The sequence below is a fragment of the Strix uralensis genome, chromosome 9 (assembly GCF_047716275.1).
Source record: "Strix uralensis isolate ZFMK-TIS-50842 chromosome 9, bStrUra1, whole genome shotgun sequence".
NCBI classification, from domain to species: domain Eukaryota; kingdom Metazoa; phylum Chordata; class Aves; order Strigiformes; family Strigidae; genus Strix; species Strix uralensis.
This window is the reverse complement of record NC_133980.1, coordinates 15,971,310-16,084,382: the sequence shown is the minus strand read 5'-3', so window position 1 is coordinate 16,084,382 and position 113,073 is coordinate 15,971,310. Positions and strand designations below refer to the sequence as shown.

Here is a 113,073-nt window from a genome sequence, read left to right as displayed (position 1 = left end):
ACCGGGGGTTTGCTGCCGGGGAGAGGCCGGGGCGCGCTGGGAGGCCCCATCGGGGCCCGGAGCGGCCGCGCAGCCCGGCCCGCGGGGCAGCTCCGCCGCACCCGTCCTCCGCGCCTGGCCGCGGGCCGCCACCGCAGTCGCGGAGGATCCCGTGGTGGGGACGGGCACTGTCTGTTTTGTAGGTATAATCTACAGGACACACGGTCACTGCTGCAGATGCAGACACGCTCACCGGAACCAACATTCGCGTTACAGGTTTTATTACAAATATATACATATAAAAAAAAATATATATACATCTGTCTCTATATTTGTACGTAAAGAAGGAGTGGTATTTCTAGAAAGACGCATATTCATGTTTTCACATGTAGGTTATATTTCTGAAGGCTCACGTAACCTCTGTTATTTAATGCAAATGTCTATGTACAATGGACCGCGTTTGTAACAGAATGGGTGTATTTTCCAAATCCATACGGAGAAAGTAATAATTGAGATTCCTATTTTGAACTAGGAGCAGGGCAGATTTCTTCAACTTGCTGAACGTACTAAGTGGGTTCCGTTTCATCGCAAAGAGGCTGTGTTTTAGGATGCATTGTTTGTTAAAAATGGCCAAGGTTTTTATTTTGTATCAAATTATTTTTTTCGCTGCTAAACTCTATGGGTCAGATTTGGTTCATCTTCGATAACAAGAAACACGATCCTGTGAAGCGAAGGGGCTATTTTTATCATGCAGCTGGAAGCTGTCATCAATTCGTAACATTTATTTCGGCTTTAGAACGATAGTATAAAATAGCATGAAGTTTCCAGATGACGCCCGTACTGCAGACAGGATTTTTCAAGTATCATAAATCAAATTAATTATCTTTTAGATATATACGATCATACTACCTCTCTATGAAACTGCTGTTAAAAAAATGCTCCGTGCGTGCATCTGTGATTGTGCATGTGTTTACATCTCGGGACCCAAACACAGAATTAGCTGTCTGGGGGTAGCTGGAGCGAGGCAGAGCACATGATCAGCGATGCACACTCAAGCCCACGTCCACACATGCCCGTTTGCGAGACGTGGGCAAGGCTCTGCTTAGCAAAAATCTGAAAGTTGCCTGTTGGCGCGGGTCAGGACTTTAAGATCCTTTCGGACCTTTCTCACTTCCAAAAATCCCGTGTTTGGCAGAACACGGCCAAAGGCTGAAGAAAAAATAGGAGAAGGGAACCCCCCCCCCCCAAACCCCACATCAGCAAGCACTCCCCCCGCCGGAACATGTGTTTTGCGTTTGGTATTGCCTCTTTTTGGGGGGGGGGGGGGGGGGCAGCGGGGAGGTGCGGGGCTGCCCGCCTGGGGACGGTTCCTAGAAATCGCGGCTGTGCGCGGGGGCGGTGTGTGCGCGCGCCCGCCCGCCCGCCGCGCACCCCGGCGGCAGCCCCGGCGACGCATGCGCGCCCGCGGCCCGGCTCCACGTGCTGTTGAATATTTATGACTCTCACCGCCTCCCCGCCGCCTGCGGAAGGTAACCGCGCCCGCCTCCGCGCCCGCGCAGGGGAGCGCTGCCGCCGCACGTGCTGCCCGCCCGCCCCGCCGCGGCCCGGCCCGGCCCGGCCCGGCCCGTGCGGGGCTGCTCTCGCCGCGCCGCCTCCCTGCGCGCATCGGTGCGCTCGGGAGGGCACTTTCCCCCTTCCCTGCCTTCCGCGGCATGTTGGGCAAACGCGACCTCCTTAATTTAGCGGGTGCTTTAGCAAATCACCGGCTCCCTCCACGCAGCAATTCTCAGCTCCGGTGTCCGCCAGCCGAGTTGCTTTTCGTGAGCTTATGTGGGAAAACGTCACGGGCGCAGTCGTCAGAAAAGTACAGTCTCGGGGGAAGGGAGAAAGGTTCTTGTAATGGATTCCTTTCTGCCTCGCTCCTCTTAGTAAAATCTCATTATACTGTATGGCCCATCATATTTTATTGCTGCTATATCGACATCGCATGATAGATCCGAGGAACAAACGCAGGGTCTTGGCATTTATTCCGTTTGTAGGCTGTAGGGTTTTTTTAAACAAATAGTAATAATTCTCAACACTCATTGTTCAGCGGCACAAAGTGATTTTAAAGCCTTTTGTACGGTGGCAAAATTACATCCCGTGTTATCAGAAATGTGCTTCTCAATCTTGCTAATGAGGTGGGTTTTTCTTTCCCTCCAGAGCCCGGTAGGGAGTGGGCAGGACGGAGGCAGGAGCCCTTGGAGCCCGCCCGCGGCTCCCGGGCACACCTGGGCGCGTTGCCCCGGCGCGGGCAGGGCCGCGGCCGCGCAGCCCGGCCCGGCCCCTCCGAAGTTCCCAGAAAGGCCCTTCCGGGTGGAGCGAGGCTGGCTGGAAATAGCCCAGCGACAATTCCTTCTCCGCAGCCTGCCTCTCCTTCCCCCCCCCTCCGCCACAGCCCACCCCTCTCCATCACCTCCTCTCTCTTCCTTGCCCGGCGCCGCGGACAAACGCTCGCCCAGCGGTGTGTGCGCAGGGGCTGGGATGTGAAATCCTCTCCGATCAACACCTTGCGTGCCTGTGCCCCCATCCCCGCCCGGCTGAGGCTCCCCGCGCGCCCCAGCCAACTACAAGAGGCGACAATAAAGCCGATGTCCATCATGTCGCCTGTTCATTTCAGAAAGGGCAGATCCTGACCTCAGTTCCCCAAGTGGAAGCTTGTTTCGGGCTCGCACTGCGGGCACCATTTACTCCAACCTTTCCACAGACGTGTATGAACGTTTTTTTTTTTTTTTTTCCCCCTTCCAACCAGGCTTTTTTCTTTCTTCCATTTCCCCCCTTAGCCGAAGCGGAAGATCCCCGGTATTTGCAGGGGGCGCGGAGGGCGTCCGGGGGGACAGTGGCACCCGGGCACACACCTGAGCCACATGCCCCCGCCTTCGCGTGGGAACCTGCTCGCATCATTTAACTCCCGAGAAAACTGTTGATCTCCTCCAAATGTGAGGCTGAACCTTTGCATTTAGTGCTCATGGCTGCGTCGCTTCCTCCCTCCCCCCAGCCCCCCCCCCCTTTTTTTTTTTTTTTTTTTCTGGCGGGTTCGTCCCCGCGTTGGGTTTCCGGAGATCCCCGGGTCCCCCCGACAGGGCTGGGGCAGGCGCAGGGCGCGGGCTCCGGAGCCGGGACGGGACGGGACCGCGCAGCGTTTGCGGCGGGGGCAGGGCAGGGGGACGTGCCCTCACTTTTTAGCCAACTGGACCAGGATGGGCTCTGTTATTATTTCTATTCTTATTGTTATTGTTATATAAAATTTAAAATTATCCCTTTGTAACTTGCAAAGCGCCTGTAAATTTACCTTAAACCTGATTTTTTTCCTAGCCAATGGTGTCAGGGGCCGGCTAGCCTGTCCCTCCGGAGCGTTAACCCTTGTCGCTAGCTGGAGTGAGTGAGAAGCTGAGGTTTGGCCCTGAGGAGCTGTGTGTGTAGATCTGGCACAGCTTTGCTCCCTTAACTCCTGGATCTTTGTTTTGGTGGCGACCAGGGAGAGCTGGGAGCGCTGTGCTCGCATTTCCCTCTGGCTTTTACACACACACACACACACACGCGCACACACACACACATACACACAAATCCCCCTTTCCAACTTTCTGCCTTTTGCGCTTCCCTTCCAGTTTTTTCACTTCTCAGACCTACTGGCAGCATTTGCCGAGATCTAGATCCCCGCCGTGGTAAGTGATGCTTTTCTCCATTGCAAAACTCGCTCAGCTCTCGGCTCGCTGTCCCAGGGATGGGTGTAGAAGTTGTATTTGTTTGGAACAGAATTGCCCAACCCCAGTGGTTTCACGTCAAGCAGCTCAGAGTAAAACTATTGTCGTGTATTAACTCCGAATGGGAGCAAACAGACCAAATAATCATTGCTGGCTCAGACAGTAGCATGGCACTAATGTCATTCTTTTTAAGTTTGCAAAGCAACTTTTTTTTTTTTTTTTTTTTTTTTTTTTGGTTGTTATGGGGAGAGCGAGACTGTGTTTTGGGTCTGATCTTTATATTTACATTACACACCAGACCATAACAAACTATACAAAGAATGCAGCTGCCATATGTGCTTTGTGAACATACAATTATGATTGGGGGGGTCACGTATTCAACGTAAGTGTTGCAGACACACTGATACCACTCCGCAAGGTTCGTGCAATACCTGAAAACTCACTCCATATTTGGGGGGAGGGGTTGGAGAGACGTTGCATTTTTAAAACCTCTATATTTTTTTTTTTAAATCAACTACAGTAAAAGCCTCTTGGACATTTATTTTTAATGTACAGTCTGCAGCTCTGACTGGATCAAATTCACGATTATTCAGATGAGGTTGAATTTGAATAACTTGCTGGTTTCTCTCCCTCGCTTTCCCCCATCACCCTCCCCCTCCTTTTTTTTTTTTTTTTGTTTGTTTTAAAAATTAAGAAAATGAAGAGTACCGCTGAGTCCGGCTGACCTTTGGCTGACATAATTTAGCAGGAGACCCTTCGCAAATGAGGACTGGATAAATTAGACCCTCTAGCTCTCCGGGTAAAGCGACACTCAGCGCCCGGCTCCCACCGAAAGGAACCGGGGCAGGGGCTGCCCCGCGGCCGGGGAGCCCCGGGGCGGCGGCGGGAGGACGGTCCCGGCGGAGGGGCGCGGAGAGCCGCCGGGCACCGCCAAGTTCAGGGCACGTCCCCTTTGCCGAAAGCCACCCCTGCGCGCCGCTGAGAAACGAGCCCGATAACCGCATGCTAATGATTCTCCTCCCGCAGCTCCCCGCTCCGCGGCCGCGCACGAGGGGCCGGGCCGGGCCGGGCCCGGCGCCTCCAGCTCCGCGCTGCCGCCGCGCCGCTCCGCGCCCGCGGGCTCTGCCCGGCTACGGGGAGACGGGGACGCTGCGCGGCCTCCCGGCCGGCGGGTTATGGACCTCCGGCGGGGCTGGGCTCCGCGGGCGGCGGTGAGGGCGCGGAGCCGGCCGCCAGCCCCGGGGACGCGGTGCCAGGGTGCCGGCAGGCACGGCCCCCGCCCTGCCTTATTAGCTTGTCAGAGTTTATCTCGTTAAGTTGTGCAGGACGTTACTCACATGATAAGGCACGGGCAAACTCTGGAGAGGGCTTAAGCCCCAGAAGTTGCTGTCAAAAAAACCCAAAAGCCCCAAACCCAACCCAACCAAAAAAAAAACCCCAAAAAAAGAAAAAAAAAAAAGAAGAAAAAAAGAGAAGGAAGCCGCGTTTCATGTTTTAACCGATCATTTGTTGAGCATCTGCGGATACCGCTGCTCTGCTCACGCAGGCTTGCCAGGGGATTGCTGTTTTAGAAACAACGGAGCGTTTTCCAAGCGCAGGCTAATGTCCTTTTTTCCCCAGTGGAAGAGGTGAGAGCCATTCCCTCCCTGCAGCGGGGCGGAGGGGGGAAGGGGCACGGCAAGGGGCCGATCCTGAGCTCCTTAGGCAAAACTTCCAGCTGAAGCAGGACCCAGTTCCCAGCCGACAGCAATTTCCCCCTCCCTAATGAGTCGGCTCTGCTAATAAATGATGCCTCTGCTCAGGTTCCTCAGCGCTCTGCAGCTGAGTCCGAGAGAATTTGATCCTTTATTCGAAGATGTGTTTTAATAAAACTCCTGTAACGTTGGCATTTTATTAGGAGGTTATTATTTCCAAATTAATACTTAATCTATGAAAAATGTCTATCCTACCAAACTAGATTCACCTCCATGCACTGCTTTCTTCATTTACATGCATTTTACAACTAAGAACCTAGCTCTACATTTCCCTGAATCATCAGACCATTAATTTGCTGGGGAGCTAGCTGTTTCACCCAGATGGATATAATTCTGAATAAACTCAGAAGAAATGCAAAACCATATGCTTTTCTGTCATTTTCTCTCCCCCCCCCCCTTTTTTTTTTTCTTTCTTTCCTCCTTCGTCGGTCTCTGTTGAGCAACGCCTTCAGAAACTTCATTATCTAAAAGGCAGACCTAGAGGGCAGGGACTTTGGGAATAGTTCCCTTTTATTCTGAAACTTTCTAAACTTGGAGCAGGGTTGAACATGTCCTCAAATCTGCACCTTCCAGGAGGAAATGAATGATGTGCCAGACACTTCACTTCTAGTCAAAAAATATAAACCAAATGCTGTAAGGTTCGGAATTCTTTATCAGGCCCAATTTCTGTGCACATTTTACAGTCAAAATATAAAATGCTCACCTCGGAAGTTGGTAAAAACCCTACGCAGATGTTACTGTATATCTCTTCCTCCATTTTATTTCAAGTAGATTTTATTAACAATTCATAACAAAAAAATGGACAGCCACTCCGACAGGATAACCTTTGTGGGTTGCAGGCCAAGCAAGCTCCAACAGCTCACATTAGAAATAAACTTAGACTAGGTGTAATATTTCTGAAAGAAGGACATTTTTTTCTTCTGCAAACAGGTATTATTTGGCACTTAAAATTTCACCTTTCTATGACTTTCTTGAATGGTGAAAATTTACACCCAAGTCAGCATGAAGCATTGTAACGAATGGTGGTTGCAGTGGAATTTTAGTTTTTAAGGTATTGTACATTAAAAAAAAATCCCAACAGAGCAAGTGTAGTTTCTGCTTGACATCTGAAAGAGCTATCATCTAGGAAATACCCTGAAAATATACATCTGCTAGATAATGCAAGTGCTGAGCAGAAATGTATTTCCACCAGCTCTGCAATACAGATCAAGAAACATTGTAAATATCATGATTATTACAAATCAAGAATTTGTACATGCAACGCCAGCATCACAGCACTCAAGATTTTTTTTCCTGTTTATAAAAATACATGTTTAATTATTTAAGTTTTATCGAAAGCTGTTGAACCCTTAGACTTTTGATTACTGGCATGTTTGGTTTAGGAAGTGGGGTTATAATACAGGCAGTTAGATGCTTGATCTAATGCAAGTGTCTATGTTTAAATCAAAATCCTTATCCTTCACACAGGTGAATGAAGCAGGTTATACGCTTATGGCAATTTCAGTGTCAGTCATATTTTTTTAATCCGTTTAGATTTAGTTATTTATTTTTATTTACCATTACTGCTTGCAGCAGGACTTTCACTGAGGTGAATATCCCTAATACAAGCATTTAGAATTGTCTGGCTAGTTTCTTTAAAATACTTGGGATATTTTTTTAAAACTAAAATAAAAATATTTTTTAAATGCTGGATTAGTTTTCTGCTGTGATATTTGTAGGAGCTGTTTAGTCCGTATGTTTGATCAATGTACAATGTGGTTCATGTTTCCACAAACATTTTTAATAACACAGCAGATTGTTCAATGTTCCTATAAGGAGCAATGGACAAAGGCTACCAGGAAGTGTAACTACATTAAACTGGCAAAACACATGAAGGCTGAAATAAGGGACTGAACCAAACCACATTGAAATCAATGGGAGACTCCTGTTGAGTTGGAACAGGCTTCAGGCACAGTATAAATGACTGTACAGGTACAACACTTTTCATGTCTTTCCAGTTTTTCTTTGGTTTACAGCACATTATTTACAGGTAATGTTCTTGAGCTAGATTAAAATTTATTGATTCATGTCTGTCTTAAAAAGGTCTGTGTTCAGATATGTGTTGATAGGAAGGCTGGACTGTTATTGCAGAGCTGATGGAAATAATATGCAAGGTTCACCTTATCCGAGCAATGATTGCTTTTAGGATATCTCTTAAATTATTGTTCGTTTAGACAAAGGTGTATTTTTGTATGAATGCAACAACTATCTAAAAGATTTGGTCGGGTCCTTTCCAGTAAACCATTTTTTTAGCCATATGACTAAAAGTTGAACATTGACCAGATTACCTAATCTATATTCTTCTTTGCCAAGGAGTAACAGCAATGAGGGACACCCCCCTCTTTGACCCCCACAACCTTAGCACTGTTCTACAAATACCACTTAATAATTAATTCCCTGCTAATATTGGAACTTGACTGTGAAAATGCTGTTTTCTGCTAGGAGAATTCAGATGCAGTAAACACTGCTACAGTAAATGGAGTGTTTCTGTTGGGATATGCTATAAATGGGTTTTAGTCTGCTCCCACTGGAGCCATAAGTTTAGGATCAGATCCTGCTTAATATCGTATTTCTCCTTCTCATGATACTTAGTGACTGTAGCAAAAAGCACAGCTATTTTAAAAAACCTCATCCCTTAAAAAATATATGGACTTTCTTATCTAGAAAATCTTAGTATCACTGGAATTTTTAATTTTCTCCCCTCATTTACAAAGGATTTAGAGACTCCTTTACAAACTTAGATTCGTATTTAGATACTCTCTCCTCTTAAGTTCTATTGTGTACTGAAGAATAGCATATTTAATGAAAAAATTTGAACAACATAAAATTGTGCAGTGTTGTCAGTAGTTGCAGAGAAAGGGCCAAATTCTTCGTTTCTTAATCTGGCAAAGTTCCTATTGACATCAGTGCTATGTTCTTTACGGAGCTCGGGCATGTATTTTAAGACCCCACCAATTACAAGGAAATTGTTTTACTGCAGTGTTTGTCTGCTGGCTGACAGTAGCAATCAGAAAGCTGCATGCTCCTAGTTTTCTGGTCATAAATTAGGAAATGTTAGGATGAAATCCTAAATGTTTCAAAAAGCCGTAAACAACTCACTTCTGATATGAAAGATATGCAAGAACGATCTGACCATCCTCTTCCAAGCAGGACTTTGAGTTAAACTATAGGAAAAGTTCTGAAGCCTTTTAACTTTTCCCTAGTCAAAGCTGACATTAGTTAAAATATTATTTTTACCTGTACGAAGTACGATGAAAGGGCTTTACAATCCGGATCTGTTTATACTCTATAGGTCTAGTAAAGAAACAAAATTTCCCCTCTGACATGTCCAAATAAACAGTGAGCCCATTTCAAGTTCCGCTCAATAAGTGTGTTAAATGCATAAAGTATTTTGAGTAAATGCCATGCAGCTGTTTGGTAGCTTGCAATTACTGCGGTATTGTGTCTGCCTGTGTTTTGTGTCCTGCTATAAATCGTGCAAGTGGACACTGTTATTTCTGACACATTGTGTTGGATTTTCTATAAATCTATAGGTTTTGTTCCAAGTAGATAAAAATAATGAAACATTATAAATATTAGATAGTCTTGCTCCAGTGTGTGGTGCTGTAAATCTCTGGAGATTTACAAAAAGACAGTGACAACATGAATGCAATTACACATGATACTATTTTATGAGCTAATTCTATAAAGCAACATCTCAGCTCTGCACTGACAATAATTTTTCACGGCAACTTTCGGAATGTCCCATGGAACCTTTTAATAGATTAATTATTTGCTAATCCCAAAATAAATTTGCACGTGTCTAGAATTAAACAAAAGGACCACCACTGCTTCAGGAGGAGTTTTGCCTGAGAAGGAACTCAGGATAGAACCAGTTATTTCAGGGCGCTTATTAAAATGCTGAAATACAGTGATATCTGCCAGGAGGCTCTGCTCTGGCTGTGCACTGCAACCGTCCATGCCCTGCAAAGCCTTTGTGCTGCTCTCTGGTCTGTAGAGGTTCTGGGATGGTGAAGGAGAAATATTTCGTCTCTGAACCTTAGTTCAACAGGTGACTTTGAAAAGACCTATGAATTCTTCCACTTCTATCGAGCTCAGATCAACTGCTAGCGTGCTTCTAGGATAATACACACAGGTATTTTCTCAAAGCATGTTAATTTAAAAAATAAGACCTGGAAAAACACTTGTAGTGTTAGAGAATTCAAAGAGTTCTCTGAAAAAACCCCAGCTTTGGAATTGTTATAGCAGCTGTTATAATCTATTATGTAAATCACCTGGGAATTAAAACAAAATATTTTGTAAGATAGTTTTTGTCAAATAATAAATATGCTATCATTTAGACTTAATGTTTTTCCAGAGGTGTTATTGTTATCTGATGAAAGTGAAACCTTAGAGTACCTCTTATTTTGATTGATGAGGATTTAATATTTATTTATAGCCCTGCCAATGATAACACCCCTATATCTGTTCAGGAGACCATGTTTCTCAACATTGGGTGTTGGAACTTATGCTGTTGATCCATGCTGAGTTATATTTGTCTTCTAGGTGTCACCTAGATATTCTCACCAAACTTAATCAGAGATACTAAAAGATAAAACATGTGAAGAAAACCCTAAAAGCCATTAAGTGTCCTTGGTCAGATTATTATTTACTTTAATGTTCATTTATATCACCATAAACCTCTCTGCAGAAACTCAGTGGTTACTCTTCATTACCTGAGTGTTGTAAACTGGCTTTTACAAAAACAAGAATCAGGCCCCTTAGTTCATTTTTGCCCTTCTGTATGGGGTATCTGTTGCTGCTGGTGCAACCTGTCACTTCATCAGCCTGTTGACTAAAGTACAGTATGATTTCACTAATGACTGGGATGCATACTGCAGATTACCACATTTTGCAAATTAGTGAGTAATCAAACAAACACCATAAAAATCAAGGATTCTGCATAATGAAATATACTTTATTCATTTATTTTTACAACCATATATTAGTTTTAATTATTTGTGTTAATAATTCATTGGGTGCTAGCACATGGAGCTATGGAGTGTGTTTTTTAAAAAAATGATGTTTTAGTAACCAAAGCCCCGTTGTAGCACTCTGATATTCAATCTTTTGTGAGAAGATGGGTGAATGCTTCTTTCTTGAGTGGGGGACCTTGTTTCAGAGATAATCCCTAAGAAGGTCCTAGAGTCCTTGGGGACAGCCTGATCCAGGGTGGTGGAGATGCTGGGAGGAGTGGCTATCCCCTTGGGAAGGCTGGCTGCTTGCCTGTGTTGGCTTCCAAAAAGCCGATGAAGAGAGAGAAACTCATCCCGGGCAGGTTAGAGCAGGAGCCTGACTTGGGTGCGCTTGGCCACTCAAGAAGTAAATCTCTCTCTCGTGCTCCTTCCCTTCCCTCCTTCCTCCTCCTTTTCTGGTCCACAGAGCGAGCCTAGAGCATGAATAACACCAAACTCTATCTTTTACCCATCTTGTTTCTGGTGTGATGTCTAGTAATGAATCAGGGAGTGAAAGCTTCTCTACTAGGCATCTGTTGCCTGCAAGGAGGGCAGTGTTTGCTGCCTAATGTACCCCTGGGTTCCCTTTCAAGATGTCCACCTCCAGTGCCAGTTACTACCTGCTGCCCAGCTGGGCAGAAATAATTTGTTTCATGTCTGTGGGATGAACTTCTGTCTCTCCTGAGCTCAGTTTGGACCTCTGACATGGAGGAGAACATCCCTTAGGGTCTTCGTTTCTTGCCATTCCTTTATGAAATGTACTGTTTTTTAAAGTGTCAAGGTAGTAAATACTGTGTGTATGTATAAAACCTATGTGCAATGCACATGTTCTTTTTTTTTTCCCACTGTACATGTACTTTTCCCTTCCATATGCTAGCTTGTGATCTAGCAGTTCCATAAACTTTCAGTTGTTAAAACCATTTCTCTTTTTTCCTTATATTTTAAGTTTGATCCATGAATGGCCTGTCAAGAGTTTTATATTATTGTAAGCTGAAGTTTGGATGGTAGCAGCGACAGGCCACTAACCATAATTGTGTTGCTGTTACCACTGTAACAAATTTGTGTCATTTAGCTATTTTGAAGCTTGGGAAGTGCATAAAGGCAAATGCAGTACTGATGAATATTTATTACACTGCTGTGGGATCTTAGGTTTAACCATGTTTGTATGAATTCTGCAAAACTGTCCTTAAAATTTAACAGAGTGGATTATATCTGAAAATGGGAGACAACAGCAAAAAATATTGCTGGAAAAAATGTTTATGACTGTGGAAGACACTTATTTATATAATTTTAATACTAGCAGTCCTAGGGATAGTCTTCTTGTGAGGACCGGAATAGGAGACAGACGCTTGGTCTGACCTTAAGTCAGTGCACCAGTGTTTGACAAGATGCTAAGCACCATGTGAGGTACACAGATTTTCCTCATTTGACAATATTCAACTGATTGCAAGCTTATGCCCCAAATATCTGTGTTTCTTGGTGACCTAAAGTTTTAGCCCCCTCATAGTTTCAGTGTGAGCAAGCCTGTTCCTGTGTCACACAGTCGGGCCAAATGAAGGCTGTGTCCTTCACTGCTTATGAGGCTGGTGGGGTATTATTAACCTATGTGAAACACGTTTTTAGTGTGTATAAAACATGCTAACAATTTCAATTTATTGGCAGGTCCTTCAATTTGTTCATGATTTTATTTTTCAGATAGAACTGAATATAGGCAATAGAAAATTGATAGGCATGAGTCATAATGTTTCCTTCCTTTACATCATAATTGTCTTTTTGAAACAGTCATAATCTAGAAACTAATTTTTTTTTTTTTTTTTTTTTTACTCATGGTGATAATATAGTGTGCATTAGAAACTTGAGATAATGCATTCTATTTTAGGTAATGATATTGTTTTTAGAGGTATGGTAGTCAGAATTTATCACATATGGAAGACTGGTGTTAGAACGGATCTTGATTTTTTTATTTTCAGGTTACTGAAAACTGCAGTTATCTAACAACCAGCAAGTCGTTATTAAAGGTTGAGTATGAACCGTAAAGAAATTGTGAAGCATTGCAATAAAAAGAGCACTCTCTTAATGTGCCGAGCCTGACTGTCCGTCAGTGCAGCTGAGGACAAACTGGTCTGGTCAGACTTAACCCTTTGGCATCAATGCTCTTATGTCAAGAATGACTAAAGTTGAATCATTTTGGAGGTTTAAGTGGGGGCTAAATAGAGCCCAAATCATCTCATGACTCCTGCAAACAAACAGCTGATTTTCACCCCTTCAAACCTAGCTGATGGTTGGGTTTTTTCCCTTGGCCAGTGAGTGTGTGTGAAATACGACTATTTCTAAATAAGAAAACCTCAGACATTTACATGAGAACATCGCTCAAGGTCATAAAGTATGTGTGCCGAAGACAAAAGGATATTAATTTGACCATAATTTGTGTTAGGGCTTTCAACAAGGCAGTGGAATGCATATTTTTAAGATTTTTTTCTCTAGTAATTTAATTTCTCAGGAAATGCTGCCATTAATATTTTATTTTGAGCACTGAGGCGCAAATGGTATTACCCATGTTTTCCTTTACTCTTGACAGTACACTCGACACCAAACACTTGTTCCAGTAGCGTATTTGTCCCCTGGTAAACACAAAGTCCTTTTTTTCTTTCTGTCTTCCCCCCCGCTCTCTGCCCCAGTGTCCCTCACTTACAAAAAGCACCAATGTTTAGAAAGGCTGGAAAAATAACGAGATGGGGGGACATATGAAAAACTGATTTTTCCAAGTGAAATTAGAAACAGGGTTTCTTTAACATGGAAATTTGATTTCTCTACAATTTGAGGACTCATTTCTGCAACTGTCACATATGTAAAATTTCCAGTGAAGTCAAAGAGGCCTTTGAATACAAAGAAGCAGCACAATCAAGCTCTGAATATATATATATTCCATATGCTTTTCTCTCTCTTCCAGTGATGTACATGTTATAGTAATTTCATCCAAATAAAACTATCATAATTTTAATTTTTACAGTCCTTAAATTGTTTAAAAAAATAAAATTAATAAAAATAATTTCTGAGAAGAACAACTCATCTTTGTGAGAGCATTTAATTAGTATCTCCATTTTTTAATTTTAAACAGAAATGTGAAATATTGCATTGTCAGGACATCCTTGAATGATATCCTAGATGTATTGTTTGTTTGGAATGGCTTGAAATCACACAACTTTACTGAATTATAACCAGATAAATATATCTAAGCCTGAGGGCAGGAAGTCTTGGCAGCTGAGATGTGGGGAACATGCAGTTTGTCCATACTAGATTCTTCTGTTCCCTTTTACTAATAAATCTATTAGAAAGCTTTGTTTTCACTCTCCGTATGATAAATAAAGTCTCTGTCTATAGTACCATATTAGTGCTTGGTACTGATGCTTGTAACTCCACCTATTCTCATGGAGAGATGAGACCTCTGTGAACCAAACCTCATCAGGTCAGGTTTTGTTTGGGATGGTGCCTAGTCCGAAGCAGGGAAAATATCGCATATCACAAGTATTATGGGATTGATGAATCACACCTCAGCTTCATAAGGTCATCTGCAACAGTTACTTGAGCTGCCAGACCACCCACCTCAATTTTTGATTTTCCAGAGTGTCCAGTTTTATTTTCTGTTTACCCATTTTAATTTTTCTTTTTTTCCACTCACCACATCTCCCTTGTACAAATCAGTTGAGAGGAGACTCTAAAAAGTCAGGGTAGCACTCTCTGCATGTTCATACAACTCTCTGTTTGGTTGAACCCTTTGGTAAACAATTTTTCTTGCATGACAGAGCATGTGCTGTGTGGCAGACATTTTTATGAGGTAGCCTAGGACAGGGCTAATCACATCACCGTGTTTCAGGTTTTGACCTTATCACTGTTGTGCATTGAGCCTAAAAATTGGACACTGGCAACCACATTGCAGGAAAATAAATGGGAAATGACATTTTAGTTAAAAAGAATAAGTGGATTTTATTTTATTGAAACATAAGGTCATATGACTTTTATTTATTGTTCTTGTACAAGTGTAATTAAATAGCTGCCATGTTGCCATGTCAAATGATAAAAAACCAAGGAGCGATCTCACTTGCCAGGACCCAGTTCATGGTTCTGCAGCTGTTTTACATTCATTCAGGCCTTTTAATGAAGCCAGTGGAAACTCTACCTCTCTACCTGGAAAGCAATGAGAGAATAATATTCTTATGTGAAACATCATTTATAACATCTGTAATAAAGCAGACTAAATCATACCTCTGCCATTTAAAATCATAAATAGTATGTTAGCTTTTAAAAGCAGCATTTGTCCTTTTGAAATCTTTTGATGTCAGGTTGCTTTAAGAAAAGCCTTGGTAGACCTCCTCTGTACAGTGGTTTGATTAAGAAAAAATTTAAAAAAGTCTTCAATACATATATCATGAAAAGTAGTATATAAACATGAGCCTGGTAAATTATTATTGGTATCAGAAACAGAAGAATTTGTTGATACAACCATCATTGTTTCCAAAGGATGCAATAATATAAGCTATTCTTACTTGATTACCTGCATATGTATTTTTACATATATTTGTATATATGTGCATGCATGCAAATTGGTGACATAATCTTTAATAACCTGTGTTTAAAAATGTAATTTTTCACTGATGCATGCACTAAACCTTTTATTTCATAGATATATTGGCACCTTTTACAGTGATAGTCTGACTGTACAAAATAAAAGTCAAACTCTGACAGCACTAGTACAGATCTTTCTTAACACAAAGTAGAAATAGTTCCTGAAAATTCAGAAACAACATCATGTATTACTGCAAAATGGAAAATAACAGTTACTTGCAAAATTTCAGGCTGCAGACAGGGATGTGGTTTGGAGGGCAAATTGGCCACATCTTCCAGTGTAAAGCCATTTAAACCCAACATAATGCCAGGCAGCCAAATCTGATCTGCATGTGTGTGACCTGCAGTGTCCTGGAAAACCTGCAAACTGCGGCTGGTGTTCAGGCAGCTCTTCCTGGGGCACTTATGGGGAGATGTCAAGGCAGGACCTGGGAAAGAAAGAAACACATTCAGGAGAAATGGCTGCATTGTAGTGTGTTTCCTGATTAAGCTCTGATTCCAGTGAAAAATTCTCATCTCTTTCATCCCCTTGTATTTTTTTCACACCACTCACCTCCATCATGGAGCTCCCCACAGCCCAGGCAGCCAGCACCCACCATGCCCTTCCACCGGGTCCTTGCTGCAGCCCTGGGGCAGGCTGGTCCCCGGGTTGCCCAGCTGTCTCTTGCCCATCCCTAGTCCAGCAGCTGCTTGGAGACCCATTGCTGAGAGGGGACTTGAGAGGGGAGCTCTGGATAAAGACGGAGGACGTTTCTAGTTGGGAGAAATGAGCAGACAAGGCTTCTCCCAGCACCTGCCAATCAATCAAATTGAACACATAGACCAGTGGCCAGGCCTGGAAACCCGCAACTGTCATTTACACTAACACAGTTATCTTTCCCCAATGTTGTTTGAGAGAAGCAGGTCCCAGATGTTACCTGCTTAATAATTATCCTGTTTCCCAAGGACAAAGCTCCCTGCAGCTCCTGCACCGAGGGCTGGGCGGACACCCATGGCGACTCCTCGGAGCTGCGCTTTGTGGCTGGCAGCTGACCGAGCACATCGAAATGGCTGCGCCTTGTGTCCCCACCTCCAAGAAGGACAATTGTATTAAGGCTTGATTTTTTTTTTCCTCGTTTTTTTATTAGGTGAAATAGGAGACCCACAGTGTTCTAAACCAAGTATAAATGTAATTTTGCTGCCCTTCCTTTTTGTTGTGTTGATGTAACCCGTCATAAAGCAGAAGTAAATGATCTGGTCTGAATTTGTATCCCATGATTTGTGAAGATTTCAGATGTTTGGGACAGAGCCTGCTGTATCTGCTCTGTGCATGTATGATGCATGGGGCAGAGGATCGCTCATCAGGGTGATTAGTTGCAGTGATGCAAGGATGCACATAACAATGTGGGGGAAATGCTAATGTTTCCTCTTAGCTTTCAGCTTATTGTGTCTAATGTAACAAAGGGATTGATGACCTCTACAGCCTAATTCTCATCTCACACAGTTGACATGGATATTAAACACACTGTAATTGACCTCTCTTGATTTATAAGAGAGTAAGTGGACTCAGATTCATCCTGAATTGGACAAGCTTATCCACAACTTCCAGATGTTGACGATGCAATTGGTCCCTATGTGGAAAGAGAGGGAGGTGTTTCTTCAAGCCCATAGTCAATTTCCACGCTCCAAGCCTTCTTTGTTTTAACTTTGCCCACATGCTGGTATGTCATGGTGATAATTGGACATTTTGTTTTTTGAGTCATGTGTAGAATCTGCACCCAACTCATTGACATATGGATGAATAAGATGCTGGAAAAAGAGGGTGAATACTTCCATTACAAATGTTGTAAATAATTGGTCTTAAACAAAAATATATGGGGAAAACAGAAAAACTGCTATTAAATACACCTTTGCTGTCTACAGTAGAACACAAGACAGATTTACAACATTAATTATTTCCACCAGCTTTGAATCTGAAATATGAGTATGTCAGGTATTTAAATACTAATTTACTTTAAAAAATCTCTACTTTATTAAAATATCATTATGCATATTAGAAAGTTAAAAGTCAAAGCTCTATAGCTGCTGAGGTAAAATTCACATTTATTGTCCACTGAATGTGATGGAAATTGAATTTGTCAGGAAGCTGATTGATATCTAGAAGTGTTTTGTTTTCAGTGACTGGCACTACCGAGTTACAACCATCTATCATCTAACAGGTAATTAGTCAGATTTCTCATCATGAGCCTTCAATCCTGCTGTTTTATTATTGAAATACCACAAACCAGTAGGCATCTGAATGCAGATAAAGTTCTCTGTCATGGTCTTAAGGACAAAGACAACATTTTGCAACTCAGCTGTAGTAAGTTTGAATAAAAGTCACTGAAATGTTAATATATATGGGAAAAAAGAAATCCTGGAAAACACCATCATGTTGACTTTTTCTCCTGCAAAACATTTAATATTAAAATATTTACACTTGCAATCTACATGTAGAGAAATATCTCCCTGTACAGAAGGAGGTTGGCTGAGGCACAAGACTGTTTGGACCTTAGGAGGGTAAGGTGGAAATCAGGGTCTATCTCTCAGAAGTGCCACGTCCCTGCCCCTCCTTGTTGGTGGCAGACGTCAGCTCCTCCCATGCTGCAGCCCCAGCTTCTTCCTGGTGGTTTCTAGAGAAGCCAGTTCTGCTCCTGCATACAGTAGTGGTAGCTCTCAGTTGCCTCCAAAGAAAGCAAGGCACAACTCACTGTGCTTGGCCCCATTTGAAAGTGTACGGGAGTGGAGTTTGGGATTCAGGCCACAGCTGCCTGCAAGAGTCTATTTTTAAACAAAAATAGCTTTGTTGGGAGGTTGTTGTAAACTTCACATATGGTTGAGTGCATGTTTGAGCCATTAGCATGCTTTAATAAAAAAGGATAAAATAAAATATTTAATAACACAGTTGTTACCTACACAACTGTGATAAAACTGCTTTTTTTTTACACACCCATCTTCTTTTCCCTGCATCTCTTTGAAGTATTCACTGTAGGTGATATAATAGCAGTTGAACATCCATTACTAGGTAAGGATATAAAAAAGTAAAAACAAACTGTTACTAGAGCTTCAGGAAAATAAGCAAGAGGAACTGATTACACTACTAAATGTGTTACACTCTGGATTCAGACTCTGTACTTAGTTCTACAAGGAAATTGAAAATGTGTTGCTGTTCACCCTTAAAATATTGCTTTTGTAACAGAATGCAACTGCATGAACTAATACTAGTAAAAGCTTATTTAGTGTTCAGTTTTGGGACTAATTGATCTAATCCAGCTGCACAACTCATAGCACTGGGATGCCGACAGCCTTGGTGGCTTCAGGAAGTCAAATCTATTTTTTTTTTAAGCTTAATTCTAATGTTAAAAAGATATATGGTTTTTGGTGGAAGTTTGGGTTCATAATATCCCAGCCCTCCAAAATGTCAAGACACAACAGTCTAGTTTTTAATGAGTCATAAATGTTGTTATTTTCTAGACAACTTCCACTATTTAATCTGCAAATTTTTCTATATGTCTGTAATCCTGAGCTAGAAATGATAATTCACTATAACTGACAAAGTGTTCTTAGTTTATGCAGTACACCAGAAAACAATTACTAAGCAAGTAAGCTAACCATACTAAAAACTGTTTTGATCCAAAATGCCAGAACATTTCTAGAATGAATAAACTGTCCATTTGGTATCATGTGTTTAATGATTCAAAGAATTTGACAGTAGTAGGATTTAAATCACAGTGTACATTATCGGATAACATATATGTGAATATTGTATTACTGCATTTAATTTGCAGTTGTTCCTTAAGATTATCTTGTGTTGCAGAGCCAAGTAATTTTTGAATTATGAGTTTGTTGCATGTGCTTGAGCTGACATTGTCACATGTAAGCAAGAGGCTGAGACATGAATAACAGTGAAAGAGAGGAGCGTATATTAAAGAGACAGCCAAAATGTGAAGGAAGGTAGCTCTTGTTCCACAGACTAAGTTTGGCATGGAGGAGGATCAAAACCAGGAAGTTCTCAATAACGCCAAACTTTTGGGGAGAATGAAATGGAATTTACACTTTGTGGCTGAGACCTATCTTTCAAGCAAATGCTCCCTGCAGGGAGGATCAAATAATCCCTTGATGGAAAATGCAAATATAAACCCAACCATGAGCCACAGCTTTTCTTTATTCTTTTCAGTGTAAGAGTCTGTTTTATGTGAAATTTGGATAGCGTGTGTGCTTGGGCAAACTTAACCCATCAAGTTGTTTGTAAACAAATCCCTTATTTCTTGTGCAGTTATTCTACAGTCCAGTGCTTCCAATCCATCCGGCAACAAGGACAAACTCCTGTTTTGAGAGGAAGCAGTGAAAAGAATGTGTAGATAAAGATCAGGAGTCATACATGAAATCAGGGTAATTGACAAAAAAAACCCAAACTGGCAGAACATAAGGTGACTGTCAAAGCAGGGCGTAACATATTAGCAGTAATAAATAACCCAGAAATCTCACTTCACGGAAACAAACCAATGTAAACACTGAAGACAGCCAATCCTAAACACTAATTAGATATAATTACATTTTCAAAATGATTTAAGTCTCTGGCACTGCCCTCCTGGACACCTGGGCAGAGGCAGTCAGCTCACCACCAGGCCTCCAGGCTTTGCAACATGCCAGTGAGGAACTAGGGGCCAAGATCAGCAAAACAAGAAGAAAGAAAACCTCTTCTCAGGCATGTCAGACCTTGGAGGTTCACATCTGACTTCAAAGGTGGCTTTCCTGTAGCTTCATCCAGGATCCTCTCTCTCGCACAGAGCCCACATACCTCATGGTCCATCCAAGTGCTGTACCTGGAGAGCTTGGCTGCCCTAGGAACATGGCTAGGGCACTGGCAGGGGGTGCTGGGCCATGGACCAATAGCAAAAGTTGGGATTTCTCTAGGTTATTACAGATTAACAGGGTTTTTGCAGGGAATTTCTAAGTGATAGGTCACAGGCTATGCAAGACTGCTGAAAATTGTTCTGCAAATGTGAGTTATAGTCAATGTCAATGCAGTGAGCTAGTCTCATGGGATGAGACACCTGTGCTTCAACATGTGCCTCTGCTACTTTTGAATAGCTTGGACAAGTTGCTGATGTGATTGGTCTCTGGCACTGCACGTTATAATTTAAACTAATTGATACTGCTTCTGGCTATGCCTGTTCCTTCCGTTAGCAGTTAACAGTTTAAAGTTTAACAGATCCAACATATCAGCATTTTGATTTTTGCTTTACTTTCCTACCTCCCATCAAGCAAGGACCTAGCTGAGGGCAGGAGAGCAGGACTGGCCCCTAGTGAAATGTCAAGATGTCTTGTTCTTAAACAATCACCTTTGGACATCTGTTACATGAACACAACACGGTGTCTCCTAAATGGCTGTTAACCATCATTTACATCAATAGCAGCTCCCCCCGTTATTGCCTCGTTGGTCTCTAAGTGGAGCAGCCTTGTGCAGTCCAAATTCCCTTCTCTCTCCTCCCCTCTCCTCGGGGTCTGTGGTCTATCTCCAGGCACTAGTAGCATTCATTATTCACACAGTGTTATCTTCTGCCTGGCACTTGACAACCAGGAGGTGTGTTAGCCCCGTAGCTCGAAGGACTTTGGCCAGTCACTGCTCAATGTCTAAGACAGCCAGCCTGGTGTCATTGGCACAGCATGGGCCATGGTGAAATAAAAGAAGAGGGCTACCCTGACTTTGTGCCCTCTCTTCATAGTCTGCTGCCAGGATCTGCCACCACAGCGGCTTCACTACAAACCCCCATATAGCCATAATCTAACAGAACAGGCCAATACTCTTAAATACCCTCAATTTTGGGGTTTTGTGGCTGGGCTCTCACTGTGTGGATGAATAACATACAGCCTTATTTAGACACAAGTATGGAATAAGTGGCAGTGATCAAATGGGAGGTGACATATTACAGAGGTCTGGTGGAACAAAAGTGACAGTGGTGGAGGGTCACAGGACAGGATTCTTCTTGTCTCTGAGTTTTACATTCATTTTGATAGAGGCGAGATTGATTTTGAAATTTTTTAAAGCACCAAGTCTTTAGAATGAATGCTTGGAGCAGATTATTTTCCTTCTGACAGTAGTAGATGAAATAAGCCGCTGAAATCTGAAGTGAAGGGCAAAGTCAAGCCTACCATCAGTAGTAAGCATGAAGTATCTAATGCGTACTTTTCTCTTCACCTTTCAATTACAATTTCAGCTTCCTGTTTAGAGGGACAGTGTGGAGGCCGCTGTTTCAGAAGATAAGGCAGACACCTCCTGGTGCCAGAGTGGGGCATGTCTCCTGGTGCTTTGCTGGATGAAAGCCCTGTGTGTTTGTCCTGCGCCCATAGGAAGTGCATAGGGGTGGCCAGCCAGCCAATGTCACCTGCTGACACAGTGCTCATTCCCCTCTCATGGAGAAAAGAGTTTGCCCATCATGAGGGGATGTGCGGGCACATGAAGGGCTGATTTTTCTCTCCTGTTGGTGTGGGGAGCCCCCACTTCCACCCACACACCTCCTCCCACCTCCAGGCATCTGAACCAAATCCTGTAAAAAGGGCAAGGCTGCAAGGTACTAAATACCTGGGTCTTAACTAATACCCTTGGGGATAATGATAATTGACGCATTCGCAGAAGGAAATTCTTTAAAGTTCAGTGGTTGTAAAATGCATAACATATTAACGTTTCAGTATGTTTATTAAATACTTAACAATGTAATTTTTTAGAAGACTATCCTAGCTTTGCTATCTTTTTGCATGTGCTTAGTTACCATTTTAAACAACTACAAAACAGTGACATGTGGTACTGAAGATTTTCTAAGCATCCCAAAGCAATATATGTGTGTGATATATGACATCCTTCCATAAATCCTAAATTTACACAGTATGCTAATGCTTGATTCCATAATTTCTTTTAAAAATGATTATACCCTGCTGCTAAGAGCAAAGGCATACTAAAATCAGTTTTCTATGCTTTTCCAACAATGAAATGCAAGCCAGCACACCACATAACCAATACTTACCATATGTTAGAAGATAATCCAGTAGGCTTCAGACACTGACATGATTTGCTTAAATAAAAATCCCTTTTTTTAAGGCAGTAACAACGGCCTACCATTTTTATTATTCCTTTAGTGACCTACTATAGAAACACTAATATTAAATATAAATATTTTTATTGTAAGTCAGTCTAGTCTGTTTTCATTGCCTTTAATGTGGGATGGCTCTGGCTTAGTTGCTAGGCTAGAGGAAAAAGAGCTGCAATTAAATCATTGGGTTGTTCGAAGAAATTCTCAAAAACAGAAAATATTCACTAGATCAAAAGAAGCCTAAAGAGCAGCTTCAAGATTTCTCTGGTATATTGGAGATGAGATGAAACAGTTCAATTTGGTATTAAAATAATTAAATGTAGTCTAGAAAAACAGCTATAAAATATTTTTGTAGAGCACTGATGTCTCTTAAGTACAGTTCATTGCTTTCCCATTCTGTATCAAATGAGACTTAATATTAAGCACATGCTTAAGTGTTTGCAAATTTGGGGTCTAAGGAAGGAAAATGTGAAATGCAATTTTTTATAGTGAAAGAAATGAATGCATCTGACAGGTTAAGATTAAGGCTCTATGCACTAATGTGGCATCTTTCATTGTTACAGAATGATAAGAAAATAGAAAAATTGCATGCAGAAAGTAGAAGGTAGCAAATACATGAATTCCCTTCTTTTCAGATTCACCAGGGAAAACATACTTGATCTCAAGTACTGCTTATAGGTGGAAAATAAACATTTTTAAAGCTGAAATACTTTCAATTTTTCCCAAATCATTAGGACATCAGGGTTGAACTCTTGGCCCCACTGAAGTCAGTGATAGACGAATGAGTAGAAAATACAGGTCTAAAAGAAATTTATAGCTATTATCACTAGACCATTTCTCTCACATCATACTTTTAAATACTGTTATCAGTTCAAGTCATGTCATTACATGATCCTTAGTAAAACATATTTGCACCTGTAAGGCAGTGCTTTATATTTTATTTTAATGCAAAAATTATGTAATAAATCTCAGCATGCTGGATTTATTAACAGCCCAGTTTCTTCAGCTAGATGTGCCTGAATTTTTGGTGCCCTCTTTCTCTGACCAGACTATTCCAGCTGGACTAGTGGCTAGTTTTATTGAATAATGGACTGAGCAAAACCAGTAGTTATGGGGATACAAGGAGTATTCCCAATGGGAGCATTTGGCAGTATGTAGAATTATTTGTAATAGGAGGATTTGGCGCGTTTCCAGCATCTGCAAAAAACATATACTCCTCCTTTACTCCCAAAATATGCAAAGGGTTTACAGCTGAGAACAGAGAAATGTGGGAACTCTGCAACTTGACACATTGATCCACTCCCAAATTGCCCACAACTGTCTACGTGCTTTGGAACACCCTCTGCAAACCCCAACATTTGGATTAAGTGTTCGTTAGCTCTTTTTCTAATTAATAGCAGAATGGATTATTTTGCTTATTATGTAGTTAGCTATTTATTGGGCCAGATCCTCAGCTGGTGTTAATCAGCATAACTATTGATCTTGATGAAACTACCCAAATTATATCAGTCATAGTTTTGGATATTTGACTTTATGTAATTTTATAATAATACACTGGAAATTACAAATGGAAACCTATATTTAAATATTTATAGCTGTATATTTAAATTCAGAATTTTGATGAGTGCAATAAATTATGCACAGAAATTAATTTTGGACTAGATTTTGTAGGAACAAAATATGATTCATTCTTTCAGCTGCTGGGGTCATATTGTGCAAATGTATTTAAAATTACTGAGAGGATTCTATTGTGGCATAATCCCATCGAAATTAATAGCTACATTATACAACACTAACTAGCCAACCAATATCTTTTTTTGACATTTAGAAAATATCACAGGTTATCTCAACCTTCTGTTCAGTCAAAGCTCACATGTTCATTTTGTTATAACCTGCTTTATTAGAGATACAGCAAGCATATCCTTTTCTGTAGTATTGAAAATTAAATTTTATTAATTATTTATAACCTCAGGTTATAAATTTACACCCTGGGAAAAAGGGCCAACAAAGGACACAGAAAATGATATGAATGTCCAATGGTAGGATTATTGCATTTAAGAAAATATAATGGTACAATAATCTCAGCAAAATTTACGACATGAAGACTTGAATACCACTTTCAGAACATTCAAACATGTAATCCCTGTCAACCCCAAATCCTGCCCTGGAAGAAATGCGGGCTGTGTGCACATTTCCAATGAATAAATAAACACACACGCGGTGGTGTGCTAGAATTCAGGGAGATTTTTAAACATAGATTCCTAACTCCCTTACTAAATCGAAACACCTAAATAGCTTTAAAAATTGACTATTTGTACTATTTACTGAAGGACTCATGTAATTTCAGTTTAAACCTCCCCTTAGTTATGCAAAGGCTTATGTATTTATCAAACTTTGAAAGTGTTAGGAAATTCTGGCTTGAATAGTAATTTCCAATAATTGTTGTATTGCTGTTTCCTGTTGTTCATTCTTTGAGTGTAGGAAGAGCCTTGGAATGGTTAAGACCATCTATGAACCTGAGGAAAGGGATTAACATCCATGTGCACTGTGCAAAACAGGGCTGTAGTGTGTCTCCTTGGGGGCGTCTGAGGTAGCATAATTATATGCCAGTGTGATAGTGTCACTTTCCAAAAAGGTGATTGATTTACAGCTTAATGAACCATAGTAAAATGAAAGTGTGTCCCTTATAGTTACCTGTATCATTCTATCACAGATGAGACTGATTAGTCACATAGACTGAGAGACATATTACTAGCAAACTCATATCCTTGCATTTTAGTCACACGAGGATTTACTCTCCCAGCTGCTTTTAATGAGAGTTGCATGGCTAAAGCCTAGTCTGCTCATGAAGATCTTTGTGTGGAACCAAGAATTATGCTAGCAGTGAGAGCACTGGCTCAGAAAGTTGTAAGTTAGAGGTGATCGGCCAGCCCATAAGCAAGATGTAGTCTTCTAATACAGGAGCTTCAAAATTGGTTTTAAAGTATGGCATAAGCCTATGGTCAAGAATGTATAATTATACTAATAAAATAAACTCAAATTGTAGGAGGTTTGAATAAACTTTCAAACATTTAATATGACACTTTCCCCTTATTTTCCTGTCTGTACCATAATATTTATACTTGTTTTACAAACAGGTTATCACTGAATTACCTAGTAGCAGCTATGAAATGTATTGTATAAATACAAATTCCTCTTGGTATTTGTGGGCTTTGATCCTGCAGTTCATTTCATGGTGAACTGCTGGAAAAGAGGCTGGGGAATTTCAGTGGGCCTTTCTATGTGCAGAAATGACAGCTTCTGAGGCTTAGTACATATGTGGGAATAGACTGCGGTTTGTACAGGGACAACACCCAAACCAGGTATATATACTTTAGTGTCAATATAGAAACACCTTGCAATCACCTATGTCACATGAGGCTTTGTTTCTGATTCTTGATTCCTGACTATACTATAGAAACCTTGAAATCCACTCACTTGTTAGATCTTTTGTCATCTGTCCAAATGCAGAGTTCAGTTATGCTCATTTTAATATCTGGGATGAAAGTTGTATTCAATGACTTCTGAAGAGCAACAGAATTATCTACTAGCAGAAGAAACTCCTCTCTGCAGAAGGCAGAAATTTCTTGAGAGTCAGCTCAAGGCTTTTTCTACCTGTATAATGTTTATTGGAGTAGCTTTATCAGCAGACCTTCCTCAGGTAGATTCAGTGTATACTGGCAAAAACGTCCTTTTGTCAGCACAGTTTCTGCTAGTTTCCCAAGTGGAAAACTAAGCTGACAAAAGGATATTTTTGACAGTAGGAATGTTTGCCCTTATAATACCACCAAAATTACAACTCCAGTCTGACAGAGATACAGCAACTAAAAAGTGAACTTTCCTGTGAGCTTCTACAGGAAGTAAGAAGCATCTCAAAACTCATCTCCCCTTCCAAGAACAAGATATATCTCTCATGTAGTCTTTGTTGCCATAAACACTTAACACTGCATATTTGCCATTTTAAAACCAAAGGAAAGAAAAGCCCTCAACTCCAAATCCTGTACTTCAGAGAGCTCTTTCCCAGTGGAGGAGGAGTGACATGGAGCACAGGAGACAACTGCCATGCCCTCCAGTCTGCACCACTCAAAGCTCCTTGAATGGTGTAAGAAGGGTTGCAGCAAGATTTATACAGAGGACCAAAGATAATGCCACAGACATACAAAAAAAAAAAGAAAATATTTTTGAGGTGTCTGTGGTCAAACTGATACAGATGTGTTCACATTTTAAACACATAGTCATTTAATTTCTTCAATTTACATTTTGTTAACTCGTCAATGAAAAAGTGTCTGACCCTTCTAGGCTAGGGCAAATATGCAACAACCCTGCAACAGCCTAGTTTAACTGGTCCTTGTTGAATAACAAACTTTCTTATAGAAGCAAACAGCTTGCTTTTTTTTTTCCATCTCAAAACCTTGTCCTCTCACATTCCTTAGCTTACCTGTCATTATATTAAAGATCCATCTTCACTGTAAGTTCTGACACAGCTTTCTCATTAAGCACCATATAAGACTGTACAGCCATTGAAACGTTCTTTATCGTTTTTCATACTACTGTCACATAAGAAATCGAACTGCTAAGTATGGTAGCCACACTTCAGTTGGCATGCTTTGAACATGTGATTGCCATCATTTCACATAAAGCCAGGCAATCAGCAGGAGTTCTAATCATTACTAGATAGTTTATTTTCACACTATTTTTCATATAGTACTTTATTTTGGAATTCATATCACTGAATGGGTTAGTAAAGATTAAATTAGACAACGTAATGATAATCAAGACATTGTGCTGACTGTAGAAGTAATTTGATTCTCTGAGAATTTGGCGAGGGGGAGGGAACTAAGTTTAAAGTAACTCCGAGATTTGAGGAGGAGGAAGGGATGGAATTAAACAATAAAAGCAGAAGACTGCAAAAGGTATAACTAGCTGAGAAGGGGTTAATTGAAAGAATGAAAGAAAGGTTTAAAAATTAGAATTGAAAATAGCTAGATTTTTTTATTTAATTAAAAAAGCAAAGGTTACATCAGACAGTTTTAATTATATATGAAAACAGAAGCAGCCTAGGCTGATTAAAAGTATGGGTAGAGGGTAAAAATGAAAGTAGTAAAAGGTAAAAAACCCCCAAATAGAATTAATAAAGTAGAAGGGGAAAAAGCCCTAGAGGAGGAATTAATACACCCCTGTTTCGGCTTTAGTGCTTTCAAGGAAGATCTAGCTGCCTGTCAGAGCCCCACTGGAATCAATGGGTTACTGTATGGGTGTGGATATCAACCAGTTCTGTGCAGTTTGCAGGCTCTTGGCTAAGATGTGAAGCTATCATCACCTTAACCACTGTGCTTGTATGTTATATCACATTTCCCCATCTGGATTCTGGTTTTTTTTGTCTCTTAAACTAACAGCCTCCTTGGAGCAGGGACTGTCTCTTCTGAATATTCAGCGCTTAGCACAATAAAACCTTGATCCTGACTGCAGCTTAGAAGTGTAATAATTATTTTTAATGATATCAGGTGTAAAGATTTTCAAAGCAAAGCAGAATTCAATTGCAAATAATGCTGGACTGGCCCAATATATTTTTGGAGTTATTTTAATCATTCTGCTTCAATATTTACAGGTTCTGAAAATATCTGTAAGACTTTTGTGAAATCCAAATATTTCAAAAATGGTATTGGTGGTGTTTGAAAATAAATATGAAATTTTTGATATAATTGCTCACTATGTATAGATCAACTGATCTTCATCTCTTCAAAAAGATTTTAGTCAGTCAGTTGTGGGGCAGAGATGATGCTGTGTGAATTAGGTCCTTTCTCACACAAAGATGACAATGAATATGACCAGTGTAAACCTCTGTGTGCAGTCCATATCCTACATGCAAAAGTCCTAGCACTGGTGTTTATGGTGCTAAGAGTGAATAATGTTTCAAAAAGTCAGAACTGGCTTGCAGTCAAGTCACTTTTCCCAAGATTGCAGAGGGGTTAATTTCAGGATCCTGAAGTTCTGTGGTGACCAAGATAAGATTCATTTAAAGAATTTGGAAACAGGCATTTTTTGAGCCTTCTCAGTTGGTACAAAATCATTCATAAGCACTAGTCAATTTTGAAAGCATTGGCTTAAGTTTACCATGACTGTTGACAGAATATGACATACATATGGATCATTATAAGAATTTAGATACCTCTGTAGAAACTTTTTTTCTTATTGTGTAAGCAATAGTAATATTTACATCAACTTTTCCTCCCTGGATGATGGCATTGCTTTTTGACATTAAACATTATCTAGTAACGTATGCCACAGAACTAAGGTCCTTTTGGAAACTAATGGAGATATTTAGTTAAAAGCCATCCTTGAGACTTTTAAATATGGACCAGTGTGCTTACACAAGTCCTGAAATGCCTATTAATTTCACATTCATGATTACTTCTTTTTCACTTTGAAGTCAACAAGAAAAGGTCAACTGAATTAACAGGAAAGAAGGTGTTATCTCAACACTATCTGTGCTGTTTTTATGGTTTTACTGAATCTGTAGATTTAGGTGCTGCTATAAGAACCAGCAGTACCTAAGAAAAAATGCCATGGAAAGCCTATTCTGAATGGTTACAGCACCAATGTGCTTGGAGAGTAACCAGGCACTGAGCTGTGCCTAAGAGGTAAAATTGTGACTTTCTCTGCCCAGCAGCCTTACTGTTTGCCATACAGCTGTACTAATACTGCCATCTCCCTTCAAATCTCTACATCTGGAGAAAGGCACAAGATAGATCTGCTTTGATTTAATATATAAATACCAGTTTTTAAGGTGCTTCAAATGGGCACAATACATAGTGACTCAACAATGTATAAATTATGAGATCATGATATTTCTGTCATTCAAGATGTGGTACACAGGTAATCCTAGAAAGCTGAAGACTGACAAAAAACATATGGGTAACTCTTAAAACTGTTAGTTATTAACAAGAGAAACATGGTAAGCCACTGGGGAGACCTGGCTGAATTTACATTTTTGCAGAATTGTTGAAGATGTGTAACTGGACGCACTGAAGCAAAACCTTACATGTACAGCTAGTACATTCACACATGTTGACTAAAATTTTCAAATGTCTGGGATTAAAATTTAGCCCTAAACTGATATTAAATTTCCTAATTATGCATGGCTGTGTACCCAATACTCATAATTCTCTGCTGCAGTCAGAGCTTCCAGTTGGGCACTGCCTGTGAATAATCAAGCAATTTTATTTAGAAGTCTTAATGCTGTAGGCATCTATGATAGTGTTTGTTGTATTTGCATATTTCTCTGTTTGAAAAGTTAAGTATTCCAATTTATATTATAATAAAATCTGGTTTCACATTAAAACTTGTCTTATTTGGAGAGCTCAGTATGAGCAATAGGTTTAGAAAAGGTGACCTCAAAACTCTGGCAAACCTGGAGTCTTCTCACCAGGAGCTGTACTTTTTTCTGGCTATAGTCATATATGCAATAATACAAGTGGCTATTTGTAGGACACCCTGTACTTCAATTAGTTGAAGACAGTGTCTGATTTGTCTAGTGGTATAATAACAAGGGTAAGAACCTAATGGTGTAGCTACAGCTTTACACATTGACTTTGTAAAGGATTTTCCTGATTAAGGCATAGGAGCTGTGGGCCACACAGGTCAAATTGTATCCCATCACATATGGGAATCCAAAGTATGTCTCTTTATGTTTTGTTGGAGTTGGTTCAAATTCTCTGTGGTCCACATATGAAAAGCAGAACTTGGTAATAGCTGAGCTGTGACAGGAAACACAATCAGTTCTGTGAGTGCTAATAGGCATGAAGCAATAGGGCAGGCCAATGCATCCATGTCATCAGCTCTGTGTGAGCAGACTGTCCCCGAGTGAAAGTCTCCAGTCACTCACTGCCTGCACAGCCACCAAACCACTGTGATAATTTCTGAGGGATCTTTGCATGTGGGGGATGCTGATGAATGAAGCTTTTTCTATGTTGAAGTGCCATAAATTATTGAGACCAGGTTTGCACAAAGAAGTAGTATCGCTTTATTAGACCAAAAAAGAGTGTCGGGAAAAACATGGGAGTTTCAGTTCTTCTGTAGGAACTGTAGAAGTCTTGTGTGCCAGGGGCTTGTCTAAATCAGCTGCTGTGCTGGACTGACAAAAAGAGAAGTTCTGTCCTTATTCTTCCTTGTTCATATTTGTTATCCATCATGTGAACCTCCAGTGCTGCTGTAGGCATTGTAGAGCAGAAAGGGTGGGTCACTGCCACACGAATGGCAAGGAGAGTGACACAAATGACTTCTGTCGTCATTTGCATTTCTGGAGTCAAGGCTACCAGTCTCTGCCCAGAACAAGCTCTGTTTTCTCTGGGGTGTACGTTGGTGCATGGTGATTTGAAAGGGTGCAAAGCAGGCATGATAGTGGCTCCAAGTGATGCTGTGCAGTGGCAGACCTGACATATGTGCTGGAGAGAGGAGCATGAGGCAAGGTTTGTCCAAATGGTGGAGAAGCCCTGTCCCCACAGCAGCCCATCACCCTCCCTTGTCTGAGGTGTTGCAGCCAGGGTGAGTATCTTTTAGTGTCCAGAGGACACTAATGTGAGAATTTTTTGTGTGCGTGAGCTGATGGGACTGTCTTATTTCTGAAATATCAGAATTCACGATGAGAAACTAAAATTGCCCATTTCTTCCAAAACCAAAGAGATTTCATATCCCTTTTTACACCGGAGACTGATGAAATTTCATAAAATGGATTTCTCCATTTAATTGTCTAACTCTCCATATTAAGACACATCTTTTTGCTTATTATGCAAACATTCAGGTAGATTTATATTGGGTGCATTATAAAAAGTGGAGATAGGTAGTAAAGATTATATTGATGTGCATAAGATAGAAGACAACAACACATGGAGAAAAAAGATATATGACTGGCTGGAAGCATTGCAAGCTAACACTTTGCTAACTTGCCACATGTGTACATCACATAAGCAGCTGAAAATATTTAATAGTGAAGGCTTGCACATCTACAGAGCATTCGGTTTAAGGGGAAACGTATGCAGCTGTTACAGATTTAAGTACTATTTTCTTTTCCTGTTGGTGACACTGAAGCAAAGGAGTACCTATACCTGAAATTACCTATAATATACCTATATTAAAGACAGGATATAATGAGGCACAACATTGAAGTTAAAATGAGTATGAGGAAAACCATTGCGTTCTCTGAAAGTGCAGATATGGATTTTAACTACAGATAAGTGTCTCTGTCTCTCTCCGGGACTTTCTTTATTTAAGGAATTTCTTTGAGCGGTTTCCAAAATGGGCTATCTAGTACAAAATTGAATTTACACTAACAATTATGAGGACACACAAAATATATTTTGTGTACCAAAATATTCAAGTGTGTTATCCCTGTGTTTTTTTTTAAATAAGGATGGCTAAAGAATAAATATTGCTACTTACAATGCTTCCAGTGTCCTCAGAGCTTGCTTACTATATTTCCATTTCCAATACAATCAAAATCTAATTTATTTATATAAAAACATCCTCCATAAAAAGTAGTGCAAAATGCTTTGCAGAGAGAGATAAAGAAAAGAAAGAATGTTTTACACAGATTGCCACAGTGACTCTCAAGGAGACCAAAATGGAAAACAATCTCTGAGGATAGAGTACCATGAACATAAGAAAATCAGAAATAAAGAAGAAATAACAGCAGAATTATTTTTGAAACCTAGATTGAGTTTCAGGGCCAGAGAAGAAGGGAGAAGGAAAGGGAAAGAATGGAAAGGAAATGAGTTGTGTAACAACAAAAAAAGAGAAAGGGAATTGGAAAGTTTTCAGATGAAATTTAAGAACAAAAACATTTCCGTGAGAGGGAGATAAGACAGCAGTACAAAAAAGGGGGAGGACATCCATGTGGTGTAGGAAATCACAAAAGAAAGAAGAGTGGCTCAGTTTATAGTCAACCAAACAAGGATTTGGAAAACCTGGGTACAGCTGTCTGGGTGCTTTTCATCTCTCTGGACTTTCTTACCTGTAAAATGGAAAACAGAAGGTTAGGTGATGAGGCATGAGGGTCTGGATGCAAGAGAATTCTGGGAGAAAAGGATTGAAGGGACTGTGTAGCAGTTGAATAGAGGTCAATAAAAGTAGGATATGGCCCCAGCTCTGTTGATCTTCTCTGATGAGATACAAATGCTCAAGTGTTCTTTAAAGTTGATTGGTAAATTATTTTGTAGCAAAACACAAGTATTAGGAAGTGGCTGTGACCAAGCCAACAGAGGACAGAGGGGAGGACAAGCAAAGCTGTTATATTTATAGTAGATATAGTGATAGTTAAGATAGAGTTAACAATAAGAAGCCCTGGAGGGAGAATAGGGAACAATGAATTTTAATGAAGATGAAAACTTCCTTCAAGACAGAAACAAGGGAGCTGGATAGATAATTTTTGTTATAACTAGGGGAAAAGCATACCAGAAACACTGAGCCAAACTTAGCCTTGTGTTGTGCCAGCTTTTACCATCTTTCTCCACAAAGCATATTCCAAAGAGAAAGAAAATCCTCCCACAGAGAAGTTTTGTGAGGGAGGTGCCCCACAAGTTGGTCAGTGTTGGCTGAACCCAAAAGAGTGAAGGTGGGGAGGGACATACCTGAGACAGGCAGAAGTTTTGTTCCTCCTATCAGAAGGAGAAAATGATGAAGAACAAATGGGGAGCAATAATTGGCTCTTCTGCAATTCTCCCTTGAGGTTATTTTCTTCCCCTCTCCTGCTGGAGTGATCAGAGAAGGGCAGTCCTGCTCCATCTGCCAGCGCTTGCACAGGACCCTGCCAGCCGCCTTGGGTATACTGACATGTGATATATCTTTGTGGTATACTAAACAGTGATGTTGTCTGTACTATATATTTAGCAAGTGAGAGGAACCAAACAAAATGTCTTTCTGCTGTAAGACCTTAAAATGTACTGAGATGATACCGAAACTTTCAAGAAGAGAAGCTAGAGCAGGACAGCTAAAGAGGGGTAAAGTCTGTATGACCAAAGAAATAAACATCGCCAAGCATTCAGGGAAAAGCAATCTCTCCTAAAGACACTCCTTAAGCTATACTTATGCTGTACCTATTCAGAATAGATTTTAGCCTGTCACCCAAATGTTACCTAGTGCGCTAAAATCTGCTGTACTTGGATAACAATTCACAAGCACGTTGGATCTTTTCTGAGGACTTTTCAAACTTACTACTGTACATTTCACGACCTTTTATACGCATCTTATGTCTCTTAAAATGTTTCTTTCCTCTTTTACTTTACATTTTATTTTACCTAAAAACTCGAAGTGGATCACATTTAATTGAGTCCATTAAATGTGGGGATGAGAGACAGAGAAATGCGGCAGTTATTATCTCTGTGCTACCACTCCGTCCATACTCTTTGAATAAGTCTGCACAATGACACTTGAATGAAAGCCTAGTAAATTGTGGTTGATAACTGCATGGAACAAATGTGGAACAAAGGAGCTATGTTCTACTCTTTATATGTCGGAAGAATGAACTTGTTGCTGCTTGATCAATTCCTTGTCCTTCACTAGTACTTGAGTTCCTCCTTTTACTGAAAGAGCATGCAACGTTGCAGTTCAGGGTTGTGTTATATTTCCTGACCTTTGACACTTTTTTTTTGCAGAGATTTAAAGGAGTTAATATGGGAAGCAGTATTTGTCTCGCTTTGGCTTTTAAATAGCAGAGTCTATTTATTTCTCATTCAGTGAGCCTCAATTATTTGTTTGTAAAAAATCATTTGGTAACAGGATTAATTCATCCTTCATGTAACTACACTGGAAGACAATAACGTTACACAAGAGATGAATTTTCCAAATATATAACTCTTGTAGGGACAAAAGGAATTCTTTCTAGAGCTGTGTGAAAGGTTTATGATACATGCCTAATTTAGTATATTGCTACAAATCTGAATGTTAGAGCCCATTTGCCTTTCTTCAAAAGTACTTAATGTGAAACCAGGCCCAGGTGTTGAACCATCAAGCCTAATTTTAAGAAAAAGTGATTTGATTATGCCTGTGCTGAGGGTGTATAAAGCTTTATTTGCTCCTGGGAAGTACTTCTCTCAATATTTGCAATGCAACACAAAGTTGGGTAAATCCACTCAGCTGCATGCCAAGAGGAGTACTCAGTGGATGACTGTGACATGAAGCTGTCTGACTTTACAGGTTCTCGAGGGCTGAGTGAAGTGGTGGTACTGAGGGGGAGATGGAGGACAGGCAAGGCTGGGGTGTTCTCTGTTCCTGTTCTCATATTATGCTCTTTACCATAGTGTCTGACAAGACAGTCCATTAATATGTTAAACAATGCCAATTGCATCTGTAGCATGCTGTTCTTTCTCTCCTCCTTCCCAGGAGAGGGGCATGTATAAAGAAATGTCTTGCTTTTGGAGAATTTTTTGCTCTTTTTAACTGTATTCACCCATACATGCTTATGATATTATATATAGTGTAGTGGCTCCCTAAATTCAAGTCCTGTCTGTAGCCTACATTTGCTGTGAAAGTGATATATTTGGTTTGTGTGCTGAGGAGGTAATGTCATGCACTGGAGAGAGCAATAACCTATGACTTGGGACTGAGGATTCCTAATCCTGGCTGTGCTGTCAACCTGCTGCATGGACCTAGGCAAATCACTTGACCCAGATTCCCAAGGATAGATAAGCACCTAAGATCTTCTTTAAATACTGACGTCCAGGACAGATTTACCTGGAGTGCTGGATACAGCTCATAAACAATCCTGTGATGAGGTTGCAGCTGGGTGACTGGGTAGCTTTCTCTCCTACTTTTAAAGCTGTATCTGTGTTTCATCTACATCCATCATTTCAGCTCCATCCAAATCCTTAGGTAATGCATGTTGCAAAGGGCACCAGCATTTTTGCTGTGCATATGGAAAAACAAGGAAAAATTTGTCTGTGTTGGTGGCCTGGAAGCCCTGAAGTGGGAGGTTTAAATTAGGTGTCCCACTGCCATGAGATCCTGGGGTCCAAGTTTGTGGCTGTATTCAGGGTATGTGTTAGAGATTTAGGGAATGTGGAGGCAGAGAAGTGGAGGTTACCTGGGACATTTGCTAGATCAGCCTTGGATGGTGAATATGCAGGCTCAAGTCCCTAATCCAAACCAGGTATGCTAGGCATGATTTGGCCACAAATCCCAAGTGTCCAAACCAGTAAACTACCAGATACGCTGTGAAATAACTTTCTCTTTGTTGGGCAATTGCAGGGGAGAATGAAAATCAAGCATGGTAACCTAGCCACAGATGAGCATTTATGGCCGCGAGTCCAAGCAGGCACCAGGACAGAGTGAATATACCCAAACCCCATCCATTAGCCTCTGCACTCCAGATTGGTATGTGCAGCTTCCCACCTAGCTCCTTCCTCACTCTCCCTTGCCCTAAGGGGCAAGGCTGGGTGCCTAATTTTCAGAAGGAGCAATAAAATGTGTCAGTAAGGAGAAGAAAGGCAGCATACAGTTAAATGCTGTAATGTCTTATGAGTCTCTGAAGAACTACCTGTGCATCCTTCTAGCTCCCAGCTTTTTCCTGTCTCATAAAGAAAGGGAACACTCTCTGAGGCAATATTTGTGTGTGTGTAGGTGTCCCCAGACACAGCAGAGCACAGCCTTGGACTTCGTTGCCACAACAGCAGGGAACGCTTCTAGCAGGAGCTGAATCATTTGGATGGGAAGCTCCATGAGAGGCAAGGGACACAAGGATGCTAGGTTTCTTGGAAAATTGCGGTAAGAATTTACAGATGACACACAAAATAACCATTCATGTCATTCAGCTCTGGCCATGTTCTGTGTACATATGCCAGAATAGTTACTGGCCTCAGTTTCTTGTGATATTCAAAGCAGTGAAAGTATTCAGAACTCGATGGGCTGGAGAAGCCTGGTACCTTGCAAGATGGAGTCCAGGTTAAAAAAAATACATATTTTATGAGTAGGTCTGAAAATGAAACAGCTGACTGCCTCTTTCAGCACAGGCTTTTATACATGGTCGTAGGGTATCTGGGAATCCATGAATCCACACTGACATCTGCACACTTAGAATCATGATGCTGCAGGCCCAAAGTATATATTTAGACTGCATCTACAAACCTTGCAGAAAAACATTAAATCAGCAAAATGAAAAAAACAAACAAAAATGAGACATAAAAATGAGCTGGCTACTCCAAAACACAGATACAGTAATTATTTCAGTCTTTTGCTTAGGGGTGTACCAACTGTTTACAATTTACTGTTTGGCAAGCTGGGTGTTCTCATTTCCCTCATGGTTCAGGAGTCAAAAACATATGCTACCTTTAGTAATGAACTCTTCTAAGATTTGAAACTATCCATATTCATGTCACAAGAAATGTTTACACAAGAGCAAAATGCTCCAACATCAAAATAAATCAGTAACATCTCAGAGTTTATATTTCCATATGCTTCTTTGGCATAATAAAGCAGGGGAAGGGCTGCTGTTGTAAAATGGAGTTTAATTAAAAACAAAAGAAAAAAAAACATTATCAGAAATCATGGCCATCCAAAAATCATGCAGACTAATGCATGGTTTCAACATATTCTAAAGATTTATCATCTATCAATAGAAACAAGAAAATGCAATATAATCATATCCTCTACACACCTTGCATATTTTCCATCTTCTGTGCATAAATTATACATTCATTTTCATAATTATGGTAACATTCTAGTTTTCACATAAACTGCTATTACTCCTGGGTACCAGTAAGTTTACATCTACCAAGGCTACACGCTAATTACATTTTCTTTTTATAATGTTATCTATTTATCAAATTTAGTTTCTTAATGGAAATTAATAGACTCGGTCTCTGCAGTAAAAAAAATAATCAGATGTAATGTAGTGGTTTGGGTATTTTTTCAGATTTTATTTTATTCAAGCTTTAAGGGCTTTGAGCGCTTGATTGGAAATTATGGTGTATGAAATGAATTATAAAACCAATGTCCAGGAGATGGTCAGGAAGGAGTTAATCATCTCCCTTTATCTAGAGGAAGGGCCACAGCTGTCTGAACTGAGTGCAGGGATTTTCAGGGTAGCCAGCTGTGGGGATTTAATTGATTCACCCGCCAGTCTATAAAGGGGGGTACCACAGGGTGACTCTAAATCCTGTCGTGATTCAGGAAGGAGGAGGTAATTTGGGGTGGGTATTGTAGCTGTGAGAAGACCTAAGCAGGAATGACTAGCTGAGGAAATACTCAATGTTCTTGTTTTCCTCTGAATGTCAAGTAAGGAAAGGAAGGTTTTTTATACTTCTTTGAGGAAACAGGGTGCTCTTTCTATTTTTCTTATCCTTTATTTTTCTAACCTTTAATGGAGCCTCATGATGCTCTTGCCTGGATCTTAAGTTGGGGCAGCAAACAAGTCTGGATTGAAGGGAGATCAGTACATGGAAGATGCGCCTTAGCCAAGTGCAGCAAATGAAGATGAGTGGATGGGTGTGGGTAGGAGTGGGGAATAAAGCAGTGCGTGGGATGCCAGAGGAAGTCTCCTTGTCTCTATATACAGGAGGGTGAGCTGACAATTTTAAGGAGTCCTGGCTTTCAGATCTGCAATGTGCTTCCTTTTAGCTTGCTTTACAGTTGAATGCAGTAGAAGGATTGTTTACTTTCCCTGGACACTTGAATGCTTTTAACAATGGGGTTTATCAGTGCCTTACTTACCCTCAGGGTGGGTTTCCCTTCTCTTTCTCTACCTCAAATCAGAGTATTGTCAGAAACCTGCAACTTGTTCTATAGGGACAGCAATTGTGTAGTACCTCCTCTATGAACCAGCTTTGACTGCATTGAATTGAACCGCAACGTTTGTTTTCTCCTGTAAGGGTGAATTAGTGGATTGCTTCCTTCTGCCTCAAGGTTTTCCAGGTTTAAGCATGATAATTTACCTGAGGAAACAGAGTTTGGTCAGGGTAAGAAGTTCTATGTAAATGTAAGGTACTAACGCCAAGCAGCACCTTGTTTTTAATATCACAGTATGTTTAGTTGTTACATATTCTGTTTCTACTGTGCTTTAGAAATTGTCTGCATATTTCAGCCATTATTTACATCCACTTCTGTCTCCTCTGGCAGTAACTCTGCTATAGTTGGAATGTGAATCAGCTCTTTACTGTGCTCCAGAGAGGATATCACAGGCTTCATTCAGCAATCTCCATCTAAATAGCATGTTGTGTCCAGGGAAGGATTGCTCATAGTTAAAACAATGCCATTCTTGTTTAGCACCTCATTCTAGCAGTTAAACACTCTTCATATAAGTAATAAGGATCTCTGGGATGTTCTGCACAGGTCTAGGAAAGCTATAGGCTTCACCTGTGTGTTCTGCAAGACATTCAGAAGTTGCTGCAATGTGTCCTATTTGAACAGCTTCCAATCAGCACCTCCTTTAGCAGTACAGGCATGCTCCTTGAATTTACTGGGGTGAAGGCCTCGGTGTGTTCATCCTTCCACAGCAACATGCACACTACAAGACTTTTCCAAGTATTGCTAGTTTTTCAAAAAGGAATATAAAAGTTGGTATTATTGGTATTTTGAAACCTTTCACAAGGGATTTCTGTAGGAAGTCCTGCTTTTGCAGAGACAATGTGTTGACTCGGGATACTGTCATGGTTGAAAGTTTCCCAGTCCATTTTTTCCCCTAAGATTTGAAAAGCTCACTTATCTTTTGCCGTCATTAAGGTCAGCTATTGCCTATAAAATACCCTATGTATTCAGAATGCTCAGCGAAGTGTTGATCATTGACACAGGAGGTGTTCCAAGTCTTGTGAGTGCTGTATGCTAGCCAAAGTCTTATCATCCCACGAAAACTGTTCCAGATTCTTTGACTATAATTTATTGCTGGATTATTCTTTATTAATCCCTGACTGGATGCCCCACAGTTGTATGCAACAAGAAAGGAGATGGTACTTGTTCACTTAAGTGGTGAACAGAACATTGAGAAGTGATGTGGCTGTTGATGGCAACCTATGTTTGTTTATTGGCCAAGATTTTCGAAAAGGTCACTTACAGCACTTTGTTACACTGCAGTCTCCTGGGTATGTTTGAGAGCACAGGGTAAGCGGAGACTCAGAGCCTCCCTCACAGCCCTTCAGCTTCTCAGAGTCAAGGGATTGTTCACCTAGATTCAGTGTGTTTCTGAATGATCCCAGGCATAATCCATTATAAAATTGAGAGAGTGCCAGTCAGCCTTAAACTGTGTAAAACCCAAATTGGATCTAACATACAGGAATGGTTTAGATAAGCAGTCTTGTACATATGAGATTATCTCTAAACCGATTTATATTCTGAGTTTGCCTCCTGCTATTATAATCTTAGTTGCCCTTGGATCATAGCACAGCCCAGTGAAGCATCACCTTCTTTCCTCTTGTGATTATGTTTTTTCAAGAGATGACATTGCTCAGAAACATGAAGTGTGTCCTGAGTATTTTTGTTATGTTCAGAAATCATTTCATAAGAGCAACTGCAGCTGTTCAGGCGGAGGGCTTGTCGTCTTTTTCCAACAGTGGCCAAAACTGGATGTCAAGGGAAGATTATACAGTATGCACAAGGCAAATGTATAAAATCTGTCCAGTGAGTATTCTTCTGGCCTCTAACTATTCTGGCTCAGGGACTGTAAGACCACTGTGGCTTGTGTATTTACTAACCCTCTCAAGATCTCTTTTCCAAGTACTTGTTAAGCCTGCCCTTGAACCCAATAAAATTTTGCTTCTGCCACATCTTTTGGCAAGGATTTACATAGTTCTGCTACATATGAATGAAGAACTGATTGTTTTGAACTTGGATCAGCTAGCTTCCTTTGATGGCCTTTATTTCCGATATTGAAAGAAGCGATGAGCAATCCATCTCTCTGCATCTCATGGTCGCTCATGGTGGTGTGGACCGCCGTCATTTTTCCCCTAAGATGTGTCTTTTCCAGTATGAAAAGTCTTAGCTGACTGAGTCATTCCTTGTATGGAAACCATTCATCTTCATTGTTCTTCTCTGAATATTTTCCAGTTCTAAGACATTTTTCCAGGTGGAGGGCTTATAAGTAAACAAAGTTTACAAAGCATAGGAACGTACGGGTTTGTACAGTGAAAGAATAGATGTCTTGCATTTTTGTTTTCTGTTCCATTCTTAATTACTTCCAAAATCTGAATGGTCTTTCTGTTACCAAGGACTTGCATGATATTTTCATGGCACTATGATAACCCCTAGAGTTCATGTCTGAGTGATAATAACTAGCTCAGAGCCAACTATTTTATACTCAGAGAGCGCACTGTTTTCCCCAACATGTGTTACTTTATCTTAAATGCATTACTTTACCTTAGTCTCCATATTAGTAATGCAGTACTCTCAATCATTGATTACTTTTTCCTCAAGTATTATCTTGACATTCTTTGCCTTCCATTTTCAGCATATTTCACATGTTCAGTAGTTCCATAATTGTTTTAAACTGTGTATCAATCCCAGTTTTCACAAACAAACCCCTCCAGACTATCTTTCTGCAGTATACATTTAGTCCTTTCTAAGTTTTGAAGATAAATTTTTTTTTAATAGAAATATTTCAGTGGAAAAGAGTAGTTGCTGCTCAAGAACTGGAACAGATTTTTCCATGTAAAAGTGACAGCATTTAAGAAAAATCATGAGAGGTTATGAAGAAGCATTAGGAAGAGCAGTGTGAGAAGAGCACAGCCAGCGGGAGGTTTACTATGAGGAAAGGAGGGCTGACACACAGGAAGGATTGGTAGAGTGCAGTGCCTTGAAGCAAAGATGAAATACAAGAATATGATACAAAAGGTGAAGGGGAAGCCATTGAAGGAACTTGAAGGGGAATTTGTATGCTAAGAAGTGGGAAAAGATGATGTAATACTACTTGGTTTGATCAGGAAGGAAGCAGATGCAGGATAATTTTTCAGGTATTTTTCAAGTCTTCCAAAGCACAGATAAGAGCATAAAAATGCAGCATGCTATAATAGTGCCTCATTGTGTGGGGTTCTTAAACATTTCTGTGCTGATATTAATACTGAAAGATTTGATGCTTAGGTTCAACTGCAGAAATCTGAAGAGACCTGCAAAACATCACCTGCTAGAAAAGACAGAGATTTTGGAAAGTCCATCCAATAAGGTGAACACTACTGGAGAGAGCAGAAAACATCTGACTGTTTTTGAGGGAGTTATAGCAAGCTGTCATCTATCTTCCTCATGCTGAGGGTAGATCAGAACTGGTCCTCACCTTCATCACTCATTAAAAGACCCCCATGGAAGATGGTCTCCTTGTTTTTGCTTTCTCCAGGAGAGGCTTCCCTGACTTCAATCATTTCCTTTGTGATACTTGGCTCAAATCCTGTATATATGGAGCTTGTCTTAGCTCTCATTCTCATTTGATGATTCCCACTTATGCTTTTAGTTAGAAAAGTTAAAGGGTATCTGAGATTCTCAGCTAGTGTACATTGACGTAGACCTGTAAGCATGTCATCTTTATCATAACTGCATCTTGGTTCTTCTATTAGAGGAAGTGGGAATGATTACACCACCTGTAAAATGCTTTGATGAAAAATGCATGCAAGAAGTTAGTATTTTATTATTATGACAGATTTTTCCAGCTGCTAATATCCATAAGCATTCCAGGATGTTCCACTTTATCTATTGAAAAGGGGCAGAGATTTGAGGTATAAGGAAGGAAGAAGCAATTTCTTTCGAAGTCTGGTCATTCCTCCTTAATGATATAGAAAGAGCTGTACCTTTTGACAAAGTATAACTATAGAAAAAAACCATATTTTCACCAGATGCATAGGACATAAGCCAAGGTATTGTTGAGTATTAGTGAAAAGAAAATTTGGGACAATAAATGTGTATTCAAGGCTCTTGCTTTTTGTTTGAGGAATTTTTCCCCCTGAGAGGAGACAAGTATCTGTAAGGCCAGCTAAGTATTTTAAAAAGGATTTCAAACTACTAAAACTGTATCTGAATTATCAGGTTTATATTCCTGGATGCCTTAATCATGTACCAGGTGGCTGGTGACGCGTGAATCTAGAGGAATACAATGTCCTCCACTCACATTTTGATAAAACTTTGGAAAAAGAAATGTTTTAGGGAAATGTTTTATTTTTTCTTGAAAAGTACAAAAGCAAGTGTTTTTGCAAACAATATTGTGTTATCACTCTCACTAAATAGATTGATTTTATTTGCTATACTGTACTCTAAAAATCAAAACACTCTGCTGATCTCTCTTGTAATGTTACTTCTAGAAACAGCACAGAAAAATTACTAGAGCTTTATGTTTAAAATAACATCAACAGATAAAGTGCATGAATAATTGTGAATGTGGTAAAAAGAGAGTCAAGCTGAGGAAAAGGCATATTTTATAAAATATTGAAAGCCTGCAACTCATACATGCTGTATAAACAGAGTGTAGGTGGTTATGTTTCTGTACTGACTGGGCAACACAGACCAAAGTGTTTATATCTTTGGCTGCCTTTAGAAAGCCTATGTGGCATTAGGTCTTAACCTTATCACAGTTATTTTAATGATGATGTTTTTATGTTTAATTTAACTGTAAATCATGTTAACAGAGTTATGACTGCTATGTCAGAGAGCTTAAAAACTGAGCTGAAGTTATTTCAAAAGCTAAGAATTTGTCTAGCCTGTGATGTTTAGTCAATATGATCCACTCAAGTGTGAAGCTGTCAGAAAGGACACCAGCGGATGGTGCTTAATCTGCGCAGTTTTGAAGCGAAGTTGGACTCTTAGTATGAAGTTCAATTTTTGATCTATCTCAGTTACAGTTAAATAGCCAATTTATGGATTTAAAGGCATTAAGGGAGTCACAATGGCCTACAAAACACTGTGCTGTGCCATGGTACATTTTCTAGTCAGATATCCATAGAGTGTTTATTTTTGCTGTATGAGAAACTATTTTTTCAGTTTAGTTCATTCACTGTGGTGTCTCAGAGCTGGGTAAATACTCCAAAAACCACACTGGCAAATGTTGATTCAGACGAATCCTGCACATCCATGTCAGCAATCATGAGGCTTTCTGTTTGCTTTCTTTTCCTTAGGCATTCATATGCAGTTTCTGTGTAGTACCGTGGGTGTAAATCCAGAATGACACTGTAGTTTTTGATTGGGCATTATGGTAGATACAAAGTCACCCTCTACCCTCCTGTCTCTGCTGATGTGCTCCTGACCATGTGTATAAGATCATCCCCCTTCCTGCCTGCCCAGAAAATTTAAAAAAAAAAAAAAAAAATCTTCAGGCTTCCCCAGGAAGAGTTTTATGGTCAAGACGATGACCAGATTGAGGTGAATCTCTGGCAATGTTCTCTCACAACACACTCTCACTATGCACATCCACATACTTCCAATAGGAAGATTTTTTGCTTTATAGGTCACAAATATGCAAGTCTGCGTCAGGCTGTGAAAGAAGACCATGCACGGGGTATTGGTGGCATTGCTCTTTCAGGAAAAAGTCTGTTTAGATTATGGTTTGTGGATATGTGTTTTATGTTGGAAAGGTTCAGATTTAAATCAAAGTGTTTCCTTAACATGTTATTTCAGACAATGCTCCAGGAGAAACAGAAGCACAACCATCATGATATCTTAGGGGAAAACAAGAAAATATATATTCCTTGTCTTTTCATAATAATTATCTAAAAGATCTTGCATTTAAAAATAAAGTCAAGAAGTGTAGTGACCCCAGATTTTTTTGCAAAACCTGCTTTGAAAATGGCCAGCTCTGAACTCCGAGCTACATGACAGCAAAACTTGACATAGCAGATACAAATGACATTTTGCATTGAATCTTAGTGCTCACTGGAAAATTAGGTCTGGAAACTATTTCTGGAAACTGTTTTGCATTTGGACAAACAGTATTTTCACTGGTGAAAATCCTATCTATTTATGAAGAATACAAAGACCTCTAACTATGGAAAACATGCTACCAAGGCCCATAATGTTGGTTAAGCACTCAACTGACTATCGCATCTTAGAAATATAATGGTACATGGATGGATTAAATGGTGGAGCATGCATAAACACATAGGACTTGTCCTGGCTTCGGCTGGAATAAAGTTAACTTTCTTCCTAGTAGCTGGTATAGTGCTGTGTTTTGGATTTGGAATGAGAATAGTGTTGATAACACACTGATGTTTTAGTTGTTGCTAAGCAGTGTTTATACTAAGCCAAGGACTTTTCAGCTTTGCATACTGCCCTACCAGGGGGGGCTGGGAGGGGACACAGCCAGGACAGCTGACCCAAATGAGCCAAAGGGGTATTCCATACTGTATGACATCATGCCAAGTATATAAACTGGTAAGAGTTGGCTGGGGGGCACAGCGGCTTGGGGATTGGCTGGGCATTGATCAGTGGGTGGTTAGCAACTGTATCATGCATCACTTGTTTTGTATATTCTATTATTATTATTATTTTCCCTTTCTTTTCAGTCCTATTAAACTGTCTTATCTCAACCCATGAATTTTACTTTTTTTTTCTGATTCTCTCCCCCATCCCACTGCTGGGGGGGAGAGTGAGTGAGTGGCTGTGTGGTGCTTAATTGCCAGATGGGGTTAAACAATGACAGGACTCAAATTTGCAAATATGAAATTAAACCCAAGCACCCAAGTGTCTGAATCCTTTGTTTTACAGCACTTTGATTATTGTCTGAAAGTATTGGAAATTGAACTCAATGAAATATATTTAGTTTTATTTTGATTCATGAACATTATTGTAAATTTTAAAAATTAAATTTGGAAGTGCCAGAAAATGTCTTCTTTCTTGGCCCTGTAACTTTATTTTTCTTTCTTATCTTTTTATGTTACACAACCTTGTCTAGGAAAAAATTCTTAATCTCCAGGCATGCTTTTTCCAGAGAGAAACCAGTAGAACATTTACAGTAATTAACATACTTTCCATCTTCTCATTTTGTTAATGATATCTTTTTGAAGGCTGTGCAGTAATTACTGCCCACAGAGGTATGTACTCTGAAATAAATTAATGACCAATGACCAATAATGATTATAGATGTAATCATCCATTGTGAAATATAGGCTAAAATAGATATTAGGAACAGTGTTGGAAGCTAAAATAAACTGTACTAAAACTGTACTGTTAAAATGTTAAAATTATTTTAGTAGTTGATCAGAAAAACAAAGTTATTTTCTAATCATATGCTAATGTTAGTAATTTTTCATTTTTTATTTCCAAAACATTTCTTCAACAGGCTGATACACTAACAAGTAAAAAACCTAACCTACAGAAGCTCTGTTTATTTGTGATGAAACCTACTTTAGAAATATTAGTTTTATTGTTAAATGTTCTAATGTTACAGATTAATTTTCAGACCAGGATTCAACCATGTAAGCATGAGCTTTTAAGAATCTCAACCCCAAACTTCTTTTTGGGCAGTGTCACTTTTTTTACAAAATACTGTAGATGAAAAAAACCTGCCCATGTCTGTACAATTTTGTACCGATATTTGCAAACAGAACCAAAAAGTTTAATGGTTATGAGTCTCCAATAGACTAGTATGCTCTTGCCATTGAAATTAAGCATAAAACATACATGGGAAATGTAAAAAAAATTCATCTTTAATAAAGCAATATGTTATCTTTTGTGTAAGGGAAAAATTTATTTTTAAAAATATAGTGGATAAAGAAGTCCAGTAGTAATTTTTAAAAGTCTCAACTGATTGAGAGGGTGATTTTTTCAAACAATGTGGGAAAAGTCTTGTTGAAACCAAATAATTTGGTTGTTCCTCAATAGGAGATAGATATCTTAAACATCTTAAATATTTGACCCTTTGGCCTTACAAAGCACACTTTCATTTTGGCAAACCTTAATATGAACAGGGTAGTCTGGGTTAACATCTATACTGTCCTTACCTGTCTCTAGACATCTCAGTGTAAGGAAATATACAGCTTTTGAAAACAAGCTCAGATCTGTACTTTGCCCTGTACAGAATAGACAGCGTAAAAGTAGCCTTTTTCTTAAATCTTCAGTGTTCTCATCTTTGAAACTACGAATTTTGGAGGTATGTGTAAAAAGATAACTACCAACTGAATTTTGACCTGAGACCTTCATGTTGCTTAAATTTACCTGAATTGATGGATTTAGCTCTGCTTGGGCTCTTGTTAAGACACACTATCTCACAGTGGGTTAGATTCTGATTTTATTTTCCAGGTTAACACCAATGTAAATAGAAAACATGCACTGCAAGTGAACAGTATGGGGGGGAATCTATAAAATCCAAATGTGCGTATAAGCAGCCACAAGTCCATTATCTGAACTGGTTATGTCATCTTACACCAGCAGAAAACTCAGCCCTCTATATTTGATTCCTAAATCTCACCTTACATCAGATGTTCAAAGGTTCAGATGAATAAGATATGTCTCTGTAAAGTGTGTTTTAAATTAAAAGTTAGTGAAAAACATGTCTCTCAATTTCTGGATGACAGTCTTGGAAAATGTGTTTCAACTGGCAGCTGCCCTCTTCCTATTTTACTCCACCCTCATCAAGAAACCAGTATCTAGTGATGTCAGAGCTGATATTCTCGACAAAAACAATAACCTCTCTTTGGTTCATCTTCCCTGTTTTGTTCTGGGTGCTGAGAGGTGGCTTTGAAAGGGCAGCATGTATAAGGCAGGAATATTTCTTGAGGGTATGGGGAAGATGTTCGCTAGTTTGAAGGAAACCAAGACTTCCAACTGATTTTAATTTTATTTTTAATGTTCATGGGAACCAGTCTTACATGCCTGGCTGAATTCAGAGTTTGGATTTTTGGCAGGTTTTTATTTGAGCCCAGCTTGGCTGTTTTTCAAAATGTCCAGATTGCTCACATTAAATCTGAATAAGCACTACCCACTAGTTTAATCAGAGTCATCTGGTACACCTCTAATTAGTGTTAGTTAAAGTTGAAATTCATAATAACACAAAATGCTGCATTTTTGGGATGTATTTAGTAAACTCCTGAATGCAATATTGTAGGAGGGAAAATATCTTTTGCAATATTATTCAAAAATTGGAACACATGAGTTATGATGACAGTAACACAATGGTAACAAAATAAGCCTAAATTCCTGAAAAATGCCTTGAAAATGAGTCTTTATCCATTCAGGCATGCATATGCATATAGAATGTGTGTAGATACAAATGTGTTTATGAACTTTAATTGTGGGTCCTGCTAATCTAATAATTAACTATAACTGCACATTGTGCACAAATCAGTAAAACATACACATCTGGGAGTATTTCAGCAATTATCAAATAAACATGTGATACTTTTGGTTTAGTTGTTTTGGTTTACTTGTTTCCTAGTCTTAACCTATTGCTATAAATGATAGATAATCAAAGTGTTGTAAAATAGTTTTCTGTTTGAAATCAATGAAAGTTTTGCCTGAGTCAGAACCAGACCATTAATATGTTACTGCAGATTATCAAAAAGTGAAGCTTGAAAATTACTATATTTGTGCAACTATTGGCTCTAAAGGATCAAACCCCCCAAACCTAAATTTTTTGTATTACGATCTATACTGATATGATGTTTGTTTATCTTCAATTCTTCCCTGATTCCTTGCTTTTGAAGATGTTTTAACTTTTATTATGACAAGATATAGTCCCATTAAAACAGCAGGATCTGCAGTTTGATCTTTTTGTTAAAATGTTCCCCAAATTAAGAATTCTTCATTTGATTTTGATTTTTCAGGTATCACTTCTAAATCCTAGAGAACTGGTGAACCCGTATTCTTATATTTTGTAGATGAGCTATTAGTTTTACATGTATAATGTAACAATAGTTCAAAAAAGTATCTAAGTGTTTACTCAGATTTAAGTCTTACCTCAGATGTTCTTCTCAGTCATGCTTCAACTGATACTCTGGACATAAAAATATAATTTATATCCTTTTTTTTTCTGGACACATTTCAGCTTCATGATTCAAGAATTGAATGGATTGTGATTACAGAGGTGTTTTTTTTTTTTTTTTTTTTCAAGGGCATCTGTTCTTAGCCACAGCTGAGGATGGGGCCCACTGAGCCGACTGGAAGGATCCACCTAGAATTTGTTGAATTAAGTCCTTGCACCTGGATATAATTGTCATGCTGCTGTGCTGGGGTTTTCTTAAGCTACTGGTAAAACAAATTAGCTCAATTTAAACTGGCATCCAGTAGGGAAGCAACAACTCACCTCATATAATGTTTTCCAAATAATTATTTTTCTATTGCCAGTTTTGCTTCATGAATATTTTCCTAAAGGCAGGATGAATTTTTTTAAGTTAAACACAAGAAGCAACAAAAAGCATTATCTTCTGCATAACTGCTGAGTTACAACTAGTTTTAGAGCAGTATGTGATTATTGATTTTATATGACTGTATCTTGGATATATATATCTAAATGTATATTAAAAAGAAGGTAACAGCAGATAAAACAGATTAAAAAATGCAGTATAACTTCAAGACCCCCCACCCTCCCCAAACCCCCAAACTGGTCTCAATACATATACTTCATGTACCTTTTGCCAGACTTAGCACTGTAATGGTATAACCACTTTTACATTTGGGAAAGATTCATGCAAGTTTGGGTTTTTTTTGTTGAACAGTAGACAAAGGTAGTCATTTATGTCTGACATGGGAATTTGTATAAATACCATGGGATCTCATTTCCTTATGTATTTTAGAGCTGTTCGAACTTGGCAACAAAATTCACAAGCTTCCTGGAAAGTCCACAAAGGTTCATTGCCTCAGTTGGACTTGCAGTGGTAGGACTTTGCATGAATCCCTGGAATGTGTGCATCTGTGTTAGCTTCAGCTTTTCATAATATTCTCCAAATGTAGACTCTGGGGGAAAACAATGAAAAATCATCTCTTCAGCTGAATATTTCAGGATGACTTTTGAAATGGAAGGAATAGTACTTACCAGTGCTCTAAATATTACTGTAATATTTTTTTAGTAGGTGGCATACTAATCTGGAGAAGAGAGGGGTATGTTCACTAAGCATGGATGGTAGTTTTTGATGCGTTTCTAGAATCACCCCAGTGTAGCTGCTTCAGCTGCTGACCAAAGATGCGGTTCTTGTGACCTGGTTGTGTCGCTGTGGATACCAACTTAAATTGCTTTCTAAGACACTGCTCAGTTGGCTAAAAAATAACAACATGGACTGAAGCTACTTCTTGTTTATTACATTTTAAAGAAACTTCAAGTATAAAATATGTTGTGAGATCAAGAATGTGTTTTATTTTAATAAATGGAGTCCTGATCATCCTCTTAGAGATTGTTGTAGAAATATAGATGTACATATTATCATAAACCATCCTCTAAGCCACACTCTTTTTTAATATTGGGTAGACTCAAATGCAACAGGAATGTGAATGAGGAAAGCAGTGCTTTTTTGAAGGATGGCAAAATATCTAGAGATCAAAAGTTAAATGTAGAAGCTGCTGTCAGTCTTTCAGCTGTGCAGTGAATTTCAAATTTTGGAGATTGTGTGTGTGTAGCGGCAGGGGCAAGCATGGACATTTCTGTGGTTCTCAATGACAATTTAACTTGTGCAAGTGTTAGCTCAAGGTGAACCTCCGTGTGTCACAAATTCTGTTACCTGAAGAGCTGCATATGTGGCACTGAGACTAGTGGGAAAGTGCTAAATGCATATAGTCCTGCGTGAAGGCAGCTTTCAAACAACAGCTGGTTCCTAAGTGGAGACAGTTGAAAGGTGTAGGGCAGTTGATAGTTTTCAAATTACCTCTGTTATAAGGCAAATTCTGTTTTTTAACTGCTGGGCCTGATTCTTGCTTACACTCCAGCAGTGTAACAGGCACTCCCCTGTGGCGTAGATTTGCCATCAGTGCTCCAGCCAGAGGCTCAGCATGGACCCAGGGTGAAGAAAATTCACAGAGCAAGAGAGTCTGACACATAAAATAACATTGACTGAATTATCATTACCTGTCTTCTGTGGAAGAGGAGGCCACGGGAGAGAGTTACTGTACCTTAAGTTCTTGTACCAATGCACATCTAGAGCAAAGTTTTTCTTTCAACTGTGATAGTAAGTGCATATGAGAATGGGCAAGCGAGTTGCTTTCACACAATATTCCTTTTTATAAGCTCATTTTTTTTGAGCTTCAGGGGACAGAAAAAACCTTCAATTTTCCCTCAAAGTTGTATAACAACTGTGACTGATGTAAAGGTTGCCTTGCCTCCTCTCTGCATCCCTTCTCCTGTCTGGGCTTCCAGGGAGGAGAAAGTAAGAAAAACCAGTAGCAAACTGAGCTTAAGGTTTTTTGTTTTTGTGTTTGTTTTTTTTTTTTTTTTCCTTATGTGATGATAATCCTAGGCCTGCATTTAGAGAGAAGCTTCCAGTGGGAAATTAAGCTAAACTGAAAAGCATAACAAAACCCAAATCATCTCGACTGCAAGAATTCCTCCAGTGTTTTATTCTTTAATGCTTATTAATAGAGACAATACTAAACCCAAAAGGAAGCTAGCAATATCCTGTTCTTTTTCTTTTTTGTTATAGCGTGGATTTTTGTTTAGTAAACTCCATGTCAGATCTTCTAATTTAATTATTGAACTCACAATGTGAATAAACGTACAGACATGACTAATAGCATTCTCTTATAATTTCATTACAGGGTAATAGACATGTGGTTTTTAAAACTGATTTTTTTTTCTGCTGTTGCAGTGTTTATAATATAAATGAACTCTCACATCCTGCCTTCTTTTTCTCCTTACTCTCTTTTCATTTCTTTTTAGATTTGATTCATAGAAAAATGTGAGTGATGCGTGCCACTGATTTGGGTCATCTGCACGCAATTCAAAAGGAAAAGGTGATTTTTTTTCATTGCCTGCCAAGTAAATGGGAGAGGTGTAGGAAAAAGTGGGTTTATGCATAAAACTCAAAACTCCAGATGAAAGAATGGACCTCTTTTATCATCATAGAAAGAATCCATCTGCAATAATTACCAGTCGGACTATCTGCACACTATGTTGCTTCGTGACATCTGAGAACTGCTGTACTTCTTGAACCAATAGCTGCTATATAGCAACCAGCATCAATCCTAAATGAAAAAATTGGCCCAAGTGCTGGTGAATGGCACTCAGTAGGTTTCCCATTGAACTGTGCTGCGAAACAATGATGCACATTGGTAAATCACCGTGTGTGCCTTTCAGTTCTTATGCATATCCCATACTGGACAGCTTCCATTCACTCTGGCACCCACTGCAAACAAATGTAACTATGCATCAGAGATGAAAGTGAAAATGCATATGTTAAATCCCAAATGGAAGCAGAAGAGTATAATATATACATAGTTGCTTAGCAACAAACATGTTTTGGCCACAGGAACGGTGACATCAGTCAGAGAAGAGCGAAAGGCAAGCTGCTCTGCCCTCCTTGTCTCTTTCCCTAGAAGCTTCATAAAGGTCTTTCCTTATTTCTTTCACATGAGAAGAGAGAGGGCTATTGTAGACATTTGTTTATGCTATTAAAGAAACAGACTGTAGGACAATTGGACTTCCCTTTAAGCAGGGAAACCTGTTTTCATTCGGGGTGTCTGTTGTAATGGTGCATGCCCTCCCATACAGTCAGGTGTTTTGATTCTTGCTTTATGGCTCACTGTGGAGTTCCTCTTAGCTGAAATGCTCAGACAGGAGAAAGGAAGTGCTAAGTCTGAAAATACAAGCTGTCAGAATTAAAAAATTTGGTGTCACTCACTGGTTTTGACCCTATCGTGCCTTTCAGCTCCTAGAAACTTTTATTCTACTGGCATTTGACATCCATCTGGCTCTGTATTTTTTCAGGAAAGCAAACAATGTTTATTTCAGTAAATCACATAGTATCTATGGCTAGTAGATAGGTATTTATTAAGTCCTCCCATTTTAGATGGTCTGAATATCTCTTCTCTCCTTTTCCCCTTCTCTCCCTTTTCTGTGTGCTCTGGTGTGTATGCAATGGAAGGCAAAGGAGAGAGCTGGCAAGTCCTGGTTCAGGTTACATGCATCCTTCCATGCAAGTAGCTCCTATTGACACAAATGTGAGTTCCGTGCATAGCTGACACAAAACGTGTCTCATGCTTTCAGCAGTCTGCTTGCTCCACTGGACCATAGCATCTTTCACGTATAGAAATATTGTACATTCAGGTTCAAATCGATCTGCCATCCTGGACTGCTGCAGACACATCCCTGAATACATTATTTTTGAGTGTTTCCTTTTAATTTAAGGTAATGAATGTACTTTGGTGGATCCCCAGTGGGGGGAAAGAACATTTCAGGCATGCACTTCTCTTTGTAAAGAAGGCTTTCTTGACAGTGTGAGAGACGTGTAGGAATGCAAGATATATTGAAGAACTCAAATGAAATTAAAATCATGGATGAAAGCAGGGTTAAAGGACCATTATGATAAAATAAGGCCTTTATTTCCATTCATGGAGCTATTATGTAGATAGTGTTTTACTTGCTCTCATTTTCTATGAATTCATAGAGACCCTTTTTCATGTACTAGCACATATCAAATTGACAAGGTATAACCAATAATATCTTGCACTTACTATCAGATTACTTTTGGGAAAAAAGTATGTCATTCTGAAAATATGGAGGAACTTGAGACAAGGTGTGGTGGTGTCTCTGAGCAGACAAGGTAAATGAGATCATCACGGAAGGGTAGATCAAAACAGGAGGGAAGACAAAAAGGTTGTATGATAAAAGGCTGGAAGACAGGAACAAGTGTGATATTGATTCTTTCTGAAGAGAAAGAATCTTTTTTTCTCTTGAAATGCCAAGAAAATGAACCAGGAGCTGGAAGGATATAGTTGATGAACAAGAGGTTGAGGTAAATTCTTGTCTTCATTTTCTGTTTGTGACTTGAAACAATTCTTCTAGCATGGTTTTCAGCCTGAATGGGAGTACTGTGTAGCCTGATCCTACAGAAATCAAATTAACATATGGATCTGAAGGTTATGGCTGGTTCCTCAGAAAGACAGTAGGGGAAACTGGTATCCCATATCTAAATTTTGTGAAGTTGGCAGCTTGAGCAATGAACTGAAATTTGTTGGGTGGGGATCAACCCAAGAAATTCTCTATATATGCTACCGTGCTTTTCCCCCGTAAACTCTTCTTTCTTAATTTGTGAAATGAATGACTATATCGGCTGAAAAGATAATTAAACTAGCAAGCAAAATAGATCTTTTAAAGGTCTCTTAGATTGCTAGTATTTTAAATGTGAATAATCAAAATTTTTAATGGTAATTACTTTCATTGAGTAAAACAAGATTTTATAATTCACATTAATTACTGAACTCTAATTTATTTCTCAATGTATACATTTTAGTTTATATCTCTGTGACTATTTAAACAGGCTCACTGATTTGTCAAGTGTTGACTTTTTGAGAAATGTAATTTATAATTTTTCTAATGGAATTACTGTCTCCTCTTACAGTTAACCACAGGTAGTTTCCTTTTAAAAAAGAGATACCTCAATGTTAAGCAAAGATTATGAATCTATCTATGCTTTTAGTAGTTGTGTTGTGAAGCTCCAATCAAATGTTAAAGTCTCTGTAAAAATATCTTGAGGGTTATTAATAATTTTGACTTGTATTTTAGTCTGCCATTGGTTTCCCTGAAAGGTGGGATAGAAATAGGAGGAATGCAGTGTTGGAAAACACATGAAGATTTGTGTCACAATATCCATGACAAGTTCACATCCGAGGAGTAAAGTTTGAGTTTGTGAGATTAATAGTAAGAGAAAAGCTGGAATGAAACCATGCAAGTTCTGAGTGTCAGTGAGTTCTGCTGTATGATCTCTAATTTTCTGTCCCTCCATCTTTTAGACAGATGGCATCTTTGCCCCACATCATTGCATTTGTTTTCATGTCTACAGTAGGCTCTGTAGGATCTGTACAGACTGTGCTTTCATGTCACTTGGAATCACTCACTTTGATATTCTTAGCAGCTGTACTGGTCCAGTAACATGGGCAGATAACTTGGCTTTAAGTAAGACTTCTGAAACTTTCACAATTCACACGTGCCTCATCAAGACTCATTAAATATCTTACAGGAAAAATTATGAATACTTCAAGCCCTGTTTAACCTCTCCCTCTCTTGATAACTCTTGATGAGCTCACAAGCAAAGCTAAGGAAACATAGTTTTGATGAAACCTGCCTGATGGATGTTTTCCCAGTTGGAAAACCATACTTGAGGATCATTTATCAATGAGACACTGTTCAAACAGAAATCTGTATCAAGCAGGATCCTGTGCTGTGGTTTGTTCTCACTGATTATTGTCAGTAGTGTCTGAGAACTGACTGTGCTCATTACATCCACAAAGAACGTGAGCCTGGGAAAGCTGCAGTACATTGGAGGGTGGAACTGGAAATCAGATTGGAGAAATGATTGGAAAAAATATTTATCAGGGAGAGAAAGTAAAAGGTACTTGCTGTATATAAAGAGGAAAAGTCAGCTGCAGAAATGCAGAATGAAGAGCAAAATATTTGATTCTAAAGAAAATGATAGAGAAGTTATGATGGGTTCAACCTGTATTAAGCCTTCAACAAAAGGATGTTGTGAAAAAGAAAAATGTAATACTGAGATATTTTTTTTTAATGAACACAACCTGGAAGGCAGGTGTATGTGTCCTTACAGCTTGCTCAGTGTGGGCAAACTTTGGGCATTACTTTCCAAAAAGGATGTGGAGCAAAGGAGAGAATCCTGAGCCAAGTGGTAAGAACAGCTGACAGGGAAATCAGAAGGACCGAGGCTGTGTACAGTGTACAAAAGGGAGCACAACAGCCTTCAAGCATGTAAAAAGTTGCTGCAAAGGGGAAAGAAATTGACTGTTTAACACTTATTCTCTGAATTGTTAAGAAAATATAGACTTAAATTACTTCAAGAAAAATTTAGGTTAGCCATTATAAAAGTCATAATTAAAGAACCGATCAGATTACATTGGGAAAATGTGTGCATTTCCACTGCTGAAGGACTTTAAAAACTAGTTAAATAAACATCTGTCAAAAATAGCATAGGTACGGTTGATTTTTGACCTCTTAAAATCTTTTTCAGGTCTACTTTCTATTATTTCCTCCAAATAGATTCTGCTGCTTGGACCTTTGTTGGTAAAGCCAGCAATCAAAATAATAATGTAGAAGCAGAGCCCTGTAAACACAGAGGATCTGGTACGGTTTCTAGTCATGTCATTTAGCCTCTAGTGGAAAGTGCCAAGATATGTGCTTTGGAAGACTCGTAGGGCACATAGCTGCATGTCAGCCTATTTCAATTAGTGTGTTGAAATGGCGGATTACACATCTCTATAAAAATTAAATTGGTCTCATCCCTGAAATTATAACAAGCCTGAGGATCCAATGGAAAAATCAAATCTTGAGCATCTCGATTTCAGGGGCCACTGAAATACATTGTACCACTGCCTCTGAGGCACCCCGCTGACGTTGCTCATCCCCTCTGGATGTCCCCTATCCCATGGTGTGGGGGTCACAGAGACAGGGACACACTGGTGGAGAGCAGTCCCTAATGGATGGTTTTCTCTCAGAGTGTGTTGGCTGCTGACATGGCGGTGAGCGCCGGGAGTCTTAGCTCTGTAGTTTTCTGAAGATAGTCTTGAATTCTTAAGCGCCTGTATTCAAACTATTTAAACGTGGAGTTTAGATGGATTTTGAGTGTTTAATGACACAACTGCCCCCTCTGCAATGTCTAGCTTGTGGTACACTCTAACACACTATCCATTTACAATTATCATGTGACCCAGCTAGGAGCTCAGGTGAGCTGATGCTTTGTAGTTTTAATTATGTGCTCAACCACTTCCCACTTTTGAGCCCTCTGTTCTCCTCTAAACCCATCTGTGGCTCATGCCACCAGTCAACACACATGCTTCCGCCAAGCTCCAGGGAGGTCTATCATGCTACAGACCGAGACTGGAATATTTCTCAGATTTCCTTATTTTCACTTTATGCCAGGTAGCAGTGGGTGCCAGTGTCTCTGAAGCTGTTGGTCACCACTGTGGTCCCTTCTACCTGTTGTGTGCTGCATGTGGGTAGCAGCCCCAGGCGGAGGCAGAGGCTCAGCCTGTTGCGTCTCCATCCTGGAGGCAGCCAAGTGGTGGTCTTTCCTGGTGGCCCCTCTGCACGCTTTGCCCACGCTGAGGTTGCAGCGGTGGGTAAGCACGTTGTGGACAGACCCTGAGAGCCACGGAACTATGTGCAGCTGTCCACAGGGAGGCTGGTCCTGATAGATCTTCCTATCCCATGTTGGGTGGTGAGTAATCCTGAGGGAAAAACAAATGTGGAGCCGAGGCCAGGCAGAGTTCAGGCAGCTTCCCCAGTGACAGAGGTTAGCCTTCTGTGTGTGGGTCCATGCTCTGTACACGAATGCAGTGACATTTCTGTCTCCAACATCTCCTCCAAAAGCTGTGCTCCAGGATGTCTTGCTCGTTGGATGTGGGTGGATCCGGCATTGCATTTCTTGTGGACCAAGGCACAGAGTTCTTGGGAAATGGTCTCAGGAGACGTTATTTCCATAACTGTTGTCCTCAGGGACTGGGGGAAGGGGGCAGGGGAAGATTTGTGAGGCTAGCTATTATAAAAAGCAAAAAATAAAAAAATTGCTACTCTGATGCTGCATACTTGGGTTCTAAAAGTACTGGTTTCTAGATGTCTATAAAAGTCAGTGACGTTACCATGCCACTGGATTTGTTGCCTCAGCTTTTAATTCAATTCATGGTGTGACAGACACTGAAGGATGAGGGGACAATTCCAACAACTTCTACCAGCAGTCCTTAATCTGGGGCTGTGGGCTGATATTTTTCTTTGCTTTTCTTTGCTTCTTTTCAACAGAGGGGAACATTTGGCATGGGTGCTTCTGAAAGGAAAGGCTTGGAGGCCTATCTTCTGGCTTGCATCAAAATAATTTATTTTTTTAAATTTCCTGATAAACAAAACTGCATTATTTAAGACAACATCAATGTGCATGAAACAAAATGAATTTTAAATAGAACTGTTTTGAAATGAGAATGTTCTTTTCAGATAAGGCCAGAATAAAATGCTTTGAAACTTTTCTGCTTTGTTTGTTTTAGAAAGTGCAGTGTTGCTGAAATGGACCTGTTCTTTGAGGAGTTTTTTATTTTACAAAAGCAAATTTTTACCTTAAAAGCACTGCCCAGCTCCAGTTAGAAACCTAACAGCCCTGGTGGCTTGTGGTGGAAATTTTCTGAGGTGCATAAATCACTTGGGTAGTTATGAACACTTTACCCGGGACCAGATTTATCATATTTAATGTCTTAAATATTGGTCGAACAACTCATATTAAATCCTATGTACTATAATTTTTTCCTGATCAATTCCATATTTATAGCATTAATCATTTCTCTGCAGTTAATTAAGAGAACTGATGGCTCTTAGGCTTCCTTAAGCTGATCCTTTAAATAAGTATATCAAACAAGATCTCCATTGCCCAAATCAGATACCATCACAATAGCTGTACAGAGGCCAAAAAGACAGGAGCACAGATCTGGAGAGTATCCACAGGGACTTGACAAACAAAAAAGTAATATTTCAAGCTTGTGTCTCAGAGGAATGGGGAAATAATAACAATATAATCGAGGGAGAGTTTGTGGAGCCCTCATAGTTTAAAAACCTTTTGCCTTAGCCGCACTAATACGCTGAAACAAGGATGCTGATTATATGACCAATTGTTTAGCATGTGTTCCTAAACTGGTTTATAATTACCATATTAATCTCTCTGAGGTATTAAAAGCCTATTTGCACAATCTTTGTAAAACTAAAAGGGAAGCGAAGCACTATACCTGTGTTGATACAGAGCCTGCAAATAGCAACTATTTGTTTTTGTAGCTGTTGTGGCTCTGGGAACAAGTAAATATAAACAGCAGGAAACACAAATACAGAGGCAGTGCAATTGGAGGCTGTCAGGAAGCAGTATGGTGGCTTCAGGAGCTGAATTCGGCTTGAAATAAGCTTTGTCTCAGTATGCGTAAGAGGCTTTGGCACTGTATCAGACCTCTGGGGAAGCCACTCAGCAGGGTGGGGATTACTATAGTTTGTGCTTCCCAATTCACAGCAAACTTGCTTCCCTGTCATACTAGTGCGTTAACTCTCTCTGTCCCACCTCGGCGCTTTTTGTGGGGATTTGTTTGCTTTCTAGCAAACAGCCTGACATCTGCTAGTTGAGGGTGGAGGAGAAAAATCCCCAGCACACATGACTGAGCGGCTGCAGAGCGCTTCCCCTCTATGGCGAGTGAGAGAGGCACAAAGATGGCTAATTTTGCCAGGCTGAATAATTCTCCTCTGCAATGGATGTGCTGTAGTTGCTTTGACAATACCATCTAAAATGCAAATGAATTATGCCTGCATATAATAGCTGGCAGTGTTGTGTAGACCTGCTGCTGGTATAAACTTCCTCTTAATGATTTTTTTCTCTCTCTGTGAACACATGGACTCCACTCTCTCTTTTGAGGTTTCGCAAGGGTTAATTTTCTCTTAGCTGTGGGAATATTTTGCGTTAGGAGAAACTCCATGGTTATTCCTAACACATGACTATCAAAGAGTCAGATTAGCTGAGGGGGAGGGGAAAGGCTCCTGAGTTTGCACTTCCTGTCTCTTAATAAAGCTGAGATTCCAGAAGTATTTAATATCATTGTGGTTTACATAGGAAATTGTCTGAACACTCTTAGTAAGTAACTGAATATATGGCTGCTATATTGAATACCATTTGTCCAAGATCGTTTTTCTTTCAGTTATGTTAGATATCTGGAAAATGTTGTAAAAGCAGGATCTCGTTACAGTGCACAGCTAAATGAGTAACTGTAAAATACAGTTTTAAAAATTTAAATATCTAAAATGTATTGAGAAATGTGAGGTGCACCAGTACTAAAGAAACAACAGCAATTGTTTTATATGCACTGCTAAGGCAATAAAATGTGTATTCCTTATGTAGGTCCAAATGTAGCAGCTGGATTTGGCTTTATGAACCATGAAAAATAGTTCCCATCTGGAAGTTGATGTTGAATAAAGATGCAACAGTAAGGCTGCATCTTACATGTAACATTTATACATTTCCAACTCAATGCAGCACTAGTATTGGAGAGGAAAGAGAGAGAGGGAGGGGTAGATGGGAATATACAAATCAGAAGCCTCTGGCAAACATTTTTATGTGTATTCTCTAATTTAGGAGCCTCAGGTTTTGTCTGCTTGGGGTTTTTTTTGGTAGGATAACCCTACCAATAGTCAACACTGTAGAAGCAAGAGAAGGCTTCTGAATGTCTTCCACCACACTTACTGCTTTAAAACCCATAGTTTTTATCTGTCAGCTAAGTAAGAAAGTGGTTGTGTCACTATTTTGTGATATTAACATCCCCAAACATCCCTACAGCACCCCCTGCCTCTAATTGACATTTAAAAGTGTAGTCATAGAGCCTGCAAATCAGGAAGTCTGTTTCAAAGTGTCTGCAAGCTGAAGCTGGCCCTTTGCTCCCCACCTGCACCCTGTCATGAGCAATGTTTGCAACATGGAAATCCCACATTTTCGTATCCAAATCCCCCAGTCATAAGGTGCCTAGGACATCCTACTCCTCTCACACAAAAATATGAAAGTCCAGTTTAGAGAGCTTTTCTGAAAAATCTGACCTCAGACAAAACTCCATTAATTCTTAAAGGATTTTGTTAAATTCATGATGCCCCAAGGATTTTTAAAATTCAAGTTATATACAAGCATAGTCCGTGCTAAAACCTTACACTGTAAATAAGATTGTAAATTCTTATTAATAACATAAGGCAACAAAAAGCCAATAAAGGAATGAATTTTGAACACTTTTATTGGCTCTTTTTTCTTCCTTGAGCAAGCATTATTTCTAATGCAAGACGAAGTGTTAGAAGACGTGATGATCCCCTTTGGCTTTTGCCTAGAAGCTGTTGTGAGACTTTCATGGTGGCCCCAGTGCTGCAGTACATCTGGCTGAAAAGATTTCCTGTATTTTCCTAAAAGGGTGCTGTTATTGTTCCTGTTGCCCTGGCCATTTCCATGAGCCTTTAAAATGAAACCAAGTCCCACACCAATGTTACGAGACACACATTTTAAAGGTGGGGAGAAACTTTAAAATCAGAGTTGGATATTGCAGGTATTCGTAGTCATCAGACCATGGGAATCTTGAAGCATCCTTAATCCACATTTACCATGCATTTGAAATAACGATGCACCCTGATGCTTGCAAACTCTATTCCTTTAACATAGGAAATAAGAACCACATATGTTTAATATATTAACATGTGCAACACTCACTTGGTACATGTGGCCCACTGATGTGATCATAGGCTTTCCTCAAGTTAGCTCTTCAAATCAGAAAGCAGTATCGCCCTTTCACCTCTTGATATCCCGAGATCCCACACCTACACTGCATTCTCCTGCTTATTCAGATAAGTCCCCTGCCGAGGAGGGCTCTGGATGTTTGCCCCGGGAAGGTGTGTGGCTGTGTTTGCATGTATGCGGGCACAAGGGAGGGCATAATCAGTTTGAGAGAAATTGTGCTACAGCCCTTTTTGGGGAAGTCTCTGAAGCTGAGTTGAACATGTTTGACTTTAGCAGTCTATTTTCCACTGGGGGGATCTTGGAGTTTCTCAAAGATACTCCTCAGGCCAGGACCCAGGTGGCTTATCTGAATTTGCAACCGAGAGCGGGGAAAGTGTTCTCCCTCGCTTCTTGAAAAATGAGGAAAAGGCACCATGTTTGCTGCTCCTTGATTAAAAGCAACCTTAATGGTAAGGTCTGATAATAGCATCATGGACATGTTTCAAAGGGGATTCACACCTCCGAGTTTAATGTCTCAACAGTGGTCGAGCCCCTGAAGGTGTGGGGGAGTGTAGGCTGTGTCTGTGAAACTGAAGCAGGAGCATGGGCAAACTCTGCCTGAGGGTGGGCACTTGGGCCTGGGATGGGCTGGTTGGCAGACAGCAGAGGCAGAAGGCATCTTTGTGGCAGATTGGGGGTTGCAGAGATGGGACAGGAAGGTCAGGAGGAGCCGGTGAGGTTTGAGGAGGGAGTGATGAAGGATGAGAGGCTCTCCCCTCCCAGCCTGGGCCATCGACCCTCAGTCTATCCCTTTTCTGACCTGACCAACATCCTCGTCCTCTACCTCCTCTCTATCATGGGGCTGCCCCCACTCTACACTGCAGCCACTGCCCGTACCCTTGTGCAGCTTGGGCTTGGAGGATGAAGGCAATCAGACTGCAAGGGGGACGCATTCCTGCTCCTTCTGCCAGCCAGACAGTAGGCTACAAGTCCTTGACTTGCCTTGGCCTGGCAGCAAGAGGAAGAGCAAAGAGTTGCATCCATAGGAATGGGCTATTCAGGGTCCAGGGGCCAGTTCCTTTCTCCCCTGGCCTAAGCAGAGCAGATAATCAGACATTACTTACTTTGTCTATGCCTTGAGCCTGCTCTGGACTCGGTACAAGGACCATAAATATTCATTAACTCCCCTGTCCAGCCTTTATGAAAGAAAATCCCACACCTGGAATAAGACTGTAATGCTGACTATGGCATATGGAGAGGTGACTGCCTTTCTCCACTGTGTATTTACATTTGTTGTTCAGGTTAGTTTTGTAATTAAAATGGCATTAAAAAATTTTAATATCTAGGCTTTCAAGTCCCAAATCTCTTTTTATCCTCAAACTTGCAAAGAAAAGAAAGATTTTTGTGTGGAGGATATTTTTATTCCCAGTTGCAGAATTTCCAGTCTTTTGATTGTTTAATTCACGTGCATGCAAATGTAGGGATTATGCAAGCCTTGGCAGGAGATTCTCTGGAAGTTGTTTCCACTGCTGAACAATTTAAGCAGCTAGGTTTCATGGAAGTTGGCAATCCCTTCCAAAACTGCTAACTCCAGGCCAGGATTTAGGACAGACCTGCGTGGTGCTATTGGAAAGCATAGGTTGTGTGCAGTTAGCCTGGGAGCTGGAGAGCAGAAAGCTACAGCCCTGCCTGTGTCCAGTGGCTTTAATAAAGAATCCCATTTATATTCATTACCGCAACCAAGTCCTGTCTCTAATCTATCGCAAGGGACACTACAGATATATTATTTCTTTGTAGTCTCAAAATGCTCAGATGGTTTTTAACCTTATTAAATCTAAACCCCTTAAATGTGCTTCTGAAGCAAAACTTTTAGCAATAAGCTTCCCAAAAAGTGCAAGATTTACAAAGCAGATTTATGGCTATGTAGTGAGTTAAGTAACATTTCTCTCAGCATACCGTTTGCCAAAATTAGAGGAAATTCCCTACTTGAACTGAACAGGGAGCATTAGGAGTATCTACTGTTTTGCTAGATCAGGTTGTTAGAGCTCTAAAAAGCAAGACAGCAAAGTGTTAATCTACCTAGATGATTTTCTAATGGTTGTTGCATTTCAGGAAACAATAAAACTTTGTTTGAATTACAGAATGCTTCAAAGTCCTCAGGATTTCACATCTACTCTATGGGAATAAAATTGATCATAACCTCCCAGAGACAATATTTCCATTTTTAATAGAACCAAACCCACAACTCTTTTAAAAGGTTAAATCACAATCACATGTACTATGGCCCCATACAACTATGTGATTGTTTCTAAGTGTGCAGGTACCATCTTGGTATTTACAAGTAAAGGACCAGCATGGGTTTGTCAGAGCCACTGTGGTACATGGTACAGTAGACAAGGCAGTTTACTTCAGAGGAAATAAGGCATACAGGTGCAGAAGTATAGGCATTGGTGAATCTAAAACTAAAAGAAGTCAGATCCTCCTAGTCAGATTAGGATTTTTTCTGGTCAGAAAATGATGTAAATAATCATTAGGTGAATAAGAAGACTCAATGTGACTAAAATAATATGCTATCAGGTTTTTGCTAAATTGTGTAATAACTAAGAGAACTTTTTGGTTACAGAAAGAGGAAATGCTGCATAGACTGGTCTTTGATTTCAGCATTTGGTAAACAGTATGATAATGCAGATGTTTGTTCATTTTTCATCTACATTTTGGGGCCACATGTTTTCAGTCAAGTTTTGGAGCTAAAGTTCTGAGTTAAGAGTAATTTTTTGGCTATTATTTTAGATAGGGCCAGCTGGAAACTAAGGAAGGGGAGAACTGCCTAAAACCACCTCTACACTTGCAGTACTTCATTTTACAGTATCAGCAAAAGCAAAATTATATGAGAAAGTATAGAATTAGAAGCCAATCAATGGAGAAAGAAAAATGTCCTTAGAAATACCAATGTTAGAGGCAATGATTCCTCTTTTTGTATTCTAGGCAAAAAAGAGTTCTAGAGTGGAGCCTTCTCTCAGCACCTGGGCCTGGGATAGGACATGTGTATTCTGGCAATTTGGCTGAATACACCAACTGAAAAATGAGCAAATCTACACTGTGAATCCTGTGGCCAGACACAACAGGAAAGCAAAATTGTCTGTCTCTAGGCAGACTGGTACAAAATGTAGTTGAGGGATACATTTTCCCAAAACAGAGAAAGTAAAAGTTGGATGAGTGCTTTCTCCATCTGCCTGTTTTTGACAGTAGTGTTCAAAGTGACCAGGCAACACTTCAAAATAACATACAAGTGTTCCTCTGAAGGCATTTCTACTTGTTTTAAGTACATATTCCTAAATGGGTGCATATTGCTTTTCTCTCATGGAATGCATCACTGAACAACGCAATGCTATGGACAGCAAAGTTTTCAGTCTCATCAGTGGTATCCTCCACATACCAGTGACTGGCCATTCCAGGGAGAAAGGATTTCCACGAGTCACAGTGATTTATAATATGAATCCATTTAAAATACATTATATTTGTAACTTTTATATTAAATGGAAATTTATTAAATACAGTATGAACCAATGCTCAAATGGATTTATAATATGGATTTATATAAATATGAAGTGTTTACAAAAAATCATTTACAGAAACTTTGCTGTTAGGTCTGTATTTCTTTAGGCCCTTTCATGTATTTTTAAATCATGAGGTGTTAAAGTATCCACTCTTTAAATTGTATTCTGGCCTATAAGCTTTTAACTTGGAAATACATCCATCTGCAGTGAGGTCTGTATTACTTGAGAGAGAATCTTGTTCTAAATATGTATTGGCTTCAAAGCAATAGATATCATCCTTGAAGTCTGGGTTTGTTGATACCTTGTCAAATACTTTGAAGAAGGAAGTCTCAGGGTGCATTTGCAAACTTGGCACTTGGCAGAAAAAAGATTGTGAAGGCACAAAGTAATGTAGTATCAGGTTCTCAGTCTGGTTTCAGGCGATATCCTGAATGTGTGAGGGGTAAAACTGCTTTATTAGACTTGCATAGCTATTAATCAGAGGAAAACTGAGGACAGTGATTCATGTGTGACTTGTACAAAATCCATGGGCATATCCAGCTGCCTTCAAGCAGAACTGGCCTCTGGGGGAAAAGGCAGGGATGTATGTCTCCACTGCTCATCCCCAGAGATGGCTTTAGGCTGGTTCCGACTCCCCACTGTCGGGGTGTGTGCTCCTCAGGAGCGCCTGGTAGCACCTCGGGCCAGAAAATCCCGAAGGCGCGGGCTCCACTGCAGGGATTCCCTGATGCAGGAGCCCTGCAGACACCAATCCCCGTCTTCTTTCCTATGTGGAAACTTAGGAAAGGATTGAAATATTTCTGAGGGAATTCTGCCAGATATTCATGTATCTACATTTTCTGCTCACTCAAGGGGAGCAGTGGTAACCAACGTACTAAAAGTCTTCAAATGCTGACAAATACAATTTAGCTTTGAAGGCTGCCAGCAATTCTGTGGTAGTAAATCCCATTTGCAATCAAAGGGTGAGTCATTAGCCTTGACATTTGAGAAATGGAGATTACTATGAATTTATGAAAAAGGTTCCCTAAAATGTTTCCTTAGCAACTGCTGCTGAGGAGCCTGGGGCATTTCTCAGGTCCCTAGGCTCAGAAAAGCCAGCAGCGGTGGAGCAGACGGTTTCCTATTCTCTTGCTATATGTAGTGCTGAGGGTTCGCTATCCCTTTCCACTCAAGTCTTGTGTAAGCAAGGAAAAATGGTGTTTTCTTCAATTCAGTTATCTGTACTGAGCTGGCTTAATGCAGCTGAAACTATTGCAATGGGCACTGCTTATTACTCAACACAGGAGGTTGAACCATAGCCTACAGATGGCTAGGGGCAGTTTGGCCAGTTCCAAACATGATCCCAACAGAAATCATATGACAGCCTGTTACCACCATATCGAGCATAAAATTTTATTTTAAAAGGGTTTTTATTAAAAAAAAAATAGAGAAAGCTACCAATTTTCCATTTTTCTTCTGTTTCTGAAATGCTCTGAAGTCCTCTACTCAACATTCCTTACAGGCATAAGGGTTAAACATTTCCTTTTACGTTAAGAAGATGGAGTGATAAAGACCTTCCACCAATAGGGAAATCACAGAGTATATCTTCACCTACAGTAAAATCACAACCATTGACAATATGGTGTATATTATAACTCAGCCTGTTACTTTAAGCTCAACATGGTTAATTTGGTTAAGTTGGAGAAAAATAGTTTTCTCTTAGTTTAAATAGGGTCCTTGGCTGGCTGCCACATCAGCAAAGAAAGGTGACAGACCTCAAGATGGGAAGGGGGGAGTGGGAATGAGGGCACATGGAGAGGCTTGTTTGTTCCTTGGAAAGGCAAAGGGGGTATTGGTTGGAGGCAGCAGGCACTGGGGGTTACACAGAAGGAGGAATCTCTTGAGTGTACTATAACAACTTCTGTGTCTTGCCTCTGTCACTTAGGCTGTAAAACCAGAGATAAATTCCAGGAGAAGCCGGATGATTGGAAAGCCATGAAGGCATACTCTCATCTCATGACATCTGCATAGACCAGCGCAGAAGGTTTCTTCTGGACCTAGGGAACAGGTCTTAGTGAAGAAATGTGCAGCCTAGTACATACTGCATGCTTTCTTTTTGTTGTATTAAACTCATTCCTTTATTAAATGAGATTCTACTTTTCTGCTTCCAGCAGTCAATGTTCTATTTACATGATTTCCTATGGTGGTAATATCTCATGATTTTCATGTATATGTGTTTTTTTTTCTTCTAGACTTTCCAAATCTAAGTAAGACCATTAAAGCACCTAACAACTTCTAAGGGAAAGATATTACTGCTGGTGTAACCCACAATACAAATATGGGCACAAATCACATAGATAATTCTCAGCAATTCTACTGCAGACATTTGCAGGGGAGTGGTTCCATTTCTTGACATTTTTATAAAAAATGGAGAATATTATTTTTTTCAAATTAAAAGAATCCCTTCTTTCTTTTCTCCTCTATGAAATGAGACACTCCCCATCTTTCTATTGCTCCTATGTTGTATATCCACTGAGAATGGCCTGTCATTCTGCAAACTCTCATGTATTTTACAGTCAACATTGCTATTCATCTCATGCAACTGCAGCCAATCTTGGCTGCCAGGTGAAACATGATGTTAAAACAGAGAAGCAGTCTCGAAGAAATACAAGCTCTTAAACCATGAATGGGTCTGTGGATCAAAAATGCCATTTTGAATTACACCTGGAAAGGAACTGGAGAGAGACAAAGTCTCCGGAGCATGAGTGCAACCGTGGGAAGGAGGAGTGGTGCTGGGGCAGGCAGTCCCACCCTCGCCTGCCCAGTATTTTGCAGGTCTGTTCTGAGTGCATCGGTTATGATTGGGAGCAGCTGCAAGCTCAGCCCAGTGCAGTGCTCCCAATACATTCCAGATGACGAATATGATGCAGACTTACTGGAAGAAAAATATATTTCTGGGGAGAAAAACAATTACTTCTCAAAGCAAGACAATGAAGCTGAGCTGATGCTATGTGGGCATAAAATAGAACAGAACTTTTGGGCAACGGCTTTAACTTCTAATAAATCACCCACCTGGAGATCCTTTTGCGGAGTGAGTTTGGATGTATCAGACCCAAAATATTTTCAGACTTACATAAAGTTGAAAAATTATGCATTTCACCCTTGATTTCTTCCCAGAGGGACAGATACTTTGTTCTGTCATAGCCTCCGAATTTCACATTAGCAGAAAGGTGCCTTTGCCACTCCAAACAACACGTGGGCTGTTTCAGAGGAGTTAATGCAAAAAGGCTTAGAAACACCACTCAGTGTGGTTTCATTGGCTGAATCTTCAGAGGGGACTTGAAGGAAATTTGCAAAAACATGTCAAAAGTTAAGTGGTGAAAATCAGCTTAAATGCCTAATTTTAATTTTGTTTGTGCTCTTTGTTGTTTCATTGTCGGGAGAGGGAAGAAGCTGTCTTTTTCTCCCTGTCCTTTCATTTTGCTAGGGAGAAAATGGATGTTGGTGAAAAGAAGAGAGCTCTGGCAGGGACTGGGAAGAAGTTGTTTATTCTGTTTTGTTTTCTTTAGAAAGGGGCAACTCTTCTAAAACTGGTGATGATCCAGTTAAAGGGGGACTTGGGGGGAAGAGAAAAGAAAACTAATAATCAGCCTCTAAATGACAAGTTTCCTCTTGAACAAAAGAGCAACAGGAGGCAGCGCAGGCGGGGGTCAGTGCCCAGGGGTAACATCGCCAAAACAATGGCTGGAGAATGTGTGTAGCTTTTGCCACTCCAGAAGCTACTGCCCCAGTGCCTTCACTGAGGGGCTGGAAGGATCAAACCTGACCCAACGCTGGGTGATGTGTGATGCCATTTCTGGAGTCCTCCAAAGAGGAGGCAGTGATTGACTGTGTGTCACGCAAGCAAGAAGAGAAGGACTGTAGGAGAATCCGCTCCTGATTCTGAATGTCAGATATGAATGAATAGCCCCAGCCAATTCCGCAGAGTCCCTGTCAGCAAAGGGGCTAAGGATGGGGTTTAAAGTGACTTTCATTAAAGGTGGAGACTGCTTGGTAATGTCTACGCTTCTCTTGCATTCAGTTAACCATCTGTTGGGAGACGCCACCCATGCTAGATAAACTGAAGCGAGATGATTTTAAACTATTACAAGTGTTCACACAGAAGTTCATTCTGGTTTAGACTAAATTGGTTTTAATTTAAATTCATGTAACTTCTGTGTAGACGAGGTCTACGGCTTGCCATTTTGCAGCAATGGTGAATTTATAGCATATGTGCTCCAAATGGACTATCATGCAAATTCCCTTGGCATTTACTCCAAGTCCAGTTCCAGCTGTCGGAGGAGATGGAGGAGCAGAATGGACCGCTCACATGGCCTCCCATGTAATGCAGATTGGATCTATTGTCAGTCAGATGGACTGGTGGTGTGGGAGCAGTGTGAAGCCAGTTCTTTCACTACATGGTGTGTAAAGCAATGAGGCAGACAAAAGCTGGATTTAAATTAGGGAATATTTCTGCCAAATTTCATTCTCTGAAGCAGAGAAATAAAACATTTAATGCATCTGGCAATGTTTATTCTGTGCACAATGTTCTAGCTGATCATAAAAGAAAAGCTACGTGTGAACATTATCTAGAAACTTCATCATATTCTGAGGCGATGAGAGAGCATGATTCTGCCATGGTCTGAAAAAGTATTTGACTGAGAAAGCGGATGCAGTTTGGCGAGAAAACAAGACAACAAGAGAAAAAGAAAAAAAAAAAGCTCCTTTTCCATTAGATAGGAATTACCAGTTACAATCACAGCAAATTCTTATCTGCCACAAAGGCTCCATTTTGAAAATCCTCGGCGTCCTCAATGTCCTGCTCAATGGCCAGTGGCTTCCCACTTTGACTTTTTGCTGCGTATTCAAAGGAAAGCAAGATCTGAATGGTTGGAAAATGCACATGCTGCTCACGCAGTAACTGCATGTGCACGAAAATAAAAGAATTTCTTGTCTGTGCACAGTGGGTACCTATGCCGATAAGTGGGCAGTAACTCTCATTACATGCATATTGCCCCTTTGAAGATTTGGCCCTGAATTCTACTGGTGAAGTTCAACTTGTATTTTCCATGACTTTTCCACTGTATCTTCTCAGAAGTTTGTGCTCAAATCATCCATTACCTTGACAGAAATAGAAGACAATGTTAAAAACAATTCAAAGAAATAATACTACACCATTTTTAATTACGATTGAAACAGCAAGTATCAACTTATGCGAATGAAAGCATAGTTGCGCAATTCAAGTAAGAAGAATGTCAAGAATAACAACTTTGTAACTAGATTTTGAAAAATAAACAATGCTTTCCTTTTTACATAATAAATGTGGTGTGGATAGTGAAAAATAACATTTTAAAAATGCTGTAACATGTTTTTATTTCTACTGGTTCAAAACAGCATTTTCTTCTTGAAATTAAATGGAATCTGATTGAGGTTCTGTCTTTTCAGAGACTAGTCCGGTACAAGGTAATTCATTGACTACCCTATTGATATTGTAATTTTTCTAGTATACACAGAAATTCTCATATTGCAAGTTTCTGGGGCCCTTGATATTTCACAAATTGGGGATCATTAAGAATGTTTTCCATGTCAGAGCTATACTAATTGTGACTGTGTTGATGACATCCACCATTCTACTTAAATTGAAAATCACTGCTTACTAAAGAAGTTGGACTCTGAGCTTAAGTCCTTGGTGACTGATTTGATTAGTCCATTTGAGTGAGAATAGGGCAACACAGGGGCTATGTTAATGGAACTTAAACAATAGGCCATCACTAATCAGAGACCTCAAGGTTGAAGTGAGGTTAATTGTTATGCGGGTGGTATTTGAAAAGAAGTGTTGACTGGTGTAATGCACTATGGGACTGTAGTATTTGAACATGCAGCCCTAAGGCCAGAGGTTTTGTTTAGTTTCCCAATGAAATTTAAAGCTACATTATGTACATCTCTAAACAACAGCCTATATGCTACTGCCTTTTGATACATCACAAGAGCAACTACTAATTGATAACAGAAATGAGCCCCCAGGCATGACGTTCAGATCCAAATCTGGTACTGGATTTAAATCCCTTTCTAAAGTTGGTGAGGTAGGAATTGATTGAGTTTTGATTAAACCCCTCATGAAATGCACATACAAAATTCAAATGACTGCCCCTGTCCCCAGAAGTTTAGGAAATTCCAAATTCAGTGTTTCAGTCTAGTCCTAGAGTGTGCATTTGGTGGAAACATATGAGCTGACAGCTACAATGTCTTAATGCAAAACCATTTTGGCATAATTAAGGAGAACTGTTATTGATATCACTGTGCAGACACGGATTTATATCTCAGCAGGAGTACCATGAGTTTTAGCTGGTTTTCTGAGGAAATGCAGCTTGTATGAAAATACTGGTCTTTTGTCCATCCAGAAACTGTGAACCTGTAGAGACAGAAGTCTCAAACTTTCCACGTACTTTGTGGAAATAGCCTTATAGAGGACAGAGATTCTTAGTGATCTAACTGAAAGGGAGGCTGCAGGCTTGGCAGACATTCCATATACTATATACATTACATTAGTCTGCAAGTCAGTGCAATAGAAACAGATCTTGTAAACCAGACCAATACGTGCTTAGGCTCCTCACAACTCCAATTCATGTGGTTCACAGGATTTATTTTTAATTAAATAGAGTTTGGACTTCTGGGTTGAATGTCTCTGCTGCACATGTGATGTAAAACTTTCTGAAAGGAATGTATTAGCTGTGCACTGGAAGACTGGCTGATGGTGTAGCCCTGCTTCTGATTGTGACTCAAGTACTACTTTGGTGTTGGAGCATGGCTTTAGGCTTAGTCTCCTCCAAAGGAGTCTGGTTTGCAACCACAGACTAGCGGATGAAGCTCTTCTGGTGTGAATGCTTTCAAGGAAATGAATGAGAAGAGGAAGAGAAACAACCAAACTGGGAAGGGTGAGGGAGGGGGAACAACTCCAGAATCACTCAGGAATAAATATGACTGTTGTTTCTTCCAAAATGTGGAAAAGAATCACAAAGACAAGGGGACAGGAGGTGGTATAGGTGGGAACAAGGGACTTTCTGACCCCTTCCTTCTTTTCCTATCAATCACTCTTTTTTTTTTTTTTTTTTTCAGAATCTGTTGCATAAATCCAGTCAGGAAGCGAAATTTTCCATTTCTGTGCATGTAAAGTGGTATGGGAGGAGGGGTGGGGAGAACGTGCCGGCACACATAAAAATCTAGCATGAGCATGGGAAACATAAGGACATTTTAACACAATCACATATGGAATTTACAAGGTCCTAAGTCATGAATAAGCGCCTTATTCACTGGAAGCCAATATTTTGATGTATTCCCATGGCAAAATGATGGGCAAGAAATGGATAGACACATAATACACAGTCCAGTTGTCCTTTGCAGTCAGTGCCTTTCCCTAAAAAAAATCCTTTCTCTATTTTCATTTCTTCTATCTAAATAATCAGTCCTCCCAAGCATACCCAATGTTAGCAAAGTCCAGTGTGATCAGAACTGTTACTGGGTGCTATAGATACAGCAGCTGGGGGCCTTACGAAAACCAGCAATTCAAAGTATTTTAGCATAGTATCCCACACACCAACTGATTACTTAAATGAAAGTTTAATTGCAGCCCCTAGGGATGGATGGAGGAAAGGTCAAACTGTTAGACACATGTGCTTTGTTCTTTGTAACAAAAGCCTTCAAGTGTAAGTAAATGAAGTCTGAAAAATAAAATGAAATTTCGTTTTGATGTTTTGGATATTTACTATATGGGAGCTGGGGCACACAACAGGAAGCAAAGAGCAAGTTAAAAAAAGCAGTTTGTTATCTATTGCACCATATTTATTTCCTTTAAAAATCCCAGCAGTCTGCAAACTACCTGCTTATATTATTCTCTTGGCAAACTCAGGGCTCAGGGTTAACCTGGCAGGGATTTATTTGCTTGCCTGTTCATTAGTGTAGCTATTGCAGTGTTTCCAAAAATTCACTTGTTTTGGGTAGTGTGTGTAAGGTCCACACTTCCACCAGGACAGAAAGTGCTCAGAGCTGCAGAGCTGCAGAAATAGGGTCCTATCCTCAAAGAGCTGAAAAGGGGACTGGCAGCTGACAGGTGGTTGCAGACAGTGGTTTTCTTACTGAGCATCCAGACCAGTCAAGCGTGTCCTACTGACAGGTTGTCCCATTGAAGTCAAATGAGCAGATTCTCAAGTTCAAATGAGCTTGAAAATTGCAAGGGAGATTTCTCACTGTGTGGAGGAACTTTCTTTCTGAAGGAAAAGAGAGCAGAACTGAATCTCCAGTCTCCTGAAGACATGAAATCCTTTCCCCCTCCATAAGGCAGGTGGTAAGAGAAATGGGGAGGAAATGCACGTGACAGAACAGGTGGCTTGTTCTCATTAGGATTAAATCTTTCAGGTCCACCTTTTGCTCTGAAAACAACCCTTTGCATTCACACAACCTCAGAATGAGTCTGTCTTCCTTCTCTGTGTTGTGTTAATTGGCAGCTGTGGATTATTATTCTAAATATCAGTGTTGAATTTTCTTCCACACCTTTTCACTTTCCACAAGTCACTGAGCAGATTTACGAGTCATGGGGGGATTCAGGAGGACTGAGATGAGCTTGGTTATCCAATAAGTGCCACTAATTGAACAACTATGGATATGCCAGTTACATCTGTTTGGAAAGTATTCTGAATTCCAGTCCCTCTATTTACGCAATTCCACTCCTTTGGCTCTAAAGATGTATAAAAACAAGTGTTATCCATGGCAACTAATGGAATAAATAGACTTTTCCTGGAACTTAGAACTTTCTCAACTCTATAACATACAACCACCCCAATGCCATAGCCTATATTCAGAAACCCCCCTGCAAATAAGAAATTTGTATGGCTACCTTCTATAGGGCTCCCTTATTTTGAATGCAAAATTTGGGTTCTAAGTTTCTGTCTCAGCACTTTTACTGTTGTTCCTCTGGCAACGAGTGAGGTACAAGCCACCTACCGTTGATGGGCACCATGGCTGTTTTCACTGCAGCCCATGTCATTTCAGCCTTTAATCTCACTCAGCTTTCAAAGCTGTGGATATCCATCTCTCTGCCAAGAAAGGCCCTTGGAGCTATCAATTCACTATCTAGAGCCATCTCATTACACAGCATACTCCAGCCTCGGCCAAAACTCCCATGGGATTCAGTGAGAGATCTGATAGTGCTGAAAAACTACATGGCTTGGCCCATGTGCTCATGCTGGGAAGGGTGACAAGAGAGCCATTACATTCAACATCCTTGCTGTAGTGTATATGACTCATGCCAAAAGTTGTGGTCGCCTTTTTGCCTTATTTTCTTTTGCAAAAAGCTTCAAAATAGATTAATTTAAATGTTACCAGCATCAGAAATTTATTTAAGTATTTAATCTGGGAATAATCAAAACTTTCAGTAATGTTACATCTTTTAAAAAATAACAGTAACTTAAGAAAAATCCTTCTGATTCACAATCGAGCTCTCAGTTTCCTCAGCACACCATTCATCAGAGCTTTGATTAATTGTCCGATGCCAGGAAAAGCTTTCAGATGTTTTAACTAACTAAATATAAAAATTATTCTCTCTGATCCAGATACACTTTGTGAGGCTCGTTTCAGCTAAATCATCTTATTTTTATACCACAATCAGCACAAGCCCAGTAATGAAATAATTTTTAGCTGCTGAACTGTATTTGCTGCTACTTTCTTCTGTTTCATCTGTCTGTGTTTCCAGGTAGTACAAAACCCCTCACACTATACTAAGCAAGCCAAGTTTAAAAATCTCCCCCAAACTACAGAGTGCACTCTATATGATGATTTAGGGTTTTCAAATCAGCCTTCAAAGATACTGTTTATATACCCAAATTGCAATCTGTAATTTAAACAAACCTTTCCCCGAGGTGAAGTAAACTCACACTGGACAGCAGACATTACTAAACATGCCAGCTTGCCTGCTATATGGCCAAAGTGTTTATTCAACAGAAGCTTGGACGACAGCCACCACATCAATGTCACAGCCTCTCAGCACATGCGAAGAAAATACATGTGATACATAGCAAATTAGGTGTCCTGCTCTAGAAGGAGTGGAATGGGATTGATTTGCCACTTTTAGCAATGCTCTTTTACTGTCAGCTTGGCTTTGAGAAAAGCATTAAAGATTCTTGTCACAGATGTTTCTTTCATAAACTGTTGTGGGAGAATGACATTCTGCAAAAATGGTTTACTACTCTGCTTTCTTCTCCTGGGAAAACAAAGTGCGCTAGTCAGCCTAGCCAAATGGGCTCAAGGAACGCTCTTCAGTTATACCACAATAGCATTAAGGATCATGACATTTACAGAGCTGATCTTAGAAGCTCTCTTGGCAAATGTACAGTGTAGAGGTATTTATCCAAAGTGTGTGCCATTGATTTTTTTTTGTCTTGCATTAGTTCAGTGGGGTAAAACTGGCCGGTTGGGTGTTCAAAACAGAGAAGATAAAAAGGACTGAGCTTACACACCGTGTATTAAATGAATGGTTCACACTGCATTTGAGTAATTAATCACCATTAAACAAAACAAAAAAAAAAGGAAAAAGAAAAAAGAGGGAAATCTACTGCAGTAGTTAACATAGGAACCCCTCATTTGATTTTACTCTAAGTTACTGGATTGCATAAAATGTAGCCATGAGATGAAATCACTTTTTAGATCACAGAATAAGTCTTTGATCAAGAAAGCATATTTTTAATTGCTTACATCTAGCTGAGGGAGATGGGGGAAGAGAAAGACAATGAATCTATTATTTTTAGGTCATAAACTTTACTTGAAAACATTTTGAGAATGCAAATTTTCTTACTAAAAGTCAAAAGGTTTTGTATAAGTATTTGCTCTGCCATAAAAAAGAGTTACTATAGCAACAGCAACATCATATAGAATCTATGACTTGTAAAGCACATTCTGGAGAGGACAAGTTATTCACAAGTCACATTAATTTTCATACTTTAGATAATATTATATAAGCAAGAAAATCCTATAATGTCCAGATTTTTCTCATTCTGTGATGTTTATTTTAAAGCATAGTTTTTTCTCTACACAGGCTTATATTTGCACAATAGTTTAATCTGAGTAAGATTTTGGCATTTCAGATGCACCTTGTTGTCTTCCATACAGCTCTCTGAGTTACCAAACTAATTCCTCCTAGAATAAAACACCACTATGGAAACACAAAAGAAATTCCAAGTTTGCTGTGATTATGAGCAGGATAAGTGCTTTGCAGAAAGGACCATCTCTATGTGTTTGAACAGCTCCTAGCACAAACCTTGGCTTGTGACAGGGGTTCCTGGGCTGCCCAGAAATGGTCTGGGGAGGTGTCCATTACTGGAGCGGGTGTGCAGAGAAAGGTGGGGCAGAGGTTTGCAAGTCCTCTGCTTCTCTATTCCTAAGGCATTGCTTAAATAAGATCATCATCATCTGTGCCAAAGTGTGTGAGGCTTGATATATAAAGAAATATTTTCTAAAACAGGTCATGTGATGCCAGATTATGTTTTGGGCAACAGCAAAGGAAATCTGCAGTAACTGCAGGCCTAGCAGCAAGTAGGCAGGTGAGCACTTAGAGGTGGGTTGTTAATTAGTGTGGTGTTGTACAGGTGTGTGATGAGTTGATGAGACTTGGTTTTGCCAGTAGGGCAGTCTAGCACACATCCATTAAAAAAATAGTGAAGCAAAGGTGATTCAAAGTTTACAAAAGTGAAAAATTAATGGAAGTCACTGTTTCCCTGCCCTACCAGGTGGGAAATCCCAAAGGGACCTCACTGTACTCCAGCTTCCAGCACTGTACAGGTCTCCATCACCAGCTCTCTCTCAAAGAGTATCTTTCTTTTTACAGGCTGATGTGGTTTGTTTTGTTTTTAAAGGTACTGCCTGGTGACCTAGAAATAGGACAGTAATAGAAAGATTTTATTTAATTTGAAGCTGTGACCATGTGGTCCTCTCATTATGAACACAGTTATACTGAAAATATATGTTTTAGTTTCTAAGCTGGCTTGACTCCCAGATTGCAATGTGGTAAGATTTTTGATTTGAGATATTAATCAAATGACAAGATTTTCATGTAAGATTTGCTTCTATAGAGGGTCCATGTAATCTATATCTTTCTTTTCTACACCATTAATGTATTCAGGGCTGCTTTTTTTTTTTTCTCCATCTAAATGTCAACAAGTCTGATTAAGTGTAAGCAAGAAATCAGCCTTCCTTCTTCAGTAGTATCTCAGCACAGAGAGGACTTTCCAGAGAAGACAGTGTCATCACGTTTAGACAGACTGTTCCCCAAAACCAGCATTTCTGGAATTCTGTGGCAGCTCAAGACTGTCTTTCTGACTGGGGGAACGATAAATCCCTGGCTGTAGTCCACAAAATATACCATTGGCCAAAGAATTCCCTAGTTCCACAGCCTGAAAATCACTCTATAACCACTCATGAAATAGTTTCAGTGCATGTTGACATAGCTCCTAGGGAGGAGCAGCAAACAATAGCCTGCATCCTTCCCATGTCTGCACTGGGGGAGAAAGAGCAAAACGAGTGTGTTCATTACTCATGACACATGCACACATGAGATGATAGCAGCTGACAGTATCTGACAAGCTGCAATCACAAGTACCCCACAGCACATTGATTTGGTCCTCCGTGACTTTGCCACGTGGGGACAGACACCACGCTCGCTTGGTGAGCTGGGCGCACCTGGCATTGTGCGTGGCAGTGCGCTACCCTGGCACTGGGTGCCTATGCCTGGGCTTTGCCCCATCGCCTTAGCCTGTGCTATGGGACATTCAATAAAAAACTTCCCAGTGAAGTGCTAAATTGTTAAAATATGTTATGTGTGTTTCATGAGGGAAAAAAAAAAGTAAAGGATCTGGTGGCATGGGAGCTGTTAAGCTGGATTTCTCCATGAACATCATGAGTAATACCAGGCTCTAAAAACTAAACAAACAAACAAAATGATAACATACTGCTGTTGACAAATCTGGAAGGAACTGGATCACTATTTAGAAGTCTTTTTTCCTGCCATATTTTGATTTTATATGTAGTCTTCCCTTATCTATGCATTGCTATTTCCTTAAAAAAACTTCAAGTGAGGCTGTCTATCTTAAAACATGCTTGAAATGATTTTGTTGAATTTGTGGTACAACAGAGACACTGTTTGTTTGAAATTCCTTTCCTGGTGCTGCTATTTTGCCAGGTAACAAAAAAGGGAGAAAAATAGCTATTTAAAGGCTTTTGAATGATGTCATCACTGAAAATAGTGTGGGAGCATCTAAAATAATCTCAGTAATAATATCTTCTGTCTGGTTGCTTTTCTTTTATTAGTTTATTCCATATCACCATTTTGTCTTAAGATTTATATTTGGTTAGCACTTATCATAACACATGATGTTGATAGAAAATTTTGATCCTCCATTTAGAAAAACAGGGACTAATTTTAAGTAAAGTAAAATGAATTCTGCAAAAACACTGAGTAGATCCACAGATGATGTAAATTGTCTTTAATGAAGTTCATAAACTTGAATTAAAGTCCCAAGAGGCTGTGTAGTTTGACTACATTCATCCCTCTTTTTGAATGCTTATTCAGAAGGGGTTTTCCTGAAGGTAAATTCAAGAACAAATATTCTTTAGCTAAAGGCTGAAATTCTCACATATTTACCTGAATATCATGCCTTGTAACTAATTACTCATTATTAGACATTCATTATTTATTAATTTTTAAAATTTCCCTTCTTGCAGACTGTCTAAACAAACAGCAGAATGTGAATTTTAAAAAAAATACATGATTAAAAAGTTATAAATACCTACAAGTTGAACTTTGAAGGCTATGCAGTTGTTTATATATTTACTACTGGCTCAGTGAAGAATAGGCTGGGGGAAAAATTGCCTGTACATGATTTTTTTTTCTAAAAAGAAAGAAAAAGAGATAAATATAGCTGGTAAATTGTTCACAATGAATCATGTAAATATACATCTCTCTCAACTGTATTATCTTCATTGTTAATGAAAACAGATTTCAGTTTTTTGTGTCAGTATGTGCACCTTTTGCTTTCCATAAAGCATTACATGGCTGTTGAGTCTAATGGTAGCTGGAGAACTAACATAAACTCATAAATGATAGACATCTATATTGTAATGAAAAGGTCCAACCAATTGATGAGTGGGCATAATGCCATTCAAACAGATGGGTCTGAGCATCAGCAGCCAAAACATCAAGTAAGTCCATCAAATGGAGATGTTGAGGCTGGGTAGATTTCACAGCCAGGAACATCGAATGCTAAGACTGTGTAATTAGCAGAATATGACACTATTAAACCAGCTCTGGGCTGGATTAATTCTGAAAAATCTAATAAATACCTTCCACATTATGGAAGGGAGAGCCTAAAAAGATGCCTGTTTTTACCAGGATATGACAGATGGAAGTCAGGATTTCCAAGTCGTGAGTTTGAGGTTTTCCTTTCAAGCAGATTCATAGCACAATGTTGTATTTAGGTATTTCCAAGGCTATATAAGGGCAAACCCTTGCTTGCCTAAAATGAACAGTATGCTACTGCTATGGAAAAGGCAGCTTTCCACAGGAAGGTCCCAGCTAACAAGAACAAAGATATTCCTCGTGGCTAGCATTTGCCAGGCAGAGTAGCATAGTGTCTGAAGACAGCTTTTAGTGATTAAAGGTTAATTTACTATACATCATAATTTAGTTATCCAAGAAGGGAGTAAAACCAAGAAAATGTGACTTTAACTAAATAACTTGTGAAAATTATATCTGATAAACCCTACAGGAATTCAAATTATATTTCAATTCTGTAAACTTGCTGCCCCAGAAACTGTGAATTACTCTGCTTTCCTAACACAAACCAGATTTTCTATAAGATTAATGGGAAATGTGCATTGTTTATAATAACTCAGATTTCATAAATTAGCAGTGTTCATATTCTGGTTTCCATTTGCATGCTTAGTTTGTATCCCTCCCAGAGACACAGAAAACTACTGCTCAGCCAAAATGACAGAGATGCATGGTTGTTTTGCAAGCGCCACCCTGTCAGGGTTTTTTCTTGGGATGGGAGCTTTGAACTTTGCTTGTGGCACAAAAGGAGCTTTCCTGAAGAGACACTAGGAGGAACAGTCTGAATGATACCTCCCTCTGCTGCACTGTCTATCGTGTAGCAACAAATGCCAAGGCCTTAATGAGGGAGTTATAGTGAAATCTTATAGAAAATCACACTACTGGTAAACTGAAGAGAACTTTGAAGTAGAAATTTAGTAATCAGAGAGTGTATTGGTCAAGCTGGAGGAACCAGAGTTGTGTGTGCAGTCACAGAACTCCAACATTGTTGGAATAGCTGAGGCATGATGGGGGAGCTGCATGAGTGGAGTGCTCTTCAGGAGAGGCAGGCAGAGGAGATCAGGCCAGGGGTTTGCCTTAATGTGGAGCAATGTGTCAGAAGAATGGATATCCTCTGTGGGATGGGCAACAGTCTGTGTGAGAGTTTGAGGGTCAGGATGAGAAGAGAGGTCAGTGAGGATGTCATCATGGTGGTAGTGCATTGCAGACCAACCAGTCATGGTGACGGGGTGGATGAAGCCTCCTTTAAACAACTAATGAAAGTCATGTATCCTAGACCCTGGTTTTTAGAGGGCGCTTCAAGCTCAATGACATCTGCTGGAAGGCCACCAGTCAAACAGATTTCTGGAGGGTGTCAGGGATAACTTGGTATAAGGAAAAAACTTTCACTCTGAGGACAATTAACCATTGGAACAGGCTGACCAGAGAGGTGGTATGTGGGAGTGTCAGCTCTGCACAGCTGTGGGAGATTCAATATGTTAAGAGTCAAATCATGTGTTACCGGTAAATGATTAAGAGGCAAGTCGGCATTGGCCTGTCAGCCCTGCACAGCTGTAGGAGATTCAATACTTAAGAGCCAAATTGAGATCAGCTGATCAGCTCAGCCAGAGATCTCAGTTTGGGGAGCTTGGTGAAGGTGGAGAGCTCTGCTCAGGAGAACTCTGTTTGGCGAGTCAGGCAGGAACTCTATTCTGTGCTGGCTTGGAGAAGCACCAGCTCTGCTTTGCGCTAGCCTGGAGAAGCAGTAAGGCTTGGAGGAGAAGCGGGCCTTGGAAGAAAGATAAGTCAGCCTGGAGAAAGTGTGGAACTGTTTTTGGGAGGGAGGGTTGATGACTGTCTAGTTGCTGATTTGTTTATTGTGAAGTAAGAGCTAAGGTAGCAAGAGTGTAAGTGTGTACCATTGTAATAATAAAGGACTTTCCTTCTGCACTTCAATGGAAAGTCTGAGCCTCAGTTGCCACAGTGGTATGGTCCTTGAAGTGTTTCCAAGATGTGTCTGGAAAAAAGCCCTGAGCAACCTGGTAGCTGACCCTGCTTTGAGACAGGAAGTGGACTAGAGATCTCCTGATGTCCTTTCCAGTCTGAATTATTCTGTGGTTTTAATTTTTATTGCACCAGTAAGGATGGTGGGCCCTGTGAGTGTAGAGTATTGTGTATTTCAGTAAGGCTGAGATGAGGTTATGGCAGACCATGAGTTCAGAGTACTACCCCTCTTGGCACCTATCCTGCTGTATGCATAGTCTGTTCAAGATAGCCAGGAAGAAGGATTTATGTCAGGACTTGCTGTTGAGTTTGGAAGATGCATGATAAGTATGACAGCACATGAATGTGAGTGCATGGCACAAGGGTATGGACATGCAGGTCAGAATCAAACATTTTCTACATATCCAGGAGATCTGTGTGGTGCTACATGGAAAAGTAAGAGGTTTCAGGCACTCTGAGCTTAGAGCAAACTTCTTTTTCCCCTCTACCACTAGTTCCTGATAGAAAGTGGTCTTCTCGCCAGAAAGTATAGCCAGACCAACAGATGAGTCTTCAAGAGGCTTGTTGCAATGCATGGTTGTTCTGGCTGCCCAGAGAAGTTGCTGAAGGGTGAGGGACATGAGCTGCAGTGAGAACTAAAAAGGCACCGTTAAAAACAGCAGCAAAAAGCTAAAAAGGAAGTTGACTCCTCTTTATGTTTTAATGCCTTTTTTCTCCACCCCCAACATTTATGTGTATCCTTAGTCATTTAATAGGCTTATAATGTCACCATGGGAAAGCAAGATGATATAGCCACAGTGCACATTAATAGACCACTAATCACAAAGCAGCAAGACTTTGGTTGACCTGGGGATATTCCAGCAAATGGTGAACACTTAGATTTTTCATTATTTGTATGACATTATGTTCACATATAATTTTCTGAAGCAAAAGCCAAATCCTGGTCTGGCCCTAGCTGACCTGTTGAAAATGAATTAGCAAGGCTGCTCTCAAAGGAGGCTTACAATCTAAGGTGGGATGTGACAAAAACAAACCTAGCACAGCATGGTGTGGTCTTTATGGATGATGGAATGTTAATATTTTTTCTAGAGACTGGAAGCTTGAGAAACCACAGAAAATATTTTATTTGTTTAATTTGCACTACATTGTGGGTGGAGCTGAGGTGGTGAGGGTTAACCACGTTTAATTTTTTTATCCAATAAACCAATCTAAAACATCCTGACAAAAGCATAATATCATTTCTGTAACCATACTGAAGGACGCTTAACCTTTGGCTTTCCATTTCACAGCCTACCCTAGGTACAGTGATACTTTCATAGTATCATGTTAACCAAATTTATCTTCTTAATAGCTGTAAAGCTTGATCCCATCCATTGCAAGTTACACTAATCATGAGATTTCTTCAAGAAATGTCTTAGCTCAGTTATGTGAAGTAGACAGAATAAGACATAAGGCTAATTCATAGAAATCTGGAGAAAAGAGAAAACTAATACTAAAACCACTAAATATATAATATATTCAAGGTTGCTTTAGCAAGTGTAGTTGGCACAACTTTGTTTTTGGGCAGGGTGACATAAGTTTTAAACTGAAATGGTAAAGCTAGATTCTATTTTGAGTAATCAAGATGCCACACTAAACCTTACAATTTCTATCTTCTCAAGACCTGAAACACACAGTTTGCAAAAGGTGGCGCAAGGTTTTCTCTGTTGTGCTGCAACATTTCTGTTGAGATCAGCAGTGGAGCTTCTACACAGACTGTTTAATATCTGGCTTGTAAAAAAGTAGCACTGCCCTTCATTCTTTCATAAAAAAAAATACCTAGCTGCAGTATGTGAGGCATGTTGTTTGTTGATCTTTGAGGGTTTGGGAGAATTACTTTACCAGCTATATTCATCTGATGATATCTGGCTGTATTCCTGGGGGCCACCCCGGGGTTAAAATCACTGTACTGCTTTGGTTTGGTTATCCCTGCTTTTGCCTTCCTACGGCTCACCTGCCTTGCCAAAATGTACTCTTCAGGATGCAGCTACTTACAATGATGCAGTAACTTCTCCAACACAAAGACTGCCTTTTGTAAATATTTAGCCACAAGCACACTAGCTGCTCTATCACTTCAATCTTTAACACAAAAAAGTGCCTGGCTTGTATTAATGGACCTGTAACAAGCATGAAGTATTGTATGAGCAGAGAAACTGTTTTCTATGTCTCCTTCTTATTATTTCATTTGAGCTAAATAAGAATAGGGCTAGCAGATGAGTTATTCATATGAAAGTCGGAAGAAATATCACTTTTAGTTCCAGAACCCCTGCAGATATTCACGAATTTTACCAAAATATTTTTGTAGATTCCTATTGTTTTTTTACTTAAAAATATGGCAGAACTGAATGAAATGGATATGTCTCTTTCAAGAATAAAAAAAAATTCAATTTCATTGCCCAGCATGTAACATTTTTCTGTGTGTTTCAAATATGCTGTAAAACTAGATCTCCATGTCTTTTTAATAGAGAAACTTAGCACTTTGAAAAATCACAAATATGAGAAGACTGTTGATGATTCAGCTTTCTATAGTTATACTATTATGATATTTTTCTACTTTGTTTGCATTGTTTTGTTTTCAGCAAGTTTTGCCTTAACTGCAGAGAAAATACAGGCTTTCTAGAATTAACTCATGCTTTAAATCAAATATGGAATAAAAGCCATATATACAAGGATGTAGGTATATATAGCTGTTAAACAGATAAATCCCTTCTGCCTTATGTGGTTGAGAGCTTCAAGACAGGATGACTACATTTTCTGTAAAGGTTATTTAGGCTTACTAACACTTTTATCTGAGATCTGATATATCTCCTAACAGGAAACAGCAACAAGCAGGGAGAAAAACTCTGAAATTATTGATTTCCTTTGTTGGATACTCCACTATAGGAACACCCTTATAAGACCTTGTCTAGCAGAATCTGCTGAGAGTCCATCAGTGGTCCATGTTAGGTGTTGCATTTGGATTTTGTCCTAGGTCAGCTTGTTACAGCCTTTCTCTCTAAAGCACACTTTGTACAGTCATCTGAAGAGTGGGAAAACATGCTGTTCATATGATGAAACAGCAGCTGTTAAACTTGAATTTACCTGGAATTAGTGATACCTTCAGGTCTAAACCCATATAATAATAATCTAGTCTTTAGGAAAAACTGAGAGTAATCACACTTTTTGAAATTTAAGCATTTTAGAAAGTAAAATCAATTGCAGTAAAAACATTATGTTTTTACAACCATACTTAAAATTGTTTTCCGGAGTCCATGACCTGTTTTATTTAGCAGGACACATCTATTATCTGCTGCATCTTGATCTAAAACTTAGTAAGTGGCATAAAACAAAGAACATCTGCCTTCACACTTCTCATGAAGTTTCTTTGAACATGAGGTCTGTGCTTGCAAGGGGCAAAGATGACATTCACGGAATTTTCTATGCAAGGCATAAAGACTCACTTCAAAACATATTTAGTCCTTCATGCAGCCATGTCCTGTTAAAAGAAAAAAATCTGGTTTGTTTTTGCGCTTTTAAAAGGGGTAGTTAAAGCAATTGCCTGGATGCTGAAGTTCTGCCTTAACTGAGGCTGGGTAACAGTAAATACAAATTCCACCTCATTATCACCCCAGTGTCCTCTGAGCTAACAAAATATTATCCAGGAAAATGTGGGCAACCTTCAGACCCACTCTGTCCTTGGCTTGGTTGTGCCTGCCAAGAAGAAAGGCAGCTCTTGCCAGCAATGGTATGAGAGGCCCTTTGGAAAATGATCTGAGACTGCTGAACTTGTTTTCTTTCGGCTGTTCCACCTTTTATGACTGTACCAAACCCTAGATTCTTAACTCGTCTGGCCTCTCGGTCCAACTGGGATTAAAGGACAAATAAGATGCTCTATTTCTTGCTTTTTGAGGTGAATCTTGTGGTGGGTGCTTAGTTAGGAGTTTGTTTTACCTGAACAGCTGCTGATACTTAGCTGGCTTACTGGTTATTTTTTTTAGCAGTCTGCCTGAGTGTTTACTGTAGGCCATGTGTTTTCATTTCGGTGGGCTCTGGGCTGCCTGCCTGCCCTAGTGTCGGATGGTGCTGGGCTTTCCGGCCCTGGATGTCTGAGCTGGCCTTCCTCCATGAGCTGCCTGGTTGGCTTTGTGCTGCTTTGCATAGGACTGCCTGGGCTTAGGATGCTCTGACCAACCATCTGCTCCATCTCCCTCCATTGGCAGCTATTTTATTCAAAAAGCCTTATTTCACTTGTAGTTTCTCTTCCATTGTTTCTGTAGGCTATCTCCTCTCATCCCTGCACTAATTATTAAGCATTGCTCTAGCGATTGAAAAAATGGGAGGATGCTGCTCTTTCAGCACCCAGTGAGAAGCAGAGGTTGGGTTCCACTGCTTTAACAAAGAAACACACAGAACATGTCCCAGATAACATCAGACATCTTGTACTCCCCTAGCATCTCTGTTTCTTAGGGTGTAGTGCCTCCAAAAGATACAGTTTGGATTAGATTCCTATACCAGAACTCAATGCCAACAGGAAAAGGTCAATGGGATAAACTAAAAAAGGAGCCAAACTCTGTATCGTGTTTTTTATGGTGTTTAAAAGTCTACCAATAACTTCTAAGGTATAATATTCTATGCTGCATTTACTTAGTACCCTGCTGATTTTACAGAGGAAACTATACCACTGTATAAGCCTGGTGAAGCAGTGAACCTGCTCTTGATTCAAACTCACAGTCTATGAGCAGAGAGGTAATGACTCGGGGAGTATATGTACACATCAGTCCTTGACCTGTTCTGGATCAAATGACAACTCAACAGCACGAATTTTAAAGTGACTGGATGCCAGATCTTGCATCTAAGATCAAAGATTTCCAGGATGGCAAACTCTGCCTTGGAAGACAGTGACAACAAGAGACCTGAGGCCCAGATAACCACCTCCCCATGACATTCAGTGCCAGGTACCACAGCCGTGGCCTGAGGTATATAGGTCAAACTAAATAACTGCAATTCTCCCTTTTGTCTTAGGGTCTGTTAACCTGCTACTTGGAATATCAATCTGTTATTGAAATCAGAGGACATTAAATGTTAGCAGCAAGGAATATAGAGAGGGGCCAGAGCTGTGAAATTTATGTAGGAAAGAAAAAAAGAAATTTTGCAAGTTTTAGCTGAGAGGCCTCTATAATGAAGGTCCGCATATCTTTTACTGTTTCCTTCTCTTCCTGCAATAAATTTTCAACATCTTACAGATACATAAACCCATACTGTATATATGTAAGGATTTGCTTCCTGGATACAATGCTTTATTTTATCTGTCATTGATCAAACTGTTGAGATTATGCGAAGCTCCACAAAGGTAGCACGGAAATATGAATGCCACATCCTGGACTTGAAATAGAGTTCAGTCTTTTCTTGGTCACTGTTTTCCTGCATTTTTTCTTCCTCACAGGAAGTGGTTTCACTTGAAGTAGGTATTTATTATATGGCCTAATTTGAATTTTTGACTACAGTGATAAATCAGGAGACAAAAGGAAGTTTTGACTAGAGATGCTCAGCATTTTTCTTCATAGTTTGAACTATGCATGACTGCACAGATCTTCCCTTCCCCTTGTTTTCAATCAGATAATATTCTTGTAATGAATGCAGCAACCTCTTCCATTGCACTGCAATGCAAGAGAAGGAAGGCCTTGGATATGTGTTTATTTCCAGCTTCTAAATGCCATGCCACCTAAAGAAACAACCATGACAAGGAAGTCTTTTTGTGGACAGAGAGTGGCCCCAGACTGCAGAGGAATGCTTTTACAGTGTACATTTAGTTTTGTGTGTAAACTTTTCAAGACCATTTCAGACTAATAGTCTGAGCTGTATTACCTCAGAGGGTATTGTCGTTAAGACTTAACCGACTCTGCTAATAAATTACAGTGATGTAGCAGCTTTTATGTCAAAGGATCCTGAAGTGCTTTACAAACTTTACAGTCCATACATGCATGAATCACTTCACCCACTATTGAAGTATGGCCAGCCCAGGGATGAATTGTGGCAGCTGTTTAACAGCACACAGCAGTACAACACAATGGGTTTAGGAGAGCAAAGACAACATGCTCTCCCAGCGCCAGTCCAAGTAATTCAGAGGGGCACTGGAGAACACCTTGGGAGAGAAAAGGAGGGATTTCTCCCTCATGGGCCAGTGCAAGTGATTGTTACTTGACTTTAGTGTCTGGGGTTGGCTCTGCCCTTCTGCACAGACTCATCTTGCAGCAAACCTTTTGCGAGAAAGTCCTCCATCTTAACTAAAACCCAACATGTCTGTAAACACACATGTAAGGTCTTGAAACCATCAAGGAAAGTTGGGTAGGTAGAGTTTTCCTACAGAAATGGGAGCTTATCAGGATTTAGTGCTGCCTCAGTATGGAAAATACTAAAAATATGCAGTCTTGGTTTAGTCTTTTTTTGCAACTGAGAAACTGAAGGAAAAACATCAGTTGCATTCACAGACCATATCTGTACATCTACTTGAACAGGACCCAGATCTTTAAAGAGTTAGATAGGAAATTAATTTATTTCCCACTCCCTTTCTGGTTACCAGCTGTCCTCCAAACATAAAATGATGGTCCCCATAAAGGCCTTCTGAAGAAACAAGCAATTTCCTGAATAAATCAAGTTATCCTTTCCTTCCCTTTTTTATCCCTTTCAGTGACTGGTATCTTTGGTGACAATCCTGAGCGGTCTTGTTACCAGCTGCTCTAATCTAGGGCTTTCGTCATTTCACCTTGATATTTCCTTCCTCACTGTTTTGTCTAAGTGCACAAAACAATGCCTATGAGTGCTATGTGCAGAACTTACAGCAGAAAGAGAATTCTTCATGGTGACACACATCAAACTAAGGTTGGCTTCTTGCATAGGAATAGATTTATTTGTTCCTTGCAAAAATATCTTTGAGTTTTTAACTTCTGCAAAAGAGTGTGACTTGAAGAATTTATTGTTTCATTTTCCTTTGTCTGTATAGGTCCATGGACACCAGTGAAAGTCATTGTGAATGTGTCAGGTGAAAATAGTAGTGACTATTGGCTTATGCAGAGTTGTTTGCATTGGGTATTTATAGAGTTGCTAATTCTTCCTGCTTAAAAATGTAATAATTGCATGATTGGAGACCCTAAATGTGTAGTGTTACAGATCTCTATCTAACAATTCACTACAGAAATAGTAATTAAGAGGCCTTTACCTTCGCTCTTAATGCCTAATTGTAAATTAAGGTTTCTAATGGGATTGCTCATATGAGCGTATGCTACTCACAACCACAGTACTGGACTCAGCAGACCACTATAAGAAGGAAGTAAATGAGAGAAGAAAGTCCACTGATTTCTTTAATCTGTGAATCAGGCCCACAAAGAGTTAAAAGCAAATAAGCAATATAGAGATCTGTCCTAATTATTTTCTAAAGATTGCCAAAATGCATTCTAAAACTGAATTTGTAAACAAAATTTCACATATAAAATACTGTAGGTATTGAACCTAGTTTTTATGCATCAGCTCTGTGGTGAATCTTTAGCTTGTAAATGCACTGAGCCTTAAAAGCAATTTCTGTCATGTCCTCCTTCATATTCCTATCTTTTTCATCACCATCCAAAAGGAAACACTTTAACTTCAGGCAATAAGAAGCTTTTAATTCAGATCTAAGTTTACATGAGTTATCTCCATTATAGTGTAAAATGTAAAAAAGTAAAAATTTTAAATAATAATATTTAAAAATTTAATTAGATAATTTCAGCTGTTTTGCCTGTTTCAAAATATAGAATAAAACTTCAATAAATTATTCTGGATCATATCAGCATCTTCTCAAGGAAATGAAGTTAAATCTTCGTAGTAACCAGCAGCTTAATTTTCATTAGGCTAGCTATTCGATAATTAGTCATGCACCATAAATCAAGTCCCCAAGTCTTCTTCAGGTTTCTTAATTGAAAATTATTGTTTCTTGGCTCTGTGGCTAAATGTGCAGCAAGTCTGAGGAGTGATAGATGCTGAATCTAGCACAAACAGTTTGAAACAGTCAGAACTTGATAGATCATTGCCCTGAAGGGGCTTGTAATGGTGGAGAGACTGTGAATTTCAAAATGAAAGGTTTGTTCTTAAAAATCACAAGTGTAAAAGCTAGCTGTAGTTTACCAAATATGTCCTAAACTTCAGCCACTTTTCCTTTCATTGCTAGCTGGATTTCAGTTGTTTTTCTAGTGACAATTGTAATGAGTTTGCATGAATATATTTGAAAAGTTAAAATGTTGGCTTGGAAAGACCCAAACAGATTATTTTTGCTCTCTTTTGTTAGTGGTGTTCTTTTTCTGGTAAATCTCATTAACAAATATGGAAGTTGTTTCATTTTTGGCATTTTCAAACACTGAATGAAATGGTGGCAGTCATCTCAGAGCCAATATGAAAGAACAGATGGGCCTGCTACGCATGCCCCAGGTCATAAAATAATTTCAGATATGATGCAATTGTGGCTAAGTGAAAGACTTTTGCAAAGTCAGAAATATATTACTTCACTGAAAGAAGGGAGCCTTTTGTCACTTTTCTTGATAGCCTAGCAGACTTTGTGCAGAGCTTAGCTTGTGTTTGCCATTCTGTAGATAAGGACAGCCACAGGGTTTTCTGCCATTCATGGCTTGCTTCCTCATGATCCAGCAGCCAAGACCTGATGATGACCACAGCAGGAAACAGTGTGAAATGCTCCATAAACTTAAATGCGGGTATCAGTTGATGCTAAAACACTGGTCCTAAGATTTTTAGCTCAGAATTTCCAAACCATGTTGGTAAATTCATACTGAAAACCTTCTCACACCTTTCTACATTGAGGAACAAATGTAGACTTAGAGGTGATTGGAGCATTTGTGTTGTCAGATACACTGAGACTTGCATTACAGTTATACCCAACATCACCCTCTGTAGCCCATGACAAAACTAAGTAATGCATTGGCTTCATGGGGAGAGAACACAGCCCAAACCTTGTACGTAGGTCCTGAGCAGTGGCTGTTCAGGGTGCTCTCCCTGAAGACACCCAGGGTGGCAGTACGAGGTGTTGAGCTGATGGGTGCAGCACCCAGCAGATGTTTCTTGTGGATGTCCTGTACAGATGTGCTGTCATTCATTACAGATGTCTTTCTGCTGGTAAGGTTCATCTGCTTCCAAGATCAGCTTTGTACTGCCAGTTCCAGGAATTTTGTGTGTGCATAATAGCTTTATAAATGTGCTATTTATATATGTCCTAGGAAAAATTCCTCAAAAAAAGGGGTGTGTAATGAGTAATAAAACTCTAAGGAGGGAGGGATTTAAAAGGGCACATTGTCAACTGGGAGAGTTTATTAAAATATATAATCAAATAGTTATTGTGTTTGTGGACCATGTTATTTTCAGGGGCCTGAAATGATTGTGTGTAATCTTATTTTCATAAAGATTTATTCTTGGAAGGGAAAGTCATTTGCCTAAGGGATATATTGATTTCATTCAGCTGTCACCATCCTGTTGTAAGATGTTACAGACAGAAAGCCAAATTCAGGCCTAGATTTATTCAACTTTATTTTATTTTTGCATTGTACCAAATCTAAATATGGTGCTGTGATAACAAACAAGAATCGTTTTCCGGTCGATTGTTCCAGTTTCACACCAGACTTGATCACAGCACTGGCTGAGTAAGGAACAATAGGGGATGGGGTGACAGCAGAAGATGAGGGAGGAAACTGTGCCTGAGTGTGCGTTTGGAGCCCTGCTCCAGGGGAGGCAAGCTTTTCTGGTGGGGAGTGCTGGTGAGGGGCTTTGCACCACCCTTGTGGTGGGAAATGGAAGGGAGCCAAAGCCGGTGGAGACCGTGCTTTTCATAAGCAGTCCCTTCACTTGCACTCAGCGCTGCAATGCAGAGAGCAAGCTTTACGTTGGGCTGCTTTCTGACACACAGAGACATGAACTGTAGTTCCCTAAGGCAGGGAGTCATAGATTACGAAGCCAGAAGAGACCATTCAGTGCGACTCCTGTGTAAAACAGGCCATGGAACTTGTCTGGGTTAATTAACGAGAGCCGATGTGTCAGTGGTGACGTAAAATCTCCACCAGCATTGAGACATGCGAGCTTACACTGAAGCCAGGCGTGCTTGCCTGAATGTAGCTGCTCCTTAATCAGGACCATGCAGTTTGGTGGCTTCCTGCTTACAGTCTTTTAGAGCTGGAGGCACTTTATGCCCCTGTAGCCTGGCAGGAGCAGCTAAATATTTTTTCTGAGGGATGGGCAGATCAGGATTTACCCTATGGATACCTAGGCTGAGCGAAAAGTGTGGAGGTCAGGATCCTGATTCCACTGAGTTTTACGAGAGAACTGGGGATTTCTTTTTACACAGAATCGTGGACAGAGTTTGTGTCTGGATTCCTTATGAAATAAAATCTTCCAAGGTGTTTTTGTCAGATTTTCACTCAAAATTGTAGAAATAGCACACCATCAGTTGTTCTTAGCATGTTTCTCATTTGCATTTATGAAAACAGTTTTTTTCCGGCTAGTGTGTTTTACACCTGCGTTAAAACATTAACATACTAGCATTTTCAGTTTTGTCCGGCTTTTAGAACTGGCACGAATAGATTCAAATTCAGACCTGAAATAACCCCTACTCTCCCATCCTTTTTGCACACACACACAAACACAAAAAAAATGGCTGGGGTTTAAGGTTATATTTTCGTTGATTCTCAACTACTATGAACTTCATTTCCATGATACTAAAACTTCAGGAGTACCAATCACGTTTTCTATAGGCACAAAGCATGAACACACTGTGTAATTTTTATTGTAGTTTTTTATTTCCAAGATGCAGTGTGTGTATATTCTATTTCACCAATATTTTATGCCACTATATGTAGATTAAAATAAGATCAAATCTCTTTACTCCCTTGTATCTTATCCCACAGTCAGAATCTGAGCTTGCATACACAAACCAGAAAGGTATGTGACAAAAATGGTAGGCGCACACCATTAAAATGGAAAAGGTCATAAAATACTGTAGCTGTTGTTCCTCACAAGGCGTGAACTCATTGTTGCTCTATACATCTAGGTACAATTTCTTATTAGTGTAATATATATGATGGGAACAGCAACTAGTGGATAGATGAATTTGAACGGGGCTGCGTGCTCCATGTAAGGAAGAGGCAGTGCTTACTCAAATGCTGTTAAAACTCCCTCATTTACAGCTCCTGGAGATGAAACATACAGCAGATTGCCTGTAACCATAGCAATTGGCTCTGACATGAAAGATCTCCAGCATAGAGGTAGTGGTAATGGCAGAAGCAGTGTGGAAGATAAAGGTATATAGATAGAGACAGTACCAGGTGGAAGTGAACTACTAAATAAGTGAAGACGAGGTGCCCTAGATGGATTTGGGCAGATGTGTGAGTTTGATGGGAAGGTTTGGGCTGGCAAGGTGAGTTGTGGGGGAAGGCAGTGAAAGATGAAGAGAAGGCAGAGGTTTTGGTGCTAGTCTGGTGTAGAGGGCAAAATCAGAATTGGGCTGGCACAGAGTACAGGGGAGACTGCTGCAGGAGGCTGCTGCTTCACAGGTTCTTGTCTTTCAGCAATGCAGGACAACAAGGATGGCTGGATTTCAGGGATCCTCATGAGTCAAAGTGTCCCACTTAGCTCATGGAAGGAGCCCATGCAAGTTGTTAGCTTTTGGTGATGGGTCATGGTGTGATTCCTGGTGTTGAGATGAAGCTCTCTGAAAGATGTGGATATTCCATATCCCAAAGCAGTGCCAGAGTTGCAGGCGTGCAGTTTTGAGATGTGGTAGGAAAATCCTCAAAAGAACTCCCACTGGTAAACGGTGGGGAGGAACCAGTTCCTAAAATGTTCAATTGCCTTGAGTTATGAGCACTGGTATAAATAAAATAGCTGAGACATTTACTTTAATATTTTGCTTGGTCTCCATTTTCAGAACTATATTTTTGCAAATTATAAAAGTGGTTACCTCTTACTATTTATGACAGACTTAAAGGGAACCAGTTCTAAGAGCAAAGACCCTTATACAGAAACCCCTAGAATCATGGATGTGATTAATTTTTATATAATAATAATGAAGATCAAATTGGCCTATGAGTCCCAGAGAAAAAGAATCGATTTGTAAGAAATAAACCTATATCAATAAACTAGAGACTGCAGATCAGGAAAAGTTCACTGTCTAATCTCTTTAGCTTCATATATACAATTTACATCTATCCAAAATGAATTTATGAATTAATGAAAAAAATTTGGACCAAACCTCTACAGACTTCTATCCATTCAGGTCATTGCTGTCATAATTTTTTCATAAAGTCTTGTTGAGTTTTTACTGAAAAAAATCTTAGTAAAAGGTCTTCAGTGTGATTATGGTCTAAATCTGTCTGATTAGGGATAACTTCGTTTGAGCAACTGGAATTACACATGGGTAAGAGCACACAGGAATCCAGCAGTGAGAGTCCCTGGTTGCAGTACTGTACTCCAGAGCTGAGCCAGCTTCCCAAGGAAGAGGCTCAGCTCTCATACCACAGCCTGTAAATTTACCACATTGTGCAGAATACATAACCCCCTTGGTCTCCCTCACACTGCCTTTCCACTACTTTTCTTTGCTTATAAAAGTTATTTTTGGTCAGCCAGGCACTTCTTTACAGAAGGCATAGTAAACATAAGATTTATACAGCTATGTGTCATCTTTAAATCTACTCAACTCCCCAGGCAAAAAACGGGATCACAGCAGTGAACATTTTAATAAACAAGCAAAGACATTTTACAAAAAAAGAGTGGATAGGAAAAAGATGTTACAGTTCAACGCTTCCTATCTAGGCTGTAGAAATGAGGCTGAGGTTTGTATAGACATTCCCATTTTAGAATACTTTCTGCCAGTGTTTGGTCCTGAATTAGAGCTGTATATGATCAGCTCTAATTCATTGCTTCACTTTTCTGATTTTGAAGCAATCAAACTCGTGAAGCCAGCTGACTTTGCAAGATTTGGGGGCTAAAATCTGATTAAACAAGGTTGCTGGGTATTACCCACCATCAAATCACCAGTTTATCTTTTCAGTATATCTTTAAGAGCGTATGATTGCCCTGAGATATCTGCTGAGAGAGAAAGAGATATTCTTTTATGTCTAAGGATTAGCTGGCACTGTTATTGGAAGTATCTGGCAAAGTTTCACTTTCTGCTCTGATTTGTGTTTCTAAATTAAATTTGGTGTGGTGCTAGCAGCTTGGGATAATCACCAATTACAAGTTTTGTTAAAAAAAAAAAAACAAACTAGAAATCTAAACTACTGTCTGGACTACCAGTTAAATATTTATTACAAAGTTCATCTACACCTACAATGTACCTCATACCTAAGGTAGACAACACCTTTTTACACCATCACTTTGCAAATCTAGATGGTCTTCAGATGTTTAGGTTTTAACATCTGCTAAATATGGTTAGCATCACTGTCAAATTGGAATGAGTCTTCAGTGATTGGGTCCAAGTCTGCAATCATCAACTGTCTAATTTGTTAATGGTAACATCAGCAGAAGCAGCATCAAGACCGATAATTTCTCCCATATCAAATTTATGTACATTGTAATGTAATGAAAATATTCCCCAAGGAGATTGCGTTTGCTGTGTACAGTACACAATACCAGTTGAACACATTTCTTACCCCTTTTTGTCTTTTATCTACTGATATTACAATGTCATTGGGAAATGCCCTGCCTTATATAGGTGCAAGGTGCCTTGAGTGTTTTTTACTGCCTTATAAAATTAAAATATATATTTAATCTTAATTATTGCAATTACTATACCAATCTTCCCCCAAAACACTTTACTATAAAAATGCATTCTATCTGGAACATTATAAGCTAAACTAAAAGTTTTCATTTAAATGCTGTGAATCCAGACAGATCTGAAAGGTATTCAAATTCCTTTAAGGTGTTTAGGAAGCCAGTATTTAGAGATTAAGCATCTGCTGGAAACTGCAGTTCTTTGGTAGAAGAGGTAACTTCCAATAGGAAAAAAAACCCAAAGCTTTTCTGCAAGATATGGGTTACTCTTAGAATCTGTGGGGGCATCAATTTTCGACTCTCGGGTCAAACTGTAGTCAACACTGATGTCAGCCCACGCAAGCACATATCAATAATGACAGTATGCCTCAGCCGGCAGTGTTCTTACCTCTTGGCTAGAAGGTCACAAGTTTAAGTCTCCCACTAGGACTTGGGCTGATTCTTAATGCTGACATGGCAGTACAACGCTAGGAAGGTGTTGAACTGTTTGAGTTGCTGTCCTTCATGAGATGAGATGTTAATCCAAAATCCCTTTTGCCTGTCCCTGCTGCCTGTCTAGGCAATATTGGCATGGCACTTCTGTGAAAAGAGGCTGGCTAAGCCTCCTTCCCAGCCAAAACTCCCTGTCACACGACAGGCTCGGCCGTCCAAGGCAGAGCACGAGCCATTGTGTTATTGCACCACCATTACTGTATTTAGTTAAGTACAATGGAAACATTGTCAAGCATTTTAGGATACAGAGGATGCGAAGGGCCTAATGCAAAAGCCAAAATCTAATGCAGTTTTCTAAATTCTATTGTTTATCATGTCTCTGTACACAGGCACACAAACACATTATATGTATATTTAGAAAGTGTGGCTCTGTTAAAAATTACATTCAGCTTGTACCCATTCCATTTATATTATGTTGAGCAATTATATTCCTTCCCCCAAACTGATTTTTTACCATTTTGAAATAAGAACTCTGCATTTAATATCAGACATTCTTTAATAACGAACCATATTGTTTAGCTTGTCATGATATAGAGTTGCTTTTCCATAAGTACATTAAGCATGGGAACTTGGGATATTTTCTTCAAAGCAAGTGGAAATTCTGGGAAGAAATGTGTTATAACAACTGTCTATGGTTAAAAATGAGAAATAGTAGAAAGCTTGGGTATTCTCTGAGGAATAGGGTGCTACATATAGCATTGTGGAAATGCTGTCTGAGGATGGTTATGGACTAAGATGACTGTATGCTTCACTTTATTCAGTTAAATTTTATCTTATATTATTTTGTCTGACACATTGGCTAGAACTAGTGTTAAATGTTTATTTACAGTACACTACTGATAAATGCATGTGTATGCGATCTAAACCTTAGGAACGCCATATAAAGAGTTAATATGGAAAAGGTTATTAGGCGAGTTTGGGTGCAAATCAGAATAATGTAAGAATTTTCCTCCCCCCTCAAATTAGGAGCTCTATGATCTTCTGAAATCAAAGTACCTATTTAAAAAAAATAAACTGGGGACTAAAACTTCAAAATAATGCGATATGCCCCCCTTTTTTTAACCACTTTGCATAATATAAAGTGCTTAAACTCTTTTTGCAGCAGTCCTGCTGGCTTTCTGTTGCTTGATATTCTGACTATTTTTGAACCCTTGAACTCTGACAGAGAGGAGGGACTTGGAGAGGTTGTCATCTGATCTATGTAAGAAGGCAAAAGGAATAGCTTTCTCTTTAATAGCACTCTTTTCTGCTTAACAGTTGGTGGGAGATTAAAATGATCTAGGTGGATAAGGCAGGTTAAAGGTCAAGGGACACCACAACTCCCCCTCTCCCCCACATGTCAAAATATAGACAGGTCATTAGAAGTTAAAATTTTATGCCCCTTTCCCAAATATTTCACTCTATTTATGCACTAATTTTTATTGTAAATTCCAATTCTTGAGGGGGACTGGACCCCTACTAAGCTACTGTCCAGCCTGTATAGTCGTCAGGTGCTGACATTCTGAGTTTCAGCCATATTAATTGCTGGATAAAGGCTATAATCCCCTCCCTTTGAAGCCCAAGACTGATTTTTAGGCAGTACTTCAAAAGCAGCACACAACTGAAGAGGCATATTTCCTACTAGCACTGAATCAACATGATTTACTCTGTTTGCATTCGTCTACATACGCCTTGCATATTTGGCTGCACAGCAAAAAGGTGTGAGTTGGCTGTAATATAGCCTAAGGAAGGGTTTTTGCCATCCTGAAGTTGATATATGACCTCATGTGAGACATACCATTCCAGACCTTTGCTTTAAGCATCATTAAGAAAGTATAAACTCCTATATCATGCTTTTGTTACCAATGAAAAATCTTGCCTTACGTTGCTAGAATTTTTTTCTCCCTGCAACATCATATTAAAACTATAATTTAGAGTGAGGCTGATTCTTAAGCCGTGAATAAATAAGGCCTGTGTTTTGAAAAAGCAAACCTTTTTCGAAACATGGATTTTAATATCTTAAATACTGCAGCTTCTTAATTAAATGAAGCTGTGATCCAGCAGCAAATATCCATTATTAAGAATAAATAAACATACTGTTTAGCTTGTTTTCAGGAAAAGGAAATGGGCGAAGATGTCTTTTAATCGTAAATAAATTTCTAGCAACTGCAGAACTCATGGCTCGGTGTTGGTGTGTACTTCACTTCTGGCTGTGCATCTTTTTGTGGCGGGGCGTACTTGGCTTCTGGCTGGCTGTCCACAGAGCTGCACTATAGGGACTTTCTCATCCAGGATTTGCCAAGTATACTTAGTGTTATGTTTGAGAAAGATTAACAATATTTCAGATCAAAGGAGAATCCTGCTGCACGGTCTTACAAGATTGTCATTCACTCCCATTATGGCTCATTTGCACAAGATTTTCATGTAATATGAGCCATTGTTTTGATGGCAGTGATTTGACATAAAGACAGGGCCAAAATGCATCTCAGAGTCCCACTCCGTCAGGCTGGGGGGTAGCCAGGGCGCAAAGAACTTGCCAATCATAAAATGCAACTTTGTCTCAGTTATATTAAAGCCTTTATCAGGTGGAAAACTTTTGAATGAGCATTGATTCAAGGAGAAGAATTAACAATGGCCATTTTTATTAGAGCGTAGGCGCTGTTTTAACTAGGCAAAGTTTTGGTTAATATGAAATGCAAACCTCACGTTTGGAGTAATTTTGGTCAGCCACATATTCTGATGGCTTGTTCATTACTTTGAAATATTGAGTTTGTTTTAAGATGTTTCGCAAAAGTTGGAGAGCCCCACACCAGGGGTGGCATATGAGAAATTTATTTCTCCCAATATTTATAGTTTAACCTAGTAGCTTCATTTTAAGGATCAAATTTGCCATATGGATTCTTTGTAGATGCTTTAAAATGCAGATACATTTGACTGTAGTGCAAAACAATAATCAATAACATTTATTAGAGAAGAAAAATAATGTCAAATAATTTTCTTCAATTCCTGTCTTTCAAGTAATAACTTTTTAGGTAGGGTCAGATTTTATGGGTAAAAAAGCATTAAACTTAATAAAGTCACTGCAGCAGTTTTTTAGTCTGATTTAAAGCCACAAGTTGTATCTGGACAAAGCCTATTGCTTTGGCTTTAATACACCCTATTGGGCTTAGGTAGCACAGGAAACTTAGCATAGGACTTGATCCGGGATGTCTCAGGCCCAATCCTGTAATTCTTGCTGAGGCCAAACTCCCATTGACTTCAGATAAGGACTGCAGGATGCCCGTTCTTTCCCACCTAGCTAAACAACTTATGTACAATTATGCAAGTTAAACACAAAATTTCAGCTGTAACTGTAAGTTTCCTGGGTTTCTGTGGGTCTAAATTGTCATTAAATTTTTACCTATGTTTTTTTCTCTCTGTTTTGAGGCATGGTAGTTCTTTTCCCAACAGTAGGGGAAAAAGAAAATTATTAAAAATGTGAATGTATGGAAGATGTAGCACATTATATAGGGATTTAGAAAACAATTTACTTCAAAGAACTAATAATGTCTTTAAAGCTGTTATGTGTATGGAGGTATAATGCTAATACATGCATATGTAAAGCTCTAAAGAAAAGTTTTGTGCAGATTATTTTAAGATTTAAAAGGTATGTTCCTCTCCTTTCTGTTTTTGTGGGTATAATTAGCTAATACTTTGTTATGGAAAAAACACCTGAAATAGTTATAAACTGCAAAGAATATTTTAGAGGGAAAGAAATGTTGAAGAAAACCACTGCAGCGATATATTTCAAATTGTTTTCCCACTTTGTATTGCAAGTTACACTTAAATACATCTGGTGTGCTTTTAAAATAAAAATAACTAAAATATCCTTATATGAAAATGTGTGATGGAAGGAACCTTGTGGCTGGGTTATAAAGTCTTGGTAAATGGACTGTAAAGTGGAAACAGTGAAAAATTGGGGTGACGATAGCTGGCATCTCCCTTCTAGTTTGTCACAAAAGGGATTTATTTCAGGAAATTCACCGCACCTGTGGAATGTAGCATCTATATGTCAGCAATTCCAAAGGTATTTCATGGAAAGCTTAAAAATATAAACATTAAACTATTAGATCAATGTTTTTATCCCTCATCAGGAAATGCTTGCAAAATACATGAACAACAGCGCCCTCTGCATCTGAAACCCCTCTGATTATTAAAACCAGACTACTACTTGCAAAAGGGAGCCTTTTAATTTCAATTACTGTTGTTTTCAGCTGCTGGTAGGTATAGCTGGGGGAACGGGGGAGGAGTGAGAATATTCGGATATATTCTTAGGTGATATGTAACTTTACAATATTGCCTGATAGCTTCAGCACCCTTAGGTACAAAAATTACAGTAATACATACTTTAAAGTTACCTAGAACAAACAAGCACAAAATAACAGTAAAGATGTTGCACTTTTGCGTTCTCTTCAGCGTAATTTAGATCTACAGCGTGTCATTGACAGTGAAGCATATCACAGTCTGGAGCTTTGTTTTAGTACAGGTTGGCTGTATTATTTTAATAATTTTTAACTCATCAAATATTAAATACAAAATCAGAACTATCTGTTTTATTTAGTGCTTAAAGACATATTCTGGGGATTTTCCAGAAACCAGTAGTAAAGCCAGGGACTGATGCATGACAGTATTTCAGGATTTGTTAGACATAATAATGCATTTTGAATTGGGAAACTAACTATTTTTGCAAGGCTCAAAATAGCATTCTGCAAGCAAGTAATTATTATAAAAATGAATTAATTTGAAATAAGGGTTTTATGTTCCTACAATAATAGATGGAAGAAAATGGTCCTGTGTAAAAAGTTCTGGCATAATATTTCTTGGTGATCAAAAAGAACAAAAATTAATTTCTATTTGCAATTTATATAAGCAATTAGTACAGCTGAAATGCTAATTAAACTTATAATATTCTTCACATATTCCTATAAAAGGCATAAGATGAGCTGTCCAAAAAAATCACAGCATAAACATTATATTTCTCTTAAATGAAATGCAGCAATTTTAGATATCTTCCACTGAGAATTTATTTCTTCAAACCAGAAGCAGTGAAATGTTAGAGCTATATTATATATCCATGAAGTATAGAAAAGTAGCACGATACTGTGAATTTTTTTAATATAGATTATCTTTTTTCAGTTCTTTGGTAGGGGTAATTTAATTCTTTGCTATTTCTCATCACTTCCTTAGTCAATAATTCCTTATCTTTAATAAGAAAGTAGCTCCTAATAACAAGCTTTGTGTCTGAAATACGAGTTTTAGAAATGTTCAGGGTTATTTCTACATGGATTGCAGTTTATGGACTGAAAGAATGAGTGAATTGTATGGAAACTATTATAAAGGACTCATTTTATAAAATTAAAGTAGTAAAATTAACATCAAAGAGCGGTATTCTCTTGCTTTAATAGAATGGAAATAGATCTACATTTACAACATGATATTAATGTGACAAAATATACTTTTAAAATTTACTCATTTAAGAAAGGCGAACTGTCTTTGTCACAGCAATTAATGAGAAGTAGAAAGTCTAAAATCATATTGCTTCTGCATATCAACCAAATACTTTTTACGGAAATTCAAAGACATATCTGAACATTAATGTAAGCTTAGATTATTGATGTGAAAGGAGTTTAACAATCAGAAAACAATAGCTCTTTGTTATATTTCTACTTTTAAGCAATTTAAGATGCTGCTTGGAAAGATATGAAGTCTCACGAAATTTTCAAAGACAAAGCACTAATGGCTCTTAGTATCACTGTGTTCATTTTAAGAGCAAATTAAAAGAGTGAAAGAACGGTGCAAATAATTGTTTCATATGTTCTTTGCTTGTGACTGCTGTAATCATCCAGGCTGATTTACAAATGTAGACTTGAAGGTTTCTCAGCTTCCTGCAGTGTAGAAGACTGTTACTTTGGCACTCACACTCATGCCCTTGTAATCACCACTCAAAACTGTGCCCTGGTACTTCCAATTCCCAGTCTCTTGATTGAACACCTCATTCTGTGCTAACAAGGTGTCCAAGGTATTTGAACAGGGGCTGCAGTCAGAAAATTGTTAATGGTTTCACTCATTAAGAGTTGCTGCACTAGTTTTGGTAATTTGGTAACTGTCTAAATTGCAAGTTGATTTTTTTCCTTCATTTTAAAGAATGATGCTAAAATCTGAGACCAGGAACACTAACAGCTACAAAACCCCAGAAGGGTGCTTAAATCACTGTATTTGTATTAAAGCAAAGGGTTTTATAGCAGAAAGGGTATTATCTTATTTTTGAGGTTATTTTTTAAAATTATTGAGAAATGCAAAAACAAGTATTAAATGGACAGCTAAAGACAGAAAATGTGTAAAAAAGGAGTAGTAAACTGTAAACCAGCCTGAAGATCTTAAAGAAATTATTTAGGAAGCAAAGCTAATATTAAAACTGCAAACGAAAAAGTCGGAAAGAATTTGTCTCGGGCCTGGATGTACTTTTAGTAATTGGGATGAAATTCTTTAAAATAAAAGGATTTATAGCTGTAAGAAACTGTAGTATATGTACCTGAAAACAGGCCCTAGGAGTCTTAAATATTTTTTGCTATAATGCAAGCTAAGCAGAAAGTAAGCCAAGATCAATGGGCCTGATTCTGCAATCCATACTCAAATAAGAATCTTTTCCTTTTTCACTTCTCTATCTTGCACAACTGCAGTGTTTAGGAAGAAACGTATTTGCAAAAAAGCAATAGAGAATGATTAAAATCCATTTTTAAAAAAAAGCTTGTAAGGGATTTTTCTAGTTGCATCTCTCCCTGTCATCTGGGATCACTGAATTACTTTCTTGAGCTATGGAATATCTGAAAACAGAACCTACTCCCTGTTTTAATAACAGTTTACACCTGAAACAATTTCTCTGAATTCTCTGAGAGAAGAATTTTCCTCATGGAAATTTAATTTTTGGAGTGGAAAGAAAGAACTTTTCTAAAAGAAGGTGGAAATGAATGGTTTGCAGGTTTTTATTTAATCCACTAAAAGTTTAAGCCATCCCTACAAACTTGCAATCTACTCATTTAAAAGGGGGATTAAAATTCAGTGAGTCACTCTAGGCTGCATCTTTTGGCCAGGTTTTGTGGTTTTTCAGTTACATATATCTATCTTTAAAAATGCTCTTCTCTTCTCTGTGGCTGTGAAAGATGCACGCACAAATGAACGGAAACTATAAAGGAAACGCTAACACTGGCCACACAGAAAGCACTGTCAAAAGCACACTATAAACAAACTGAGAGGAGATTTTTTCCCTGTTTTACTTCCATTAATTTTAAATACTCTTTGTAACTTTAGAAAGCAAACTACTTTCCAGCAAAAGTGTGGATAAAATCCTTGTGATATGTGGTTTGATCTTGTTCTTTACTGAACAAGTATATACTTTAATAAAAATCATATAGGAAAACATAAAAATAATATTGTAAATATTTTGCCAGATTTGAAATATGATATGATTTGGCCTTCACAGAAATATTCTAACCAGCAGGCAATACTCATCTGATTTTGTTTGAGCAGAATCTCTGTCATACAACTCCTTTAACCAATGCTCTTTCATAAAGTTATGCTAGCCACATAATTTGTCTCTCAGCTGGCTAGGATATCTCTCCAAGGTATGCAGATCTTTTTCACGATGGAAGAAAAAGTGCAAGCAAAAGAACAGAATGAAAACATTATTTACAATGCTGGTATAGTTTGCTTAGAAATATGCTGTAAGTAAACATGTAAATGTGAGCTGTTGAACAGAACATACTTTTTGAACATTATAGGAGTGCAGCACATCTCTGTGTTTTACATTCATTCCTATCTTTATTTAGATTCATGCTTTTATAAACTTTTTGGCATTTGTATTTAATCAAGAATGGAAATTATGCTGATGTCTAAAAAGCAAAGGGCCTATTAATATGATCTATGTATAAGTTTTCTTTCATGTGTCCATTTTGCTCTTTTCTGACTGTAGTTGAAGAGTGAGTGGATAAATAATTTTTGGAAGGAAAGTCTGTTTGAATTTTGATGTACGATTGGTATATTTCTGAACTAGACAGTGGAGCATTTTTTTTCCTTTTAGTAGTTAAGTCATTCCTCTGGAACTGATTGCAAAGATAAAACCCCATCTGTATAAATTGAAAACTTTTCTTTTTGAACTGGAAGTTGAATGCAGACCATGACTCTTCCATAGAAAAATTACAGAAATAATGGCCCCTGGCTGTGGAGGCTTTTTTTTTTGTTTTTCATGAATCAGGCACAAAGTTATTTAAATTAATTCTGGTCTCATCACCCTAATAGAATATCATTACTGATCTTTATAAAAAATATTAGAAATCAGCAGTGTGTGGATGTAATAGCAATAGCTGTTTGACCAACTTCCCCAAACAATTTTTGCTTTATTGAAAAGCAAGACTACTGATGACAATGCTCACTCATGATGCACATATTTTTGCATTTCACACATTATCTTTTTATGTTCATTGCATGTATTGAAAGTACTAACTACTATGCTGCTTCATGATCAGTAAAGGATAATTTATTTACTGTCTTTTGAAAGCAGTCACTAAAGAAAAAATCAGAAGAAACTTTCTTCATGAAAAAGAAACTGTAAATATTTCCATGTAATTAAAAAATATATGACAAAATTCAAGTTTTACCTCCCAAACTTGTTCTATATCCATGCACAACCTAAAGGGTTCTGCTCTTCTGATAGGGTCCTCTACGTAATTTGTACTCATGTATGTTTGCATGGACTGAAAACAATTAATTTCTCTATGACTGTGCTGCCTAGCAGAATGCAGGATGTCAGGTACTACAGCTGCAGCATGTTAAGTGCTAATACTTACATAAATGTGGATATATTACTAATAGTTCACTTCTTCCTCCCCCATGCTGACACCTCTGTACTTCCCCAGTTCCTGTTCTGAATGTGTGGAATGTTCCTGAAACAAGGACCCTTCTTCCCCTGAGTTTTCTGGATTGGTCCCTTTGCCAGGGGAGGAGAAATCTTGGGATTGTGTGAACCAGCAGAACCATCCCAGGTTTGGCACACTCCCCAGTGGTCCTTTCCTGCCTACTAGTTAGTATGTATGGGCGTCCTATAAAGCTCATTTCTGCCTTGATTAGGTGAGAGGCAGATTTTGGTGGTCCCAGGTGTATCCTGCCCTGTGAAAAGACATTGATCTAAAGTAAGGACAGAATCTGCACTTTAAAGACATTCCAGAATGGAAAAGGCTGGTGCCTTACCTTAACAATGAATACATCAGCTGAAAGATAGCCAGTGTGTCAAAAGATAGGACATTCTTTCTGACAGCCATCAATTCTACAGAAATTTGTCACTGACCTGAGCAAAAAGAGAGCTGAGGTGGTCTTCAGAGGCTCCACTCATCTGCTCACCCCACATCTCAGCAGCATGCTCCTCCCAGCCAGCTCTGACAGCAATGAGTGTGCTGAGAAGGGTGTACGTTTCCCAGGTGCCGGCACAAAGAAGGAGCAGGGACAATGAGGCTGGGATGAATGCGAGGATGAGAGGTCTTCTTGACACTAAGAGAAAGCACCTTCCAAAACTTCTCCATGCCTTCTCTGCAGCACAAGAAATAAAAGGCTGAGGAGAGTAGTGAGGAGGAGAGTTTCAGTGGAGACTAGTTTGTTCTAATGTGCCCAAGTCCAATCCTTAATAAGAAAATATACTAAGCATTTAGGTTCAGCATTATCCTCACTCTTGCAACACAGGGAGTGTAAATGGATAGCTCCAATCCTCCCTTTATTCCATTATCAGGTTTCTCTGCACTTCCTGTCTTACTCATCACTTTGTATCCGATGGTTCGTACACAACACTCAGCATGTGATCTGTAAAAATGGATCGCAAAAGATGACGTGGATTTAAATAGGTGCAGTGACTTTTTCAGCCTTTGATGGGTCCTTCTTGGCTGTGTTCAAAGCCTCCATTTTCCAGCTGGAGTTGATGGTGGTAACGGAATTAGTTACTGAGAAATTCTTACATGAGTCAGAACGCTATTCAAAGCTATCTGTGTTTTCCATGTTTATTTCTAATAGTGTTTTTTTTCTTATAATATTGAAGATGTGGGCATGCTATTTCAGCATAGGAGCACCTAGTCCATCAAGAATATTCATAAAAACCTTTACAGCAACTTACTGAGCCATGACAATTTCTTTGATCCAGACCACAGTGACTAACAAGTTCAACATAATATGTAAACAATGGATTACCCATATAGAACTGGAAAATCACCAGTTGGAAAGATAAGAAATAGCCCAGCACTGTCATGGTCCATTGTTTTTTTCCCCATGCAGTTTTAAAATTATGTACATTTTACACAAGAAACGTCTTTCCCAATCCCTGATGAGCTCATCTCCAAACTTAGAAGAAAAAGAGCAGTGGGTCTTTTGGAAGCTTTTGGGGAGTCAGGACCACTTCAGTTTTACTATCAGGTTTCATTGGCCATCAGGATGATGAGTATCAGTATAATGATTTGTTATAATCAGAGGAAACGTGGTTCAGAGTGGTATGGGCAGTGGTGTGGTCCACGAGGACTCTGAAATAGCTCAAGGATTCACATTCACGTCCTCAGATCAGAGGTGCACCATTACCTTTCCGAAGAATATCTACCAGAAGGACTTAGTGCAAGTGTTGTTCTGGAGGGAGTAGGGGGGGGTCAAGGATGTGTTTGGTATTGATGAGTGTTCTGACTGAAAATAGAAATTTTACTGACTTTCCTGGATGCTTCTAAAGGCACTTTTATGGTTTCTCAGTTTTGTGTGTCTACATTCTTACCATTACTCTGTTCTAGTTTTAATCAGTATCTATTTTTGGTTAAAAATGTGCCTCGCTTTCCTCTGATGTAGCAAAACAGAGCTTGAGTATTAACTAGAGCTTCCTGCCTGCTCTTGGGTATCCCCAAGTACACTCAAACAAGCACGAGATCAGTGTTTGTACCTTGGTGCTGCTGTTTGCATGCCATGAGTCTTTGGACTTCCACAAAAAAATGAGCTTGGGACTGGTCTTGGGAACAGGCAAAGAATCAGTTGTGTTTGGCACTGCTGTGGCAAACAAAGGAAGAGCCGTGATACTGGGGCATGCAGTGTAGACGCTGTGGAAAGCCGGCTCTGAGGAAAGGATAGAGTAGATGCTGCCTCTGTCTTCTTAGTTGCCCTAGCATCAGCAGGTACAGGAAACCTCCTAGTCCATGTCTTCCCTCATTGCACCACTCCTCTGCTTTTGAACCTTCCCCTTTTTTTTGGATCGAGCCCTGTTTATGTTGCTAATCTGCCTTGAACTGAACCCACCTGTGCTTCTTATTGAGCGTGACCTAAAAATCTTCTATAAGCCTGAAATCTTACTGCTAAGATGCTGTATAATTTGCTTTGAGTACAAGTCTGGTTTGCCACTCCACAGGTAGCCAATGGGGTCAAAGAAGAGCACAGCACTGGGCCTGATTGCCACCTTTTCACTTGTGTGCAGTGCAGTTTGGGGAGGAGCACTTCCATGCTTCCAATGATGGCTGTGTCTTAAAGGTCTAGAGGAGCCCTAAGTGCCTGGAGTTCATTCCTGATGCATGAAATGAAAGCTGCAGGGTCGGAGGTTGTTAACCAAACATAATTTGCTTCTAACATTGTGTTATAGTGCTCCACACGTATAATACAGTGGACAGAATCACTGCTATTTTTACTTAGTCTCACAGTTTAAGAGGTCTCAGTGTTATAATTTTTCCTCTTGATACTCTGTCTGTATTTTTGTTTACTAAGTTCTACACCATTATTGCTAATTATACCCTGCTTCTCACCATGCCCTTGTGTTCTGTCTCTCCTTAATGTATGCACCCTTCAAATTCTACTATTTGCTAGTCTTTGGCCAACATGTATAAAAGATTTTTAAAAAATGTTTTCTCACTATTATGAAATAGAATAACAGAAAACTTCTGTGAAATATTTTGTCTCTATATGAAATCAGTGACAGAGCTCCCAGTTGTAGTTAGCTAAGATATTTTGTTGATTTCCTCTTCTGGTAATATAAAAGACATGTTTTTTCATCAGCAGATTCTTTTTTGTGAGGATGGTTTTATATGTTATGGCTGAAAGGAATGAAAAAGTAGAGAATATCATTTAGGAAAAGTGTGACTATGTGGGTACAGAAAATGTTTGAATTTTTGCAATCTTGAGAAGAAATAAACCTGGAATATATTTATTGGTGCATCCCAGATAAGCAATTTCTATTGTGATGTGTTCTCTCAGAGACTGTACTATGGAAAATTGAGAATAATGGGCCGTGTCATGCCTTCAGCCCATGTGCAGAACTCACACTGATGTCAATAGGAGCTCCCTTCACAAACCGAGGCCTATATATGACCCATAGAGTCACTATGAGATCTTTCCCATACATAACTACAAAATTAATGGCGCATTCTAATCCATTTTGAGATCTAATGAAATACACCATGATTTAAATTGCAATTAAACAGAGAGATGTCAATAGGCATTGATGAATTTCCACATGAAGACATCAACATTCCTGCTACAAACTTAGAGCTTTTGAGGGGTAATGGCTCATAGACTCTAAAAACACATTTACTCAGAGCGTTATTGATTAAACATCTCAGGAGCCTTAATCATGTGAATTATATCTTTAGTTGTAAGACATAATTTGTACATCCAAGACTCGATCCATTCTGGAAAGATCACAGAATCCCATGTGGTAAAATTCAGCATTTCTTAATTGCTTACACTTTAAAACAGAAAATCATAACGTTGTTAACTTATGCTTTTATAGCAGGGGAAGGTTGGAAGGTTGTAGAGTTCAGGTGATTCACAAAGATGTCTATTTAAAGTTCATATGCTGTTTCATGTGTCCATGGCTTTTTAAATTATTTAGCATGATAAACTATTCTGGGGTTGTGTTTGTGTGAGAATTAGGTCCTGTGTATTTCACAGCACAGAAAGACCAAATTTCAATACAACAGTGTTTAAAGTCTACAGCAGAACTTTTGAATCCCACAGCAATATTAATCTTCTAGTTCTCTAAAATATTTCATTCCCTGCTTCCTACTCTCATAAAAATACACACAGAGCTGTGGCTTATCTTTGAAATTACCCATTGACATAAAATATGAGGACTATTATTTTCAACTGTGTTTCAAGGAAGTGTTTTCCAGTATGCTTACTAGGCAGAGCAGTTCTGGTCTTAGGAAGGAGCTCCTGTTACCCTGTCTAGAAGTCGACCTCCCTGCTCACCCTCGCCTCACTGACCCGTGCTCACCAGGGGCTCATGTGTCAGTCTGTGCCTTCTGCCAGCACATGGCTGCTGTGAATCGACTTTCTCATTTCTCCAAACAGCAGTTCATCTTCCTATTTTGTATACTTCTGCAAAATAATAGAGAGGTCATTATAGGTTGTAATGTAATTATCCCTTCCCTGGATAAGACTAGTGCTGGCCAGTATGTTGGAGACTCAGGGCTTCAGCAAGTCCACAGTGTCCTGGAGACGTGTAATTTCCCAGTGAAGGAAGAACAAAGCTTCCTGAACTCCAGATGAATTAAATGAGGAAGCCATTCCCCTCAGACTATCTGCAAACTCTGGCAGAACCCAAAATTTCACTTGCTTTTGAGATTTTTTTGGTGTAATTATATGGACTAAACATTATGTATGTTCTTTTTATGAATAAGATATGTTAGAGTGATATGACTAAAAGGTAAAGTATGGAATACATTTCTCATCGCAGGATCACAACAGTTACTTAAAAATAAATCGCATAGAAAAGCCTAAGAGAATTTAATATTAGTAATGTTACCACTGAATTTTTGAGAAGTTTTGAGATTGAGCGAATAATTTTGCATCTTTTTTTTGATGCCTGCTGTTTTTTATTCTATGATACTGTGGCTTCTTTAGCAGCTATCTTGCCGGAAGTCTTATCTATCAGAGGGCTTGGCAGTTATTTTGTGATGTCCACACAAAGCAGCGAGGCAGTGGCACTGAGTAAAAATTACACAGGTCTCATTTACTCCACTGCAACACCTCCATTTAATATCCCACCTGATCAGGGAAATGGATACTTTGCATCTGCATCACTCTTCTGTGCTGAAGTTTATCTCTAGGCAACATATAAACACACTCCCTGGAAACTATTTAAGCCAGGAGTACATCTAAAAGCTGTTTTTTCTTATTGTTTCCTGACTTTCTGGACACTAACCAAGACCAGCAAATTCTTAAATCCTACAAATGATTTCAGCCATCTGTAAGTTATAAAAGAACTCTGTTCAGACTCGAATACCCGAGCTGATTTCTGTTCCTATTATGGGTTGCTGCGCTGTTGAGCCCTCTTTGGTCTGAAATAGGCTTTAGGTTTTTTTTCCATCCTTTGTCTCCTTTTTCAGCTTACACCTTCTCTATGAGAAAGGTCTTAGATGACAAGAAAGGGTTTCTGAGCTCACCATCCCCTACGTTCCATGCACGGCATTTGGAGGGGTAGTATATAAAACTTTGCTGGCGTAGCCTTGGCACTGCTGTCCCAGTAAGAGTACAGGGCAAAAGAACCAGGAACTCAGGTTTATTGCTTTCCCCCTGCACCCTGAACAGACAGGTGACCTTTCATCTTACCTTTCTCCTTTGTTCAAGGTGCAGTCGCCTGCATAATAGAACAAACTTTTGGTCTAGTAAACTGTGAAGCTTGACTGGAAGATCTACGATTTCTATTAAATGAAGCAACACTTTCTCCTTGCCCCAATCAGTGGAATTTTTTCCACAGTCAAACTTGCTAAGAACAGTTTAAATTATGTTTTTCTGGACTGAAACTCTCAGTTCCCAGACTTTCTTCTTTTTACTCCTGTGAACATAGTGCTATACTGTATGTCAATTTGGTCTTGTTTGTGGGTTCATTTTCCCCTCCATTAGAACAGCTTTTCTCTCTTTTTTTTTTTCCTTCTTGTGATATTGTTCAAAGGCTTCTTGTGATGCCTTGAAAAAAGTTATTGATTGTTAGATCATTTCTCTCATTCATTCAGATGTTTTCTGGTCCCCAGATGGAAACATCACAGCTGCTGCTCTGGAATTCACTATCGACTTTAGTCTCTGGATTATCAGAGCCCCAAGCAAAAAGGCCTGAATCCAGGCACCCATTTTCCCTCTGTTGAGGCTTAAAGCTGTTGTCCTTACAGCTCAAAGGAAGTTCCAGTGCCTGTATATGGCCAGAGTCTGGAGCAGTAAGGTCCTATGCTTGCTTTCTTTGAGCTATTGTTCTAGTGCTCCTTTTTTTAGCTTCCTTATAATTTTTGAGCTCTTCAGTAGGAGCACCAGATCTCGGAGACCAGACGGCTTTCCTTCCTCCCTCTGCTGTTTTTATTTCTGCTCCAGTCATTTGTTATAGGTTTGAGGGCCAGAATCACCCTGACAAATTAGTATTTTTCAAATTCAGCCTTTGCTGACCAGCAGCCATCTTCTCAGACAAAGAAGAAAGTGGAAAGGATTGCCGTGTTTTAAATGCTTTTCAATCAATCCCTCAAGCAAAGCCTCTTTTTTAAATTCAGAGGGTTGTTATGATTCAAAGAAAATGCTTATTCTACAGACTGTTTCCTTTCCATTAAAGTTTATTTATACCCCCCTCCTTGTCTGAGGGTATAATTATGAATGATCTAAGCTTGTACTGAAAATCCTAAATTAAAAAATACATCTGTTGCAAGGATTCTCTCACCAGAAACCTTGAAAATGTTATCCTGTCTGTGTATCCATATATCTGTCTGTCTCTCTCTAGGTTTATGGCTATCCTTTATATGTTCCAGAAGTAAATGGGATTACATCGCTTGTTGTATATTTTAACTGATGTATACATTCATGAAAGGAATCAAACCATGTGGAAATCTAAATGAATTTTATATTTATTTATATTCACCTTTCAATCACATTTGAGGGGATTAGATTGTACTGTTCTTCCTCTTCTTGATTTAGGAATAACCATAAGTGTAAGAAAACATTATTTAAATGATAAAAGTTATGTTTAAAAAGAAAAGAGAACTATAGCGTGAATGATATGAACTGTAACAGTGTTCATTCAAAAGCTAGGTGTTCTCCTGACAACAAAGTGCAATTACTTTAGCCCAACTTTTCAGCATACCTCAGGAAGCATCAGTGAAACAGATTTATTTTTAATTAAGGCCAACTCTGTCCCAACATTTGCTTTAAATATGAGGACCAAAGAGCATCAGAAAAGGACATTATTTCTTCAGTCCTTTGAAGCTGCTGCCTCCTGATATGTAGCTCAAGGGAGGGCAACACCACACGGACAGTAGATTTGTGGCAAAATCTCCACTTGGCAGTTTTATTGGTTGGATTTCACCTGATTAATAATCTTATTTTTCATTTTTAAAACATTACAGTGAAATGAGTCCATTAAGATGCTGTAATGTTAATTAACGTTGTCATAAGCTCTTCTTTCATTTTACTTGCATGTATTTTTGAAAGGTACATTGTGGAAATGATTCTTTTACCCTGCCATTTGCCTATATATCATTTCAAGCTAGTACTGAAAGGTTAAATGTTATAATTTATGCTAATTTTAATTTTCCCTAGTGCCATAGGCAGTACAAATCAAGCAGCAGCAATTGATTATACATCACTGACAGTATAAAACAGAACAAACATACAGTTCTGTCAATGAAAGGCCTGTGCCAGGTTAGTCATAGTTAGGTGGTTGTGGCCTCCTGAGAACAGCAGTCAAAACTAAGCAATAATGATGATATGAATATTTATTTTGTGCATAGTTCTGGATCCAAGCCATTTTAATAAATAATTTTACATGGTACTTTTGTGCCTCAACAAATGTGATGGAAAGACTGTTTGCCTCTTGAAGGATTTTGTGCAATAAATATCAGATCTAAATTTGGGCTTTGGCTTCTTAGAGGAGGGACTTAAGTTGTAACAGTCAAGCAGAATTTCACCGAAGCGTGTGCTTATACAAGAATATGTAGGTTACAATTTCAGGAGAAGGATGAACTCAAGGTATGGCTTAGGACATCAAAAGGCAGAAAGACTGCTCACTGACTTGGTATCATCTGGCAGCTAATTAGATCCCCTGTCACTATAACAAAGAGTATCTTTGGAGCCAAGGAATGATAGTCAGGTTCTCACACAGAACTTTTCAAATAGCCAGGTTAAACATCCATGTTGTTCATTTACACTGGTCTTAAACCCTTCCCTCCTCACAGCACAGAGGAGGCAACACTTCGCCCTTGCTTAGACGCATATCTTTTCTGCTACTCTGCTCCTCCAAAACTAGATTTTTCTCCACAAATGCAGCTTCAGGGTAGATTGCAGGCACTTATTTTCATGGATGAATGGCTCATTTCCTGTTCTTCAACCTACCTTGTAAGATAATGAAACAAAAAAGAGAAATAAGGTCATGGAAGTGGGAAGTATTGGGTAGCAACTGGTATTTTAACAGCATCATGGGACAGATGTTTAATTTGCCTGAAAGGCTGAGATGACTTAAAGCTCTTCGAGACAGAAGAAAATACCATTTGAGACAAACAGAAGTGACCTCTGTGGCTGTTGGCAGTACAGTCTGGGCTGGGAAGTGTGGTTAAGTGTCTCAAGAGCTTTTCTGCTCCTAAGTATCCCCCAACCTGGGTATAAGCCACTGTGGGCACCTTGCTAGAAAGATACTGTTGGAAGGGATGAGCTGCAGAGAGGGTTGCAGTATTGCTGGTACATGTAAGAGTACAGTCAATGCCACATTGCTTATGGAAGAAGGAAATGAAGCACTGACAATGGAATTAGGGAATTATTGCCTGAGTGGAGGGCAAGTGGGTAACCCAGTGAGACAAAGACAATTACACAAATTGCAGAAGATGGGGAGAAGATTCTTGCAACGAGGCAACAACAACTGAAAGGCAAATGCTCCAGTAAAACTTTTTCAAAAATACTTGATAAATTTCAGTGTATGAATCCTGCTGACTTTTAGTTGGAAGTCAGTTTGGGTGGTTTCAGCACTCTAACTACAATAGCTATTCTTGCTGATTTTTATGTGTCCAAAACTTATTCAATGTTTGTATGATAAAGTTTAAAATAGGAATTTAGCTTGTCCGCACATCAGCTTTGCATTACAATATGATTTTGGTGAAGAGATGTATTTGTGACTAAAGCCAATGTAGTAGTAAAAGATTAGAATACTCATTTTCAAATACAGTGCTTTAATTTAAAGAAGACACCATTATTTTTTTTCGTATAGTTATTGCTCTTTGACT

General features: G+C 39.4%; 1 long non-coding RNA gene across 1 annotated transcript; it reads left to right on the top strand.

The window, feature by feature from the left end:
- The first annotated feature begins 3,154 nt into the window (after nucleotides 1-3,154).
- On the top strand, nucleotides 3,155-66,284 carry LOC141947270 (uncharacterized). The gene is made up of 4 exons (XR_012630065.1): nucleotides 3,155-3,683; nucleotides 48,277-48,413; nucleotides 51,028-51,101; nucleotides 66,056-66,284. It is a non-coding gene; the product is annotated as an uncharacterized LOC141947270 (long non-coding RNA).
- Nucleotides 66,285-113,073: the final 46,789 nt, after the last annotated feature.